The sequence below is a fragment of the Notamacropus eugenii genome, chromosome 2, assembly GCF_028372415.1.
Source record: "Notamacropus eugenii isolate mMacEug1 chromosome 2, mMacEug1.pri_v2, whole genome shotgun sequence".
NCBI classification, from domain to species: domain Eukaryota; kingdom Metazoa; phylum Chordata; class Mammalia; order Diprotodontia; family Macropodidae; genus Notamacropus; species Notamacropus eugenii.
In genome coordinates, this window is record NC_092873.1 from 428,868,041 (window position 1) to 429,012,219 (window position 144,179).

At 40.0% G+C, this 144,179-nt stretch overlaps 3 protein-coding genes across 9 annotated transcripts; 2 read left to right on the plus strand and 1 right to left on the minus strand.

The window, feature by feature from the left end:
* The first annotated feature begins 24,065 nt into the window (after positions 1-24,065).
* Positions 24,066-45,536, plus strand: IRF6 (interferon regulatory factor 6). 2 transcript variants are annotated; one of them, XM_072647940.1, is made up of 8 exons: positions 24,066-24,323; positions 29,924-30,100; positions 35,298-35,502; positions 37,747-37,872; positions 40,108-40,269; positions 42,085-42,474; positions 43,421-43,539; positions 44,573-45,536. In XM_072647940.1, the coding sequence occupies exons 2-8, from the start codon at positions 29,927-29,929 to the stop codon at positions 44,795-44,797; spliced, it is 1,401 nt and encodes a 466-aa protein (XP_072504041.1). In that variant the 5' UTR covers positions 24,066-24,323; positions 29,924-29,926; the 3' UTR covers positions 44,798-45,536. The 2 variants fall into 2 exon arrangements, with proteins under 2 accessions (XP_072504041.1, XP_072504042.1); XM_072647941.1 differs by lacking the exon at positions 44,573-45,536 and adding an exon at positions 44,091-44,315 and having other exon boundaries at positions 24,081-24,323.
* Positions 45,537-45,656: 120 nt separating this feature from the next.
* C2H1orf74 (chromosome 2 C1orf74 homolog) lies at positions 45,657-68,980 on the plus strand. 3 transcript variants are annotated; one of them, XM_072647942.1, is made up of 3 exons: positions 45,657-56,652; positions 63,043-63,338; positions 68,042-68,980. In XM_072647942.1, exon 3 carries the CDS (start codon positions 68,139-68,141, stop codon positions 68,934-68,936), a length of 798 nt encoding a protein of 265 aa, XP_072504043.1. In that variant the 5' UTR covers positions 45,657-56,652; positions 63,043-63,338; positions 68,042-68,138; the 3' UTR covers positions 68,937-68,980. The 3 variants fall into 3 exon arrangements, with proteins under 3 accessions (XP_072504043.1, XP_072504044.1, XP_072504045.1); XM_072647943.1 differs by lacking the exons at positions 45,657-56,652; positions 63,043-63,338 and adding an exon at positions 64,384-64,482; XM_072647944.1 differs by lacking the exons at positions 45,657-56,652; positions 63,043-63,338 and adding an exon at positions 64,641-65,753.
* Positions 68,981-70,512: 1,532 nt separating this feature from the next.
* TRAF3IP3 (TRAF3 interacting protein 3) lies at positions 70,513-107,069 on the minus strand. Of its 4 annotated transcripts, XM_072647936.1 has the most exons (16): positions 106,846-107,068; positions 101,627-102,001; positions 97,425-97,566; positions 97,170-97,233; positions 96,784-96,808; positions 96,259-96,288; positions 96,073-96,168; positions 85,568-85,639; positions 84,216-84,356; positions 83,991-84,128; positions 82,326-82,461; positions 80,957-81,019; positions 75,240-75,299; positions 73,224-73,360; positions 71,614-71,727; positions 70,513-70,784 (listed from the first exon to the last, which is right to left on the minus strand). In XM_072647936.1, exons 2-16 carry the CDS (start codon positions 101,948-101,950, stop codon positions 70,692-70,694), a joined length of 1,635 nt encoding a protein of 544 aa, XP_072504037.1. In that variant the 5' UTR covers positions 101,951-102,001; positions 106,846-107,068; the 3' UTR covers positions 70,513-70,691. The 4 variants fall into 4 exon arrangements, with proteins under 4 accessions (XP_072504037.1, XP_072504038.1, XP_072504040.1 ...); XM_072647937.1 differs by lacking the exon at positions 75,240-75,299 and having other exon boundaries at positions 106,846-107,069; XM_072647939.1 differs by lacking the exons at positions 96,073-96,168; positions 96,259-96,288; positions 96,784-96,808; ... (2 more) ...; positions 101,627-102,001; positions 106,846-107,068 and adding an exon at positions 90,378-90,593.
* Positions 107,070-144,179: the final 37,110 nt, after the last annotated feature.

Below are 144,179 nucleotides of genomic sequence, written 5' to 3' on the forward strand. Positions count from 1 at the left end.
GGGGACTGTAAGGACTGGCCATTGTGCCACCAGGGCTATTGGCCCATGGGGTACTTCCTTTTTTAGATACCCCAGGGGACCTCATCAGTGGGTAAAATTGGCATGAGAGTAGTTAGAGTGCTGGACTTGGAGGAAGGAGGGACCTAAGGAAAGATCCTGCCTTGATCACCTACTAGCTGTATGGTCCTAGGCAAGTCACTTAACCCCTTAGTTCCAATTCCCTCCTATGTACAATGGGGGATAATAATAGCACTCCTTCACAGAACTGTTGTGAGGAATAAATGAGATAACATAGGTAAAGCATTTTGCAAAGCTTAAAATGTTATATAAGTAGAAACTATCATCTTTATTATCACCTCTTATGAGGAAATTAGAGGGAATAGCTGGAAGAAATTGGTGTAATTAACTGGAATGAGTGCTGGGGAAGTTGGGTTTCAACTTGGAGGTAAGCAAAGAGCTATCATATGGTAGAAATGCAGAAAGATCCAATGGAGCCTCCAGGATTCAAAATGAATAAGAACTAATTCCCTCTCTCCCTTCCACCCCATGGAGAGTGGGCTCAGGCATCTCTCTGTACTTTTCCAATATCAAATTCTCAGACTGCATTCTTGGACCATAGGAAATTTGGATAAAATTCTCATAGTATTCACTACAGTCAGTCAAGACTCACCATAAACTTTCAGTTTTAGGCAAACAAATGGAAGCAATTTGGTGAATGATCTCCAGATTCTGGTCCAAATAAGGTCACTGTGGTTCTACCAGAAAACTCCCATAGACAGAAAGCCCTTTCTCAACACTGAGCAAGAGAAAATGGACTTAAGTTGTAACAGGAGAGATTTTGATCAGGTGTAAGGAAGACCTGCCTGATAGGTCCTTATCACACTTCCTTTGGATGAAATAGAGCAGATCAGTGTCTTCCGGGCAAAGCAGTTAAGAGGTTAAGATTTTCTCAGAAGTTTTTGCTTGGTGGTTTTGAGAGCTCAGATTTTATTTTATACCACTGGTCCAAAGTGTTTTTTTCTAGGAATACCTGCAATTTGACCAGACATTTGCCCAAAAAAAGTCTAATTTGACCCTTTTTCTTCTTGCTGAGGCTGGGGGACATTGACTTTTTTCACTTTTTTCTGACCTACAAGTGGTCACTGAAACCTGGTATGGTATAAATGTGGAGGCTCGTGGGAGCTCCTTCCTGAGGAGTCTTTTAAAACAGGATAGCATCTCCTATGACCTAGAAGCATTTAGGACAGGGAGGATAGACTGGATTCTTTCACACCCTAGAATTCTCTGTGTCATTCACTCAGGCCCCTAGAAAGGAAAGGATGATTCAGAAATCTTTATAGCCTTACATGGATCAACAGTTCTGACCTGTTATCTTTTGGTTAGGAGCGGGACATGTTCTTCTGGGCACACAACTCCTGCCATCATGGAGTTAAACGCCTTCTCCCTTCCCCTAACCACCCCCCACCCCTCACTCCTTAGAGATTCACCAGCTCTTGGAATCCAGCTCTGCTCTATCCAACAGGTGCACACATGCCCAGCATCTAGCTCTCCCTGTATGGCGTAACTTGCCTTCCTGTGGGTGCTTTACAGGAGCACTCTCTTCCCTTCCCCCTCCCAGGGCTTGGCTCTCTTGAAAACTGGTTTTAAAGAAAGACAAAGAAGGATCCAGTGGGACTCTCTAGGACCTCCAATCTATCATTCATTACTCAACAAGCATTGACTGAGTGCCTACTATGTGCCAAGCACTATGATGAGCGATAGAATGCAAAAGTAGCTTACATTCTGTTGGTGGGGAAGAAAATGTACACAGAAAATTAATTTAATATATACACACATAGGTATAAGTACATATATGTGTACACACACACACACACACACACACACACGATGTAAAGTTATTTTCTAAGGGAAAGCTTCAGTCTCAGGAGAGACATAAAGGCCTGATTCATTTGACACTGCTGACCACTCCCTCCTTCTTTATACTCTCTCTTCTCTGGCTTTTGATGACTGCTTTCTCCTGGCTCTCTTTTTACCTTCCTTCTCAGTCTTATTTTCTAGATCATCATCCATATGCCATCACCTATTCCTGTGGATGTCCCTAGGGATATGCTAGTGAATGTTTAATAACTGGCTCTCAGAAGAAAAAATTAAAAAGAACATACACATGCTTTTAAGTTTAATTTTTATTATTAATATTTTCTCGATGACTTTCTTATGTCTAGACAGTCAACACAACAATAAATCAAGTCCCGTTTGACAGTTTTTCCTGATTTTGAGGTGTAAATGGTCACACTGAAAATTTAACAATTGGCTTTTGGAAAGCCAGTTCAAGCTGGCTTCAGCCCAGCCCTGGGTGTACCCCAGAATTCTATCCTAGGCTCTTCTCATTCCTCAATACTTTGTCTCTTGGACATCTCCATTAGAACCTGTGAATTCAGCTATTATCTCTCTGAGGATGACTCCTGAATCTACCTCACCAGTCTTAGTTTCTTCAGAGCTTCAGTCGCATATCATCAGTTGCCTCCCGGAGACACCTTCAAATTGACAACTCAGAGGCATTAAACTCAACAAATCCTTCTCTCTCTGTCTCTGTCTCTGTCTCTGCCTCTGTCGCTGTCTCTCTCTCTGTCTCTCTTTGTTTCTCTCTTTTTCCCTCCCTCCCTCAGTAAACATATTTAAGGACAAATTGGTGTTTTACAACCTTTGAATTCAAGCAAATCTAAGGAACATCCTTAAAGTCTAGCCAGGACCTACATGAAACTTTGCTAACAAGTGAGTCTCGAGATCGGATTGAGCCTATAAGTTAGTTCACTGTATTGCAGAGTCTACTAGACCAGAAATGAAGAAAACCACTCTGGAAGATTAATCTCCCCTCTTTTAAATTTCCTTATTTCTGTTGAAGGCACCATCTTTACTTCTAGCCATTCAGGCTCAGCAAATTGGAGTCAACCTAGATACTTGCCTTGCCAAGCTATCAAGTCTTGTCAATTGACTTCCAAAGTATTTTTTGGATATGTCCCCTTCTTTCCATTTACAGAACCACCACTCTAATTCAGGCTTTCCTTATCTCTCAACCCAGACAGTTGCAATAGCATCTTAATTGGTCTCCTTGCCTCACATCTCCCCTCTCTACAATGCATCCTCCACATAGCTGCAATTTGGATATTCCTAGAGCACATATAACAGAGGCCTTTTACTTCTGATGCCATTTCCCACATGGAACAGCCTGAGGTGTTAACTTCCCTGAGATTAGTGATGACATAAATTGGAAGTACTTTGGAGAGATGGTGGAGTGTGTTTAGGCATTTTGTAACTGGTTCTGGTCTGCTAACCACATGGTGCAAGGAGCTTCTGATTAGCTGAGTAGAAAGACCTAGAGGTGCTTTCCAAAGACTCTAGCATTACCCTTGGCTGATCTCTTCTCGTGGATCTCTGCTCTTGGCTTAACTCCTTTCTTTGCCAAGAGAACTTAGCACAGTGCCTGATGCAATAATAAGTACTTAATAAATGTTTGTTGACTTGACAGAGATGGTGCTGTAAGAAAAGGCCTACACAGGGCTTTCGAGAAATAGGCAGCTAGGCAGTACAGTGGATAGAGTACTGGGCCAGGAGTCATGAAGATCAGAATTCAAATCCAGCCTCAGATACTTAACAACTGTGTGACCTTGGACAAGTCACTTAGCCTCTGATTGCCTCAGAAATAATAATAGCTAACATTTATATCGCACTTACTATGTGCCAGGCATTGTTCTAAGTGCTTTACATTTATTCTCATTTGATCTTCACAAGGTGCTATTATTATCTGCATTTTACAGATGAGGAAACTGAGGCAGACAGCAATTAAATAACTTCCCAGGATCATACATCTAGTAAGTATCTGAGGTTAGATATGAACTCAGGTCTTCATGACTCTAGACGCAGTGCTCTATCTGCTGCATCACCTCATTACCCAAAATGGGGATGATAATAGCACTAATGTAAAAAGATTGTGGTAAGATCAAATGAGATGATATTCCTAAAGGGCTTAGTGTAGTGTGTGGCACATAGTAGGTGCTTTGTATATGCTAGCTATTATTGTTATCAAACATATTATTGTTCTTTTGATTTAGTTGAAAGTAATTAATCTGGCTGCTCTTTAGGAATTTCAAAAGGTCAGGAAAGTGAACCTTCAGGAGTCAGGGGTCTCAGGAATCCAAGAATTTGGGAGTCAAAGTCTACACTGGGCTTTGTAGACAGTTTGATACTGATTCCCCTGAGGATCAGGTAATGAGGACCTTCCCTTCCAAGCATCTCTGACACATTTGGACATGAACTTGATGAGGCCAGAGGCTATGTAGAAAGTTGTGACCCAGTCTGCCAAGAGACTGAGGTGACACAGGGCTTTGGTTTTGGTTTTTTAAACTATATCTTCAAAGTAAATATCACTTTGTAATTGATATTGATTGGTTAAATAGAAGTGCAGTAGTACTTACTGCTGACCAAGAGTTGAGAGCACACAATTTGTAGGGGCTTGAGCTAATGGCAGTGGAGAAAGAAACCCTAACCCTCTGGGGCACCCCTGGAACCCTGAGAGGGAAGTATAGCTGCCTAGCTCTGGGAAAGTGAGGCCAGTGCATGTTCACTCCACATAGATCTGACCATATCACTCCTCTGCTCAAGGCCCTCCAATGGCTCCTCTTTCCCTCTCAGATTAAAAACCACAAACTTCTGTTTGATTTTTTTAGTCTTTCACAATCAGACTTCAGTCTACCTATCCAGGCTTATTGCATATCTCTGTACTTCATGAATTCTCCGTTCTGGACCATCTGGCCAACTTTTCTCCCTTCATGTCTTTGCACAGGCTGGTCTCTGAGCCCAGAATGCAGTCCTCACCTCACCTTTTAGAATCCAGAGCTTCCTTTGAAGCTCAGTCTCAGGGCTATCTCCAGCAGCACTAGGTTAGTGCTTTCACTTAATTAGTCAAGTCAAAAAGCATTTACTAGGCACTATGTGCCAGGCACTGTACTGAGCACGAGGGTTACACAGAAAGGTAAATGAGAGTCTCTGCTCTTAAGGAACTCAGCCTAATTGGGGAAGAGACAGCATGCCTTGTACTTAGTCCATATTTTGTATTCAGTTTCTGTGTATATATTTTCCCCTAATGTAATGTAAGCTCCTTGTGGGTAATGACTTTTTTGTTTCATCTTTTTATCCCCAGTGCTCTAGATAGTACCTGGCACATAGTAGGGGTTTAGTAAATGGTTGCTGATTGGATTAGTCCAATGATTGCTTCCTAATGTAAATGAAGGATGGAAGCCCTACCTCTAATAGACTTGGAAAGGATTTACCCCTTTGGCCCCTCATTACAGAAAGGACATTGATAAGCTGGATCATGTTCACCAGAGGTTACCTAGGATGGACAAAGTGTCCATTTCATGTTACAAGAATATTGTTTGGAGGATCTGGTGATAGCTAGCATGGAGAAGAGAAAACTGGATAGGGGCTGGGGAGATGGTGGGGAGGAAGTAATAGCCATCTTCAAGTTCTGGAAAGAAATTCAGTGATTCTAAGACCAGATTCCCAAGGTGAGACACAATCTATGGGGAGGCCAAAGTTCCCCAGTTTTCTACTAACCCTGTGTGTGAAATTACCTTTAATGATGGTAATTACTGTACCAGAGCAGAACACTCCTCAGTACTGCTTTTCATCTTCAAAAGGACTTCTGGGATGGAATATTAACCTTTGACATGAAAGTCTCTGGAGTTTGAGAACTGAAACCAGAGGTGCCCTACCTACTGTGTGGGCTGGAGCCCTGGGGGCTGCCTGGAAGACTGGTACCCAGGGACTTAGCCCAAACAATTCCTATTGTCTGGTCTCTATGAAAGAGGTCATAATGCCCTTGGACAGACCCTGCTAACTTTTGCTTTCCCTGAGTCTTGGAGGTCTCAGTTCCAGGGCTACTTCAATAACTTCTTGCTTGCAACCTTGGGCAATTTCCTGAGAACATCAGATTTAGACTTGGAAGGGATTTGAGTGGTCACCTTAGAGATCTAGAGATCATTCTTCTCATTTGTACAGATGAGGAAATTGAAGGTCAGAGAGGAAAAGTACTTTGCCTGAGGTCACATAGCAGACTTGGAATTAAAACCCAGGGTTTTTGACTGCAAAATCTCTGGGTCTCAGTTTTTCCACCTAGTGATAGACCTTCCAATGTTCCTTCCCTCCCACACAACACTTGAGCAGATATTGTCAAAGGTAAATGTCCATTATCCCCTTCCCTCATGAGGCCAAACTATTTGAGTTCTTTGGCCTTCAATCCCTGAGCACCAGCCTCCAAGACAACCTGAAGTCAGCTGTCCTGGAGGTCAGTATGCAGAAGATATGGATAACTGAGCACATCCATCAAAGCCTTCCTAAAAGCAAAGGCTTATCTGGGGCTATTTGGGTGAAAGTGCCCTAGGAGAAGTGAAATTTACCTGTTCTTTCATTCTCCCTTTTTTCTCTCTTCCTGGGGTCTCCCCTTCACTCATGGTTCGCTCTGCCCTATCCCCTGCCCTTCTATAACTCACTAAAGCTATAGTAAATCTCTATGCCCACAGACTCCAGTCATCTAGGCTGCCAAGGACAGAAACCCTTTAGCAATGAAACTCTGAGCCAAACTGTCACCAACCCCAAAATAGCTCCCTGACAAGGCAATAGAATCTGGGTTGCAGGATGGAAGCCCAGCTAGTCCAGACCTGAGCAAGAAAAGTGAACAGTTTCCCTGACAGGCAGAGGAGGCGAGCTGGTACTTGCCACAGCCTTGAATAGTAACTAGGAGGTGGTAAGGCCTGATCTGAGCCCAAGTGAAACTCTGGGGCCTCCCCACCTTGCTGCTAAGTGAGCGTCTCAGCTCTCTCCTGTGCTCCCACAACTCAATTACTGAGCCCAGAGTCAAAGGACTGTGGACCTTTGTCATCTCCATCCTATTCCCAGGGCACAATAACATGCAGATACATCCCAAGACTGAGCCTTACTTGGATATCACTTCTAAGCCTGAGGCTCTTCCAACCCTTCTTACTTAGTCCCTTCTCAATGCCTATTTGTCCTCCATTTTCTTAACTCTTAGCCTCTAGCCTTTCAAATTTCTACCCAGTATCCTGAGAACTGTGGACCTTTTAAAAATTTATCTTATTTTCTATTTATTGAATAAAACGGATTTCCATAACAAAGTATAATAAAAGATGACTGCACATGAAACTGCAAATCTATTGTGTACACCTTACTGTTTCTTTCAAACGTATAAGAAAGTTAACTTGTAAATTTCTTTTTCTATTCCTCCTGTGCCCAGATGGCTACCATTACACACAAGTGTGTGTGTGTGTGTGTGTGTGTGTGTGTGTGTGTGTGTGTGTAAAATCTTTCTATACATACTTCTACTTATCAGCTCTTTCTCTGAATGTAGACAGTGTCTTACCTCATAATATTAGGGACCTTTTAAAATACAGAAAATGAATTTTTAGAAATGGAGTTGGACTCAAATTCATTCCTTGCCTTCCTTGAGGTTCAATTTAGTTATCAATTCCTCTCTGGGTAATAATAATAATAGCTCACATCTATGTAGTGGCTTAAGATTTGAAAAGTGCTTTACAAATGTTATTTCACTTTGCCCTCACAACAGCCCTTGGAGATAGATGCTATTCTTATGCCCTGTTCACAGATGAAGTTACTGAAGCAGGCAGAGGCTAAGGGAGCTGCCTATGGTCACATTATTAGTGTGTGGCCTCAGGGTGGATCTGAACTCAGATCTTTCCTCACTTCAGGTCTAGTACTCTATCCACTAAGCCACCTAGCTCCATCCACCCTCAGTCCCAAATTGTTAGTGAACTCTCCCCACCCAATTCTCTTTATCCACTTTTTGTGTATGTGAATGTTCTTCCTTTCTCCAATGGCATTTTAGCACCTTTGAGGGCATGGACTCTAATGTTTTTATTTTTGTATCTATACCACCTAGCTGAGAGTATTTGGCATCTAATAGGCATTTAATTAGCGATAGAACTGGAATTGATCAAATGGAACCTGTAAAAAACTGAAAGTGTTACAGAAGAGAATATTATCGAAAAGAACAATTTTCTATTCAAACCATTATGGGAGAAGAAAGGTGCCAGAGGTTTTTCCTCTTCGCCCTTTTCATCTGGATTGCTCATTCACTGCCTGCTTCATTGACTTCATCTGTGAATGGGGGATAATAATAGCATCTATTTCCAAGGGTTGTTGTGAGGGCAAAATGAAATGACATTTGTAAAGCACTTTTCAAACCTTAAACCACTACATAGATGTGAGCTATTGTTATTATTACCCAAAGAGGAGTTGATAACTAGTTTCCAAGGAGAGAAAACTCTCTCTACCAATGCAGATCAGCACCAGTTCTGCAATGGATAACTTGCGAGGGGCGGGGAGGGGTTTGCCTGTGGACAGTGAGAAATTAGGTAACTTGTCCATGGCAATTAGTTGTTCCAGGCAAGGCTTGAATCAACAATTCATTTAATCGCTTTGTGCCTCACTTTCCACATCTCTAAAATGAGAGAGTTGGAATTGATGACTCTGAGATCACTTCCTGATCTAAATCTATGAACTTGGGATTCTTCCTGACTGAGGCCAGTTCTCCATCCACTAGGATCTGGATATACAAAATAAAGGTAATGGAAAATGAAGGGATTAAATTAGATGATCCCATATCCAAATAATAACCTGCATTATGCAGAGCTCTAAGGTTTGCTTTCCTGGAAACAACCCTCAGATAAGTTGATCATGTGAATATTATTTATTGTTATTTCCATTGTACAAATAAAGAAATAGGCTTGGAGAGGAAAAGGGACTTTCCCAAGGTCACAAATAAAATTACACATTAACACATCCAGACATTTTCATTTTATAACATTTGTGTTTACATGATAATAGTGGTCCACTGAAACTTTTTTTTTTTTTTTACCATATTTTCAATTGATCAGTTGATGGGGTGTAAAAAGAATTTGCCATTGATTTATCAGAAACCCTGGGATTACTGTTCCCCTTCCCCTCACTTTACTTAAACTAAGCTCTAGTCTCCACTGGCCATACCCTCTTCAGAACTAGTGTTTTATGTGTTTATTTAAGGCCAGGTTACTTTCCTAGAAGCCTGATTGCTTTCACCTCTGTTTATCCAGAAGCCAGGTTCACTTACTCCATCTCTCTTGAGGATGTTTTAAAAACAGCTGAGCAAGAATCTAGACATATCCTAGGGTTCCTGAGGAACTGGGAGTGACAGTCAAGCATTTCCCAGGTAGGAGAGGTTCAGATTTCCTTGGTGGACACCAGAGGGTCCAAGTGATGCTGCTGTGTGCACCCAGAAAGGCGAATTCCTAACCCTGCTAAGGCTTGGCAGAAGGGTCCATTGGAAAAAATAGGAGTCTGATGGACCTAGACTTTTATTTACTACCTATGTAACTTTAGGCAAGTCATTTAACCTTGTAGGCTTCTGTTTCCTTATCTGTGAAATGAAGGGGTTGGACTAACACAGACTATGAGGTCCTTTCCAGCTAAATACATTTCCATACTCTCAAATAACTCACAGTCTAACAGAGGAAATGATTCAAGGGATGATGTATGAATATCTATATAGATTAAATGTGGGGGAAGTCTCAGAGGAAAGGCACAACGATAAGGATTTCAAAAGGCTCCTTATAGAAAACAGGACTTCAGTAGAGACTTGAAAGGAAGGAGAGACTGAAGGAAAGGGTTTAAGGGACAGACTTTCCTTTTCCTTCCACTCTGCCAATCACAAATGATTTCCCATCTCTGTGCTCTACCAGCTGAGTTATGAGGGCTCAGCTGAGCTTAAATGAGATCATCTTTATAAAGTGCTTAGAATAATGTCCGGCACATAGTAGGTGCTTAATAAATTCATGTTCCCTTGCTCATCATTCCCCTTTCTCCTTTATAACTTCCCTATCTTGTCTGCTCCTGGACATCCCTACGCACCCAATCATCCTCCCCCGTCTAATTCTCTCAAAGACTCCTGTCACTGTAAGAGATAAACATAGACTCAAAATGTTAGGGCTGAAAAGGAACTTAATGATTATCTAGCCTGACTCATTTTACAGATGAGGAAAGTAAGGTCCAGAGAAAGCAAGTGATTTGTCCAAGGTCATATATCTAGATAGTCAAGGTAGGGCTAAAATCCTATGAATCCTGACTTTTCCTACAGTACTCTACTTCTCTGTTCCTCCCCTTCCCCCATTAGTATATTTTGGTATAATTATTCATTAAAGCATGATATAAGTATAGCTACTATTGTGAGTAATTCACAGACTCTGGGCTCACTTCTTTATTTGTGATACAACAAAGATCATCTAGTTCTAAGATTCTGATTAATGTGATTTCATAACATTCTTCTTTGCCCATCACTTACTTTTGTTTTGCAAAACAATATGTGACATCTCCACTTTACCCTTTTTTTCCTTTTCTTTCCTACAGATCCTTGTTCAGACCCTCATTTTCTCAAACTTCTAACTGGTTTTCCCATGCCCAGTGACTCCATCCTACAATCCATTCTGTTCTGTTAGATTCAATGTTCCTTATGCCTACTTTCTCTCTTTAAATACCTCCTGTAGTTTCTCACTCCCTATGAAATCAACGCAAAGCTCATTAGTCTAGATGGTGCAGTGGATAGAGTACTCAACCTGGAGCCAAGAAGACTGGAGATTAAACCTAGCCTCAGATGCTTATTAGCTATTCAAACCTGGGCAAGTCACTTTCAATCTCTGTTTGCCTCAGTTTCCTCATCTGTAAAATGGGAATAGTAATAGTACCCACCTCAAAGGGCTGCTGTGAGGATCAAATGAGATACTATTTGTAAGTGTATAAATACTTATCCCAGAGTGAGGAATTAAGGCTAATTCTGAGGTGGAGAACCTGTGTGACCAAAAGGATGGCAATATCTTGGACAAAAATAGGGAATTTTAGAAGAGGGATGGGTTTGGTGGGAAAAAATATGTTTTGAACATGTTGATTTTGCAGTGGTTATATACATCTAATTTTAAATGTTTAGTAAGCATTAATTATATTATTATTAGAATCTATTTATTATATTCTGTTATTTAAGAATCAGGGAAGTATGATCAGGGCTCTAGATAATAGCTGAATACATAGCTCTCTGAGGCATCTGAATAGACAGAGTAATTATACCAATAGAAGTTAATGAGGTCAGAACCATTCAGCACACCAACCAGGATTTGAGCCAATGGGTTTTGATTTCAAATCTGAAATCCGCTACACAAGGTAAAAGGCTCTGACTGCTTTTTACATTTTTTTTGTATAAAAATCTAAGAATGTGTCCTTTTAAAGCTACTCATTTCATGATATCTTTGTTTTCTCAAGTAGAAATGTTATTATTTCATATTGTTGTACAATGTAGACAATGCATTAAAAAAACTTGGTTGTTCTACTTAAAAAAATAAAAATAAATATTTATATATATTATAATAAACATTCCCTTCCCTTCAGCCTGATTGTTAAGTCTCCCTGATACCTTCCTCAACCATTCAAATGGGTTCCCAGCTAACTCTCCAAACATATTAGAATTGACCTAAAATGAATAATCTTTTCTTTTTTAAAGTTAGAAGAGTTTGCTTCCTCTTGCTTCTCTGCTTTCATTTTTTTGGGTACAATCCCCTATACTTGGAATGCACTGTCCCACTCTTCCCCATTTTTGCCTGTTGAAATCTGAAATTTGTTTAAAATTGGAGGCACCACCTTCTCCCAAAAGCCTTCCCAGGAGGCTTTTGGAAAAGATTTCTCTTTCCTTAAGTTCCTCCTCAGCACTTTGTACCTCTCCAAAGCCCTTATCAGTCTACTGTGAATTATGGTTGTTTGCCTACCTATTTTTATCTCCTCTAATAATGATAAAGCTTTATAATTAGCTTTCATATCCATTATTTCATTGTATCCTCACAACAGATCTACAAAATAAATAGTGTAGATATTATTTTTCTCTTTTCACTCCTGAGAAATCTAACACTCACAAAAGTGAAGGAATCTACCCAAAGTCACACAGCCAGAAGTGTCAGGAGGCAGATTTTGAACTCAGGTCTTCTGGCTGCAACTCTTTATTTATTGAAGTCAGAAACCTTAGCATCTTCCACAGCACCTGGCAAACAGTGTGCCCTTAATTAATACATGTTGCATTAATAAATGTTGGATTCTCCCTCCCCCCAAAGAAAAATTAGGTGTGGTTGGAAATAACAGCTAACCTTAAGAAAGAGAAAGTTCCCATGGTGGTGAGGGGCGTGGTTGTGGGAAGACTGGGAGGGAACTATTTATAAGGGTCTAACTGTCAAAGGGCCCCATTCAAACTGTCCTTTCCTGCCCTTTACTCCATACCTGATTAGCAGATGCCAGAGATGTTGGAGAGATGGAATTGACAAGATCTGGCAAGTTATTGATTCTTGGGAATGAGAGTTCTTACGCCCGTGACACTTCACTGCTCATCCATGCTTCTGTATTTCTTCTCCCTCAGACTTGAAAAATACTTTATTCCCACCTCTGAGTCTTTTAATCTCTGGTTTTATTCAAGAATTAGCTCAAAGGTCACCTTCTACACGGACCTTTTACTGCTAAACTCAGATGCCAGTATACTCCCTCCCCAAAACTACCTAATACTCATTCTGAATAAATCACACACACACACACACACACACACACACACACACACACACACACACACACACAGGGCAGCCAGGTAGCACGATGGATAGAACATTGGGCTTAGAACCAGGAAGACATCTTCATGAGTTCAAATCTGGCCTCAGACACTTACTGATTCTGAGCAAGTCACTTAATGCTGTTTGCCTATTTCCTCTTTTGTTAAATGAGCTAGAAAAGGAAATGGCAATTCACACTTTTATCTTTCCCAAGAAAAACCCAAATGGGATTACAAAGAGTCAGACATGATTAAGACATCTATACTTGATTTTCAGAATTATTCAAAAGGCTTTAAAACTAACTTGGGCCTCAGAATCTAATCTGCAGAGAGAAGAGAGGGTACCTTGCCACTGCTACCACCCCCCATTCTATTTTCCCAAAACACATCCAATAACTCCTTTCTTTCACTTCTGAAGTTGCTATTTTGTTAGGCACATACTGCTAATTTGCTGGAGGTTGGGGGGGATGGAGGATGTTAAAAGCAGAAGATTCCAACTACAGAATAAGTACAATTTAAAAATCAGAAGTGAACTTGGAGATCATCCATTCCAATCTTCTAATTTTACAGGTGAAGAAATAGACCCTAATGCCTTAAATGACAGTATAGAGCATACAGTAAGTGCTTAATAAATGCTTGTTCCCTTCCCTACTCCCCTTCTCTCCCCCCCATGTCTTGCTCAAAGTCCTAGAGCAGCAGCACTCTTTCCTTTAGGCTGGAAGAATAGATAAGAGAGGAAATAAGTGTTCTTTGCCTGGAACAACTTACTATGAATATCCAGCACTGCTAAATCCCAGGGCAAAGCTACATGAACTGATGCATAATATAAGTAAGCAGGACCAAGAAAACAACATACAGAATGACTACAACAGTGAAAATGAAAAGAACAACTACATACCAAAAAACCAAAAGTAAGTGAAACAAAACTCTAAAGATCAAATGGGACTCAGATGAGGAAACTGGAGAATACACTCCCAACCCAGAGGTGAAAGGCCCATTGCAACACATTGTGCAACACACTGCACTTTTTGGGGCCTTTTTAAATTATCAGTTAGTTGGTCTAACTTTTTTTTCTCTCTAAAAAATGCTCTGTCATATGGGATCAATCTCTAGAAGGGGGAACAGGAGTGATGTATGGGATACTACAGTGACAGAAGATACATAAAATATCATAAAAACTTGAAAAAATTTTTTAAAAGAAATTATTAGTAACTTTATAGTCAGTTAATAAACACATATAAGTACTTACTATGTGCCAGACACTATGCTAAGCACTAGGGATAGAAAGAGAGACAAAAGGTAGTCCTCGCCCTGGAGGAGCTCACAATCTGAGGAGCTCATGGGGGAGACAAAAGCAAATAACCATGTACAAACAATGTGCGGGGATAAATAGGAAATAATTAACAGAAGGAAAACATTAGAATTAAAAGGAGCTAGGATAGGCTTCCTGTAGAAGATGGGATTTTAGATGCGCCTGGAACAAACACAGGAAAGCCAAGATGCTGAAATGAGAAGGAAGAATATCCCATGCATGGCAGAACAGCCAGTGAAAATGAAGATGGGGTGTTCTGTTTGAGAAACAGCAAGGAAGTTATGAATGGAAGATATAAGAAAACTGAAAGGCAGGGGGGAGGGGATGAAGGTTAGGAAGGGCTTTGAACCTCAGACAGGATTCTATACTTGATACTGAAGGTGAGAGGAAGCCTATGGATGGAGGTGGGCGTTGGGGGGCTTGGGTACAATCTTGATTAAGGTAGATCACTTTGACAGCTGAGTAGAAGATGGACTAGAGCGGGAAGAGACGTGAAGCAGGCAAACAGAGCAGCATATATATGCATGTGTGTGTATAAACTGTATATTATATATATTTTATATATAACGTTAGGAAGGTAAAATCGACAGGCTTTGGCAACAGATTGGCTATGGAGGGGTGGGAGGGTAGTGAGAGAGAGTGAGAAGCTGAGAATGACACCAAGCTTGTGAGCCTGAGGTACTGGGATGATGGTGATTTCCTTCAACAGTAATAAGGAAGTTTGGAAGGGGGCTGCTTTGGGGGAAAAGGTAATGAGCTTAGTTTTGGACATGTTGAGTTTCAGATGTCTACAAGATACACAGCTGGATGGATACATTTGAGAATCATAAGCCTGGAGGTAATAATTGAAGAGATCAACCAGTGAAATAGTATAGAGGGAAAAGAGTAGGGGTCCAGGACCAAGTCCTGGGGATAGCGGTTTGAGTCCAATTGAGAGAGGTGAGAAGTAAAATTGCAGTGTATTAGTGACTAGTTTTGAAAATTGTTCTCTAATAACTAATATTTATATAGATTTTAAGGATTGCAAAAAACTTTACACGTATCTCATTTACTCCTCACAACAATACTGGAAGGAAGATGATACTATTATTATCCCTGTTTTATAGATGAGGAAACTGAAGCTAAAAGAAACCAAGTGACTTGCCCAGGGTCACACAACTAGTAAGTGTTTGGAGGGAGAATTTGAACTCAGATCTCCCTGAATCCAGGTCTAGTACATGATCTACTATGTTTAGCTGCCTCCCTAGCATATTACTGCCCACCTCAGGCCAGCAATTTAGAATTCACAAAAGGCTTTCACATCAAACCTAGTAAAAGTATTATTTTTCCAATTTTACAAATAAGGAAACCTTTCCCCAAGGTCATAGAACTAGTTTCAGGCTGACTACAGCAACTGATCCATATTGAAGAATGTGTGGAGATTATTACTGACTTTGAAGTGACTTTGGATTGGTACCTATTCTATTCCTCCTGTTATCCCAATATAGACTCAGATAAGGTGTGTGTGTGTGTGTGTGTGTGTGTGTGTGTGTGTGTGTGTGTGTGTGTGTGTGTGAAACAAAACCTGTTTAGGGGAAACTTATCCAACTTGTTTAAGGGACAGAGTAAAAATAGCTAGCATTTTAAAAATAATTTAAAGTTTGCAGCTCACTTTATAAATTCTCATTTGATTCTCACTATAGCTCTGTGATGCAGTTATTCTTATTTTTATTTTATAGATGAGAAAACTGAGTCTGACTGAGATTAAGTGACTTGCCTGGGTTCACACAGTTAATAAAGTGTTTGAGGCAGGATTGGAACCCAGGTCTTCTTTTCTCCAACTTCACTGTTGTTTCTACTACAGGATGCCACAAACTGCCAGATCTATTAATTTTCTGTGAATACATTACAATGTCATCTCTCCACACTCCAGGGGCTAAATAATTATATTTCTGTTAAGGAATTACAGCTGCATGCCTTTTCACCTTAGTATCTCTTTTCCCCCCTCCCACCCTTACTTCCAACCCCCAGCAACTACAAGTCCTGAAGACTTTATTTTTGGGTTTGGGAGATGCGTTAGATTCTCTGGAATGACACTTTGCTAGGGGCAAAGTTGGAAGACAGAACTTGGAGGGAAAGGAGCCAATGCATCATATGGTTATTGTTCACCACAGGCCCACACAGCCCTGGCACCCTGCAATGCTCAGGGTGGGGCCAGAAATACACATACTAGAAAAAAGGAGCCGGATGAATTGGGGTCAGGTATCACAGGACTCAAGATTCATTCTATCAAGTAGAAAACTTCTCCAAAAGGAGAGTTCCCTTTACCTCCTTCCCATACCTAATCTCCCCAAAGAACCAAAAAGCTCTTTCTTATATCTAATCCTAATTACTTCATCTTGTTTGCCTCAGTTTCCTCATCTGTAAAATGGGCTGAAGAAGGAAATGACAAACCACTCCAGTATTTCTGCCAAGAGATATAGAGAATCAGACACAGCTGAGAAAAATGACTGAACAACACATCCCTCTTACTTCAACATTCTGTTTTTAGGTGTGAGACAAGTCACCAGCCTAGCCCGGTCTCAGCTTCCATTTATAACAAATGTTCTTAACTCGGGGTTCACAGTACCCAAAGTATCTTGGGAGGGATTTCAGGGGATTTGTGAACTTATTTAAGGAAAAAAAAATTAGACCTTACCCTGTAACTGAAATCTTCAACTATGTAAAAACATTCTGAGAAGGCTCCCACTCTCACCAAATTGTCAAAGAAGTCCATTACAAAAAAACAAAAAGGTTAAGTGCCTCTACCTTATAAATGGAAATCTGTAAAATGGGGATAATGATAGTACCTACCTCTCAGAGTTGCTATGAGAATCAAATGAGATCATATTTGTAAAGTGCTATACAGATATTTAAATGCTACATAAACACTAGCTATTATTAGTATCATAGTTCACACTTATACAGCTACTTTAAAGTTTTCAAAGTACTTGGCATGTATTATCTCAATTGATCTTCACAGAAACCTGGTAAGGTAGCTGTTGTTATTATTTCTATTTTGTCCTTAGTTTCATGTTTATTCATTTAAGTAAAATAAAAGATTTTATCTTTGCTTATTGAAAACATTATTAAATTAAATGGGGCTATTATTTCCTATTCTCCAGTCACTCAGTTTTTGAGGTTGGGTTTGAACTTGGGCCTTACTGAGTCTAGAACTCTACTGTACCTGAGCCTAGGGTTGGGGAGCCTGTGGCCTTGAGGCCACATGTGACCCTGTAGGTCATCAAGTGGGTCCCTTTGACCAAATCCAAACTTCACAGAACAAATCCCCTTAATGAAAGGATTTGTTCTGTAAAACTTGGACTCAGTCAAAAGGCCACAACGAAGAACCTAGAAAGCCACATGTGGCCTCTAGGCCCCAGGTTCCCCACCTCTGCCCTAGCCCTTCACACAGACTCATTAAGACCTAAAATGCGAGTCTACAAAAAAATCTATTTTCCACCCCTTCTGCAACTGTAGACAATGGAGTTAGTAGTGGCAATTGGTGACGGTGGACTGCACTCTCTTGCAACACCTTTGGCATTGGAGAGACTAACATTTCTGCCCAGGGAGAGGAAGCTCATTCTCCCTTGAAAGTACTGGATAGGCTGGGAATGAACACATAGGCAAAGGGAATTCCCTATTGCCATGAATCAGGGCCCCTGTTCTGCAATATTCTCCGCACTGCCGAAACTCAGACTCACAGCTGAGTCAGCTTTGCCCCACCTGCGCAGGAGACAAAACACAGGGAAAACTCAGATCTGAGCCTGTAGAGGGAGTCAGAATCCTGAGACCCAAAGTGAGGGGAAGGAAAGACTGATCTCTGGGCCCAGTGAAGGATCAGGCTGTCTCCCCTCTTCCATATAGGGCAGCTTTTTCCCAAGTCCAAACAAAGGATTGTAGAGTTAGAGCAGAAGGGGACCTTAGAGGTTTTCGGTTCCAATAAATGAGGAAATGAGACCCAAAAAGCTGTGACTTGTCCAAGATCACAAAATAGTAAGTAAAAGAGCGAAGGTTCAAATATCTTTATAAATGAGGTGCTGTCTTGAACTGTCCTTCCATGGACATAGTCCGCTAGGGTAGTCTAGTTTATGTCTTGTCTCTCTGAGAGTCAGAAAGTTCAATCCCTCTTATTAGGGGTGGCCAGGTGGCACAGTGCATAGAGCGCTGGACCTGGAGTGAGGAAGACTCATCTTCCTGACTTCAAATCTGGCCTCAGACACTTACTAGCTGTGTGACCCTGGGCAAGTCACTTAATCCTGTTTGCCTCAGTTCTTCAGTTATAAAAGGAACTGGAGAAGGAAATGACAAACCATTTCAGTATTATTGCCACGACAACCCCAAATGGGTTCAGGAAGAGTTGGACATGACTCAACAAAATCCTCATTAGAGTCAAGATCCATTATCACAGAATGTTACTTTAGAGCTGGAATTTGGCATCTAGTCCAATTCCACCATTTTACAGAGGAGAAAACTAAAGCCTGCAGTGGTGGTAAGCTGGAATTTCAGCCCAGTGTGGTACTATGAAAGTTGGTCTGGATTTGTAGTTTGGGACCAGGGTTTGAATTCTAGCTCTGCTACTTGCTACCTTCAGGACAAATTACTTGACAGGTATGGGCCTCAGGTCGTTCACTGGTAAAATGAGAAGTTTGGACCTTAAAAGTTCATGACCCTATAATACCAAATTCAAGGTTGGCATCTAATGGAATTATAAATTGTAAATAAGAAGCCTGTTTATCTTTCCAATGTCTCACTGAAAATAGAAACTGTGGCCACTAATTTGTATGTAAGTATCCCTGAGGGGAGCATACTGATTACTTTTAAAATGTAACATTACCTATATGTTATTGTACTTTATTTTGCTCAATATTTCCCAATTACATTTTAATCTAGTGGGCAAGTTGATACATTTGCTCCAATAAATTCATTCTTTCTTGATTGTGTATGTGCATATGTAAAATGTATATGTAAAAATGTATGTATATATATAAACACACATGTGTGTGTTTGTCCTTTATTGCAGAAGACCATGCCATCAGAGAAATAACGACATGACTTGCACTTGACTTTATTTGGAGTGAGGGAGGGCTGTGCAGGTCACCAACCTCACTTCTCCTTCAGACCCATCTGAATTCAGTGACCAGATTCATCAGGATGACTGGAGATGACCCAGGATGAGGCAGTTGGGGTTGTGACTTGCCCAAGGTCACGCAGCTAGTGAGTGTCAAGTGTCTGAGGTGAGATTTGAACTCAGGTCCTCCTGACTCCTGCTCTATCCACTGCACTACCTAGCTGCCCTTTAAACACACATTTATCTCATATGTTATAAAGACCAATGGAGTTCTAGGGTTATCCATCAATGGCCCCTCACTCTCATTACATGACTGACTCATCTTTTTCTTCAGGCATACATTTTTTCCGCTGATATCTGTCAAACTGCTTCTCCTTCATGTGTATCAAATTGCAGCCAACTCAGGTCTACCAAGTAATTTTCCACTGTCCTTTGAGTCATTCTCAATTTTAATTCTTTAGAGACTATATTATTCTATAGCTTCAATTCATAAAATATCATTGAAAGAATACTGGTCTTAAAAATGGGCTAAAAATAGGTCTTTGTTTCAGGAGAAGCTTTAGTTTATGAAAAGAACTATGCAATTTCCAAAAGACAATCCCTGTGAACTCCTTGAAAGCAGAGACTTTTTTCTTTTTGGCTTTTCTTTGTATCCCTAGAATACAGTATAGAGCCTGGCTCTAAATACTCTTTTTTTAAGTCCAAAGCAACACCCTTTCTGAGAGGCTGAGAGAGAGTAAGGGAAAGGGGCTGCAGAGGAGGGGAGTGGTATGTGTCACAGTCTTCCAGGATGGTGGCAGTGATGATAAGTGATGATAAGCTCAATGACCTATGTGCTAGAACAATTCTCATTTATACAGAATGTCTAACCAGGGAGCTGGAAAGCCAGTCCACCTTTTGTCAGGGTCCCCTGTACCCCAATTCTAGTTAGTTACTAACTGTCCAAGTAATTTTTACAAATTAGTATTTACTTCAAAGTGCATGATAACAAATATATAAACATACTCCTCCAATACATGGAAGGCATAGTGTCCCTTGTACTACTTCAGTCTTTGGGGAGGGGAAGGTGATTAGATTCATAACTTAGCCCCAATTCCAAGTCCAAAATCCTCATTGGTCTCTAGTTCTGGTTCCTTGGTATCTTCCAGCCTCTACACTGCCCCACTGGGAATCCTCACTCCCAGGTCTCCATGGCTCAAAATCCCCAGTCCCATGGAGATTAGAGCTAGCACCTGATTTATTTCATGATGTCAGAGTTGTGAGTAAATTGGGATCTTCACTCTTTGGACATAACAGGAAGGAGCACGAGGGCCAGAAAGGGACAAGGACAAAGAGATGTTTCATAGAATCTTATATGATTTTGATTACACCTCTGGTATTTGGCATTGTGGACTATTAATCAATCAATAAACATTTATTAAACTGCCTACTATTGACTAAGTAAGCACCGAGGATACAAAAAGAGGCAAAAGGCAGTACCTGCCTTCAAAGAGCTTATAATTTAATTAACTCTAATACTCTAATCTTATGAACTATATAAGGAAAACCCTAAATAATGTGATGCTCTGCAAAATCAGTGGAACCATAACTGTAGCCATGGTGACCATAGATGTGTTTTAACAGAAAGGAAAAGGAAAGAAAACACATCCAGCTGTGGCCAAACTTTGACTGGCCTAGAAGAGGACACAACAAAAGTAACTTTTTGTTTCCTTGTTGTTAATTCATTTGAGTCTACCTAGTTAAAGGGTAAGGGTTTGAGGTAATATCTTATACCCTGCTTTGTACATAGATTTTGATTGTTTTTGTTGCAAACTTAAGTTTAGAATGATTTTTTTAAAGAGAAGCATGATGTAATGTCTAGAGCACTAGACTTGGACTCAGAAAGATCTGAGTTCAAATTCTACCTTAGACTATTATCTGTTTGTTAGCTGTAAATTATTAGCTGTGAATAATACAGCCTAATTCTCTCTGTAAAGTGAGGGGATTGAAGTAGCTTATTTCTAAAGTCTCTTTTTATGATCCTAGGATCCCATGTTTTAAATGAGTCTCATCTCTTTAAGGCTTGACTTTCTGCTCAACGGTAGGACATTCCTAGGCACACGTGGGCACATAAACCAAGCTGTGCCAAGTCCCCAGTATTTCATCCACGAGAAATCATGTTAAAAGGAACAGGTGCTCCCCCCCAAAGGCTCAAAGGGTAAAAATAAAAAATTATAAAATAAGAACCTACAGACTGAGAGGTATATATAGAGGATAGGACAGTTGAATTTCTGTCTTGGGGAAGTGTGTGCTGAGATGGAGAAAATGGGATACTGGATAACGGTAGGTCTTTTCTTAGCCTTTCCTAGTCCTTTCCCCTAGACCAGGGTTCTTCATTACTTTTTTCTATTATGGATCCCTTTAGCAAACTGGTGAAGCCTACAGCTCCTCCTTCTTAGAACAATGTTTTTAAAAGCATAAAATAAGATACATAGGATTGCAAAGGAAATCTACTGCATAGAGGCAGCTAAGTGATGAAATGGCTAGATTTCTGAGGAGTCTAGAAAACCTGAATTCAAGTCTGGCCTCAGATACTTAATAGGTGTGTGACCTTGGGCAAGTCTTTTAACCTCAGTCTGCCTCAATTTCCTCATCTGTAAAATGGAGATAGTAATAGCATGTATCTTCCAGGATGGTTGTAAGGATCAAATTCGATAATACTTAGAAAGGACCAGCACAGTGCCTTAGTATATAGTAGGTACTTAATAAATACTTATTTCTTTTCTTCCTATCTGGAAATAGTTATCAAAATCTTTCTTTAAAAAGTTCACAGACCTCAGGTTAAGAGCCCTTCCCTAGACTACCATCCCATGGAAGTCTCTTGATACATATCAGATTAATAAATTAATTGGATGATTAAATCCTTGCTGATATTTTAGCTAGTTAAATTGTTTTTAACCTAGACTAATTTGGAATTAGAAGTCACAGGGTCCAAATTCTTATTTTACCACTAATCTCTGGGTCTGTTTCCTCATTTGTTTTTTTATTTGGCATAGTAATACTGGTACTGCCTCCCTCACAGAGTTGAGTTTTGGGTTGTGTGTCAAATAAGCTTACATACACACACACACATTACACACACACACACACACACACACACACACACACACACACACATATATATATATATATATATATATATATATACACACACACACATTTCTAGTTGACTTTTATGAAATTTGCAAAGTGCTTTGTGCATATCATCTCATCTGACCCTCAGGATAACCTTATGAGATCAGAGTTCTTATCATCCCTATTTCACAGGTTAGAAACTAAGACTCAGAAAGACATGATCACAGTGCTAATGTGACAGAGGTAACATTTGAACCCAGGTCTCCCTTGATTCCTTGTCCAGAACGATCCTCTAATACTTAGTTCCCAAAGGTTATGCCAACAAAGCTAAGCTCTTAGCAGATCCAAAGAGACTGGAAATCTCTGAGCAAGAGCTGTTTGGTTGTATACCTGTCACCTTCAAGTCTAGAGAAGCTCTTCTCTTGGGGTGATGATGATACCAGGAGATGACTGTTTTTTTAGTCATGACAACTTAGGAAGACAGGCTGGTCTATAAGCTGGGGAGGGGATTTCCATTTGCATGGGTGGGAGGAGCACCAATTTCAATGACATCACAGATCTTTACAGTTGTGATTTATAGCGATTTCAGTGTGTGAGTAAAGTGAAGGATCACCTGACTTTCTAGAATGAGATTACATAGGTGTGCGTTTTCATTGGTTCTGAGATCCCAGTATTGGGCTAAGGCAGGAGGCTGCATTTGAAAGACCACAGAATCTGGGTTCAAATACTACATCTGCTCCTTATGACAGGTTAGTTTCTGTCTCACCTTGCAGTGCTTCAGGCCTCCACACCACTTCCACATCAGGTGTTCTGCCCACCCAGATCCTCTACCCCAATCCCTCCTCTCCCAGTCTTTATGTGATGTCTTCTTACATTAGAATACAAGCTTTTTCAGGGCAGGAGCTCTCTTGCTTGCTTGTGTTTGTATCCCCTTCATTTAGCACACTGCTTGGCATAGAGAAAGTGCTTAAATGATTTTTCTATCTAGATTTTATCTGTCTCTCCATCCGTCCATCTATCTATCTGTCTGTCTGTCTGTTTATCTAGCTATCCATCTATCATATCAACTAACTCCTGTCAGGAAGAGAAATGATAAGGGGGGACATTGGAGAAAGACCTTTTCGAGGTCTGGCCTTGACCACCCCTTATTATCTCCAGTGCCTAGCACATGCCTTGTGCATAAGTAGTCGGTGGTCAATAAATGCTTGATGAATTGAACTGACGCCTTGGGACGTTTCCCTGGCTTGACCAGGCAGTGGTCTAAAGCAGGGTCCAGAAGGAAGAATTAAGCCTCTGTCTTTTAACAGTCTTCACTTTAAACAGTGTCCCCAGGGCCAGCGTTACTAGCCACACCTTCTGTCCTAAAGCTAATGGTCATTTCTTCCGGTGTCCTCACCCCGTGGGTTCTTCCCCACAGACTGAGTTTGAAACGAAGAAGACCCCGACCCGAAAAGGACCTCGCGTGTTGCTAGGGCGAGCCGGGAAGTTTTAAGTTGCAGAGTCTGATTTGAGGTGGCCCAAAGGGGTTGGACCCTGGGGCCCTGCCCCTTACAAAGATTTAAAGCACTTGCTCATTGAGCCTGTCTTAAACACCTACGGGTAACCGTTGAACTTTAGAGAATAGATAAGCTGCAGACGAGCCTCGCTGAGACTTCGCGGACCTTTCCACGTTCCAAGCCCCCCAGCCCAATGTTCCAACGAACGGAGCCCGCGTCTGGGACTTTCCTCCGCCCCAGGCTGATCGGAGCGAGAGGGAGGGGAAAGGACCGCGGTGGAACGCGAAGTATCACATTCCTGGCGGCGTAGCCAATCCCAGTGGTCGGGGGCGGGGCCTGGGCTGCGGGGAGGGGGCGGGGAGGGACAGCTGCGGTGACGTGAGCTCAGCGCACCTGGGCTGGGCAGGTAAGGGCTGGTGTGGGGCTGGGAGCGGAACCCGGAGTCCCCGCCCGGACAGAGCCAGCCACCAGTCTCCTTGGTCGGCCCTGAGCGCCGTGGTGGCGGGTGAGCATAGCCGAATTCTGTTTGGGAGGCTGGTCACAGGAGGAACGGGGACGTCAGCTTCGGGGGCACTGGGTTGAGGAAAGAAGGAAACACCGTCCCCCCAAGAGCCGGTGAGTGCTGTGTGGTGGGGGTGGGGTGCCCCAACTCGCGGCGGGGGACTAGTTTGGAAGTAGGTGTTCCCTTCTAGCGTCAAGTGCTCACTCTTGTAGTCCAGGTAGAAGTGGGCTGGTCCAGAGCCAGAAAGGGAGCCATCCCTCCCGTCGCTGAAATGGGGTATGCACTCTCGGGCCCCTCACCCGGTACAGACTAGGGGCTTTCTCTGGCACTCACTGTGACGCTCGGCTCCGTGTTCTGGGGAGGGGGTTTCCCAAGCTGCCCCTCCAAGGTCTTGGTATGCTGGGGATATGGAGGATATGGGGGAAAGAGGTCCACTGACAGGTTATTTCCCTTTCTGTTGTTTTGACATTCCCTGGTCCCTTGCCTTGGGCCTGGGAAACACCCACAGACAGGCTCCAGTGGCCAAACCAGGTGCCACAGTGGGAGAGGCTGAGTTGGCCGGGTGTGGTGCTTTTTTTTTTTTTTGAGGGGAGTGGGGCATTGGGAGGGGGAGGTGTGGCACTCTTCTTTACGTATACCGGGAAGGAGTTGAGAAGTGGAGAGGGGACATCTGGATTCATGAAGACTCAGTCAATCAATAAACACTTATTAAGCACCTGCTATGTGCCAGACAGTATACTGTGAGAGGCAGAAGACAATCCCTGCTCTCAAGGAACTTACAATCTAATGGGGCAGACAACATGCAAACCTATATGTGTATGTACATATATACACACATAGGTGCACACACATATTCCTCTCTACAAGCAAAATAGAGGGAAGACACTGTAGTGAAGAGGGAGAAGGCTTCCTGTAGAAGGTTGGAGCTTAAAGGAAGGTCAGTAGTCAGAATTGAGGAGAGTGTTCCAAGTATGAGGAAGAGAAAAATGCACGGAGCTGAGAGATGGATATTTTGTGGGACAAGCAGGAGGCCAGCGTCACTGGATCAAAGAGTATTGTGCTTTAGAGTAAGATGTAAAAAGAATGGAAAGATATGAGGGGTAGGTTATAAAGGGCTTTGAATACCGAACAGAACATTTTGTATTTGCTCTTGGAGGCAATAGGAAGCCATTGGAGTTTATTAAATTGGGAGTATGTGTATGTGATATGATTGGAGCTTTGTTGTAGGAAAATCACTTTTAATGGCAGAATGGAAAATGAATTGGAGTCGAGAGAGACTTGAGGCAGTCAGATCCACCTACAGGCTGTTGGAATAATCAGGGTAGGAGGTGATAGAGGGCCTACCCTAGGGGGTGGCAATGTCAGAGGACGGAAAGGGGGTGTACTTAATGTTATGTGCCTCTGGTGAAGAAGGGAGTGAATTCTCTGCACCCATTCTGTCCTGTGCCTTTGTTGTAAAGAAGAGGCATATGTGGTACATGCTGGAGGACCCACCCCATCCCCTGAACATCTTCCACCCTCACCCCTGCAAAGGGTAAATTCAGCCAGAGCTGTGTGGTTTTGGAGTCCAAGACTTATTTTGAGGAAGAAAGAGTTGGAGGGAAGAATTAAACATAGTGAAGCAATGACCTTGTGAATCCATACAGGAATAGGAGGTCTCACTGCTGAAGGACCCCAGATAAACAGCACAGATAAATACATTTTATACAGAGAAAAATCTGTCTTCATCCAGGCAATTTCTTTCAATTCTCTGTGGAGACTTGGCCTTAGGAGCAGCTTCTCTAAGAACTAGTTTTGATGGAGGTGGAGGAGGTTTTGTGAAATGGGTGTGTAGAAATCCTGATAGTTGTATAGGCAGTGTAGAAGAGAAACCTGACTGGAGTAGTAAAATGGATGTCTTTGGGTACCCACATTGGGGGCATCTCTTTGCATCTTGGGACAGTGCAGAAAATGCCAGAATGTTAAGGACCTGGGTTCAGATTCCAGCTTTGTCATCTACTACCTGAGTGACCTTGATCTTGGTTAAGACATTTGACTCCCTTTGGGCCTCAGTTTCCTTCTCTGTAAAAAAAGGGGATTAGACTAGGTAATCTCTAAACTCAGAATCTACTATAGTTTCTTAAGTTGATTTTAAGTGCTTGATGTTGGAGGAGTAAGACCTACATTTCAACAGCAGGAGACACTAAGGTCCAGGCTTATCTGATCTGGGATAGGTGACTCTACCCAGGATATAGAACTGGGGGGCTGAGATACTTTGGAACTGAATTCTTAGGCTATAACCCTCTGTGAGGGCTGTCTCTGGATGAGATATGATCATCTCCTCCCTTAACTTTTCCTTCCCTTTCCTTTGCTTTCCCAGTACTGGGATCCTTGTTCTCTGCTGACTAGGTCTTATTTATTAAATGACATGGATATGAAGGTTGAGGAGGAAAATGATTCAGGAAGAGAGGGGTTTGTTTTAGCTTGTTCACCCCTGAATTTCTCCCATGTCCATTTCCTCTTGTAGTAGCTGTAGTTCTTATTTGAAGTGACCTGTGTTTGGCTGATGCAGAAAATTTATGCAGCTTCCAGGAAGAGGTAGGATGTGTGGGGTGGGTGTACTTTGAGGGGAGTTGTGAGTCTACACATAGAAGCTTTGATCTTCAAGGTAGGGAGGTATTGGTACAGGCTGTTATCCCAAGAGGAATCTTTGCCATGACTCCTGGAAAGGAGATTGTATGTTGGTTGAATGCAGGAACATGGGGCTCCTGATCAGGAGCACTGATCTTCATGCGCAGTTGGTTCCATCTCCCTTTCTCCCTTCTACCCCCTCCTACCATTCCCTCCCACCAACAACACATTGAAGCTTGTTCTCTGGGCCCCATGGTCTTTACTTAATGGATTGTAGATTACTCCCTGTTCTTGAAAGTTGATGGTCAGGAGATAGAAGCCATGTATATTTCAGCCTCAGAAACAAGATCTGCTAGTATTAGAAAAACAATTGTTGAAAAACTTTCTCTGTCTTACCCAGCCTGGCCGTTTTCCCTATCTGCATCTCTGGACGGATAACACAGCTGATTATGAAACAAAACTTTCCACACTTTGTGGAAATTTACATTTGTGGAGTGCTTAAAAGCAGTGGGTTCGAGGTCTGAAGGCTCGGGTTTGAATTGGCTCGGCTACTTACTCCTTGGGTGACCTTAACCTCTCTGGTTTTCCCCTTAATTTTCTCATCTGTAAACTGAGTAGGTTGGGCTAGATCGTTGGTCCCTTCTCCTTCTAAAACTTGTGAATCTCCTAGTCTGACAATTTCTCCTTCCTTACCTTCCTGCCCATAATCCCAAACCCCTAAACCAGAATTCATGGGGAAAGGGACACTTTGGAGTTAAATGTTCTCCCCACTCCCTTAAATTAAGGCTTTGAGTTATCCTATCACTCATTCAAAAGGTTCCAGTTACAAAGACCTCGGTAACTGGGTCAGAAGGTTCATGATGAGTACTGGCTCTGTTCTGCCTGGCACCTGTTTTTTAAAGTGACCATAATGGCTGAATTGGACTAGTTTCCTCTGAGTATTAAGGAGTTGGTAGTAGGGTCTGGGACCCTATTGGTCTTGTTCTATGCTGAGCTTTTTCTGGAGTGGGTGACTTGTGCTGAGTCAGCCAATTGGTTTCTGACTGATTCAGGGAACCTTTCTGGGTGTGGGGATGACTTCTCCTTTTCCTCCCCCATCTCCTCTTCTTCTTCCTGGGCCTGTTGTGTGCAAAGCAGCTTCCACCAGAGGTTGCGAACCTGAAATGGAACCACTAGAGGAGATGCCAGGAGGAACGGTGGAGACTCTGCTGAGCCTGGAGTCAGAAAATGGTTTAGCCAAAATATTTTTAATGCCTTTTGTTTTTACAGCGTTTTTGTTTCTGACTATATTCTTCCTTATCTCCTTTTCCCATTGAGTTGTTTATTATAACAAAAATTTAAAGAGAAAGGGACCTAATTGCCTCAAAAGAAAGAGAGGAAGAAAGAAGGAAAGGAAGAAAGAAAGAAAGAAAGGAAGGAAGGGAAAGAAGGAAAGGAGAAGAGAGAGAGAACCAGTGTAGCAAAACCAGCCAGCATGTATAATATTTCTGACAATATGTACAATATTACACATTAGGAAAATCCTTTAACTTCTGTGACTCTTCCTCATCTGTAAAATGAGGTTAAAATCTATGGTTTTATACTTAGGTTAAAATTATCTTGCACACGCACACGCACATACACCCCCATCCCTCAATAATACAAAAACAACAACAGTCCATCAAAAATTATTCTAACTGCATGGCCATCTGACTCAGACTTGTCTGTTTTCTGTTGTTGACTCTGGTTGTCCTGTTGTTATATATTGTGCCAATAAATTTTTCTGAGAATCGATTGTAGACTTTACCCTGGCTAGCTACTGCAGCCCAGCTGGTTTCAGTTCTCTCAGATGCTGTGGCTCTACTTACATAGGCCTCCTAGGTTAAGAAGGTGTGGGATGACTCAGCGTGAGTGACTTTTGCTAGTTGCCCGGGGACGGCAAATGTGGTGTTTAATGGTTGCTGTTCTTTGCCTTTCTCTCAACTGGTAGGCAAAAGAACTAGGTTTTTTATTTGCTCTCCAATTTTCCAGCATTTTTCCTCTGTTGGGGGAATGGATCCTCCACAGTGGTTCTGCATGCATCTTAACGGTCCTGTAGCTCTGATTTTTTTCTCAGGACAGATAGGGTCTTGGGAGAGATAAGCACCAGACATACAGTTGGGAAGACTTGGATTTGGAGGCTCAGTTGCATATGGTTGATTTATTTTTTGTTTTTGCATCTTCAGAGCCTAATTGTGCTTGACAGGTAGCAGGCCCTTAAAAATGCTTGTTGAATTGAATTGAACTGGCATTAGTTAGTGGACCTCCTGCAAAATCATTTAACCTTAGTTTCTTTCATCTGTAAAATGAAGATAATGACACTTGTACTCCTTATTTTTGGGGATTATTGTAAGGCTCAAATGAGATAATGTATGAAAAGTGCTTTGTAAACTTTAAAACGCTATGTAAATGTTAGCTATTATTATTCCTGGCATGATATCCATGAGCAGCTAAGATGAAGGGAGCCAGACTGTAGGTCTGGGACTGCTGAATTCCAATGGGCACATTGAATGCTAAATTTAACATGAGGACTTTGGAAACCCGTACTCTCTTTTCCTCTTCCCATCCTCACCTGCTTTGGCCCACCTATTTTCTTAAATGTTTCTTTTTCTCCTAGTTCTCTTGCTAAAATGCAGTTTGTTGCCCTCTCTACCTTTTTTCTCCCCCACCCCTTGTTTCTAAAACCTTTCTTTCCTCTGTTCTGAGGTGAGATTGTCAAGCAGCAGTCTCCCTTCCACTTGTAGGTGCTTCAGGAAGGCCTTCTGTGTTCCAACAGGGATGACATCACCTTTTATTTTTCTGTGGCAGGATTTAAATAGAAGCAGAAATGTGATATGCTTGCATGATAAGTCTGATTTGGCTAGCACATGAAGTATAAATGGCTTTGGAATAAGAATCAAAAGAACCTTTTCACCTCTTTTCTTTTCTTTCCCACCTGGCATGGTTTATTCCCATATTTGGTTTCTCTACCTTAATCTGATGAAACTGCAGCTCTATCTATCATGAGTGAATAGTAGCTGGGACTGGCTCCCAGTGACTGGCCTAATTCTCATGGTTTGTTTTTTTCCCCTCTACTTCAATCCAGATCATGGCTCTCCAACCCCGAAGAGTCCGGCTAAAGCCCTGGCTGGTGGCCCAGGTAGACAGTGGCATGTACCCTGGGCTTGTCTGGCTACACAGGGAATCTAAGCGCTTCCAGATTCCCTGGAAACATGCAACTCGCCATAGCCCTCAACATGAGGAGGAGAATACTATCTTCAAGGTAAAAACATTTAAACCCCTTTGGACTTTTCCGTGTCTTTCATTTTGCCATCAAGTCTGCCTTAAAATAAAAACTTCTTTTGGGTTTATGAAAATATTTCTGGGTGTATGTATTATGCCCAACATTAACAGGCACAAGATATGTGTCTATGGAGCCAAAGTTGGTTATTAATTCTCAGTCATCAGAAATATCCAGATTTCATCACCAAAGAAAGGTGGCCAAGATCTATCTAGACTAATGGTTCAGGCTTGACTTGTTTCCGAATGACTTAGAATAACATGGACCCACAGGAAACATTCCTATGTGTAAGGAACTCAAGTTTTCTTTTTTAACTACTTTTCCCCTGACCCTAAACCTTTGAAATTAGGATAGTTTTTTTTAGAACATTGGTGATGATTCTTTCCAGATCAATTACTAAACAAACCCACCTTTGGTTTGTCCTCCATTGAGTTTGCTTATGATTAGGCTTTTTAAGCTTCTAAAGAAATACTGCAAAGGTGGGAATACACCTTGGCTTTTCTATTCACTGTATCCTGAGGTGGAGTAGGGACATAGGTTAGCAGAAATGGATGGTGCTACCGTCCACTTAAAATCAACCTATTTAAAGTCAAAGCTACACTGGTTCTCCTACAATGGGTTCCTTAGGTTTCTGTGAAAGTTGTGTTAGGAGAAAGGTATTCCTGGCATAGGAAAGAATAAGCTGAGGGTAAAAGGCAGTGTGGTGGGTAGAGGGCTTGCCAGAAAGATCTGGATTTGTGTGATTGTGGAAGTCATTTAACCTCTGTGTCCCATTTATGAAGTTCCCTATGTAGATGTAATTAGAGGACTGTTGAATCTTTTCTCTGCCCATTTCTCCCCCTCCCCCCCAATAAGGTCTAAGAATATATATACTAAGGAAGACCAAACTGATTTTTTAACAAAATAAACTGAGTCAACCTGGCCCAGCCTAGCTAGGTCAGAATGAAAATGAGGAAAGGAAATAAAAATGAGGCTGTAGATTATTGAAGAGAACGGTGTTGACACAGTGGGGAATATCTTTGTTAATTCATCTGTTAAATAGTGATGTGCGAATGATAATGCATAGCTTTACACACAACACCTTATTTGAGTTGATTCTCAAGAGGAAGTGTGACTTTTTTATAATGTCTTCTCCTTCTCGTACTACTGACTTCATTCCAGCTACATTTTTTCTCTCTGTAGATTTGTTCCATACCTGGGTTGTTTTCTGAATATCAGTCCATGGGTAGGCACTGGGGAGGAAGGGACTGATTTTGAGGAGGCCCCCACAGTGAATGGTCCATCTTTGTCAGAACTTAGACTTTGTGGTATGCTGGGTGGTAGAAGGGAGGTCCTTTCTACCAGGTTTGTCTTCATGTACCTTTGTGCACACTATGGGGGGAAACTTGGGGAGAAGCAGGATGATTCTTGTCTCTTGGAATGGATTCTTTCTTCAGGGTACCAGGTGCCCTGAGCATTTGGAAGCTGAAATTGTGTCTCTGGTTTCAGCTCTTGGGAGTAGATTAAGTTACGTGATACCATTGAGTCCAGGAGAAGTGATTTGGATTTATTTATGGGAGATGTCCTTGGCATCCTCTGTCCAAGTTGACCCAAGTGCTTTTATCTCCATTACTGCATTAAAAGTTCCATGATTTGCTGGTGTGGATGTTCTTTCTACTAATCAAGATTACCATTCCTCCATGCTTTAGTCTTCATGTCTTAATACTTTTAGTGGACTGTCTTAGGGCATTCCTGTGGTTCCTCCATATCATCTGCTGGTGGTCAACTCTTTTTGACTTAGCTAGGCTGATGATAAGTTCACAGTCTGATACTAGGAACATATTCATAGTCTTTCTAGCTTGGTTAGGACCTGCCAGAGCTTGCCCTATACTCTGTTGCCACAGTCTTTGAGAACTTAGAGTCATCAAAAGGCATTGGAGTAGGAAATGAATGAAAGCTCACCTCTATTATCTCCTGTTTCTCACATCCCTGCGAGTTTTAGAGGGGTAAAGATACTTCTTCATTTTGTACAAAGAAATTGAGGCCATACCAAAGGCAAGTACTCTGTTTTGGGATCATAGCCTTGCAGCTGGAAGAAACTTTTGAGGTCGTCTTGTCCAATCTCTTCATTTATAGATGGGGAGATTGAGAGTCCAAGAGGTGGAGTGAGTTGGATGGTACTGGTTCTACTAGATTATATATACTTCTATGTGCCTACTGACTTGGATCCTTGGAGGCTCTGGAGCATTATAGCATTAGCAGCTGCGGGCATGCATATGAGAAGAAAAGGATCAGGGCACTGGATATGAACAAGAAGGCTGGTGCTGAGTTTCTGGGGTTAGTGTCTGTCAGCTCCCTGTAAAGGATACAAGTCATCCACTGAAATTCCCACAACCTGTGCCAAAATCTGCCTAGCTTTGGACAGTAGATTTCAGTGACCAGGGTAGGAGCTGGGGTCAGAGATAAAACAGGTAGCTATGGGGGGAGCCTGGGAAAAGTGGTACCTTCTCTGACCAACTTGCCTATTCCACAGTTCTCATTGAGTCATAGGAGTCAGGCATCTACAGAGGTTTAGGAAAATGGGGAAACAGAGAACAGGAAGTGGACTCCTCCATCTTTCTTGCGTGGCAGAAAATGGAGCAGTTGGACAACCTGGTATGGCTTATAATAATTCTGAGTGGTACCTAAATGTAGAATGAGGAGATAGTCCCAAACCTCAGCAGCAGAAAGTGTTAGATGACTTTTTAGGATCTGTTTTCTTTCCCTCCCACCTCTTTCCCCTTCAAACAAAGTCTTTAAAAAAATGCAGTAAAGCAAAAAAATATAATTCCTTCATTGCTCATGTCCAAATACAGACATACATGCTTTTATGTCTGTGTGTATATAATCTATAATATTATATGATTAATTCCAGAATACCCTGACATATAAACATTTGATGTTCTAAATATATGTTATATATGAATATATCTATATATACATACATATATATTTACATATACAGATATATGTGTGTGTGGCTATCTCACTATCTATCTGGCAGGAGCTGGGTAGCATGATTCATCATGCATACTCTAAAATTAATAATAGTAGCTAACATTTATATAGTGCCTGCTATGTGCCAGGTACTGTGCTAAATGTTTTACGTACATTATCTTACTTATTCCTCAGTCCCACATTGGGAGATAGGTGTTATAATTGTCCCTATTTTACAGATGAGGAAACTGAGGCGAACAAATCAGGTGATTTGCCCAGGATCACACAGCTAAGATATATCTGAAGGCAAATTTGAACTCAGGTCTTATTGAGAGCTCAGCACCCTGCCTGGAATTGCACTTAATCATCTTGTCAATGAGAGTTCTTAATTCATTCAGTGTAATTTTTTTTTAAAATATTGTGGTTATTATATAAATCATTTTCTTGGTGTTGCTCCCTTCGCTTGGCATCTGTTCATACAACTCATCCTAGATTTCTCCCTTCATCATTTCTTACAGCGCAATAATATTCTATTGCATTCATATATCAGAATTTGTTCAGTTATCCCTCATTGATGAAGAAGATGCTTAGATTATTTAAGAACTTCCTGGGTGTTAGACATCTGGATTAGGGTGATTGAGTATCTCCTTCCCTCTGCTCTCCCCCTCTTTAAGAATATGACAGAGAACCATTATTCTGGGCCAGAAAAGAAGCCGGTAGGACAAGATGATCCCTGGAGATCTCTTCCTGTTCATATCCAGTCTTCTCACTCTTCTCTTCCCATATTCTTATCTGCAGCTACATTTGCGATCCTCTGCCCATCACTCCAGAGCCTCCATGGATCCAAGTCAGCAGGCACACAGAAGTAAATATTAATCTAGCAGAAGCAGTACCATCCTGCTAGCATGAAAGTCATATTTTGATTGTCTTTTCCATAGTACAATGTTTTGTCAAATGATTAGTTCTTTAGAATTTGACCAAAAATGGAATATCCCTGGAGAAAACTTGAGGTTTTGTAATGGGAAGAGAAGGGACATGTTAAGGAAAAAGTAAATATAGTAGCTAGTATACCAGAAGGAATCTTGGTTCCCATCTCTCTTTCTTCTTGCATAGGCTTGGTTTATGACTGGGGATGATAGAATTCTGTTCTGGGGTTTTCTCTGTCTTTCCATTTCCTGGTTTGCTGGGGAAATGTGCTTGGAATGTTCATAATCAAATACATATTGTTAAGGGCTCACTGAATTTTCTTAAGGGAAGCTAGCTATAGACTTTGGAGCAGATAGGATTGCTATAAGATGATAATCAGGCAACAAACTTGTATTTGTGGGTAGGGTTGTGTGTGTGTGTGTGTGTGTGTGTATACATATATATATCATATACACATACATATGTCTGTGTATGTATATATGTATACCTATATGCATACATAAAATCTTCTTTGCTATGACTTTAATTTTTAAAAAAATTAACAAGGATTTGTTTTTTGTTCTTCTTATCCCTATGCCCATAGAAAAGAATGGAAAAAAAAAAAGAAGCCTTGTAAAATACCCACCTTGGTCATGTCTAAAAACTCAACCAGTATTTATTCAGCTCTTGCTATGTGCCAGGCATTGTGTTGATACTGGTGATAAAAGGTCACATGACCTCAAGGAGCTTATCTGCCAAAAACTTGAACAAGATCATTGGCTCATAGGTCTAGAACCCCTTCACCGTATGGGTGAAAGGATGGGAAATTGGAAGCCAGAGCAAGATAGATCTTTAAGATTTATGACCCTCAGCAGTAGGGGCCAGGAGTGGTTGGCTAGGCACTAGAATCACAGGGAATACGTTTGCTTCCTCAGTTCCTGAAGGTTTTTAGTCTTTGGCTGCTTGGTCATGACAGCCCTTTATTTACATTGTGGGACTGAAAAGCAAAGAGAGTGGAGCAATAAAAACGTACTACTAGTTCATCTGCCAAACCAAAGGTTAAAAGAGGGCAGCATCAGAGCTCTGGGATGTATTTTTTACTTTTAATGTGATTGTGTTTGCCCATGCCCTCTGTTCTCATAGGCCCCAGGATGGGACAAACTGTGAGGTTTCCTACTGAAGCTTTGGCTTCTATGACTACAATGGTGGGGAAGTGGGAAGGCAGTTTGGGTGAGTGTGCTAATGAGAGATATGGTCTTTCATATGGTTTTGGACAGCAGTATGATCTCACTGCTGTTATCTGTTCTGCCTCCACCAGGCCTGGGCTGTGGAAACTGGGAAATACCAGGAAGGGGTTGATGACCCCGACCCTGCCAAGTGGAAGGCCCAACTCCGATGTGCGCTAAACAAGAGCCGGGAGTTCAACCTGATGTATGATGGCACTAAGGAGGTGCCCATGAACCCAGTGAAAATATATGAAGTCTGTGATATCCCCCAGCCCCAGGGTTCAATTATTAACCCAGGTAAGGTTCTAGTTGCCTTGAGAGAGGGTGGGCAGCATGCCAAAGACTGGGAGGGACTGTTAAAGGGATAGTAGCTTTTAAAACAGTCTCATTTATAATGTCTAAAGAGTGTTCAAGTATAATATCATTTTTTTCCTCAGAGGGACTCAGGAAAAAAAGAAACAAATGGCCATGACTCTAGGTGATCAAAGTGGAAGGGGTGGGGTAGGAAGATATTGTATTGGTATAAATAGAGGGCATTGCTCTAAAAAATGAGATCTTTTAAAGAACAAAATCTAGATATGAAAAATTACACAGATTATAGCTGCCTGTAGATGCCTAAAGCTAAATTGAAGATGGGGTGGGGAAATATGTGACTTCTATTCAGTCAGTCGGGAAACATTGTTAGGTACCTACTGTGTGCCAGGTACTATGTGTGCTAAGTGCAGGGGATAGAAAAAGACAGTCCTTGCTGTCAAGAAGTTCACAGTTTAATGGGGGAGACAACATGCCAACAATTGTGTACAAACAAACTACATTCACAACAAATTGGAAGTAATCAACAGAGGAAAGACACTAGGAAAAAAGGGGCTCAGGAAAGGGCTTCTGTAGGAGGCAGAATAAATGTGGTAACTCAAAAGGATAAGTTCGGGGACCCTTTAACAGATTTTAACTGGAATATGAAGGAAGTCAGGGAAGCCAGGAGATAAAGATGAGAAGGAAAAGCTTTCCAGGCGTGAGGGATAGTCAGAGAAAATGCCCAGAGTTGGGAGACAAGGTGTCTTCCAGCAGTGAGGCTAGTGTAAGTGGATGAGAGAGAGAGAGAGAAAGGTATAAAGAAGACTAGAAAGGGAGGGCGTTGAGGGGAGGTTATTAAAGGCTTTGAATACCAAACAGAAGATTTTGTATTTGATCCTGGAGATGATAGGAAGCCACTGGAGTTTATTGATTAGGGGAGTGACATAGTCAGGACCATGCTTAAGGAAGATCATATTGGTGGGAGGATGGACTGGAATGGGGAGAGGCCTGTAGCAGGCAGACCCTGGATGGCTCCAGGTGTGAGGTGAAGGTCTGAGGAGAGAATGGGGATGTTTGTGAGAGGTGGTAGGAAGGTAAAAATGACAGGCCTTGGCAACAGATTGGACATGGGGGAATGAGAGATTGAGGAGGGATGACATCTAGGTTTTGAACTTGAGTAACCAAGAGAATGGTGGCACCTTCCACAGTAACATTCAAACCAGAATGTTAGGTTATTGTTCAGGCTACCTTTAATCCTTCATATAATGGAAAGTGTAACATTCTTCTATGTAAATACTCAAGTAAGGACCAAAGTCTCTGAGCCAAATTTAATTTCCATGGTATTCCTACTAAATACCCCATGTTGTCTTCATCATCTAATACTTAGAAAGTCCTCCTAGGAACAGAAACAGTACTAAGCATATAGAAATGCACTGTCTCCAAAGCTTATTTTTGAGGGCATGGGGTAAAGGAGAGGGAGGCCCTTAAACTAACATGCAAGCTAGGTAGTTTGGTGGATTTGGAGTAACACCTGAATTCTGATCTGACCTCAGCCACTTACTTCCTGTGTGACCCAGGGCGACCTCTTTCTGTGTCTCAGTTTCCTCAAATGTAACATGGGGATAATGACAGCACCTACCTTGCAGGGTTGTTGTGAGGATCAAATGACATAATATTTGTCAAGCACTTAGCACAGTGCTTGGCATATAGTAGATGTTCAATAAACGTTTGTTGCCCTGTAAGTGAGAAAGACGCAACTATTGAACTGTGGGAGGAGGGCTAAAGTGGGAATTATGGACTTTCTCATATGGAATATAATTGCACACCCTATTAGGGGGGAGACTCAAGGAGATTTTAGAGCTGGCAAGGGCTTCCAAGTCATCTAATACAACTCAGTCATTATAAAAATGAGTAAACTGAGGCACAGAGAGGCTAAATGATCGCTAAACTTTGCACAAGCAATGACAGAGATGGGATTTTAACTTAGGTCTTCTTGACTATAAGTTCAGCACTCTAATCATTATGCCAGGATGACTCTCAGATATCTCTTTAGTCAGAAAAAAGGGGGAACTAAGAGAAGAGCATTGGCAGACTTAACTTGACTTGAAGTTTTACCCCAAAGACCAAAGTCTATGCTGTCTTCCTCTAAGGTGGAGCAGGTTATAAAGAGAACTGAATTAAATATAGGGACAAAAACGTAATCTGAGCTGCTGACCCTTGAGATTTGTGTGTCTATCTCTTGGATAGGGTCCACAGGGTCTGCTCCATGGGATGAGAAGGATAATGAACTAGATGAGGAAGAGGAAGATGAGCTCGATCAATCACAACCCCATATCCCTATCCAGGACGCCTTCCCTTTCCTGAACATCAATGGTGAGTGATGATAGCAGTCAGAGAGTATCAAAGAGGTCATGCCCCTTTGCCATTGAAGCCACAACCATTTATACAAGGAGCATTACTGTCTTCTGGACTCTTGATGCCCCCTACCTGGCCCCTACCTCGAAGGGTTCTTATCAGGAAACTACTTTGTAAACCTTAAAATGCTCACATTTATTGTGAGGTTTAAAAAATATTATTAATACCATATTGTTATTATTGTTATGGTATTATTGATACCATATGTAACAGATATTTCTGTTAGTAAGAACTATTTTTAATATTACTACTTGAGTATGAAACATACCTAAAGTAGCACCAAGGGATTATCTTGCACCCCGTTGAGGAAGTTGGGTGCTTGTTTCCAAATGCCTTTTTCAGAGACTTGGACAAGTCCAATTAGAACTTTCTTTTGCTTCATTCTTGACTCCCCCATTTTCTTCCCTTGAAGATAAGGTCATATGCTCTATTTCTGTGCCTTAGAAATAGTAAGAAACTGCCACAGCTGATATCAATATGACTTCAGATGTTTGAATGCGATAGACTTTTCTCTTCTCTTACTATCCCTTTTTAGATCCAGCCTTCTAGACATTGTAAGTTCAGAGACTGGTGGAAACCAGATGCAATCGCGCGATGCTAGAGAGGCCGCTGAATCTCCTGTTGTACATTCCTTTGCCTTAGCAAAAACAGTCCTTGCTGGACTGAGGCTTTACTCTGCACTGAAATGCTCCTGGCCAAATAGAACTGTTTTTGTTTTTTTAAAATAGGTTCCGGTTAAGTGAGTTTTAACCATTATTTTTCTTGTGGGTATCTTGTGTCCCCCTTGGTCAGATGAGATACTTGAAACCACCTGGAAAACCTGGATTAGCAGAGGAGCCTGAAGAGGCTGCTCTGAGAAAGGCCAGTGGCCCTATAGATTAGGGTTTTTTTTATAATGTGGAGTTTTTGAACTTTAAAAAAATTTCCAAAAACTGTATTCCAATATAATTGTTTTCTGCTGTGATCCTATGGAGTTTATGATATATATTTTAAAATGTTATTCTGAGAAGAGGTCCACAGATCTCACCAGACTTTTAAAAGAATCCATGTCACAAAAAAGGTTAAAAACCCCTGCTTCTGGGATTATAAATTGAAGACAAGATGTTAATCTGCCACAGTGGAAGTTCCCCATATTTAGGAAAGAATAGAGTCAAACTTCCCTTCCTTTTTCTCTTTTCCTTTCTCCCTCTCTCTGCATGCCTGATTCTCCCTCTTCTTTTTCCTCCTGTCCATTTTTTTATACTTTTCAATCAAACAACAAGAATGATTAAATACCTGTTATGTGTCAGTCACTGTTCTAGATAATGGGGCTATAACCACAAAAAAGTTGCTGCCTCAAGGAGTTTATAGTCTACATTACCACTCCTGCTACCTTTGCAACCTAGGCAATAAGTAGGATAGACATTGGGGTGGTCTTATATCGAGGGTGTACCAGGTCAACATTTATCACATCCTACGTTCCTATCTAGGTTGTGAAACCTAGGCCTCAGGAAGTCTGGATTCCCTTCCCAGGACATAGACTGACTCACCAAGGAGCCTCTTTGGGAATTAGCTTCTTATCTATAAATTGGATACATTGATGTCACCATATGTGCACACACAGTTATCAGGGTAAACACTGACTTCTGGGATTTCAGAGCTCTAGGGAATCGCCAGAGGACTAGATAGAGTGAGGAAAGAAAAGAAATCCCTTCTCTTGAAGAGCAAATATTTTGCCATGACAAATAGGAGAAAATGCAATTTGTTGTACTGATGTTGATTAGATTCTACTAATTAATTCATTTGAGTTCCTTTTATGGGAGCAGACCAGTTCAACTGTGCAAAAATTCTATTTGGCTGTAAAATCTGAATTTGCTGTTCCCTTCCTGTCCCCAAATCTCCTGTTCTCCATCGCTTAGCAGACTCTCTTTGTTTTCCTTCAGCAAGCATGTTTAATGTCTCCCTCAGAGTTCCATGCAAACCCAAGACTCAGATAGGAGAGAAAGGAGGCACAGAGGAATTCCATTCCTGGTCGGCCTGCCTTGTTACTATTGGGACATGAGCTGGTTCAGCACTTGTTTTCATGGTTGATTGAGGCTCATAAATGGGTCTAGTGATGAGCTTGTTTTACAGTTCTTAGAGACTTGGGTCATTGTGTGTGTGTATATGTGTGTGTGTTCTCCCTGCGTGTTCATCCATCTGCCTGTGTTCCAGGTTCTCCTATGGCGCCAGCCAGTGTGGGCAACTGCAGCGTGGGCAATTGCAGCCCTGAAGCAGTGTGGCCCAAAACAGAACCTCTGGAAATGGAAGTGCCCCCAGCTCCCATGCAACATGACTTCTTTAGTTCCCCAGAACTATGGATCAGCTCTCTCCCAAGTAAGTGATCTCTTCTGCTTCTCATTGGGTGGCCATAATTTAGTCTACCTCCCCACCCTACCTGTGCTCCTTAGGTTTCCTGCCTTTGTCAAGTGCCTATGAGTGGCCTTCTTTGTAGGCACATTTGTACTTGAATTCTGGTCCTCCTGGCTGGCTGGAGCTTGGATTGGTGAGTCACCAAGGCTCTGTTTACCAGGAACAGAGAATACTGAAGAAATGTCAGGCCGTTCTTACCTGCTAATGTGGGTGCTCTCATTGGTCAGAGCCCCAGGTAACTTACCTGCCTGGTAGCTCAGGAGGCCTGGGCATGTCTGTGCTAGCTAAAGGATAGGAGGGCAGGGCCCATTCAGAGACAGGGCTATTAATGGCCAGGTACTGGATCCACCTAGAGAGGTTATGTTCGTGGATTTGGGAAGGTCTATGATCTACAAGAAAAATCTTATTTTGAATTGGGTCAAGTTCAATTTGCCAAATAATAAATTCTATCACTCCCTCTGCTTCCTCCCTTCTTCCTGCACCTTTGTCTTTGTTTTGGGGTCATGTATGGGGAGGGACAACTTATATTCTAACTATGAAGGGAATTCAGTTGAGTTCAGAGGGAATTTAATTGATGCTTCTAATAAACTTAGACTTTGGAGTGGGATGGGAATCTGATTCTAGTATAACTGTATAAGCTATATCCTGACCTTAGATAGCTGATGTGTGGCAGAGCAGAAAGCTTGTTACTCTTGGAGTCTGAAAACATAGGTTTGAGTCTGGTTTTCTATATGTGTGATCTCAGGCAAGCTGAATTTCACTGGGCTTTGGTTTGCCCTAAAATGCCTTAAATGCTATAGTGAATAAAAAACCAGTGTCTCTGTCTCTGTTAGGAATAACTGGGTCAAAGTCCTGCCTCTTTCCACAAACTGTCTGTGTGTCCTTGGGAAAATTACTTAGCCTCTCAGTGCCCTGAGGCAACTCTTTAAGACTGATGAACTGGTGCCTACCTATATTGGTAGAAGTTTATTTACTGGGAGTTCCCTACAACAATGACATCATAGGTGTAATAAAAAAAAATATAGCAGTTAGATGCTCCTGTGTATATGTGAACACATGCATGCCTGGGCAAATGTTGCAGTTTGGTGTTCCTTGTTAATTTGCTCTCTGTAGTCTCTAAATGTGCTTAAAATGAGATATGGTTGCAAGTTTATATAAACTAATTTCCTAGTCAAAGTCTGTTGATTATAAAACCCAATCTGTATGAGGCAGAGCTATCAGGACAGAGCTCCTGCAGGACAAGGTCCAAGCTTTTAGGATCTGAGCCCTGTATAGAGATGGTATGGGTTAACATGATTCATTTCTTCAGGATAGCCTTTAAAAATTATTTTGAATATTATTTTTCAATTAAGAAACATGCATTTTTCCCCTTGCTTTCCCACTGCCCTTTCCTCTAATTGAACAATAACAAAAAAAGAAAAAGAAAACCCTTGTAACAAGGATACCTAATAAAGTGAAACAAGTTCTTCCAAAAATAGTCCAAAAATAGTGTCTCATTCTTCATTGGGAACAGTATGAAGGTGGCAGGCTTCATCTATGGTCCTCTGGAATCATTCATTGATCAGATTTCTCAGGCAAGATAGCCTTTTTGGAGTGAATTTCCAAGGATAGTTTCAATTTCCTTTCTTTGTTTATGGTTCAGAGGAATGGGAAGGGGAAGCTATTGATGAAGCCTGCCTGGGATAGAATCCCTGACTCTGCTGAATTTGCATAGTTTCTCTGGCAGTGGGGCAGAGCAGCTGGTAGCATTTCCCTAACCATGCCTTCTCTATCTTCCAGTGACTGATTTGGACATTAAATTTCAATACCGTGGGAAGGAGCTGGGGCAGACAACGGTGAGCAACCCTCAGGGCTGCCGACTCTATTTTGGTGATCTGGGGCCCATGCCAGACCAGGAGGAGCTCTTTGGTCCTGTTAGCCTGGAGCAGGTGAAGTTCCCTGGACCAGACCAGATCACTAATGAAAAGCAGAAGTTGTTCACCAGCAGGTTGCTGGATGTCATGGACAGGGGACTGATCTTGGAAGTCAGTGGCCATGCCATTTATGCCATCAGATTATGCCAGTGCAAGGTATACTGGTCTGGGCCATGTGCCCCTTCACTTGTAGCCCCCAACTTGATTGAGCGGCAAAAGAAGGTCAAGCTATTCTGCCTGGAAACCTTCCTGAGTGGTGAGTCTCTCTGAGCAGCCAAAGAGGCACCAGGTATTTCTGCTCCTGAAGCTACTTCTCTGCTCAGTAATTTCAGAGTGTTGGGGTTGGGGGTAGGGGCAGGAGGGGACATGAAACTTTAGCAAGGAAGCTTGTGTCAGAGGTAGAGAATGGAAAAGAATGGAAGGATAAAAGGCAAAAATAAAAAGAGAGAAATGTAAAGATGATAGATTTGTCTTTAATGCCAGAGAGAGGCACAGGCTGATTGATAACTCCTAAGTCTCAGCCCAAATCACTAAGTCAAATGTTTATGCTTCCATAGAATGATGGGAGCAAATGGGTTGAGCGAGGGGAGGTTTGTGACCCCTAGAGTATAGAGAATGAATAAATGGATGCCTGAGAGAATGCTGAGCACCCCATGTGATTTCATTATGATCAGTCCTCCCCTCTTCCTCTAAACCTACCTCTCCCATAGGAGAAAAAGATGCTGAATTCTCCTTCCTTAATTCTGTCCAGGTCTAAAAAAAATATTGGTGTTTTGTACCCCTACATTCTAAAAGGGGGAGGGAAATCCTCTATAACGAATAAAAGTGACAGCCACTCAGATAACTCAGCTTCCAAATTGTGATTGGGATCTGACTTGTGTCTAGGCTTCCTCTGACATCCCTGAGAGTACTAGAGAGGGTGGGAGGCTAGACTGACCTCTTCGCCAACAAGCTATCCAAAAGTATGATTTATTCCATTCTTAGAAATTTGATCTAGGTGGTAAAAATCATTTGAATGGGCTGGTTTTTGATTCAGCTAAGAAAATCTGTTCTCTCTCAATACAAATAGGGAAGTGGGGGTTTGAAGAAGACATTTTAGAGAGAAGAATGGGAGGCTGGAAGCAGAGAGGATCAGTTTGGATCCAAAGTTCCCTTCTTCTTTGCCCTGAGACGCTGAATTTGTTTTATTTCACCTTCTGTAGAACTCATTGCCCGCCAGAAAGGACAAATAGAGAAACAACCGCCTTTTGAGATTTATTTGTGCTTTGGGGAAGAATGGCCTGATGGGAAACCCCGAGAGAGGAAGCTCATTGTGGTCCAGGTAAGGAAATATGAGTGGTTGATTTGGTTCACTCTCTAAACTCTGAGCCTGGGAAGACAATTTGGGTATTCCAGTAAATCTTCTGCATTGGACCTACTAGGGCCCCAAAAGGCCTAGCCATGCCAACTAGTTTAGTGCCATTATATAGTAGCAGATTTGGGAGTAACCCACCCAACTCTGCAGTCAGAGGGTCAAATTTTTGGACCATCAGAATCTAAAAGTAAGTCTGATCAGAACTGGTTTTATAGTCATCAGCACTAAAAACTTATTAAGACCTAATGATTTCTGATTTCTAATGATTTCTGAGCTTGCCCCTGGCATTATAAGAGACCTTAAAACAAAGGTTTCTGAATTGTTTTAAGGGGCAGGGAATATTGAGGGTGATCCCAGAGGTTAAGTGGCGGGATTATCCCCCAGGAGTTTACAGACCATGATATGAATCTGTTTAAAAATTGATTTTATTAATTAGGTGCTTGCCTAATTCTGGCCTTTTAGATAGGCTTCTAGAATGGAATGGAGTGGACTGTTTCTTTAAGGTCATTTGCTTCCAGGCAGGATGGCCCTGAATTAAGCTCAGACTGGTGACAGCATCTCCTCCACCCTGAAGATGACCTGCGTAAGCGAGGCCAGCCTTAGCTAGTCCTTATTATTGGAAAAAAGTTCTTTCCTTAATTCCCCCCTACTGGAATTAAAAAATATTTTTAATAAAAATTTTGTATTTTGCTATGAACTTAAATATTAATAAACAATAGACATGTCAATAAAAAAGGCTAGAACGATTGTATATGAAATAGTGAACTTCTCTTGCACAGTTTTTAAAAAGTATATGGCAAATTAAACATGGTAATAACAAAACTGTTCTGCTTGCCACAATACCCTTCCAAATTTCTATATGCAGTCTTCTCTGTATATTTGTTCCATTAAAGCTCTTTCCTTTCTTGCATTACTGTCACTAATTCTCCCTTTTCCTCCCCTTTTTGCATTCAAAAGGCCCATTTCCTCAAAAAGACATGTTTTTCTATTTCCTGAGCAGGTTATTCCAGTGGTTGCAAGGATGATCTATGAGATGTTTTCTGGTGATTTCACCCGGTCCTTTGATAGTGGCAGTGTTCGCCTGCAGATCTCAACTCCGGACATCAAAGATAATATCGTTGCCCACTTGAAGCAGCTGTACCGCCTCCTCCAGACCCAGGAAAGCTGGCCTCCCATGAACCCACCCCCCAACATGCATATGACCCCTGCCCTACCAGCCCAGTGATCTTGGTTGCTGCAGCCCTCTTCCCTTTTTCTAAATATTGTACATATGGATATTTTTTATTACTCAGATTTGTTAACTGGCTTTTACCCGCTACCCTCCTCTCCATAACAATGTTAATAGTTTCTGTACGTTTCCTACTCTGTCTAGCTTTTTTAAAAACTCATTTTTAATTTATATCAAAGATTAGATTGTATAAATTTTCTATTTTTCATTATTGAAAGACCCACTGGAATTAAGCATAGTGGCATAATAGAAGGAAAGAACCTAGAATGGGAGTCAGGAAACCTGGCTTCTAGAGTAAGCTTAAGCTATTGACTTTTTCTGTGACTTTGACCATGCCTCTGGGCCACTCTGAAAAACAAGGAGATGGATGTCAGTCATCTCTGTGGTCCCTCCAACTCAAACATTCCATGACTCAGTGGCTGAAATCCCCCTTGTAAAAATATCCCAGAACAGAATGCTCTCTCTTATCCCATACTAGTGGTTTAGAACAAAGAGTCTTGGATTGGAAGTCATTGAACCAGTGTTTAAAAACCTTGCTCTGTCCCTTAATTGTTTGTGTGTGGCGTCCAGGGAAAATTACTTGACCTCTCTGGTCTCAGTTTCCTCATCTAAAAAAAGAAGGATTTGAACTACGTGCTCTCTAAGATCCTCCAACTCTAAACCTGTTTCCCCACGTTGCTTTGTCCTTGGACCACCAAAATTGTCTGTCTTTCATTAAATTTCCCGTAAGTGCTAATTGTTCAGGATGGAGCTCTGTTTGACCTGCTCATCTAGAAAGCAAATTGCCAGGTTGGGGGGGAGCAACAGGGAGGCGCTAGCTGTGGTTGCTCAGAAACTTGGCTCAATATTTAAATAGAAGCGGGTGCCAAAGTCTGAAAGTTGCCTACATGTAAAGTCTCATAAATTGAACCTCTAAAAGGAAGCTGTTGACAATAGGTAGCTCAGGGATTTGATGGAAGAATGGGTTATGTTTACCCTGTCACTCAAGTGTGTGTGTGTGTGTGTGTGTGTGTGTGTGTGTGTGTGTGGTCATTCTTTCTGGAAGGAGGATGGAGGTTTTGTCCCTTTTTTTTAGGCCACCTTGGGAGTGGGTTGGGTTAGGTTGGGCTTCTGCTATTTGAGGATAAATTCCCATGGTAACAGAGGGGCCCTTAGAATTCTTTGTATTCTTTGTAGCAGGAGGCTTAATATTAAGTCAACAAACATTTATTAAGCACCTATTATTGTCAAAGCATTGTGTAAGGGATACTATAATTTAAAAAATAACAGTTCTTGCCTTCAAGAAGTTAGCTATCTTCTGGGAATATGCAACATTTTGCTCAGCTAAACGGGTCAAGGACACAAAGGTATAATAGATGACATTTATGTGGTATTTTAGGGTTTTCAAACTGTTTTGTATACAATATCACTTGATTCTCACCTTGTGAGGTAGGTGCTATTATTATTCCCATTTTACATATGAGGAGACCGAGGCTAAGAGGATATGTGACCTGCTGAGAGTTACACAACTAACAAGTGTCTAACACAAAATTCAGACTCAGGTCTTTCTAAGTTCACCACTATTCAATGTGATATCTAGCTGCCTTCAGTGAAGAGGACTGAAAGCTCCCTGGGAAGATCAGTCCAATGGTGATTTGGACCTGTATGCAGATGTGAGCCAGTATATATTTTATGAAAAGCATTAAATGCCAAACAGAGGGCTTTATATTTGATCCTAGAAGTAACAGGAAGTCACTGGAATTTAATGAATAGGACAGAGTGACACTGTCACCTTCGCAACTGAGTGGAAGATAGATTGGTATGAGGATAGAGTTAAGACAGGGAGATCAGGTAGAGGGTTATTGCAGTAGTCCAGGCTTGAGGTGATGAAAGCCTGAGTATGACTAGAAGAAAGGCGTTGCACGCAAGGGATGTTGTGGAGGGGAAGACTTAGCAATAGATTGAACATGAGGGGTGAGTTAAGTAGAGAGTCACGAATGACACCAAGATTGAGAGCTTGAGTGAGTTGGGTAGTTCTCTTATCAAACTTCCTAAATAAGAAAGTTTGGGAATAGGGATGGTTTTGGGGAAAAAGATAATGAGTTGTGTTTTGAACACAATGATTTTGAGACACCTTCAGGACATTCAGTTTGAGATGTCCAGAAAAGGAGCTGGTGTTGAAGCTGGAACTAGGAGAGAACAGGACTGGATATAGCGATCTGACAATCATCTGCATAGAGATGATCATTGGACCACGGGGAGCTGATAAGATCACTAAGCAAGACAATATAGAGAAAAAAAGAGGAGACCAAGAATGTTAGAGGGCTTGACACCTAAAAACCAGGAAAGGCAACTGGGAAGGATTGGCCAGACCAACCAGAAGAGAATCAGGAGAGAATAGCCAGAAGAAGAAGGTGATTGGCAGTGTTAGATTGCTGCAGGGAAATCAGAGGATCAAGACTGAAGTAAAAGCCACCAAGTGTAGCAATTAAGAGAGCACTGATAATTTTGGAGAGGGCAATTTTGATTGAATTATGAGGTCAAAAGCCAGAAAGAGAGAGGAGACACTTATTCTAGGTGACTTTCACAAGTTGTTTAGCTGAAAAAGAAAGAGAGATATAGGATGATAGCTACCAGGGATAGTTGGATGAAGTGAGGGTTTCATGGTGGAGGAGACATGAACATTTGTAGACAGCAGGGAATATAGTAGTATATGGATAGGGAGTGATTGAAGGTAAAAGGGTGAAAATGATAAAGTTTCTCCATTTGCTGGAGAAATATGGAAGGAATGAATCAGGGATATATGTAGAAGGGTCTGCTTTGGTAAGGAGAACAGCCATGTCTTCATCTGAGTCTAGAGTGAAGGAAGAGATATTGGAGAAAGATGTCTCAGTGATGTGAGATAAAGAGGTAGAGAGGAGAGTGAGCTCTCAGTTAAAGATCTTTACTTTTTTCAGTGAAGTGAGTGGGCTAAGTCCTTAGCTGAGAGGATGGGGAAGGGGTGTGGTGGGAAACTTTTGGAAAGATGAGAAAGTTTGGAATAGCCACTGTGGAAAGTGAGATTGAATCAAAGGGTGGAATTGAATGTTTACCTAACTGTAGTAAGGATCCAGATGAGGATTTTTCTAAAGCTTTTATACAGCAGTATTGAATGAGAAGATAGCAAGAATAGAAGCATTAACACATCCCCCCAACTTGGCGGGGGGGCAGTGCACTCTACCCTAAAAAGAGAGTCTGGTAGAAGGGGGAAGAGTGGGTTCAATTTTAAAGTAGATGAAACTTTTGTCCCATTAAGTTCACCTTCAGATATGGCATGGGTTAGCAGTGGATGAATTGTTATTACCCTTGGCTGTTTTTGATCCACTGCCATGCTGGGGTCAAGCAAATTTCTTGGGCCTTTTTTATTCCTTATTAGGCTCTATCTCCAAAATCTGGTATGGACTCCTGCTCCCAGACCTTTGGCCACTCATTCCCTTGACCTTTCAAAGTTCACAAAGTCAGCACTTAGTCTGATATTCCTTCATGTAAGAGGAAAAAAGAGAAAAAGAGGTAAAGAATAGAGGTCTTTATTCATTGGTTATTTGTTGGTCTGAACTGAAGAGCTCAGGGGCCCTTCTTGTCCAGAGGCTTACAAGATCTCGTTCTCACTCAAACCAGCCAGACAGGAAAAAAGGGCCCTGTTGAGATTAGAAAACATAAATTTGTAATGGGCTCAGTCAGCAAGGGTTTGTGATATCTTCTAGCACTTTTCAGCAGTATGTGAATAGGATTAAAAGAGAGAGATGGCGGGAGAAGTCTCGGGTTGAGACTTGGCAAAACTGGAAAAGTGATAGGAAAAGGGGGCAAGGGAAACAAGGGTGGAAGATGAGTTGGTTCACTAGAGGGTCCAGACAGAGAAGAGAGGATTGCATAGCCAGTGCAGGGGTAATAGCTTGGGAAGGATCTAAGGGCTGGAAGGAATGGAGGTTATGATGAGGATGAAGAACAGAGTTAGTGGTCATAAGACATAGGAAAAGATGGAATAATATTGGATTGTGATCAGATAAAAGGATATCTGAGTTCATGAAAATGGAAGTGCAGCGTTTGTGGGTCATGGGCATGACCATCTCCATGTAGTTGAGGTGAAGTAAAGGAACTGAATAGATTGAGAAATTGAGAAGTTAGGGTACTTGAAGGAGTATCAATGTGCATTGTATTGATGTATACATCAGTGTGTATGTTGAAATCTCTTATATAAGGGTAAGTCTTGGAGAGGAAAGACCTTGAGTCAAGCAACTGAACTCATTGAAGAAGGAAGGAGAAAGTCACAGGAGTCAATAGATAACAGTCATCTGTCTGTGGATAGGATGATAAATTGGGGTAGAATGAACCCCAGAGGAGAGATTATTTGGTAAAGGTAGTCAAGGGAGAGTCTGGAAGTAGCAACAAGGAGTAAGGAACACTCCTCACATCCAATGGAAGCAGGGCAGTCGTATAAGAGAAAGTGTAGCCAGCACTGGAAAGAGTAGTGAGGGAAACTGTCATCAGGAAGGAGCTACCTCTCATTGAGGGCTGGAAAAGAAGAGAAGTAAAAAAGAGGTTTGAGATGAAAGGAAGATTATTGTGGAGCAGGCACTGCAGAGAACTCAGTGGAAGGGTTAGGAAGATCTGGAGGGGCGCCTTGTGTGGGTAGGGTTTATACCTTGGCCACTGGAAGTTCAGGATCACAGGAATGGGCTGTCAGTATGCTAACTGCTGAGCAGTGAGTTTAGGCTGAGTACCAGTAGTTGTAGAGAGAAGTTTCTTGAGGGAAATACAGGATTACAGTGTTCAAGGGCCTCCCATAAGATTCATCCTCCTGGCTGATGGAGATGTTGGATTTCATAAGATTCAAGGAGCCCTGCCTCATAGCAGGTAGGGGCAAAAGGAAGTATGGGAGCCCAAGGGAGGAGGCCAGGGTGCCTTGCTTATCAGGGTGTAGGCCCTAGGGGTGGGATGAGTCAAGAAATGGAAGAGGCCTTGTTCAAAGTGGGCAGCCCAGTGTTGGAGAATATCCTGGCACAGTGACTGCCCCCCACCTATGATGAAAGATAAGGTTCAGGATTTGGCTAGGCTTCTCAGGGTCTTCCGCCCAGTGTTTGTGTCCTGTTGCTGCTAAAAGCAACTCCAGCTGTGGGCCCAATGGGAAGGAGTCAGCAGTCCTCTGGTAGCTGACAAGTGGGAGCCACTGTTACCCACTCCACAATCCCTGCACCCTTCCCTCTCTGCTGGAGCCAACATTCAGTTCCTACTGAAATTGCTTTAGGGCAGGGCTAGCAAGTGGCATCTGATTGGCATGGAGTAAGCCACCACCATAAGTGCCTACTACCTGCCTCTAATAGAAGGTCCTGGCTGTTTTTCCCCTGCTGTTAGGGTCTTCACAAAGGTGTAGAAAGTCAGGTCCATGCATGCGGACACATGGGGTAAGAAGGAGAAAAAAGGAAGGGTCAGCAGCATGTTTCCTCCAGCAAGAGTTGGAGTGAATTCACTGAATTAGTCTCCCTCCAGCAAGACCAATTCAATGAATTAGTCTCCCTGTGAGCTTTGTTTAGAATTGTATCTGTGTAATATAAAGCTTTTAAAAAGGCATAATTACAGGGGAAGCCCAAGGAAGCTGCCAAGTGATGCTGGTTTTCTCCCCATTTTCTCATTCTTTCCTGTACAGATCTGATAATCACAGGTGTCTGCAGATACCACATCTGGATACTGAGGTCTTATAGTATAGTAGTTAGTGCTTTGAACTTATTATCAGGAAGGCTTTGGTTCAGAACTTGCCTTTATGATTGTATGACAATCACTAAATTATTTAACCTCTCTAAGCTTCATTTTCCTCATCTGTAAAATGATATTATAATACCTAAGGTACTTATTATGCCTTAGGGTTATATTGGGGCTCAAATGAGAAACTATACGTAAAATACTTTGCAAGCTGTATAAAAATTAGTTATTATCTGATTTGAGGTGGCATAGCATGCATGGAACATTGTGCTTTGCAAGTGCCCCCAAACCAATCTTTAGTATGTGACTGGAATTGAAATTGTAATTTATGTAGCCTTAACTAGATGAAACTAGAATAGTTTCTTTCTCTTGTGTTTTCTAGCAATATTAGGAATTTTCTCACAAACTTGAATCAGGAACCCTGATGTTTTCAAGAGGCTCAGAGCAGTTTTCTTTTCTCCCTTGACTCTTGGATTCCCAATTTCCTGTTAAGCCAAATCACTGGTGACTGATGAGAAATTATACCCCAAATCCCAACTGCAAGTGTTAATGCCCCAGTTTTCTCCTGCCTCTTTTGCTTGGAAGCTGAAAGAATCAATGGGGTTTCATAGGATCGATCAGTTAGTCAACAAACATTTATTATAACAAACATTATAAACTATGTTCCAAGAACTGGACTGAGCACATTTCAGTAAAAACAAATAAAAATCAGTCAAACACCAGTTTCTGCCCCTAAGGAGACAACACGTAAATAAATTCAAATGGTGGAGACAGCATGTAAATAAGTTGGTACATACAAGCTACATACGATGAATGGTGACCTTAGATGGGATGGCATTAGCACCCCTGGAGAAGGCAGCATTTAAGCTGAGCTTTAAAGGAAATTAGGGATTCTAAGAATAAAAGATAAAAAGGGATAACATTGCAGGTAGAGACTGGAGATGCATCTGAGTGAGAAGAACAAAATATCTGGATTGTAGAATGGGTAGAGGAGAGAATGTGTAAAAATACTAGAAAAACAGGCGGGTGTCAAGGTTGTGAAGATCTTTAACGAAGAAGTTTATTTTTGAACCAGAGGTAATATAGACTTGTACTATATAGACTTGTAATATAGAGTGTACTGAGCAGGGGGTATGGAAGTGACACTGACTTTTTCATTACTTTAATAAAATCACTGGTGTGTACATCCTTTGTTGTTGAAGAAGCCCATACCTTCAGAGAAATGATGACATGACTTGCACTTGACTTTGTTTTGAGTGAGGGAGGGCTGTGCAGGTAGGTCACCAGCCTCACTTCTCCTCCAGAGCCATCTGGATCCAGTGACCAGATATTCCTCAGGATGACTGGAGATGACCCAGGATGAGGCAGTTGGGGTAAAGTGACTTGCCCAAGGTCACACAACTGGTGAGTGTCAAGTGTCTGAGGTGAGATTTGAACTCAGGTCCTCTTGACTCCTGCACTGGTGCTCTGTCCGCTGCACCACCTAGCTGCCTCTTAAGGCATATATGCATACATATGCACAATATATTTAATGTTGTTGTTCAGTTATTCAGTCCTGTCCAACTCTTTGTGACCATATCACTTTAATAATGTCCATGGGATTTTCTTGGCAAAAATACTGGAGTGGTTTGCCATTTGCTTCTCCTGTAGATGAAGGAAATAGAGGGTAAGTGACTTGCCCAGGGTCACACAGCTAGTAAGTGTCTGCAGCCAGGTTTAAAGTTAGGTTTTCCTGACTCTAGGCCCAGTGTCTATCCACTGAGTCACCTAGATGCCTTCACAGATATTACATATCATGCTATAATGATATTAGGTGTATGCAGAAAGGAATGGAAAGAGAATAAAGACAGGAAAACCCTAGGAAGCTGTTGCTCTGGTCCCGATGAGGGGTGATAAGGGCCTGAGTAAGAGTGATGGCTATGTGAATAGCCTAAGACCATCTATTCCAACTCCTTCATTAAATCTTTTTTTTTTTTTTAAAGTTCAGAGCATAAGACATTTAACCAAGCAGCACAGAAAATTCAGAAATGAGAAAAGATCTCCCCTTTCCCCTGTACCTACAGGGGTACACTCACAGGTTACCACACTACTTGTTGCAAGTGTATGCAGACAATAAACACAGGCAAGGGCAGCCTGAATTCTTCCTGAGTTCAAATCTGGCCTCAGACTAGCTGTGTGATCTTGGGCAAGTCACGTCACTCTGATTGCCTCAGTTTCCTCATCTGTAAAATGAGCTGGAGAAGGAAATGCCAAACCATTCCAGTATTTTTGCCAAGAAAACCCCAAATGGGATTATGGAGAATTGGACGCAACTAAAAAAAAACAGAAAACATAGATAACTGAGAAAAAGGAATAGAAGGGATACAAATGTAAGGAACAAGTGTGGCCAGAGCTCGTGTGTTGGGGGCAGTTGCAGAGTGCCGACGTCCTTTGGTGACGTTAACGTGCTGCTCACTTCTGGAGGTCAAACCACCTTTTTGGTGTGTTCTGGTTTTGCCTTCATTGTGTGCCACCGTTGGGCATCTCGGCTGCTCTCTGCTGCCCTCTGCTGTGGTACAGATGTTGGTAAATCTCTTCTTTGCAAAGGGGTGTTCAGTTAATTTAGTCCACATCACACCTGGGAATCTGTTTGATATGTCAACAAAAGCCAAAAGAAGCGTGGAGGCTAAGATTTATCTTTTTTTTTTTTTTAACTATGTCTTCGGTAGAAATTGTTTAGTTCTTGTGACTTGGAGCTCCTCTATTATAGAGCTGAGGAAACAGGTGATGAAGTCGAATGACTTAGTGTTAGCCAGGTATTATGGATTTGAAGCTAGGTCAGCAATTCTAAGGTCAATGACCTTTATGCTGTATCTTCTCTATTTCCAGTATCTTAGAAATGAAACTACCTTTTTTGTGCATTGTTGAACAGTTTACAATCAAGAGGGACACATTCAAATACTCATTGCCCTTACAATTTTAATGATTTAGAACCTTGCATCATATCCCATTCTTAAGATTTTTAGCCCCACCCCAATCCCTGTGTTTTACAGAGATAGGTTTATTTACTCAGAAAACAAATTTTAAGTACCTATGCCGTGCAGAGAACTTTTAGGTGCTTTTAGGAGAGGGGCTCAGCTACTACCTCTAGGTTATAAAAGACCAATATTATAACTTGGCACCAAAAATTCCTTACAATCTGGCTCCAGATTACTGCTCATATTTCCCTTTATACTCTCTAATGATCCAGGTAAATTGGTCTTCTTGCTATTCTCCAAACACAATGAAGACCAAGTGTGATGAGACTACTTGTTCTTAATCTCTCGGCTGGCTCATTTGTCTAATCTAAAACTCATGTCAGCAGGTCTGGGCCTTCCAGAGAGGGAACACCAGACTCAAACTTTATCAAGGGGAACTTGGTTGACCAGGGGGCAAAGAAGGGGAAGGGATGTTGGGATACACTGATACTATCCACCTTTTAGGTCCTGAGCCTCCATCAATGCACTTCCCATTTACCCCAAATCAGTCATTCACAATGAAAATCTCTTTAGCCTTTATTTAATAAGGCAAAAGCAATACTACCTGTAACATCACAGTTATTCAATATAAGACAAATATAGGAATAACCAAAACATGACCCAATAACCTGAGTCAGACTTTCCCATCAATGTGCGTCCATGGGAGAGAGTGGGCACATCTTTATGGAAATCTAGGAGGGAGGTAGATGAATCGAGCACCCCTGTACCCTGGTGCAGCTCACAACTATGAAGTACAGGCTTTCATTTTTTGGGGCTTTTCAGGAACAACAAAATTGCTCTTTTGTTAACTGCTCCCCATTTGGTCCTCAATCTCTCTATGTTGGGCAAATCTGATCCTCTTCTCCGCTAAAGCCGATGAAGCAGTGTTTGGTAAGAGCAATATCCTAACCCTTGCCCTTATCCAAGTTAGACTAGTTTTTCCTTAAACTGTATTGAAGCCGCTCGAGATTTGATTGGCTCCTGGGGCTGACAACTAGGTGGCACAAAGGGTAAGAGTGAGGAAGAACTTAGTTCAGATCTCTTCTCTGACCTTTCTTAGCTGTGTGACCCTGAGCAAACCACTTAACCTTTCTCAGCCTCAGCTTCCTCAAGTGTAAAATAGAGATGATAGTAGGGTTGTTGTGAGTGTCAGATTAGATAACATATATTACCTCAGAATAACAGCACTTGGCAAACCATAACTCCCTATATAAATGCTAGCTATCGTTGTTCTTTGCCCAAGTACAAAACAGTCACCAGGAGCTTGAGGAATCCTCTCAGGTGCTTGGTTGGTGGAAAACGATGGACAACTCAGGCAAGAGAGAGCTTCCTTTGATCAGCTGAGTGTCTGTCCTTAACGCCTATCCTAAATAACCTTCTTCTGCTATGGCTAAAGAGATCTCTTTTTATTAATTGTTGAACCACCTAGGAGGCTCTCATTTTTGTTCCAGATATCCAAAATAAACTCCCAGGGACTGGCCTGGGTAAGATACAGCCCAGAACTTGCTGAGTTGTGCTGGAATGAAACAGAATGATCTCACTGAAGGAGAGACTGGGTTGTAAAAAGGAAGATGAATCCAGATTGGTCTTGATGCTTCTGGTAGTACATTTGTTATTGCTTCTAGAGACAGTGATTGCTTATGTGAAGTACCCCCTACTCCTGGAAAATTAGGGCATAAACTCCCTGTGGACAAGCAAGGTTGCTGTACCAGTAAGGGGAGGATGATGTGAATATGTTTTGTGTGATTGTGGTAAACTCCTTTACATGCACCAGAGATGTTCTCCCTGGCCTGCCAGCTTGATAACTTTGACCTTTACCAAATTTTACTAGGGGTTCTCCTCAGAACCCAGTTTACTTTCATAGGTTAGTAGGGATTTAATTTTTTTTTAACAGATTGAATTTTTATTACTATAAGATGTAACTCATTTGAAAAAAATAACTTGAACTAGATTTAGATATAGATATATAGATATAGATAGATATAGAAAAGATATAGATATATATACAATATACAATAGATATAGAAATAAAAAAGGTCCATTGCTTCAGGTAAAGTACAACACTCCTTATGGTATTTTCTTTCTCTACTTAATACATGCTGGTTAACGTGCAGTCATTACAGAACATTATTAACAAAATTTAGGATCTACAGAGTCTGAGCAGTTCTTAAAATTTTAATTTTTCATTTGGAGCTTATCTCCACCCCATTTTTCATTATATAACATCTACTTATTCCTTGAGGCATTTTTGTTAGGAAATTATGTTCCAATTAAAGAAGATTTAATTTGCTACATATGGAATTCACTCTCAAGGAAATAAAACATAAGAGAAGAGCCTTTAATGGGTACCAGATACCACACCTGTGCAAAAGTTATGCCAACATTTTCCATAACAAACTTCCCAGGATTACTAAATTTGACAGGCACTAACAGCCGCTATTAATCCACCCTAAGACAAAAAATTTCCAGTCTCAAAAACCTTCAGTTCTTAAAAACCAGTAATTACCTTTAGTGAGGGAATCAATGAATGAATTGTAAAAAGCCAAGGAATATGACTTGACAGCTTTCTCTTATATGAATTTGTCCCCAAGAGAACACAATTTGTGGTGTGGTATTTAAAGTTTCCATGTAATAAATTGCATGGGATTTAATTTTTGTTTTAGAATTAATAATAGAAAAGGACAAGTTCAGAAGAATAAGATGTGCCCCTACTTTGTATTACTAATGGTTATCATTTAATTACCTTTAGGAGAGTTTGTAGAAAGAAGGCCCTTCCCAGCTTGAAGGGTGAATGGGGAAATAACTGGTTTTGAATGACTTTGGAAACGACAGTCCAAAGAACAAGCAGTCCTCAGTCCTGTCATGGCCTACAGACTTGTAATTGTCTTTAAGCAGTGGCATCATGTACCTGACAGTGAAAGAATGGAAACAAAGGCAGATCCTTGGAATTTTAGAATGATCTAAATACTGTGCCGAAGGAACTGGTCGATTTTTTTTTTTAAAGTTGGCATCTGAGAGATCAACTGGAATTCTGCCACATGGACTTTGTTGCTGCTTTTTGGTTCAAGCCATTGGGGGAGGGACTTAAGAAGACAATGTTGAATTCTCAACAGGAGTCCAGAGATGTTTCTGAAATTAGAGGTATGGACAAATGTGTTAAATGCACATCCCCTCTCACCCCCACCAGATAATTTGTGGAAGATGGGCAGAGATGCTGCATGATCAGATTAAAAAGTTTCCATTTTCAGCCCTGACTACGAACTATGAACTAAAATCTCTCTCCCTTTCTCTCTCTCTGTGTCTCTCTGTCTCTCTATCTCTGTCTCTCTCTGTCTCTGTCTCTCTGTCTCTGTCTCTCTGTCTCTGTCTCTGTCTGTCTCTCTCTCTCTCTGTCTCTCTTTCTCTCTCTCTCTCTCTCTGTCTGTCTGTCTCTCTTTCTGTCTCTCTGTCTCTCTCTCTCTGTCTCTCTTTCTCTCTCTCTCTGTCTCTCTTTCTGTCTCTCTGTCTCTCTCTCTGTTTCTGTCTCTGTCTCTGTCTGTCTCTCTCTTTCTCTCTCTCTGTCTCTGTCTTTCTGTCTCTGTCTCTCTCTGTGTCTGTCTGTCTCTCTCTGTCTCTCTGTCTCTCTCTCCCCCCCTGTCTGGTGCTCAGGTTACAGGTACACTCACCACAATGGCAGAAATGGGTATTGTTTGTACAACGTAAATAGGGTACAGATATTGTTCTATGGATCTCTGCCTGGGTTGGTTTTGTTTTGCTTTCTTCCTTTTCTGAGCAGAAATGGCAATTCTGAGCTGAACATTGACTTGGTGGCAATCTGTTGGGTTTGAGGTGACAGATGCTCCTGGGTCCTTCAGTGAGGGTTAACTTGAAGCAGGAAGAATTCTCTGACTTGAAGAAGATGGCTACTGAGAAGAAGGGGAAACCTAAGCATCAGGAGGATGGGTCAGAATCCTTTTGAGTAACTTGACTTATCACACACAACAGTTTCTGAATTCAGTGTCTATGGTAGGTCAGGGGCAGTGACACTAAAGTCTGCGCACCTGGCCTCAGCACTTCAGGGCAGGATTAGGCTTTAGCAATCCCTTAGCATCCACACTGCTCTTGACAAACATAGGAGGGGAAGTGCAGGCTCACCATGTAAGGGGAGTGGAGTAAGGTCTGCCATGGGAGGAGCAGAGTTAGGGCTTAGCACAAGCCTAGAGCAACACAAACCCAGCCTGGGAGAAAGGGCTCAGGCCTGCCAAGTAATAGTAGTAGTTCTGCCCTAGCACAGGGCAGTAGTAACTAACCTTAAAAGAAGTGATAGTGGGCAGGGGATCCCAGAGGCAGTGGACAGTAGAGTTATTTATTAATGTAATATAAAAGAAAATTGTATTTTTGACTCAATTTTATTACAAAGCAGCAGAAGGGACAGAAGCAGACAGAAAAGCAGCTTGCAGAAAAGTAGGCACTGGCATGCGTAGTAACAGAAAGTACTTTTACTGTAGCATGTTGCTTCCCCCCTAGAATTTGATTTAGAACTGATTGACTTCCTCCCTGTTGCTACCAGTACAACACCCAGTGGCCATTATATTACTTATCCCCAGGAAGGGACTGGAAGGATGCTTTTGCACTTAGTAAGCAATTAATATATGTTTTTTTCATTCATTCATTCATTCAGTTCAGGTCAGGGTGCTTTTAGAGCTGAATCAACTCAAAATGTCCTCAACATCTATCATTGCTGAGCATCATTTTCCAGCTATGGCTAAGTAGGTCTCATTATTTGAATTCATACTATTCGAAGATATAATAATATATAAAATGCAGTAAGTAATTGACTCCAGTCTAATGGAAATATGTAATAAAAAAATTTAAAATATGTTTTTAATCTCTTTACTAATAGCAAAGGATAAGAAAAAACATTTGGTTCAAGTTTATTACAAAGTAATAAGAATGGTTATAGAAAGCAAAATTTAAAAATTTTAAAAATAAAAAAATACTGACTATATTTAAATATGAGCCTACACTGATTATAGAAACATAATTATTGTGGTTTAAAATATTTTAGTTGTATAGATTTAATTGTCTTCTTTTAAAATCTTCATACACATTCTGGGAGGAATAAAGAGTTTTATTCACGTCTGCAAATCTGCATGCTCACGTTCTCATACAATGAAACAAGTATAGTTAGTTGCATGACCTGGGCACTATCTACAATCAGGAATGTTTTAAATAGGATATTGTTGACCTTGCAATATTTTTCAACAACTAGGTTAAATAACTTGGAAACTAGTCTTCAAAAAATAGCTCTAGTCAACCATACTTTCTTATTTGACCTCCAAATAACTAGAAATGATTGATGATTATAGCTTCTCAGAGCCCTAGGATTTCAAGACTGATAAACAATAACTGGTTTTAAATGAAAATCTCCTTCTCCATTCCCTCTCAATAAATGTTAGACAGTAGACACTTTAAACCCAACTTCCAGTTTTTTTCTCTAAGATGTAAATTCCAGAAAGCATCCTTTTCTAGAATAAACCTGTTTCACCCATATTAAACTTTTGTTAATCAGTGTATCCACATTTTAAAAATTATTTTCTTCAAAATATCAGAATATTAACTGCCACATCCTATCTGCATTGGCTGCCTCTCTGGTAATTTTAACATTATTCGATTGATCTCAATTTCTAAATTGATGAACTAACACTTGCAATTAACAGTTTCTTCACTATCTATTTCATTTCTATTTCCTTTCATTGCTTTAAATAAATGTGAAGCACTTTTCTGAAAGGCTTCTCTGCCAAAAGCAATGCATTTTGAATTGCCTTCAATTTATATAGTCAAAAGATTACTCATGTCTATTTCTGTAACATGTCCCTTCCTTGTAGTTGTTTGCAACCACAAAAAGCTGATGCAACTTTGTGCTTTCCTTTTATTTCACCTGTATTTTATAATATCTGTACCTTAGATTCAGATATTCTGACATCTCATTCTATTTTACAGTTAATAATAATAATAAAGACAGCAGCTAGCATTTACTTAACACCTACCATGTGCCAGGCACTATGCCAAATGCTTTATAAAATACCTCATTTGATCCTCACTACAACTCCTTGAGATAGATGCTAATATTACAACTGTGGAGATGGAGGCAAGCAGAAGTTAAGGAATTTGCCCAGGGACACATAGTTACTTAGTATCTGAGGTCAGATTTGAATTCAAGACCTACTCAGTGCTCTATCTGCTTTACCACTTAACCACTCACAGAGTTACTATAACCATATTTACACCATTCCATTACACCAAATTTTTATTCTAATATAATAACAAGCTGCACATCCTCTTTTTGCAATTGTGTTTCTGTCCAAAATATTCTTGCCTTTGTCCATTTTGTTTTTGTTCAGTCATTCAGTCACCTTCGATTCTTTGGGACCCCGTGGACCACGGAATGCCAGGCCCTTCAATCCTCCTGAAGTGTGTCTAAGCTCATGTTTGTTCATTCTATGACACCATCTATCCATCTTATAGCCTCTGCTCTCCCCTTTTCCTTTTTCTTCAATTGTTCCAACATCAGGGTCTTTTCCAATGAGTCCTGTCTTATGTGCTCAAAGTATTTAAGTTTCAACTTCACTATTTGATCTTCCAGTAACTAGCCTGAATTAATTTTTTTAAGTATTGATTGCTTTCATTTGCTTGTTGTCCAAGGAGCTCTCAAGGAGCTTCTCTAGCACCATAGTTCGAAAGCCTTGATTCTGTGGTGCTTAGCTTTCCTTATAGAACAACTCTCACATTCATATATTACTACTGGAAAAACTGTAGCTTTGACTACATGGATGTTTGTCAACAAGTTGATGTCTCTGCTTTGTAGTATGCTCTCAAGCTCTTAAAAACATAACACAACTGTTGGTAATACTGTATGCAGCAGCACATCACATCCACGCTTGACAATAAGCAAATTCAAACAACATAGCGTGTTAAAATCTTGATTGGCTTGCATGCTTCACATTAATTGAATTTTGGCTACATTAACCTGATATCTTCTTATAAATTCACACCAACTCAAATTTCACATTATTGGAACTCAAATTAATTGAGACCTAGCAGCAAATCTCTTTTTCTAAACTGCTGAGTGATCTATTCTATTTTGTTCCAGCATTAAACCAAAACTACAGAGGTACTAGCCTGTGTCAGGCCCAGCAAGAAAACAGTGACAAGTTCTTTTAACTTTTAACAGGGGACTAAGAACTTGTTATGCTACTGTAGTGATAAGCAGTTCCTGTAATTCAGAGAACTGTCAAATTCCTCAGATTGTCTCAGGGACAATGCAGAAGAGTTCAGTCAGATCCATCAAAGGGATCCTATTTTGTCCAATCAGGGCTTAGCTAGTCAGTCTCCTCTAACTATAAAACTCCTTGGATTTGCAAATAGCAGGGGTTTCTACTTTGTCCAATCAGCTTCAAGCCTCTTCACAGCAAAAGAGATGGGAAGACTATTTTCTTCTCCCTTTATTTCTTCCACTCCCACCATAAAGTCAGTAGAGAGCAGTCAGGTACCCTTGAGGGATTTCCCTCTCTCAAGCAGATGCCAAACAGGCGCAGAAATCAGTTTTCTTAATGAGCTTCCTGGAAACTTTTCTGGCCAGATAACAAAGCAATGCTTCCCTACCAATTAGCAGACCAGCTAAGGCCCTCCTGTCTTCTTCCTCGGCTTCCAGCTTAATAGGTGACTTCTCCCTAATTTCCATTCCTCAAATCAGGGAATCCTGGTATTTCACTCATTTTTACCTTATGATGTTAAACTCAGAAAACCTATCTTTCTGTTGGGCATGAACCCAACATTTAATTTTTAATCTTCCCCCAGTTTCTAAACAGTCATATGAGAACATGCAAATGAGTTGATGCACCACAGTGTCCCATGGCCACCTCTGCCTTCAAACAAGTCCTCCCAGAGGGCCAGTTTTCTGTTCATTTCTTCTAACTGTTCTCCTTCACATTTTATCTGAGAAATTATTTCTTCAAAAGTTGATTTCGTCCTTTCTTCCATCCATTTCAGCAACCAAACCGTTCACATAGGAAAGTGTTAAACTTATTCGTAGCTCATTTCCTGACTCAGTGTCTTTGCATAGATTCCTTATGTTTGGAAAGCACTTCCTTTCTCACTTCTGTCTCTTAGAATCCTCAGCTTCTTTCGAGAACCAGCTTACCAACCACACCTTCGGTGAGGCCGTAGTTCTTGATGTTCTCTCCTTCCTCTAACTGATTTGTGTTTATTTATTTAGCTAGTCACTACGTGTTCTTTGCCCCAGGAGAACATAAGCTCTCAGGTACAGCCTGAAGTCTTCTCTCCTTCCTCCCCCCCATTTGTATTGCCAGTCCCTATCACAGTGTCTTGCTCATAGTAGGTGCCTAATTAATGCTTGTTAAATTGAATAGATCATAGATTCTAGTGGACGTTTAAAAGAAATCCTTGTTGTTTTCCCTTTCAGAACCACTTCTTAATATGCTGAGCCAGCAGAAATAGTTGCATCTCAGGATCCCTGGGGTTCTCATGACCCTGGGACAGTCAGGGGTTGGTAGCCCACAACTCCATTAACACTAAGGTGAAGCAATTCTTTTAGTCTCCTTCCGACAACAGAATACAAGCTGCTTAATAATAGGAGGATTTTTCAGCGCCTGTGTATTCTCAGCCATCTTGAATATATGTAAGAGTAGGGGGTTGATAGAGTTAAGCAATCAAATTACCCCATCCCACTTAACCCAAATGACAAAAATGGCATGCCCCAGTACCTTAAACAAGTGGGAATGTAGCTTTATTGAATCAAAGCAATCAAAGGCATTCAACTAAGTGTACAACAAGGCCTTGTCCATTTAGATGTCTCCAGCCATTGGATAAACCAGAAGTGATGTTGCATGGGGAGAGTGTTCAATTTGGCTAAGGAAACTTCATCACACTCTAGGGAGCTTTTATAAACTATCAAGGCCGTTCAGCCAGAGGGAAATTTGACATAGAGCAAAAAGTAGAGATATGAAAGTGCCACTTCTGGGAAGAAACCTGTTTTGGGGGGTGAGAAGGAAAACACCTCAGGCTTCCATCTTACCTTCCTTCCTCTCTCCCAGGCCTGCACAACATTTGGATTTCAAGTGGCCTGAGAAAAATGTAGAGGATGTAGAATAAAGTAAAGATGTGACAAGTGCTTTGTCTGCGCCCTGCTTAACCTGCCTTCTACTACTCACTACTGTGCTTGTCATGTAACTTTGCAGCAAGATTGCCACAGTGCACGCGCTCTGGTTTGTCACATGACCCAGAGCAACCAACTATCTGACCGTCTCTAGTCTGAGAGGGCTGATTTATTTAATGCTAAATAAAAACTTAAGTAATAAATGTAATTAATTGATATTAATTGAAATGTCCCTTTTTTATAAATATGATTTATTTGCAAAATAGTTTAATCATTATTTTTACCTTTACTTGGAAAGTGAGCCACTAAAAACCTATCTGCGGCCTAAAGAAATTTATAGCCTGTTTTAATTTTGACCCCTACCTACTGCCCAGTTGTGTAGGTCTACTCTATCCGTTCCCCAGCTGTAGCCAGAGGAGGACCTTGTGAACTTCAGAGATCTGAAGGAATTCCCATCATCATCCTGGTAGCGTCCTTGTCAGAGTCATAATCAGTTTCTGCACTGAAGGCCAATGACAGACTGGACAAAGATTGGCAACTCCATAAGAAACTCAGAAAAGGAAACACACCATACCCAAGGGGACCTCCTTGAGCACCTCATGAAATGGAGTAAAGAACCAGGCAGCAGCCAGGAGCTGTGCACTACCTTTTTGTCACATGTTTTTTAATGGTGAGCTCACTTTTCTTTAGACTCTGTATGTACTTGTGAGAGAGTGTGTCTTTTGGTAGGGCCTGTTTTGTACCAACTGCTATTACAATGCCACCTTAGTAAATACCTTTTTCTAAACAGTAATTAAGTCTGGTTGACTGCTCATCAGCTCATAATCATGGAAAGAAACTCATCAATAAGAACTCATGAATAGTAACTCTAAAAAAAAAAAACCAACCCTCAGATCTACCTCTACAACCCTGGGTGGGGCGGGAGAGATGGTAGTCATGTTCTGGGGACCTGACTCCTCAGAGCAAGTGAGAGTTGGGATAGGTATGCCAGAGTCTGGGATACACATGAACACACACACACACACACACACACACACACACACATGTATCTCCTGGTTTGATACTGTTTCTTCTTGAGTACGGGGAATTTCTACTGTTACGAACTGGTAATTTGTAATTTATAATTTGAGTGGGGTCTTAATTATTTTTGTGCCACGGACCCCTTCTCTGAATAATATTTTCAAATGCATAAAATACGCATAATTACAAATGGAACGAATTTGCTATCAACCTATTAAAAACCCCAAATCAGTTCACTGGAGAGGCAAGAAGAAGAGAAATTGGAACTCAAACTTTGTTTATTAAAATAAATAATAAAAATTTAAAAGAAAAAGCCATTAATAGTGCCTAATAAAACTTGACTGATTTTCCTCAAGTAATTATTGCCAGCCTAATGCAAACTGCGTCTCCCCTAATCTCTCACAAAATGGGGGAAAAACAGGCTCCTGGAATAAAATAAAAATAATGAAATTGGCTCGCCTTTCTGAATATTTGCAAAGAGCTTTATATGTATTATTAAATTATTATACATTTTGTACCACGCCAGTCACATCCTTTCAAAAGGAGGGGAAAGCCCCGTATACTGTAGGATTTTAATAAAAACGAGCTTCATTTCATAGATGTTTGGCTTTAAGAATTTTCATTTGGAGAAAAAAAAAAGAGGGCAGGATGAGGTAATCGTTGTTGCACCTCCCGGGCCTGGGGAGCGACAGAGCGGTGCGTCATTGCGGGGGCGGGGCCTGGCCAGGAAGGAAGGGGCGGGACCAAGAGTATCTCGTACTTCCGGTGAGCCGAGCTTGACGCTCCGGTAGCAGGTGTGTGAGCCGGGAAAGTGGGGGAAGGGGCGGGAGGGAGAAGCGGAGAGGCCGTTGGGGCCCGCGCGTGGGCCTGTGTGCACATGCGCGCTGCGGGGCTCGACCCCGGGGCGGGGGGAGGGCAGGAGCGGGAGCGGCCAGCCTGCCACGCTTGTGGTTCTCCTCAGGTTACACTGTAGCAGGTCGTAGTTTTCAGTAACTTTGTAGTGACGCCAGACTCTTTATGACCCCATGTGGGGCTTTCTTGGCAGAGGTCCTGGAGAGGTTTGCCGTTTCCTTCTCCAGCTCATTTTACAGATGAGGAAACTGAGGCAGAGGGGGTGAAGGGACTCGCCCAGGGTCACACGGCTAGTAGGTGTCTCAGGTCACATTTGAACTCAGGTCTTTCTCCAGGCCCCGCACCATACTCACTGGGCCACCATTCGTAGTTTATAATGGATGCATTTAATCAGGTTATCTCCCCACGCCCGGCCGAGATCTGAGCTTTGATCCGGGAGAGGGGAATGTGGCTGTAGTGAAGTGAGAGCTGGAGAAGGCCTGGGACTGAGTAGTCCTGTCCCTGACACGTGGGTCACCGGCAGTGACGCCCCCCACCCCCCAACACCACGCATTACAGAGGAGGGGCCAATCCGCATTAACTTAGAAAATGGACTAACTGCTACCTCCTCTTGGCAAGAAAAACCTAAGGCTGCTATGCATGCACATGTACAGGTATGCATATGCACACATGTATGCACACACATGCATGCATACACATGCACCTGTATATACACATACACACATGTATACACATACATACACATATATACACATACACATGTACACAATACATATATACACATACATGTGTACACACATACATATACATGTATACACATACACATGTACACACATAAGCTTCTATATATACATACACATACATAGACATATTTTTTAAGGGTCATAGTAAAAGTAAAGGGTAAATTTTGAGTTTGGTCCATTTTGGCGATTGAGCCCGGGCAGCAGGAGGGAACCTTGGTAGGGCAGAATCAGTTCAGAAAGGATCCTGCCCTTTATATTCTCCTAGTGTAGAAACAACAGGACCTCTGAGGCCAGTGAGATCAGGTAACTTCCTTAAGGCCACACAGGTTATAATTGTCAAAGAGTTCATGGACAGAAGCAGCCACTTAAATAGGGGAATGGCATAAGATTGTGATGGAATACTGTTGTTTGGAAGAAATGACAACCTTTCAGAAAAATCTGGGAAGACATATGAAGTCGTGCAAAGTGAGGTGAGCAGACCCAGGAGAACATTGTATACATTGTATACAGAAGAAATAGATGTGAAAATTGGGCAAAATTGAATCCTTCTAGACCTCTGACACACTGTTCACTCAGACTTCCTGTGTAGTCTCTCCTATCTGGGTTTTTAGTACACAGCTCTTTCCTTGTTCCCCTTTTATTAATCTGATCCATTTCAGTTTCGTTTGCTGGGTCTTCATCTGTGACCTGCCAGCTATGAGCAGGTGTATCCCAGAGCTCCATCTTGGTCCTCCTCTTTATACAGTTTTCTCAGAGATCTCATCAGCAATCCTGGATCCCGTTATGGTCCAAATGCAGAAAACAATGAAATCTACATATCCAGTCCCATTTTCTCTCCTCCATTTCCCAATCACTATCTAGCTAAGGCACATCTCTACCAGGATGTTACATAGATCTTTCAAACTCAACCTGTTCAAGTTAGAATACACTATCATTTTCCTTAAAGCCACCACTCTTTTAAGATCTTGGTTTCCATCAAGGGCAATCCCTTACCCCTTTTGAGCCAGTTAGTTAGTTGCCTAATCTTGTCATTACTATTTCCATAAATTTTTAGTATCTGTTTCTCTTTACTCATATGGTCACCACCTTGACAAGACAACTGCAATCTCCCTGTCTTTAGTTTTTCCCTTCTTAAATACATCCTCCATATAGCTACCAAAATAATCTTTCTAAAACACAGGTCTTGTTACTCCCCTGCTCAAGTAGTGTCTGTGGCTCCCTGTTTATTCTGAATATGATAAAAACTTTGTTGTTTATCCTTTAAAACTGCTCACACTCTGATTCTGCCCCCACAGGCTTTTTATTTTTTTACATTTATTTTTAAATTTTTAGTTCTAAATTTTCTCCCTTCTTCCAGCCTCTCTGTCACCCATTGAAAAGGCAAGCAACAAAATACTCATTTTACATGTGAAGTCATGCAGAACATAAAAAACTCCAAAACAAGAAAGATAAAGTGAAAAAAATGTGCTTCAATCTGCATTCAGTTATCAGTTTTCTGGAGGTGGATAGCAGTTTTCATCACGAGTCCTTTGGAATTATCAATCATCATTGTGTTGATCACAGTAGCTAAGCATTTCACAGTTGGTTGGTTATTGTTATGCTATTACTGTTAACCATGTATAGTGTTTTCCTGTTCACTTCACTTTGCATGAGTTCATATGTGTTTCTAGGTTTTTCAGAAACTATCCTCATTGTCATTTCCTATAGCATAATTCCATCACAATCATACGCCAACTTGTTCAGCCATTCCCCCACTGATAGACATCCCCTCAATTTCCAATTCTTTGCCATCACAAAGGAGCTGCTATAAATATTTTGTGCATATAGGTCCTTTTCCTTTTTCTTGGATCTCTGAGATACAGACCTATTGTCTAGCCTATCTCTCTCGACTGATTTCGCATTCTTCCCTCCCTCCATACTCATCTGCCTTCCAGCCTATTTGCTGTTCCTCTTGAATTAATATTACTTTTTCATTTTTTATGCCTCTGCACACTAATTGTCCCCTATGCCTGGAACACTTTCCTTCTTCATCTCTATCTCTTGGAATCCTTATCTCGCTTTAAGGCCTAGTTCAAGGGCCATCTCCTGTAAGAGGTCCTTCCTGATCCTCTCCATTTTTAGTATGCTGTCTCCTTTTCAACATTACTCTGCATTCTTTTTGTATATATTTTATATCTGCTTACCTGTATACATGTTGCACAGAATAGGCAACTGATAATAAATGCTTGTTGAATTGAAGAAAAAGGACTTAGAATGTAAAAATGGAGTCAGGGTTACATTTGAATTTGTAATAATAAGGGCTAGATTTATATAGTATTTACTGTGTGTTAGGCACTGTGCTAAGGGGCTTTACAATTATTATTTTATTTGGTCCTCCAAACAGTCCTGCAGAGTAGGTGCTATTATCATCACCCCCATTTTACAAATGAGGAAACTGAGGCAAACAGAAGTTAAATGACTTGCCCAGAGTCACACAGCTAGTAAGTGTCTGAGGTTAGATTTGAACTTAGGTCTTCCAGATTCCAGGCCTAGCACTTTCTCCACTGTGCCACCTGACGTCCTAAGTCTTCATTTCTGAATAACTTGAAACATTTGAGAGGCTTCAAACTTTGGAATGTGCTGAGCTTTCAGAGTATGAGCTGGATAATCACCTTTGAAAGGTGATGTTAAGCCAGTGGGAAGACTGTGTTGGAAGAGTGCCAAAGTATGTCATTAGTTTTCCATAATTATCTTTTTTCATTTTTTCATTTGCTTTCAGATCCTTCCTCCAGTGCCTAAAGTCTGACAAGCTGATTTGTTAGAGCTTGGCCAAGGGAAATTATGTCAGGTCATTCTGGGTCTTGTGCGAAGCCCTGATGTCAGCACTGAATCCTCAAGCATTGGTGGCAGTGGCTCAGAAGACCCTGGGTGTGGGGAAAAGAAGGGGTCCACCTCGAGTGGTTTGTCTGCACCTAGCTGGAGAGGTCAGAGCTGTGGCCAGGGGGCTGAAGCCAGCGGTACTGTATGATTGCAATGCTGCAAAGGCTGACCAAGTTCAGAGATATGTGGGAGAGCTGCAGAGGCTGGGCCTCTTGCCCCAGGCACTGCACATTCTGGAGTTGGGGGAAAACATCTTGATTGTCAGCCCTGGGCACGTGTGTCAGCATATAGAGCAGGTGCTGCACAGCCCTACAACCTTTGTGGATATTTCAAGCCTCAGATCTCACCCTGCCCTCTGCCCGCTTGATGAGCTTGGAGACTTGAAGGACCACTTGGCTGAAATCATGACCCACCTACAGAGCATGGAGGGGAATCCCCTCTTGCCCATCTCCCGAAGTGAGTTCTCCTCTGCTGGCTGGAATCTTTGCACAGTATTTGGGATTCTCCTGGGCTATCCTGTCCCCTATTTTTTCCACCCAGCCCAAGGGGACAGCAATTGTTTGGCCCTGATCCCACTGCGTGTGTTTACTGCTCGAACTTCATGCTGTTGGCTCACAGGCCTCCCCCAGATTCAGCTCTATTCTTTCAGTGTCCCAGAGAGCTTGTACCCAGCCCTGAAAGGCATACTAGACATGTGGGAGGAGGACCTCAGGGCTCAATATGGGACTCAGGGTGATTTTGCTGACCTTACCATTACCACTGAAATTGTCACATTGCCTTCAGTGGTACTGTGATTCTATCTTCTAACTGCTAGGCACTCAATAAATGGTGATGTTTAGCTGTGTGATCATAGGCAAGTCCCTTACCATCTCTAAACTGAGTCCTTATCTGTAAATTGTAAGTAATGATACCTGCACTGCCTGTCTCACAAAGTGGTTGTGAGGAAACCTGTGGTGTTATAATGTGGTGTAGATACTCCAGAGGGGCAGGCTATGATGACAGGCACTGAGTCCTCTCTTTGGTGTCTTGTGTCCTGTCAAATGGAAGGAGAGCTGGAATGATGAGATGGTGGGGAGTGGGTTTTCTCTTCTGGGGAGAACAGTTTTTGACTCAAGATATTTTGCTCTTTTTTATAGTAACCTTGCAAAAAACAAACTAAAAATGTCACCCATTGTTTACTTTTTGGTGTGACCTTTGTGGCAAACCTGAGTAAATCTTAAGTTTTCTTCCACGGGACAGCTGCAATGTCTGTCACCCCTCTACCACCACTCCTGGCCCATTCCTCCAGGATCCTCTTCTTTAGGCTAAATATCTGCAGTTCTTTTGACTAATTCTTATTTGGTATTTATGTATTCATTTGTTTGTTTATTTATTTGTTTGTTTTTTTATTTATTTATTCTTTTCTATTTAAAGGGGCCATCCCCTGACTCCTTCTTCAAGAGGTCTATTCACTGAATGGGCATTACTTCACTTTAAGTGAGTACCTGAAAAGGCCTTAGCCTAAAAGGCTAAGTTCTCCTATTGCATCCTGGGCTGTCTCTAGTCATCCTGATGAATATCTGGTCACCGGATCCAGATGGTTCAGGAGAAAGTGAGACTGGTGACCTTGCACAGCTCTCTCCAATTTAAAACAAAGTCAAGTGCAAGTCATGTCATCATTTTGAACACAACCTGTGAGCAGACTGAGGTGCCTGAATGGGGACCCAGCTAACTGGGTAACTTAGCTCATCCTCCCTCTTAACCTCTCCCTTTCCCCTTCCTTCTCCTCTCCAAAAGATGGTAAATTTTGATGGCCAGAAGCTGCCCAGTTAACTTGGGGTTTACTGGCTAGATTTCTCTCTCTCTCTCTCTCTCTCTCTCTGCCTGCCTCTTTGTCTGTCTGTCTGTCTTGTCTTTCCTAAAACCTTATACCCAGTGCATTCTGAAGCCCATAGATTGAACAATGGGTCCCTCCCCAACCTCTGCCCAATGACTGCTTTTTGGACCATCCTGGCTTACAGTGAATGTCAACACTAAGTGTTTGAAACAGTAACCCTGAGGATCCAGATGGCTCAGACGGAGAAAGTGAGACTGGTGACCTTGCACAGCCCTCCCTCTTTCAAAACAAAGTCAAGTGCAAGTCAGGTCATTATTTCTCTGATGTCATGGTCCTCTTTGAAAACAAAGGATGGATACAACATTTGGTATGAACACAAGGGCCTTCTCCATCCTAGTATCACTTTGAACACTTCCCAGCTCATCAATGTCCTTCTTAAAATGTGGTTCCCAGAAATGAACATAATACTACAGATGTGGTCTGACCACATCTAGTGAAGTTACTGGTCAAATGTCATCTGTCAGCAACACACAGTGGACACCCAAAGACTGAGGTTCTGTACAGTCTGGTGGAGTTTATTGACACATCCCACAATTGACCTCCAAAACACAACAGGTCAGTATCTCCCCCCAGCAGCATGAAAAGGAACAAAACAAAAAACCCTCTTTGAATCTCTGCTGCTTCGCTGCCTCTCCTCTCAAGGCATTTCTTTTTTCCAGCTGCTGCAGGACATTCAGATTACCACGTGGTCTGTGTTGGCCAGAAAGGCTGCTAGTGCTGTAGCGATCACTACTATTAGCATAGGGATCCAACAGCCACATTGTCTCTGAAATGAGGAAAAGAAATAAGTTGGCTGAAACCTGAATCTTCCTCTCCTTTGGCAGAAGGAAAACCTCAGCCCCATCCCATTGCTCAATACGTTGCAGTGCTCCTTGCATTTAAAAAGAAAGCCTTGTAGATGGCCACCAGCCTGCAGACCTGGGTAGGGCAGGACAGGGCCAGGCTTAGTTGATAGAATGCTTATGTGATTGATCTCATTACAGGTATGCAGCATTTTATAAAAAATAGATCAGCAGCGTTTACGTTGTCCTCGTTCACATTTCCCACGTTTCCTGTGTTCTCTTACTTCTAGCCATTTCCCTCTCCTTTTGGTCTCTGCTTCCCACATTGTTTGTCCCAAAATATGCCTGTTGTGGATAGGGACCGAACCTGTGATCTTACTGGCAGAGGCAGCTCATGGGTAAAGAAACTCCTTTGACTAATGAAGGTTAGCACTCTCAATACATTTCATAATCTTAGAGTTGCCTAGAACACTGAGGCATTAAGTTACTTGCCAACAGTCACACAGCCACTGTGGCTCAGGTATTGACTTCAAGGCCAGTAGATATGTCTGTAATTTTTTTCCTTCTAGTTTTAGAGTCTCAAGAAATCTAAGTGAAGAAGAAATAGAAAGGACAAGCCACTGAGGTTTTAAACTTTGTTATCTAATTCTTTTATGCTCTTGGTACCTGGGCCAGCCTTACTCTTTATGTAGCATGTGGTAAACGCAGAGGGACAGACTACTTAGACAGTGTGGGCTGGTAAGTTTTATCTGCAGTGAGTTACAGCAGGCATCTTGTCTGGAGGGTCAGTGGCAGAGGGGGCTTCAGTCTTACTCTGTGGGGTGGCTGTTGACCCCGGTTCAGCTCCTCTCGGCATTGCTGTAGCTTCCTTTGGCAGGAGAGGTACTCATCACTCAGGCTGTCCAGCTCCGAATGTAACTCTTCACACTGAAGATAATAATATGACCATAGTCATTGTTACTTCTAATTGTCCTCACAATGTGGCAGCTACTTCAGGACTTTAAAGAAGGAGCTGGCCATGACCCAGGTCTGAGAACTGACACAGAGCTTTAAGACCTGTACATCAGGTGTTACTTTTAAGATTTATCATTTTCCCTGCTAGTGAGATGTGTATGTGTGTATGTGTGTACACATATACATATATGAGAAACATATCATGGTGTCACAGCATAGAAAAAGAACACTGGACTTGGAGTCCAAAGGTAGATGTTTATGTTTCTACTTTGCCACTTAGTAGCTGTGACCTTTTGATTCGAGCATTTATTAGATGTCCACTGTGTATTATGTTTAGGAGATAGAAATAGGACTAGGATTTGCAATTTCATTATTATGGGGATCTCCCATGGGGAACTTCTATAATGCAGATTGGCAGTTGCCTAGAGCACCACAGCATTAAGTGACTTATTTAGGGTCACCCATCGAGTCTGCATCAGAGGCATAGGACTTGACTCTAGGTCCTCTAGGCTCTAAGGCCAGGCTGCCTAGTGTTGGGATGCAAAGACAAAACAAAAGCCAGTTACTGTGCTCAAGAAATTTATATTCGATTGGGGGAAGTTGCTTAATCCCATTCAGCCTCAGTTTCTGCATCTGTAAAATGATGATAATAATACCTCTTCTGTCTACCTCACAAGGTTGCTCTGAGAATCTATAAGAAAATAAAAATCAATAAGTAATTTCTGTAGGGATTTATCATTTATAAAATGCTTTCCTCCCTGGGAGGTAGAACAGGGAGTATTTTCTGACACCATCTCACAGCTGAGAAAAGTGCTCCTCAGAAAAGTAACTTAAACCATGATCATCACTGTTAACAAGGGTCAGAGTCAGGACCAACTAGTTTCCTTCCATGACACCATACCTGCTTCTCTATGAATCTAGAAGCTTCTTGGAAAACTCAATTGCTGTGCAAATGTGAGGAATTGTGTGACTTAAAGCAGAAATTTTGGAATATAATTGGAGAAATTTTTAACAAAATAAAAATACAATAAAACAAAGATAAAGTTACATTTTGAAACTAAGTTAAGATGAGGCTTGCAGGGGTTATTATGTATGATTTAGTGGCCTCTATGTCTGTTTGAAATTAAAGAACCACCCATACAGTACAGGGATTTTTATAGGGCTGAGACATATACTTCTGGTCAAGTGTGAACAGTTAACCTATTTCTGAATTGTGCTGTGCAAATCCAACAGTTACTGTTGAAAAAAGCCTGGGCTGTGTGTCTTGTGTCCTGACAAAGGATTGACTCAGTAAAATGGAAAGGAAAATGTTAAGATGTTCATAATTCAAGGAAAAAATGTCTTAAATGACTAACTTTGGGAAGATGCATGTGCTTAGGTATAACACCTGAGTTTGGGAATCGTCCTTTGGCTCATATTGTTACAGAAGCAGCTGAATCTCCTCCCACACAGTTGAACCCCCTTCTCACCTCCTTCTCTTTGGCTTGGAGCTGCAAAGTCTTCTCTTGCAGCTGGTTCCTGAGATTCTTTTCTCTTTCCTCCCCTGAACCCTTGGACTTCTCTTCCAGATGGGTGGGGGTTGAATTCCATGTAGAACAAGTCTGACCTAGAAAATCAGCCAGGCTATCTGTGAGCATGCAGTCCATGCCTTGGAGAAGGAGGGTTGAGGTCAAGAAAAGCCACAAACTTTGGGTTGCTCTTAACAGGATTCATCTAATAGGTACCTCCATATTTAAAAGTATCTTGTGAAAGAAGCTCCACATCCTTTATAGTCCTGTGTGGTATCTAACCTGAGTCTTAGTTACTGTAGCTTGACCTCATTCCTTCTTGTTCTAACTTTAGCAGTGATGGCAAATAGCCAGTCACCTCTAAGAAGCTGTAAGTAGCTGGCAAGACATTTGTACTTTCTGGGCTTGTTTTCTCATTTATAACATGAATGAGGTGGCCTAGGTAATTTATAAAGAATCTCCTCGTTCTGAGTCTCATGGTTCCCAAAATGAATTTTCACCTATGTGAAGACAGTTATTCTAATATACCTCTGTCTTCTCTTCTTTAGACTAATTAAAAAAAATATTGCAGTATAACATAGTAGAAAGAACATTGAACCAGGTGTCTGGAGTTTTGATTTTTGACATGAGCTTTGCCACCAATATTGCATGATCAGAAGCAAGGTACTCTTTTCCTCAGTTTCCTAATTTGTAAAGTGGGCATCATAATCCTTGCTGTTCCTGAAGATGATTAAGTGTTTGTGTCCCAGCTCTGTACTTCCTAGCTGTGTGCCTTTAGCACTTCACCTATCATGTCACTGAGATATGAAAGCAATTGGAAAAAAGTTAGAAAGTATCATAAGGATTTAGAGAAAGGTCCTGGAACTGTGATTTTCTTGGTATGGGGAACTCCCTCTACCAATGTAGATGGGCACTTTCTCTGCAACATAGAGTCTCAGAGTTACTTAGAGCAGCACTTCTTAAACTGTGGGTTGTGACCCCATATGGGTCTCAAAAAATTTGACAATAGTAAAATGTTTCAGAACATGCAATGACCAAAAGTTAATTCAAAATCAAATAACCTAATGAATCCAAGGTGTTTCTGGCAGCCCTTGCCTGTGGTGCATCATGCAACTACACTGCAGTTTTGGTTTTGAATACAAAGCTTGGGCACTTTGCACTTCAAATGCCCTCAGGCCATGCAATAGGAGAAAGGGGTGGGGGTTGTGAATGGAAAAAGTTTAAGATCTTTTGACTTGCCCAGGATCACGCTAGCTAGGATATATAAGAAGCAGAACTTGAACTCAGGTCTTTATGACTGAGAATGGCTTGCTCTCTATTATGCCACACTATCTTTTGAATATTTGACTATGAGACCTAGTAATTGATTTCCACTCCTTTCCTTTCCTTTCCTTTCCTCCTCTTTGCCAAGGAGCACATACTTCATTTTCTAATTAAGTGGCAGTAGGCAACAGAGTACATGGATTGGTCCATGAAGATTCTGTTGCTGATCTCCAGGAATATTTTAGATATCCCTGGGAAGTAAATATTAGCAAATCCTTTAGGATAAGGGGAAAGTTGCTGTGGAGTGCTTCCTGGTGTTACTTGGTGGTATGTGGGTATAGAGGCAGAGTTGTAGAAATGATTTGGGGAATCACAATCACAACCTCAGTCAAGGGAATAAGAATTGACATAAGAATCCTGAGTTCAAAATAAATTTATTTTGCATGTTCACCATCACAGATACAGGTTTTCATAGAGAACAGAAATGTCATTTCACAGTGTCTGGACATCTTACTGTCTTAGCAACAGAAGGCTTCCTGAAGAGTAAACTAGCTCACTGCTGCTCAAGAATACATTGAAAATTGTGTTGGTCTAGAGTGTTAGAATCCCAGGGCTGGGTAGGGACCTTAAGTAGTCTTCTGGTCCAGCCCAGTGCCTCCAGGGAAACAAGATAAGTACAAAAGTCTTAGACTGAGGTGTAAGGAATTGGCTGACCTTTCTTTGGCATAAGTTCCCCTTGGGTGTGAAGCTGGGTGGATTGGCTCCGGAGAAGACCTGTGAAAAAACAGGATGCTCTGATCTTTTCTAGGCTGAGCATGCTGGCCCCCTTGAGTTTTATTTAGCCCTCTTCCTTTGGCTTCCTTCTATTTATGAATGAGATCTCTAGATGATGCCAGAGGTTGTCTGGTCCAGCCTCCTCTCTTTATGGATGAGAAAGTGGGGGGTCCAGACTTGTCATAACAGAAAACTACCAGTCCCTGTTCCTGAAATAATTAATAGCATGGCTCTTCTCACGTGATGCATTTGACCAAGCTCCTTTTAAGCATCCTGACCAGCGGCTTTTCTGTCTTTTCTATCTCTTCTCATCACATCCTTAGCTGAACATATATATTTACTTGCATAGCTTCTTCTACATGAGTAGCTCTGCTACCTCTGTTCCCAAGAAAGCCTCTACACATGTCCCATTTTTTCTCTTGTGTCAGCCCTATCACTATTTGATTCATTGGGAATGGGAACAAAGATTGTAATATGTTTAGACATGTTGGTGCCCAGGAGCACCCTGCTACTGAAAACTTGAGAAAAGTACTCTTTAAGGAACATCTTTAATTGGTAATAGAAATTTGTCTTACGCAACAGTGAAGAAGGAAGGGAAGGGGATAAGAGAAAAGGGAAGTGATAAAAGGGAAAGCAGTGATCAGAAGCAAAACAGACTTTAGAGGAGGGACAGGATAAAAAGAGAGAGAAGGATGAACAAGAAAATAGGATGGAGGAAAATGCATAATTCATAATCATGACTGTGAATTAATTCACCTATGAAATAGAAGCAGATAGTAGAATGGATTAGAAACTAAAATCTAACAATATGTTGTTTACAAGAAAGAAAATTAAAACAGATACACAGAGCTAAAATAAGGGGCTGGAATAGAATCTATCATGCTTCAACTGAAGTAAAAAAGCAGGGGTGGCAATCATGATCTCAGACAAAGCAAAAGCAAAAATAGACTGAATTAAAGCAGGGAAACTACATCTTGCTAAAATGAACCATAGAAAATGAAATAATATCAATACTACACCAATATGTACCAAATACTACCACATTCAAACTATGAAAGGAAAAGGTAAATGAATTACAAGAGGAAAGCGATAGTAAAACTATACTAGTGGGGGGGGGTCAAGATAATTCTAACCATAAATAAGACAGAAGTCAAGGAAATAAATAAAATCTTAGAAAACTTAGATATGATAGGCTTCTGAAGAAAACAATGGAAACAGGAAGAAGTATATTTTCTTCTCAGCTATACATGGCACCTTCACAAAAACTGACCATGTATTAAGGCACAAAAACCTCAGTACCAAATACAGAAAAGCAGAAATATTAAATGCAACCTTTTTAGATCATAATTCAGTAAAAAAAGACATATTTAGCAAAGCTCCACAGATTAAAAATTAATTGGAAACTAAACAATTTAATTCTAAAAAATGAATGGGTCAAAGAACTAATCATACAAACAATCCGTAATTTGTTTGTTAAGACAATGAGACAACTTTCCAAAATTTGTGGGATGCAGCCAAAGCAGTACTTAGGGGATAATTTATATCTCTAAATAGGTACATCAATAAAAGAGAGAGAGAGCAGATCAGTGAATTGGGAATGCAACTAAAAACATAGAAAAAGAAATTAAAAATCCCCAATTAAAAACCAAAATGGAAATCCTGAAAACCAAAGAAGAGGTTAATAAAATTGAAAGAAAAAAACTATTGAACTAATAAAACTAGGAGCTAGTTTTATGAGGAAAAAAGTGCCCAATAAAATAGATAAACCATCAGTTAAGATTAAAAAAAAAAAAGAAAACCAAATTACTAGTATCAAAAAATGAAAAGGTTGAATGTATCACTAATGAAGATGAAATTCAAGCAATTGTTAGAAGGTATTTTGCCCAATTATATGCCAGAAAAACTGACTATATAAGTGAAATGGATCAATATTTATGAAAATATAAACTGTCCAGATAAACAGAAAAGCAAATAGAATAATTAAATAATCTTTCTTTAGAAAAAACCATCAATGAGCTCCCTAAGAACCTCAGGACCAGAAGAGTTCTACAATTAAATTCTACCAAATACTTAAGGAACAGTTAATCCCAATACCATACAGATGATTAGAAAAGTAGGTAAAGAAGGAGTCCTACCAAATTCTTTTTGTGACATAAATATAATTTTGATACCTAAATCAGGAAGAGCAAAAACAGAATTTTTCAATGTCACTAATAACTATTGAAGCAAAAAATTTAGATAAAATACTGGGATGATATCATGTACCATATAGCAATATATCACAAAAAGCATATACTATCACCAGCTTGGACTTATATCAGGAATACAGGGCTGGTTCCATATTAGGAAAACTATCAGCATAATTGACTATATCAATAATAAAAATAACAAAAATCACAAGATTATATTAATAGATGCAAAAAAAACCTTTTACAAAATATAATACCCATTCCTATCAAAAACACTAGAAAGGATATGAAACAATGGAGCCTTTCTTAAAACGATAAGAATCTATCTAAAACCAAGAGGAAGCGTTGTTTATAAGGGGGATAAACTTGAAGCCTTCCCAGTAAGATCAGGAGTGAAGCAAGGATGTCCATTATAACTACTATTACTCAATATTGTACTAGAAATTCTAATAAAGCAATAAGACAAGAAAAAGAAACTGAAAGAATAAAAATAGGCAATGGGGAAACAAAACAGTTTTTGCAGACTATATGATGGTATACTTAAGAGAATCAACTGAAAAACTAGTTTAAACAATTAACAACTTCAGCAAAGTTGCAGGATAACAAATAAACCCATATAAATAATCTGCATTTCTATATACCACCAACAAAGTCCCACAGGAAGAGACAGAAAAAGAAATTCCATTTAAAATAACTGCAGAAAATATAAAATACTTGTGAATCTACCTGCCAAGGCAAATCCTAGAATTACAAGAACACAATTATAAAACACTTTTCACACAAATAAAGAGATCTAAACAAGTGTAGAAGTATTAATTGTTCATGGGTAGGCCAAGCCAATATAATAAAAATGACAATCTTACCTAAGTTAATTTACTTATTCAGTGCCATACCAGTCAAACTACCAAAGAATTGTTTTAAAGAGCCAGAAAAAATAACACAACAAAATTCACCTGGAAGGACAAAAGGTCAAGAATATCAAAGAAATCAATGAAAAAAATGTGAAGGAAGACAGCCTAGCAGTTCCAAATTTCAAACTATATTACCAAATGATAATCATTAAAACAGCCAAATACTGGTTAAGAAATAGAAAGGTGGATCAGTGAAATAGATTAGGTACATGATACATAGTAGTAAATGACCATAACAATCTAGAATTTGATAAACCCAAAGACTCCAGCTTTTGGGGTAAAAACTTAGCATTTGGCAAAATTTGCTGGGAAAACTGGAAAGCAGTTTGGCAGAAACTAGGTATAGACCAGCATCTCATACTATATACCAAGATATGGTCAAAATGGATAAATGATCTAGACATAAAGGCTGATATCATAAGTAAATTAGGGAGCATGGAAAAATATACCTGTCAGATCTATGAATAAGGGAAGAGTTCATGATCAAACCAGAGATAGAGAGGATAATAGGAAATAAAATAATTTTGATTACATGAAATATAAAAGCTTTTACACAAACAAAACTAATGTAGCAAAAATTAGACAGAAAACAGGAAACTGGGGAAAATTTTTTTACAGCAAGTTTCTCTGATTAAGGCCCTATTTCTCAAGTATACGAGAAGCCATTATATAGTTGATAAACGATCAAAGGATATGAACAGACACTTTTCAGAAGAAAAAATCAAAATGATCAGTAGTCATATGAGAAAATGCTCTAAAACGTTACTGATTAGAAAAATGCAAATTAAAACAACTCTGAGATACCACTTCATACCTGTCAGATTGGATAACATGACAGAAAAGGAAAATAACAAATTCTGGAGGGGATGTGGAAAAATTGGGATACTAATGCACTCTTAGTGGAGTTGTAAATTAGTCCAACCTAGAATTATGCCCAAAGGACTATAAAACTGTGCATACCCTTTGACTCATACTTCTAGATCTTTATCCCAAAGAGATCAAAGAAAAAAGAAAAAGGACTTATTTGTACAAAAAATATTTATAGCAACACTTTTTGTGCTGGCAAAGAATTGGAAATTGAGAGGATGCCCCTCAATTGGGGAATGGTTGAACAAGTTGTGGTATGTGATTGTGATGGAATACTATTATGCCATAAGAAATGACAAAGAAGATAGTTTCAGATATGCAGATTAAAGCATACTTTTAAAAAAACTATATTTTTATTATTTTATTTTGCTTGTGTTTTCTTTTGCAAATGACTAACATGGAAATGTGTTTTGGACTTCACATGTATAATTGCTGTCAAATTGCTTACCTTCTCAAGGAGCGGGGAAGGGGCAGAAGGGAGTGAGAGAATTTGGAACTCAAAATTTAAAAGAAAGATTAATTTTTTAAAAAAAATTTAATGAAATAAATTAAAATATTTTTTTTTAAAAGGAAAAGTACTCTTTGGATTTGAAATTATCAGGAGAAACAAAAAACTGGACTCATTCTTTTTTCCTCTGAGGTTTCAGGAGAATGCAAATGAGGCAACCAGGTAGATAGAGTGCCAGGCCTGGAGATAGGAGATTCATCTTCCTGAGTTCAAATCTGGCATTAGACACTTCCTGGCTGTGTGACCCTGGGCAAGTCACTTAACCCTGTTTGCCTCAGTTTCCTCATCTGTAAGATGAGCTGGAGAAGGAAATGACAAACTACTACAGTATCCTTGCCAAGAAAATCTAAGATGGGGTCATGAAGAATCAGACACAACTGACAAATGGCTGAACAAATAAAGTGAGGGTTTGGAAGAGAAGGATAGGGACACAGATTGGACCTGGGATCTCACTGGTATGAAGTATTGAACTTTGGGATGAAGAAACTTACCAACACATGGTAGGTGTCAGAGATAGAACTTGAATCCATGTCTTCCTAGGGGGAAGGCCACCTCTCTACCAATGGTTTGGGAAGGATACTTGAGAAAAGTTCAAATGCATCACTGGTGAAGAGCTATGCCATTAATCATGGGTACCATAAGGGCAGAACCCAGTAACTTTCTGTTGTGACAGAAGGCCTAAGTCTGGACCTCAACTTTCTCTCTGAAAAGCAAAGAGGCTGGACTACATTATGGACCTCCATAAGATGAAATCTCTCTTATCCCAACATTCCACTTAGGACCCTGAGGCTGATCTAGTCTATAAGCCTTTGCCTCTTTTGGGCTACGCCTTATCAATAGCAAATCTTCCAGCTCAGCTCTCATCTCCTTACATCTCTGGTTTCTGGTTCCTGTTCACTGACACCAATGGCTCCCCACGCGCAAAATCCATTTTCTAGCTACTTCTCCCCAACTTTACCCACCCATGCCATCTTTTCCCTGTGTTTCTCTCCTTTTGTCATTGCTACAAACTCTTTCCTAACCTTCCAAGGTGGGAAGTTTCTGACTACTTTCTAGATGTGTCCAGCTTATATGGGTCCCTATCACGGAAAACCAGTTGGAGCCTAGTTTTAGATGGCCAATTTAGGGGGAATTACTTTGTATGGGAATGCGAAGAACTGTAGGCTTGGAAGGAGGACTTACTCTGCAAGTGCTCTACTGTAGACTTCAGGGCAAGGTTTTCCTCTTCTGATTTTTGTAGTTGACCTGAAAATAGAAAAGTACAAACAAAAAAAAAGAGAGAGAGAAATCTTCAGTGCTAATACGTTCAGTCCATGAGGTTGGATTTGTTGGAGTGTAACCTTCCTGTGGGCAGGGACCAAGGCCTTTTTTTTTCCTATCTCCCCCAGAAGTTGAGCACTCTGCACATGTATTAAGTGCTTAGTAGATATCCAATGAATTGAATTGGGAATTTACAGTAGCATCTTTCTTGTTTGGGAAGAGTTGCACTGGTTAAATCCAATAGATGCAGACTTTATCATTCCCCTGGGACAACATGAGGAAAAAAGAATCCAAATACCTCAGATTTAGTAAATAATAGCTAATATTTATATAGAATTCTAAGGTTTTCAAAGTGCTAATGTTTTCTCATTTGATTTAGCAGCTTCACATTAGACTAGCTGAATTAATTACTGTAGTTATCCATGCTTTGACCCTCATAACTTGTATAGCTGGTGTGGGTTGGCAAGAACTTTAAAGGCCATTCTATTCAGCTTCTCCCTCAGTACACGAATCCCTTCTAGATTGAGGACCCTTATATCTCCTATACTCTTTCCTTTTTTAGCTGAGAATACAGGCAGTTATGATAAGTTATATAAGCAACTACACAACAGGACCTCCAAAGACATGGCTGGGAATGGGGGTGGAGGATAGTGAGGGGAGAGAACTGTGGGGGAGGGAAGGCAGAAGAGATACGAGACCTCAAGATTCTTTAACAGTGGAGTTGCTTTTCAAACTGAGATATAGCCCCACTAGTTTTCTCTAATAAAGTTCTGGAACAATAATAATTTGGATTTATATAGCAACAGTGATATAGTGGGCAGAGTGCCATACTGGGGAGTTTTGATCTGAGTTCAGATTCTGCCTCTGATGGTAATACTTGTGCTCACATTCAAGTGATTTGACCTCTCTGAGTTTTAGTTTCTTCTTCTGTGAAATATGAGTAATGATAACTGTAGTATCTACTTCTCAGGGTTGTTGTGAAATTCAAATGAGAAAATGCATTTTTACAAACTTTAAAACCTTATATAAATCTCAGTTATTGTTCTCCTCAAAATGACCTTGTGAGGTAGATAGTGTAGGTATTATTATGCCAACTGCACAGGTGGAAAAACTGAGCTTCAGATAAGTGATTTGTTCAGCATTAACGTGTCAGAGGCAGGATGCCAATATGGCTTGTGTGATTTCAAGTCAAATGTTATAGTACGTTGCCCTCCTATCACAAAAAACACAAAACAAGTAAGTGGTAAGTGGTTAGTTGGACATGACTCTCAGCTCTGGAATGGAATGGTACCTTGCAGGTCGCTGATGTTAGAACAGCCCAGTTCTCTGTCCCCCTGCAGGCGGTCAATCTGCATCTGGAGGTCTTGGTGTTCACGCTCCAGAAGATGCAGGGCCTGGTTTAGCTGAAAATCTCGACTGTCTGCTCCCTGCAAGGAGGAGGGACCCCCTCCCAGAGATGAAGGTCAGTGATGGGAGGAGATTAAAAGCTCTGCCTTAACCTGTTCTCATGTCAGATAATCAAAGACTCTTAGAGATGGAAGAGGTTTTAGCAAAACTAGCAATTCTTGTACCTTGGGCAAAGACAAAAATATTTTGAGAGTAGTGTGGAGAGACTACATGGAAAGATGTCAGATCTCAGCTCATAAGGACTTTTGGAAGAGAGATCCCTGGATGCTGAAGAGGAGACAGACTTCAAGACACTATAAGACCACTGGTCCATGACTATGGGGAAGGAGAAGGGCAGGGTATAGCCTTTAGGCTAAGTATACTTACTAACTTAGTACTAAGCTAGGTGAGGTCTGCCTCCTGAAGGATTATCAGTACTGCCCTCTAAATTTTGGCACCTTGGGGTGAATCTCCACTTGCGGCCACTTGCCCAAGTTTCAGAGTACTAGAACTACAGGAAAGAGTAAACCATTTTCCTATATTACTAGGAAAATAATCCATGTCACACCAAAAAGAATTAGCTGTTATTCATTCCTTGTTTTCCTTACTTTGCAACCAACACTATTCTGCCTTTAAAAAAATTAGCCCAGTTTTAAAGCTGTATAGAACATTAACAACCTTTGTTGAGTATTAACTGTGTATACGGTTCTGTCTGTACTGTCCATTTTGTGTGAGACAGAGTGGGAGAAATAAAAAAGAAATAATAAATCCTCTGCCTTTGAGGAGTTGTCAGTCCTCGAAGACAAAGGTTATATAGTCAGAGGGACAGGGCATGCACCTAAAAGAAATGCAAATTTATAAGGAAACCTATCAGTAATTGAAACTTAATATTTGTGAAAAAGTTGTATAAACACAAAATGCCATATGAATACACTCGTAGAATCTGTGATTTTGTTGTGGTGGCGGTCACTCGCTTCACTAGAGCTATATCCAGGGACAGGGTGGCTGAGATTTTGCTCTAGGATGCTGAAATCTAGAGGGTACAACACTAACACTTAACAAAACACAGGTCCAACTGAGATCAGCATCTGGTTAAAATAGGAAGCTACCAGATGGCAAGTGTTTCTTCTCTCTGATTGCTGCACAGCCCCAAACACTGATAACCTCATTTCTCAGCAACACTAAAGAATTGTTCACATACATCCTTATGAAAATGATAACAGCAGAAACTTATATCATATAATGCTTTATAATGTACAAGGCACTTTCCTACCAGCAGTCCTATGAGACAGGTAAGGTAACTATTATTAGTCCCATTTTTACAGATGAAGAAAGGGCTAGTAGGTGGTAGGGATGGGATTCAAATCCAGGTCTTCTGGACTGAAGTCCAATGCTCTCTCCTTACTGCCATGATGCCTTATTTCTGAACTTCCTTGGCCAAGTAAGGGGCCAAGTGCAGGGCATAGGAACCAGGTATGGGACTGGGAGTGAAATTCCCTTAGTTCAGACCTGGGGTCTCTAGCCTAGGCCCTAGGTCGCAGACCTTTCCCCTGCCATCTCTGGCCTATACCTGCAATTTGGATTGTAGAACATAGAGCTGACTCTCCAGTTCTCTGTGCTTGGCCTCTAGGTTTCTCCAGTCTTCCTTTAAAGTCTCATACTGCTTCCTCCACTGCTCACACTTGAGCTCAGCCATGGCCAGGGATCTCTGGGGGAGTACAAAGATGGAGGGGATGATTCCTCAGGATGTTGACCACCTCCAATCCTGCCCCTCCAGCCAAGCCCTGCCCTATACCTGAGTGCTCTCCAGCTGCTGTTCTGCAGCTGTTTTCTCTTCCAGCAGTTTCTGCAGGGTCTCCTTTGCCCTTTGCTCATAGCTCTGCTTCTGGTCCTCCATTTCCAGAAGGACCTTTTTTGCACCCTCTTTGGAGAATTTCTGCAAGGGAGAGGGCAAAGCCACAACTGGTCAGTTATACATACTTTTCCTTCCCAGGGAAAGAGCTGGAGTGAGGAGGGGGTAGACTACTTTAGATGCGCAGGAGAAAGGTGAATGTGGGAGAGTAAGGCCTTCTTACCTTACATCCCACTATAGGCACAGAAAAGAAGGGATCTGAATCAAATAGGTCTTACAAATCTATGTCACGTGGTAGTCATTTAACAAATGCTTGTTGACTGACTTTCCTATTGAGAGTGACTGTTATACCACATGAATAAAGAAGATGGATTTCTTTCAGTCAGTTATTGATTATTTGCACGAATTAGATGCTATGTAGGTACACATAATTCAAAATGCAAGACAATCCTTAAATCCTTTTGTTTTGACTGAGCACTTACTGGGTGTGTCTAACAATTCACAGCATATCAGATCAAATGATGACACTTCACTGTGAAAAAACACTCCAGAAGAGCTGGTAAGTTTCTAGCTTCTTCATTCTTACCCATTTCCCCTTTCGTACCCCTCACTTATGCCTACTGCATGTGAAGAACCTATCAGACTGCTGCAGTACCACCCTGAATGAAGTGGACCACCCCTCTCTAGCTTGCTTGTTATATGATTAAGTACTTCGCTATCAAGAAAGAAAACTTCAATTCTCCTTCCCTTTTACACCAGCCAAGGAGTTACTGAGGCTGAAATGACAGTGTTAGAGAAGAGTTGAAAGCAAGATTGGCCATAGATACACTAAGTTGCGAGTGATTAGGAGTTACCAGTATTCTACTTCCTTCCAGGGGCTAGAGCTGGTCTCAGAGTCACAGAGAGCTAGACAGCACTTTGTCAGACTTCATTAAAAGACCTAAACAATGTAACCCTAGTTTGTCAAAGCTCTGGACACAAAAATTGTCCTGTTAATATCTATGTTTACCAAGTACCTCTCTTTGTGTTTCTAGTTAGGTTTAAGGTTTCCCTTGAGGCCATAATATGCTAAGTATTGAGATTCTTTGGAAGGAAAGGAGGGAAAGAGTAGATAGTGCAGCTAGGGGAGAAGCCAGGGACTCTGCTGAAAGCCACAGAAGAAAGATGCCATCACAGAGCTAGGTGAGCTGGAATGAGTGTATACCAGTCACGTTGGCCCTTCTGGAACATGGTATTTAGCTCCCAGGCAGGCTTCTCCCTTTACTGGCACTCAAAGGGTCCTTCAGGGCCATTACCTGGGTACAGGTGTGCAGCTGGTTTTCCAGGGATCTCAGTTTGCACTTCAGCTTGTCCTCATTCAGCTGTCCCTGGGGAGAGTTTGGGATGAATGAATGTGAGTTTGGGCTCACCTGAAGCCAGCAAAGAGCTTTTTACCACTTAGCCAGGGGCTAGGTAGAACAGGGGACAGACAAGGGTTGTTAGGACAAAGATGGAGGCTCTACCACTCCTCTGGTCAAAGCAATTACAGGAATTAAATCGATCGTATTAGAGGGTTGGAGGAAATATTTAGTGAGAAATGACTGGTGTCAAAACATATTAGAAGTAGATTTAAAAAAGAAATATTAGGAACTGGAATGATCCAAAGGGCCTTTCCTAATGGCACAGATAGCGTAGAATCCTAGTCTAGAGAAAGGGACCTCAGATGCTAGCTAGTCTGACTCACTCATTTTACAGATGAAAAAACAAGCCCTTGGAAGTCCAGTGTCTCGCTCAAGGCCACACAGGGAGAAAGCAGTCATAGGTTAGATTTGAACCCATGTCCTCTGATTCTAGAAGCAAAGTTCTTTCTCCTGTATCACCCTGCCAGATTAATGCCACCTCAAGGGAGGCAAAATTGTGAATTACGAATCTAGAGGTTTGTCTACTCCCTTTTTGGTGTTCCTCTTCCCACTTCTGTCCTGTGGCTCATTTCCACAGGGCAGCCTGTATTTCATTTTAGCTTTTGGGGCCTTAATCTTTAGCTAAGGTATTTTCTACTAACCTCTGTTAAAGCTTAAGATATTACTCCTCCCAGAACAATTTCAATTTCACTGGGCAGCTCTTGAGGGGGCAGCTAGGTGGCACAGTGGATAGAGTATCTAGCCTAGAGTCTGAGTTCATATGTGACAGACACTTAAGCTGTGTGACCCTGGACAAGTCACTTAACCCTGTTTGCCTTAGTTTCCTCAACTGTAAAAAAAGTTAGAGAAAGAAATGGCAAACCACTCCAGAACCTTTGCCAAGAAAACCCCAAATGGGGTCATGAAGAGTCAGACATGATGGAAAAGATGACTGAACAACAACTGCAGTTGTCTCTTGAATATTGAAAAGCCTTTATGACCCCTAGAAATGAATTTTTCATCATTGGCAGACATGGGCTTGGGACATCCCCCAAATTACATTAGAGCCATAGTGTCAAACTCAAATAGAAGTGGAGCCCAGCAGGCCACACTTTGACTTAGAAAACATCAAATTAACATTATCTATGTTTTATTATATTTTTATTTTGTCAAACATTTCCCAATTACATTTTAATCTAGTTCTGGCCACACTTGGGAGGTTTGCAGGTTTCAGGGAGTTTGGCATCTCTGCATTAGAGGTCTCCTATTCCATCTATTTGTAGAGTGGCCCCATCTGGTAATTCATTGGAAATTCAATGAGAAAAAATTACTTGCCAGGATGGGAGTGGAGAGGGATGAAGGGAATGTATATCCATTTCATGATAACTATTTTTGTCTAGCATTCCTTAATGATGCTGAATACAACATTTAGGACTCCCACAACTAAATTATGAATCTAGAGCCATTTGGGACCCTTAAGAATAATTTAATCCAGCCCCCATATTTTACAGGTGAGGAGACTGAGGTCCATCGAGGCAGAGTGACTTATCTATGGCCACACAGATGGTAGTAGGGGTGGAATTCTAATCTGTCCTCTGACTTTAGAGCAAGCACTAGTGTACCACATTGCCCCCACCCTCCTCCTGCCATGATCCCTTTTTGGGTTCTAATAAAGTTGAAACATTTTTGCTAACTTGGTCTTTGGTCCTCTTTATTTCCCCACACCTTATGACTTATTAGTTTCATCCTTACTGAGGATTTTTCTGCTTTTTTGGCATGATGTCATCTCTGGAAGGCTCTGAGATTGGAGAGGTTAATGCAGATTAAAAGGCATAGTGCACAGAGTTTCAGTCTTGTAGATAGAAGACCTGAGTTCAGGTTCTGCCCTAGACACAACCTGACTGTGTGATTCTGGACAAGTCACAACCTTTCAGTGCCCTCAGGCGACTCTCTAAAACTAAAATTGTTCATTGAAAAGCAGGTAATCTTCTGCATTGACAATGAAATTATGTTAGGTCAGTTCTACTACCAGGAAAAAACCCAAACCCAAACCAAACCCCAACAAAACCTTATTTTCTAGAGAAAGTTACTAACTTACTGCTTAAGGCTTCTTGCTCCAGCCTCTCCGAGGCCATTTTCAGCTGCACTTCTCTACCTTGCCTCCTGCAGTTGGCTTCTACAAATAATCTAGGTTTATTTATCATCCATAACCCACCTGGCTTTCCTGGTTTAATCCCCGGCTGGGCTAGGAAAGGGTAGAATGGGGATCTCTGTTCTGCCTTGGACACTCCTCTCCACACAAATTCCTCATCTCCATCCAATACTAGAACACCCAAGTATCACTGAGATATTTCCTCTTCAGTTGAGATGCTCTTCCCCTTTCTGGTCTACTTCAGGGGTAAATAAAGCAGCATCATTCATCTTCCATTTTGATCTTAGCTAGTGGCCCCTAGTCTAACAAACAGGAACCCCACCCACTGTCCTTCCTGTCTTACATTTCTAACTTTCAACAACAACAAAAAATGATTTGTTGAAACAAAGCAAAACAAAAACTTCACTTTGATTTTTTTCTTCTAAATGCTTTATCCAGGCTTCTAGAGCCAATGGAGAGATAGAAGAATGAGCAAGGAATTTTTGTTGTTCCAGATATTTTCAGCTTCTCCAAGAGCAACCCACTAATAGAGTCTGGGGTCCTTAACCCCAGCGTCCTGAGAATTCATTTGTTCTTTGTGGGACCAAGTGCATTCATGAAATCAGGTTATTAGTCCCAGAAGAGAAGACAAAGACCATCTAGTCCAAGCCCCTCATTTTATAGAAGAAGAAACCTTTGGGAATGAAGTAACTTTTCCAAGGCCATACAGTGTGTTAGTGACAGAGCCAGGCTTTATTATGTGCATTCCTGGGCTTTTTCTGCTATTCTCTGGCTGCACTGCATACTGATCATGTACGATACAATTAAACTGGACCAAAGTATAAAGTTTACCAGGAGAACAAAGTGAGGACAAAGGAGAACAGGGGTGAGCCCTCTCTCTTGTCTCTTTCCTCCTTGCTATTTACCAATTCAAACAGTGCCCTTGTTCTGGTGCTCTCTTCCTACCTATTCCTTTTTTTAAAATTTTAAGTAAAATTTTTATTGATATATTTTGTTTTTACATTGCCTAAATTTTCCCCATATCATTTCCCTTCCCCTGAGAATTATGCTTAATCAAAAAACACAAGGGATATAAATAATCATAATAGATAAAATAAACAATTTCAGTTACAGAAATATAAAAACCTTTCACAAGGTTTCAATGCATCTAGAAGAGAAATTGTTATGAAAAATTCCTTGCATCAAACATCTCTGATAAAAGTCTGATATTCAAGATATATAGGGAATTAATGGACACATGTAAGACCAAAAGTTATTCTTAAACAGGTAAGTGGTCAAAGAATATAAATTGTTTTTTTTTGAAATAACAGGAATGAAACCTATCAATAACATATGAAAAAGTGTTCCAAACTCCCAGCCCACAAGTTGCTGCCTTCAGAACTCTCAAGTGCTGCCTGAACCATATTGAAGTGTAAATGGGAAGTGTTTAGCAAAGTATATAAAATGCAACACAACACAGATGATGTAACTTGAAGTTTTCTAAGGCTATAAGCTGCCCGCAGGAATCCATTGCTATTTGAATTTGTTACCACTGCTCTAGACCATCAACAAAAGAAAAGCAAATTAAAACAATTCTGATGTTTCATCTCACACCAGCAAATTAGTAAAGATGGCAAAAACATGAAATAGTCAATATCAAAGGAGCTATGGGAAGACAGGCACACTAATTAATTGTTTGTGGAAAGTTATTTGGAGTTATGAGAGAAAAATCACTGGAATATTCTTGTCTTTTGATCCATCAAAATTCAAAGGAAAAGTCCACTATACCAAATTATTCCTCCTCACACTTTATGTGGCCGAAAAAAAAAATGGAAACAAAAAGCAGCTCCCTGTTGATTGGGCAACAGGGAAATAAATATAGTATAAGAATGCAATGATGTATGTTCTTGCACAGTAATAAGCAATGAATACTGACAAATTTATAGAAATAGGAAAGACTTGCATGAACTGATGCAGTTAAGAAGGTGGAATTAGGAGAATCATATACCCTGTGACTACAATAATCTAAATGACAAAGTTAAGAAGCAGTGGAACTCAGATTAAACGCAAGGATTAAATTAAACTAATTAAATTAAATGCAACTTTACTTTGTTTGCAGAGAACAGATAATAAAACTTATTTCATACGTTAGTATGGGGGTGGGGTGGAGGAATCAGGGAAGTTGGGGCTACAGGTGTGACATGTTGCCTATGATGTCAAGCGGGGTCATTGTTGCTTTTGTTTTAAGGAAAGGTTTGGTGGAGGGGTGGAAGAAGAAAAGTTATTTGCATTTTAAGATCTGATCTCTCTTTTATAGGATCATCGAATTTAGTGGTACCAGGCACCACCTTAGAGAACTAGTCTAATCCCTTCATCTAACAGATGAGTAAACTGAGGCCCATGGAGGTCAAAGTGTTCCAAGGTCACATAAGTAGTAAACAGCTGGGGAATCATTCAAACCCAGGTCCTGCCACTCCAGATTCATTGCTCATTTTGCAGTGATGCTAGGGCTGAAAGAGACCTCAGAATTCAGCTTGAATTCAGAAATTCAAAAAGAATTCCCTTTCTTTAATAGCTGAGGGAACAAAGGCTTACCAGCTCCAATTTCGTTTCCTCACTCCCAGGTCTGTGCTGTCCTTAGCAGTCCACAATTCAAAGCAAATCAGGACATTGAATGGTTCCAGAAGTCATCCCTTCAAATCATAGTTTAGCAAGATTCCAGATCCAAAAGTCTCTGGGAAAGGGACTGATGGGGCTCTGTGTACTACATACCTATCAGTCACTTGTGGCAGTAAGATGAAAAATAAAGGCAAATGAAAAAGAAAAAAGCCATCCCCTTCCCTTCCCCCCCCCCCCCCCCAACAAAACCAAAACTATGGCCTTTAAATAGATTTCCTGAAAACAGTGCTTTCAGGGGTCTCAGAAAGTATATGAGCTTTACAGACTTGTCAAGAAGGGATAATTAATGAAATGTATATGAATCTGTGGAACTAAAATACAAATGAAGTTTATTATCTAAGTATCATCAAAAGCAGAAACTGCAGAGTGCCCTGGACTATACTGTATTGGCTGCCTGGTTTAGCTCACTCAGAATAAAATACTATTTTAAAAAAGAGTTTGTTACCAAACTGCAGTAAAACCTGATCTCATTGTTCTGGACACCAGACCACGTGGCTGCAATTTTAAAGAAGAAAATGGCAGATAAAACTTAATTGTTGTTGCAGGTTTCTATGTGAATGCCACTGAAGAACCTTGAAAAACCAACTGTAGAATGCATTCATGATCTGCTCCATATGATAAATAACTAATTTTCTAGCTTGACTCAGAAAGGATGTCTATTATTTTGGACACTTTATAGGAGGGATTAGAATGTTAAAAAAAAATACTGTTTATGTTAGCATTCTCTCCATCTGTTCTGACCTTGGGGTGGGGGGCAGGCCTTTCCTGCAAATGACAAATGGTCAAAGGGTGTGAATTGTGTTTGTCCTTCGTTGCCAAAGAAGACTGTGCCATCAGAGAAATGATGACATGACTTGCACTTGACTTTGTTTTTGAGTAAGTGAGGGCTGTGCCTCACCAGCCTTACTTCTCCTCCAGAGCCATCTGAATCCAGTGACCAGACAGGATGACTGGAGGTGACCCAGGATGCACTGGGAGACCTTGTGAGACCTTCACTCTGAAACTGGGATGCCAAAGGGCCCCTTTCTAAGGGCTCCTCTTCACCCTCCTAGCTTTAGAGTGATTATCAGTAGTAACTGTTGTTGTTTCCCACCCAGCCTGATTTCATTCTTTTTCTTGGTCACATTAAAGGGGCCATACCCTGGCTACTGCTTTAACAGGTCTATTCAATGAAGGTTGTGAATAGCTGGTTTTTGAAGGAAGAAATCCAACCTATCAATAACTACATGAAAAAATTACTATTAGAGAATGGCAAATCAAAACAATTCTGAGTTTCCACCTTAAATTCATTAGATTGGCAAAAATGACAAAAGGAAAACGACAGACTGTTTGTTGGATGACCATTAAAATGCACAGTTGGTGGAGTTGTGAATTTGGAAGTATCCTCAAAAAGTTAACTAAACTGTGCATGCCCTTTGATTCAGTGATACCACTATTAGGCCTATATTCCAAAGAGATCAAAGAAAGAAGGAAAGAACCCATATGTACAACAACATTTATAGCAGTTTTAGTTTTAGTAGTGGTAGAGAACTGGAAACTAAGGGGTACCCATGAACTGAGGAAAGGCTGAACAAATTATGACATTTGAATATTGTGCTGTAAGAAACACTGAAAGGGATGACTTCAGAGACACCTGGAAAGACTTACATGAATTGATTCAAAGCAAAGTGAGCAGAACTGGGAGAACACTTTATACACATGACAAGATCAAACAGCTTTGAAAAAATTAAGAACTCATATCAATGTAATGATCAACTACAATCCTAGAGTACCAATGATGAAGAAAATTACTTCCCTCCTGTCAAAGAGGTGATGAACTCAAAACACAAAATGAGACAGATTTTTGGACATGGCTAATGTGAAAATTTGTTTTGCTTGCCTATCCATATTGGTTGCAAGATTTTCCTTCCCCTGCCTCTCCAAACCACTCAAGATGGGAGGAGGTGGGAGGTGGGAGGGAGAGAAAATAACTGCTTGTCAATTGAAGAAAATAATATTTTTTTAATCAAAGGCCATCAATACATTTTTAAGACCAGATCAAGGCCCATGATACGTTCATCTTGTGAAGACCTCACTAGATTTTCAGTTGGATATAATAGTTGATTAACACAATCAGTTCCTTATAGAAAAACAGTTACTTCTTGACAACTTTATAACTGTCTGTGCAGAACAGAAAATTCTACTTGTATTCAGATAGCAAGATTGTCTGCTACTTCACTGCAACTTTTGTTAATGATCATATCAGACATCATCCAAAATACCTGAATGCATAAAACTTCATTTATGAGAAATCTCACACTGATAAAACTGAACATGGAAACAAACATTTTTGAAAAGATAGGATTATTCATTAAAAATTATTGCCTGGGGAAAGTCCCTTCCAGTTTTGGTCAGAAGGTCCATCACCTTCTGAATGAATGAAGAGCTACTTTATACGAGGTGAATTTCTTGCTGGGTTAAATTCTGCTGAGTTTCAAAACTTCAGTGATTTCACAAAACCTTCAGATTCCCACTGAGTTCTCTTTCCACAAATCCTTCACCACCCACCAGTGTTCAGCTCCATGGATGTCAGCTATTTGGAAGGAATGGATGCCCTAAGGCAGAAGGACAAAGACCAGTCATACACACCTGATAGTGTTGCTGTTGCAGGGTATGGGCTTCACAGCACTCGATTCTTGAAACCGTTTCAGTTTTTTCCCCCACTTTGTCTTTGTTCAGTTCACCAGAAACACCACCACCTCACCTCACGGAAGTGTCAGACCGCAGCTCATTTCCCCACTCCAGTGAGCCTGTGCCAGGGCAGCCAATCCCCCCTTCTCTACTGGCTGCACATCTCTGCTTATCGGCATTTGGAGATCTCAGCAGATGAAGCAGCTCAGCTCTCTCTCTCTGATCCTTTTTTTGTCAGCGTCCTATGCTCTCTCCTTTCCACTCTCCCAAGTAGGTTCACCCCAGGAGTACCTCAGGGCTTTCCAGATGAGCCCAGCTTGCAAGGTCCCCTTTAAGTAACACTAGTTAGAAACTTGCTTCCTCAGATAGCTAGATTATGGGGAGGTATTTTGAATGAGGAAGTATATTGTATGGGAAGAGGTAGGGGGGCTTACCTCTCCCTACAAAAGATGATAAAACAAACTGCTTAGAGTTTGAGGATGAGCCAGACTCTTAAAGTTATTTTTTTCCCAGGCCGTGGAGACCTCTTGATGGGTTACTCATCTTCAGTGAAGCTGAGACCTCTGGGGTAAAAGTCAGGTGAGAGTGAGAGCAAGGGCTCTCAGGAGCCCAGTGGAAAAGTCTGAGAGTGATCTTCTTCAAAACAGGAAGCTGGGGGAGGGGTGTTATGGGGACTCAGTCTGAAGAACCATTGCTCCCCATTCCTGGGTCTGGAATGACTTTTCTTCCTTTCCTTGCCGGATAATATTAGTAGCTTGTCCAGGGTCACAAAACTTGTGAATGGCTGAGGCTGGATATGAGTTCAGGTCTTCCTGACTCCAGGCCCAGGCCTCTATCCACTTTGCCACCTTGTGGCCTCTAGCCTGTCTCTTACTCATCCTTTAAAACTCGGCTCATCCCTTCCTATCAAAGGCCTTCCCGAATCCTTCCACTCGATAATTGTGATATTTTTTTCTCTTGGACATTATATAGCCCTTTGTGCATCATCATCTTCTGAATAAATGTTTAATGTTTTTACACTGTTCAGGATATATTCAGCACTATTCACATATTATTTTTTAGGTACATGTTATATCTCCTTCCTTCCCTGTAATTAATCTTAACAAGGGTCAGAGCTGCGTCTCATTCAATCTTTATATCTCCCCCATTGCCTAGCGTATTGCCACATAGATCCTGCTTACCTGTGGAATTGCATTTGTAGATCTCAGCTTAATCCAGGAAGTTAGGGATCTGAGCTAGCATTTATATAATGCTTTCAGATGTGCATATTGCTTTACATATGCTATTTCATTTAGTAAAGAACCTCAGGGGTCACTAGGTCTGTCTGTATCAGCCTTAGGTCCTCACTTTGCAAGAAAAAAAAATTGTTTCACTTCCACCCAATTAAATGAAGATGACCTTGCAACACAGCTTATGGCCAAGAGGACACAGAATGAGGGAGTATGAGCCATTCGAGGCTGTGGAGCTAAGCAGAAAGTCTGTGACCTTCCCAGGGCTAGGCTTGGTATAGTTGTATCCCTTTATAACTGCTTTGATGTTCAGGCATCTCACTAGTGTGCAGAGAGTCGACTCTTTTGAGGGGGCATGGTTTTGTGGAAAGAGCCCTGATTCTGGAGTCAGAGGACTTAAGTCAGAGTACTTGCTTCCAACACTAGCTGTGTTACTTTGGCTGAGTCACTTAATCTCTCTGGGCCTCAGTTTCCTCATTTGTAAAGCAAGAAAGTTAAACTGGGTTCCTCTGTGGTCCCTTCTGATCCTACATTCTGCTTAATGAAAGGGAGCAGGAGTGCTGATAACTCAAATTTTTTTCATCTAAAATGTTTTTCTTGGTGCCACTGATCAACCTTAATCATACCAGAAAATCTGGGCTCCAGTTATTTAGTTCTGTTATTTGTAACCTTGGATAGGTCATTCATCTTTGGAGATTTCAGTTTCCTTATTTGTAAAATAAATGGGTTGGAATTGAACCTTAAGTTCACTAAAATGCTAGCGTTTTATTGTTTTGTATAGACTAAGGAAATGAGTTTGCACTGACTGAATAATTACTAACTGGGTGACAGGAAGAGGTAACCACGGAGTGTACTCTGGTATAGTAGAAAGAATACTAGATGAGGAGTGAGAAGTCGGGTTTAATCTTGACTTTGTCACTAACTCCTTGTGTGGCCTCCTTGGGTAGGGCACATATTTTCTGGCCTCTGTAAAACCAGTGTTGGACTCATTGTCCTTTTTGTCTGACAGTCTATGCTCTCGTAAATGCCTCAGTAGGAGGGTGAGAGATGGAACTACTCTGTGGTTAATTTTGGCTTTGGATGAGCTGGGAATCAGACTCATTATTCCATATGAGGATAATTGAAATTTGATTGCATTACATGTTTAGAAAACTTCATTCATTTGTTTTGCTGAAAGAAAAAAGGGGAGATTTTTGTTTCTGATTCTCTTTCTATGCCAACATTACCTTGAGTTGGGACTCAAGAGGAGGGTTCTGTGGGCACTAACATCGGGGCTTGCTTACAACATGAGAAGCTGTTCAGCATCTCTGAGCCTCAGCTTCCCCTACCCTTCCACTTGCCCTTTTCAAAAGTGGTCTGAAACCTCTTAGATTGAAATGCACAGTCCTGCATGGTCTGTCTCCAGATAGTTCACATTAACTCCTGCTGCACACCTCTTGGAAGCCTTGGCTTCTTTCATGGTTCAGATCAGGAGTCCCCTCTGGTCACGAAGCTTCTCGTTCTCTTAGTTGTCATTGTCTTCTCTTCAGGTTATATTTACTTATCCGTGTACATATTGTGTGACTCAGTAGAATGTAATCCCCTTGTGGCCCTTTTCCTGGTTTCCTGGTTTGTCTTTGTTTGCACTTCTCACAGCACTTTGCATGTAATAGCTCCTAATACATGCTTGTTGATTCGACGGGGCCACATGCATGGAAAGGGATTGTTCTTACCTTCCAAGACCTGTCAGAAGCTTGAAGCAGTGTAGACAGGAGCTCTTGGAGAACCACCATCTTGTGCTTTAAAACCAACTCTCTCTGCAGGGCTTCCTGGAAGTGAAATAAAGCAAGGATAAGTTAAACTGGGAGGGACAATAGCGCTCACTGGCAGGGTGGTGTGGGTGCTGGCTGATTACTTACTTTGAGGTAGTCAGAAAGCTGGATAATTTCCTAAGGAGAAAGAGAAAGATAGTAAAAAGAACTTAATGCCCATGACCTCAAGTAGGTCACAGGGTTGAAGTGTGTGTTTGTGTGTGGGTGAGCGTGTGTGTCCTTGTGTCTAGCACATGGTAGACACTTAACAGACACTTGTTGATTATGTGTGACCTTAGGTAAGTGATGCAGTGGAAAGGGCAGTCTATTTGAAATAAACTCTTGATAAATGTCTTTTTATTCATTCATTCATTTGAATTCTGGTTTTGTTATTTTCTACCTGTATGATCCTGAGAAAATCACTTAATCTATGTCAGTTTTTCATCTGCAAAATGAAGGGGCTGAATCAAATAATCCTGTAGGTCCTTTCTAACTCTAAAATCTTATGGACTTTTGATATCCTTCCTGGATTTCACCAGGGTAGTGTTTTGGGCCCATGTTTTTGTCTAACTGCCTCATCAATTCTTCTGCTCTGTAAGGAGTATGTCCTATTCCAGCCTTGGTTTCTCTTACCTTATCCAGGACTGCAATCCCGCAACTGAGAAAAGAAAAAGTTAAAGAAGATGGCTATTAGAATTGTACAGCTTGACCAAAGAAACACAAAATTCATCAGTGAATTAGCCCCTTCCATTTTATTCTTTTCCATAATCCATGATTTCCTCCTTTCCTTTAATATTAGAAGGAAAGATATGCATATATATACATATATGTATATGCGCATATATACACACATATACATACACACATATACACACGTATATACATATAAATATACATACACACATATAGTCTCTACCCTCTTCCATCCTTTGCGAGTACACATGTTATAGAAAGAGTCTGACCAGGGGAAGAGGAATATGAGGGGTTTGAAACCAGGAAATAATCATGGAAATACTCACTTGGTTTGCTGGCTGGCATCATTTTTAATTGTTAGCTGTACTCCTAATGATTTCGTCTGTGTACCTGAGGAATAGATAGGAGTAGGGAGAAGACTTGTTGGGGTGAAGCTCTGACACAGAAACTGTCAGAGGAATAGAAGAGAATGGTCCTAGAGAAAGAGCAGCTGGGATAGGATAGTTTCCATTTCCAGTAAGTTGGGGGTCATTGCTGGATGTCTCTCTGCATGGCCCTGGGGAAAAGGATCTCCTTCATACCTTGATGGAGTGTGAGTGACTTTTTGACTAGCATCTCCACTGGTAAAAGTTCGCAAATAGAAGGATGATCAGGGGGATCCTTATGGTTTCCTGGGGAAGGATGGTGTTGGATTGAAAAGACCTTGGTGTTGGTCCCAAATTCCTGCAAAGAAATCAGGAGATGATAAAGACCAATTCCCAAACCTCAGGAGACTTTCCAACCTGCTACAAAAAAACTGAATTAGGAATTTTAGACGCAGGGACTCTCTATATAACCCAAGACAACTTTGTTTTTACTTAGTCTCCTGCCTTGGTTTTCAAGGCACTAGAGTTATTCTAAAAATTAACCTTTCTTGACATAGGAAGTGAACATCTCAGTCATCCCCTTGATTGTAGGCAGTGCTCTTGTTCCCTAGTTCAAACAGATAATAGTCAGGGTTTTTCAGTGGTTTGTGCTCTCCCAGACCAGGCTTTCATTGCTCCATTTACAATATTTGGAGTCTTTGTAGTTTATTGTATATGATTTACACAGCCATTATGATGTAGTGGACTGAATACTGGACCAAGAGTCAGGAAATCTGGTCTCAGCTCTCTTACAAACTAGCTGTGTGACCTTAGTGAGGCATTTAACCTCATCACCAGAAGCTCAATGAGCCAGGTGTGGAGGCATGTCTATGTAATCCCATTTAGGAGCTGATGGATACCTTGAGTTTGGAAATTCTGACTTACAGTGGGTTATGATGATCCAGTATCTACACTAAGTCCAGTATTAATACCCAGGATGGGAGATTCACCAGATTGTTAAAGAAGGGCTGAACCTGTCCAGGTCACATATGGAACAGGTCAAATATTCTGTGTCAATCAGTAGTAAGATTGGATCTATGAGCAGCCCCTGAATTTCCAGGCTAGGCAAGAGAGGGAAAGCCAGTTTTTAAAAAAGAAAAGAAAAAAAGAAGCTAGATGAACATTTGTCTTGGACATTGTAGATGGGATTCATAATTTGATCTAGATGACCTGTGAGATGTCTTCCAACTCTAAGAGTCTGTCTTTCTTTATGGCTCAAGTTTCTCATCAATAAAATGAATGAGTGTTTTGGACACTGAAGGCATGCTTATCAAATGAGATTCTTATTTAGGAGGGTTAGCTAATAGTCTGGATGACGGAATTAGGATTGAGTCAAATCAAAAAACATTTAAGTCAACAAGCATTGTCAAAACACAAAGACAAGCAAGAACGGTGAAATGATACTTAAGTTAAAAAAATCAATGCCATTAATAGAAGATAAAGAGTGACATGGTTAGAGTGAAGTTCCAGGATTTTAGCAGACCATGTCTTCAGTAAGAATCAACATGGTGCTAGGACAAACAGAAAAGAAACTAATGAAGTCTTGTTCAGTAAAGAATGGAAGCGTAGCATTCAAACTTAGATCTTATTATATTATACCTGGACAGGCCAAATCTGAAGAATGTGTCCAGTTTTGTGTTGTCAGGGGAGGGTAACCAAAATGACAAGAAGCTTCCAAACCATGTCACATGAGCATCAGTCAAAGGAATTGGAGATATTTAATCTAATGAGGACTAAATGGGAGGTGGGGGAAGGGGAGAGGCCCTACGATTGTTCTTCTTGAATACTGGAGGTGCTATCTTTCAGACAGACTCAAGGGGATAGAACCAAGTTCTCTTGGACCAATGAAAGAAATTAAAAGAATGCAGATTTTGGTTCAATATAAAGAAAACAGTTCCTCAGAGCTGCGAATCATTGGAAGTTGTTGAAGTATAGATTGAAAGACCTTTTATCAGGAATTCTCTAGAGAAAATTTGTATTTCAGGTAGGGGTTGTAATAGATGATTTCTGATATTGCTCCCAATTCTCACATTCTATAATCTTGAGCATTGCACTAGAAAGGGAGAAAAAGTCCAAGGAATCTTATCAGATTCAGGGACTCTAAGGAAAGTAAAGTGATGAGTGACTGGAAATCTGGGAGAATACTCTGGGAACCAATTCCATTTGTTTAGGAAGGTAAATTTGAAAACCTCTTCTCTTTTTCTTCCTGTTCTCTTTCTCCTCTCTTTCTCTATCTTGGCACGCTAGATGTACAATGGTCACTCATGGGCCCAATCCCACCGCTGATCAACACAACAGCTATGATCTGCTCCCTTTTATACCTGGGACAATTTGCCCTTCCCCTCAGGGATTCTGATGGATCCCTTCTTCTGGAGACTTACCATATTGGCAACTATGGACACCTGAATGGTTTTAGATTTACTGCAGCTCAGAACTTTTGAGTTCAAATGATCCAGCAGCCTTAGCCGCCTTGGGATCAGCATGCCTGGCCAACCCTTTTTATTTCAAAACTTCTTGAAGATCTTCCCTAAAACATATCAAATACATATCTTTCCTTGGAAAAAATAATAGAGAATATATTATATGATAATATAATGAAATATTTTTTTCTAGTTGATTGAGGATCTATGGTCTTCTAGAGCTATCATTCTGAACATAAGGTTCTTTCTGTCTGCTTGATTAATTAATGATAAATCAGTCAAGAGGTACTGATAGATAGAGTACTTGTGCCTGAGAAAATAGAACCATAGTGGGTATGTCTGAGAAAATAGAAAGCACTTTTTGCCTGCTCTACCTTCTTAGAGTTTACAATCTACTTGGGAAGGCAAGATTAACAAAAGTAAAACAGTGAGAGAATAATACAAAGACTAATGGTTCCAGGGGTGGAGAATGTGCAGCCTGGAGGCCACATGTGGCCCTCTAGATTCTCAAGTGTTGCCCTCTAGGTCCTCAAGTGTGGCCCTTTGACTGATCCAAATTTCACAGAACAAATTCCCTTCATAAAAAGATGTTTTGTAAAACTTGGACTCTGTCAAAAGGCCACACCCAAGAACGTAGAAGGCCACATGTGTCCTCCAGGCCTCTTGTTCTCCACCCCTGACTGTGCTACCAATTTTAAATGCTATGGAGCAGAGAAAAATTAGAGTCAGAGCTTGAAATAGGTCTTTAATGATGAATAGGATTTGAATATGTAGAAAGAAGAGGGGCTGAGGGAAAGGTACAACAGTGTGGAGGTAGGAATGAATATTCTATGTTTAGAGGATATCAAGAAGACCAGCCTGACTATTGATGAGGGTTTGTATGGGGAAATGATGTAGGTATAAGAAGTATGGTTTATTAGACTGACTATGGACTGACTGTGGGATATATACTTTAGCAGTAGTTTTATTGAACCTGAACATCAATGTGGTACAGTGGAAGGAAGACCGACTAGAGTCAGAGGACCTATGTTCATATGTCACTTCTGATGCTTATTCCTGTGACTGTGGGGAAGTCACTTAATGTTCCTGAGCTGGTTTTCTCATTCTGTGAAATGAATGAGTTGGACTAGTTGGCCTCTGAGGTCTCTTCTGACTCCAAATCTGTTATTAGCTCTGCCATATGGTCATGTCCCTTCCTCCAGGTCCAGCTCAAAGGCTGCTTCCTCCTATTGACTTCCCTAAGTCTTGCTGCTAGAGGTGATGCCTTCTTCCATGGAATGCTCATTTCCCCCTTGACTTCTCTTATCTAGTGATAAGTGATATTTAGTGACCTAGAGCTCTCATCCCTCTAATAGGCTGATAGTTCCTGAAAGGGCAGACACAATGTCATTTTTCATCTTTGCATTTTTTGTGCCTAGCATAGTGCACTATATGTAACACATGTGTTGGAATGAATAGGAGAGAGGAAGGAAAAAAATCTTATGTTCAGAATGATAGTCTTAAGGAGCCACAATCCTCAATCAATGAAACAACAACAAAACCTTTCCATCTACGTTATCAACATAATCTTCCATTTTATATCATCCTTACCAAGGAAGAATATGTATTTGATAGATTTTAGGAAGATTTTCAAGAAGTTTTGAAATAAAAAGGCTTGGCCAGGCCTGCTGGTACACAATGATAAACCCTGCTACCAGTGAAATGGAGGCTTCTGAGCTCAAGAATTCTGAACTGCAATAGTCTGCATTGAGTCCAGTACCAAAACAGGGAGCCCTCAGAAGCAGAAAGTTGGTTGAGAACTCTGATTAGATTTGTCATGTTAAATTGCAGCTTTGCCATATAGCAGAAGGAAAGGGAATTGATTTTAAATTGCTTTTAAGTGAGCTTATTCTCTGTTGTTCCTCCCTCAGACCCAAACTAGAGCAAATACTATGGAGAACATCCCTCCATAGTGGTTACCTGTTGTCCAGATGTTGACTCCATGCCATTGCAGAGGTTGGATACCTGGAGGTCAGTTTCTTTTTGTAAGACCTGCTGGGTCTCAGTTAATGAGCCTTTCTCTTCTTCTACCTCCAAGTTCCTTCTCTTAAGAAATTGCTGTTGACGAGGGCTCTGGGTCTGCTCATTGCGGGGCCTTCTGGTCCTCCTCATCTGGCGGCATGTGGTCATATTGGGGCGTCGGCGACGGCTCTCTCGGGTCTCTTGTCGACGCTGACACTTGACCTCATAGGTCTCAGCTCCCCGGGCTGGTCTAGCTAATGGCTTGGACTCTGGGTAGATCATGATGCTTTAGTGACTTGCTTGGATCTTGGTTCCTAGAATAGCTTTCTTATCCTAGAGCAAGCCAAAAGGCATGAAAAGGGACAAGGATTTTGTATGAGTGGAGCAGAAAAACAACCAACCCAAACCTCCCAAACCCTTTTCCTGTAAGAAAGAGAGACAAACATGGGCAGAGTGGAATGCTGTTCTGGAATCTGACCTCCTGAGTCCATCAACAGTCCCTTTCTCCTAGGAACGTTCCTACTTCTCTTTTATCTTAAATCTACTTGTAAAATGGGAAGCGTTATCTTCCCTTTTCCCTCCTTCTTAGTCAGGAATGCCATGAGCATGGATTAAGTAAAAACTGTAAATTTTTTGAGATATGAATCCTCAGTTGAGGCTAGACTTCATTCTTTAAAAATAAATTTTTATTTATGTCTTTAGTTTTATATCTCCTAAGTCTCCCAACATGTCTCCCCCCACCTCTCCTGAAAGCCATTTCTTTTTTTTTTCTTTTCTTTTTTTTTTTTTGAAGTCAGCTGGGCATATGTTTTTTATTTTTTATTTTTTTAATTTTTTAATTTTTTAATTTTTTTAGAATTTTTTATTTTTATTTTTTATTTATTTTTTATTTTTTTTATTTTTTAATGTTTAACAATCACTGCCATACAATTGAGATTTTATCCCCCCCCACCTGCCCCCCACTACCCCCCTCCCTCCCCACGACTGCATACAATTCTGTATAGATTCTACATATACTTTCCTATTGAGTATATTTTCACTATAGTCAAGCCATTTCTTATAACAAGTAAAAGCGAGGAAAAAAAAATTCTGCTTCCCTGAAAAAGTGTACCATTATATGCAGTATTCTAGAATCAGAGCCCCCGACCTCTGCCATGAAGAAGGGAAAATAACAAGCCTTTATTAAGCATCTACTATGTGCCACTCACTGTGCTAAGCATTTTACATTTCATCCTCACAACAACCCAGGGAATTAGGTGTTGTTTACATTTTACAGTGAAGATGTTGAGGCAGAGGTGAAGAGACTTGCCCAGGGTCACACAGCTAGTAAGTGTCTCAGGTCTTCCTGACTCCACAACCAGTATTTTGTCCATTTTGCACTTAACTGTGGTGGCTAATCTTCATTTTTTAGAGCCTTCATAAGATTTACATGAAGTTTTCCCTGTTTGTTCACTGAACTTTATAGTTCTGTCCTTAGAAGGGACATCTCATAGAATAAACTGTTACTAGAAACTGTCAAGGACTATTTTTAAGGCAAGTCCCAGCCAAAGTTCCAGACTAAAAATTCCACTGCTGTCCCTCCATGGCTGAACTCTCAATCAGTGTTCCTCTTCCATCTCAAAGCCCAGTCTCAGCTCATGAAGCAGGACCTGACTTTTAGCCTCATTTCAAGTAATCATTAAGCATTTGTTGGATTGCTGCTATTTGTAAAGAAGGGTATAATTCAAGCTTCTGATTTCAATTCCTGACTCAATAACTCTAGAAAGGGGACTCCTTTTTTAAGGCAATCTGCCTGCTAAGACTGTGCCTCTCTATTTCCCAAAACTGTGTTAGAACTGCCTGCCAGCCCTTCCTGGATCATACTCCCTTAGCTTCAGCAAGCCTCATCAGATCACAGGACTATAGATATAGAGCTACCTCCCCCACAGACCCTTGGCAAGGGCAGAAGTCATACTGCTGTGTCTCTGAATGGTCTCACTTCTTTTTTTTTTAATATTTCCACATTAGTCATGTTGCAAAAGAAGAATCAGAACAAAAGGAAAAAACCACGAGAACGAAAAAACAAACAAAAAATTGAAATAGTATGTTTTGATCTGCATTCAGACTCCAAAGTTCTTTCTCTGGATGTGAATAGCATTTTCCATCATGAGCCTTTTTGAATTGTCTTAGATCCTTGCATTGCTGAGAAGAGCTAAGTTTATCCTAGTTGATCACTGTACAACATGGCTGTTACTGGGTACAGTGTTCTCCTGGTTCTGCTCATTTCACTCAGCATCAGTTTATATAAGTCTTTCCAGGTTTTTCTGAAGTCTGCCTGCTCTTATTTCTTACAACACAATAATATTCCATTACTTTCATATACTACTACTTATTCATCCATCCCCCAATTGATGGGCATCCCCCAATTTCTAGTTTTTTGCCACATGGTCTCACTTCTGACGATAGTGTCTAGCACTCAGACCTAAGGCTCTTGTGTTTTTTCCTCTTCTCTCCTCCTGTTCCCCTTCCCCCAACCCCAACTCTTGCCCCACCTACCTTCCCTCTATATTCTGCTTTGTGGTTATTAAACAGGCCTTTCATTTCCCTTTCTAGCAGCTGCTGAAACAGAGATAGATAGACCCCAATGAATTTAAGCCTGCTGTAGATTAGGGGAAATTGTGCATCCTGTCCTTTCCCCTCACTAGCTACCTTAGGATGTGATATTGAGTAGACTGAATGGGGAGTGGATATTTGTCCAAAGTTTGAGGTGGCCTATAATCTTTGGACAGGGTGAAGACTGAGGAATGTTCCTCTTTAACCTGGGCATAGTTGCTGTCCAAGCTGGACTAGTCAGACAGGCACAAACATGACTGGGACAGGAGGAGGGTGATTGGGAGGTGGGGAACAGGCTGCCTGAAGTCCACTTTGTCTGAGGTGGTGTTCTAGGCCACCACCCTATCCTGCCTCTGACTTTTACTGATTCTTACTGATGCCACGTGATTCTCAGGCTCAGAATTATAGAGGTAGTGGTGGGACAGAGGGAGATAACACAATTCTCTAGCTCAGCTGACTACCTTGATCCAATTAATTGCTTAGCTCCTCACTTCTCAGTGGGCAGGTACAGTGAGTGACCAAACAAGAGGTCGCAGAAAGGACTCCGCAGGAAGGAAAAATTCTTAGATTCCCAGGATCTCGGAACTTTTTCTAGCTTTGCCCTGTCACCATATCATCACTCATGTATACTTATACATGTGACAATCATCGTAGCTAACATTTATATAGGCCAACTCTGTGCCAGGCATATATACATGGTGTTTCCCTTGATAGAATGTAAACTCTGACTCCTCGAGGACAGAGACTTTTTATTGCCTTTGCTTTTATTCCTAGTACCTGTCACAATGCTTGGCATATTAGATGAGTTTGTGGATCGATAGATTGACTGACATGTCTAGCCTCTTAAATGGCTTCTTCTGGACAGTAGTGAATGGAGCTACCCTTGGCCCTGGAGATACTTATGGCTGTGGAGTGACAGCAGCAGAATGACCCAAGTCTTGGTATTTCCCAGGAACAGGAAGCCTGCCAATCTAGGCATTGGAGATATAGGCAAAGGAAGAGAAAGGAAATGTAGAGCCTATGGTGCTCTGACTGGTTCACAGAAGGGCCAGACTGAGAAGATACTCATTCTTGCTTAAGTGTCTGGTTTGTGGCATCAGGAAAAATACCTGGTGCTCAATGAGTAGTGTGAATTGTAGTGAGCGCAGGAAGGGAAGCTGTGGTATTGCTGGTTCCTCTCTTCCAGTCTTCCTCCCTAAGAAGTGTGTCAAGGGGAGGTGCTCCTAAAGGACAGAGAGTTTGTGTCTTTAGATTGAGTAGCATCTGCCTCTCCCCTGGGTCAGCACTCCCCTTGACTTTGCTCTCCCCTGGGTTGGCATCCCTATTCTGGAGGGACTTTATGCTAACAAGTCAGTTTGCTGAATCATCAGGACTTCCTGCATGAGTGAGGTCCCTGTCTGTCTGTGTCTTAGAAGTTAGAGATAGGAGGGGAAACCTCTGAAAGGCACCATGGAATAAAGGATAGAATGCCCCATTTGGAGTCAGGAAGTTGTTGTTGAGTCCTTGTCTGTTATCGTTGTTATCATTGAGTCTTGTTTGTTGTGTCCCACTCTTCTTGACCCTGTTTGTTTATTTTTTTGGCAATGATACTAGAATGGTTTGCATTTCCCTCTCCAGCTCATTTTAAGATGAGGAAACTGAGGAAAACTGGATTAAGTGACTTACCCAGGGTCTTACAGCTAGTAAGAGTGTGAGGCCAGATTTGAACTCAGGAAGATGAGTCTTCCAAGCCCCACACTCTATCTACTGTGCCACCTAGCTGTCCAGAATCAGGGACACCTGGCTTCAAATCTTGTCTTAACTGCTTACAAGCTGTATGGTCCTGAACAAATCAATTAATCTCTCTAGGTTTTAGTCCCTTACCTATAAAAATAAGGGGAATTGAACTAGATGGTTTCTAGGATCACTTTTAGTCCTGAATATGAGTTTCCATAGTCCCTCCAACATTAGAGCCACTGCTTACTATAACATGAAATTCAAGCTAGAAAGAAGCCTTGAGAGAACTCCACTTACCTACCTTCAAATAGTCTGATCAATCCCTAAGCCTTTCTGGGGGGAAAATAGTATTTCATTCATTCACGCATTCATTCATTCATTCATTCATTCATTCATTCATTCATTCATTCATTCATTCATCATAACTGAGTAGTAGAAAGAGTGCTGAATTTGTTATCAGAGGATTTAAGTTTTTGTCTCTTCACGTATTACCCATTGGGCTAGTTACTTAATCTCTCTGAGGCTTAGCTGCCTTATCTATAAAATGAAGGAGTTGGACGAGATGACCTCTAAGATCCTTTTCAGCTTTAAATCTGTGATCTTATGAGATCCTGTGAATACATATTTGTTTCCTTTCTTACATATCATATAGAGGAGAAATGGAAACTACTCTTTATCCTCATTGACTGGAGCTTTTAGAATTTAATTCTCTTTTTTCCTGCTCTTCAGCTCACCCCACAGTATTCATTTTAGCATTTCTTTCTTCTGCCCCAGGCAGATTGAAAATTAAAACCTCCTCTGACCCACCCCAAAGTCAGAGGCCAAAATGCGGATATGGGCAAAAATACACAGACTTCTTCCCCAGTTACCTTTTCGTCTCAGATGCTTTCAGGCCAACAGCAGAAGGGAGTATTCTTAGGAGCAGCAGTGTTGGGGCCTTAACATTCCCGTTCTCTTGGGGACCAAGTTTGACTCTGGACTCGGATGGGGCAAGAGAAATGGTTGAAGTTTGGGGTTTTCAATCTGCCGATCCAATCCTTGCTGACATTTCCCTCCTCCACCGACCTTTCTTTTTTCAGTAGTCCTGTTGAAACAGGAAACAGATGAAGTCACAGTACTTACAAACCCCAGTTCCTCTCTTACTTATTGCTGCGGCAAGGGGGAACCCTCAGCCCTTGAAATCTTGAGGACTAGGTTTAGGAGTCTCTCAGTTTTGGTTGTTGGGTTTGAGATTGTCATTTCATTGGCTGGTCTTCTCTTCTGGATGCTAGGTCTGCTAAATTGGGGGTAGCTGGGTAGGGAGTTTTCATTCTGGGAATACAAGAGAATGATACTTTAGGTCTGGATTAAACCTTGTATTTCTGAAAAAGACAGATGATTTAAATCTGTTAAATCTGTTTTTATTGGATATCTTTTGTTTTTGCATTGTCATTTCCAAATATAACCTTTTTGTCTCCTCTACCCAGGGACCATCCCTTATAACAAAGAATAAAAAAGGAAGCTAAAAAAGTAGTTGAACAAAACTGCACATAGCCAAGTCTGATCCTTTGTGAAATGATCCATTATCCACACACAGTACCCCTTCAAAGAAGTGGGAGATGCCCCTTTTCTCATTTCTTTGTAAAGCTCACACTTGGTCAATATCATTATGCAATGTTCAGGACTTTTTCTTTCTTTGTAGTAGTTATTGAGTAAATTGCCTTCCTAGTTCTCATTATTTTATTTTGAATTAATTCTTGTCTTCCCATGCTTCTCTGAATTCTTAATATCCATTGTTTCTAAAGAGGTAGTAATATGGTCAAGATTACTTTGGCTGGGAGTTGTTCCCAGTACAGTTCTCTGTTGAGCCATGTATTCAGCTATGTTAGGAAGAAGTGGTCTAGGAGATGAATCACTTGTGTGGAGGAAAAATCTTCCATTGGATTGTGAACTCCTTCAGAGTGGGGACTGCTTTTTGCTATTCTTTGTATCTCCAACACTTAGCACGGTGCCTGTTACATAGTAGGCACCTTTTAAATTCATATTGACTGACTCATACCATTGTTGTAAGGATCAAATGAGATAATATATGTAAAACATATCAGTAAAAGCTATTATTATTATTACATTTAGGACTGCTCATACAGACACACATACTATTTGACCATCATTGTTCAAGACTTGAAACATGAATTTGTTAGTGCAAGAAACATATCAATGTACACTAAGCAAGGTACATATTTATCTGACCTGACCGTCTCATCATTGACTCATCAGCAAAAGCTCCTGATTGATTAAGGTGCTTGATCAGTTAAGCTCTTGATTTTTAAACACTATTGGCCTGTAAAAGTATGACTATAAAATAAAGAGGCTGCTTTTCTTGAAAGATTGATAAATAATGCTGAAGGCAGTTTCCAATGGGGAATTCTAAGAATGCTTGGAGGAAGCACAGTACAATGGAAATAGGACTGAATTTGATGCAGCTTCAAATCCAGTCTCTACCATCTATGTGACCTTGGGGAAGTTATTGACCTCTCTGGGCCTCAGTTCCTCCATCTGTAGAATAAAGGGGGTAGACTAAATGGCGTCTGACATCCCTTTTAATCCTATATCTCTGGCTATATGATCGAAATGGAAGAAGTACACTGCCTTCTTAAAGGGGACAACACTCATTGGAATGTAAATGCTCAGGTTTGTTAAGATAATATTCTGCTTTAGCCAGAGAATCCTAGAATCTCAGAGATGAAAAGAGAACTACAGGATCATCTAGTGCAACCCCTACCCAAACTACAGACCCAAACTTTCTATAACATCTTCAGTCAAATCAAATGTAATAATATTTTCAAGGCACTTTGCACAGTTCCTGATATATATATATATATATATATATATATATATATATATATATATATATATATATATATATATATATATATATATATTTGTATATATATATGTATATAGACAGACAGACAGACAGACAGACAGACAGATAGATAGATAGATAGATAGATAGATAGATAGATAGATAGATAGAGTCTGACTTCGGGGTTTTCTTGGTAGGGATACTAGAATGGTTTTCCATTTCCTTCTCCAGTTCATATTTCAGATGAGGAAATGGAGGCCAACAGGGCTAAGTGATTTGCTCAGAGTCACACAGCTAGTAAGAGGCCAGATTTGAATTCGGGAAGATGAATCTTCTTGACTCCAGGCCCGGCACTCTATCCACTGTGTGACCTAGTTGTCCTTCTGGCATACAGTGGTTGCTTAATAGATGTTTGTTCCCTTCCCAACAAGTAGTCAGTCAGTTAGCCTTTACTGTGAAACACATGGGAGAGCTTACTATCATTCTACTTTTGGATAGTACTAGTTATTAAGAAGTTTTTCCTAATGTTTAGCTGAAATCTGCCTTTCTGCAGCTGGTTCTAGACCTGTCTTCTGGTGACAAGTTGAATAAGTTTTATCCCTTTTTTCAGATTTTTGAAGAATATGATCATGTTTCTCAAGCACATCTCTTCCCTAGGTTAACTATCTCCAGTTCTCTTAATTGACCAAGTAGCAATGTTCTGAGGCCCCTTACTCTCATCTTGATTGTCCCAACTTGTCAATGATCCCCCTAAAATGTGACACTGAGAATGAGAGGGAATACTACACATGGGCTTAATAATCCATCCTGAGCTCAAGACTCAGCTCAACTCCCACCTAAAATATAAAGCCTTTCCTGGGCCCTCCCAGCTGCTAGTGTACTGTCTACTCAAACTACCTTGTATTCAATCTCTACATACTTTTAAATGCATATATGTGCATATGGTATCTCCTCCATTTTGATGTAAGCTCCCTCTTGTTTCACTCCAATGCTTGGGTTTAGACTCTTTTCTCTCACACCTCTATGTCCAACCTATTACCAAGGTCTGTCAATTTCTCATTTCCAACACTTTTCCAAGGCACTCCTTTGTATCCTCTGATACTGACACCACCCTCATGTAGGCTCTTACCACCTCTCTTTGGAACCAGTAGGAGCCTATTTTGTCCATTACTAACCTTTCCATCTGTCCTCTGATCACCATTCAACACACAGCTCATCTGGAATAATCTGAGACTATCTACTTGTTTCTCTGCTGCTGCTTCTTTTGACTCTTGGTCTTTGAAACTGACCTTCCACAAAGGACTTTCACCATGTAGCTCAGAGGTATTGAAAAACTACACTAGGCTTTTCCCATTTCCTCCAAGTCACAGAATTACCTCTCTAGTCTTCACAAATATCACTACCCTGTGATCTCAGGATCCTGTGATTTCAAGACCATATATGATATCAGATATAAATCTCTAGAGGTTGTCCATTAACTGCCTCTTATTCAAGTCAGTTCCCTGCTACTGTCATAATGTTGTGAGAGGACATGTTCTGCTCAGGAGAAGCTTCTTAACTTGGGGCAGAAAGTTCTGTAAATATGTACTGACAACTGTACAAGTCATTTACTATCTCTTCTTGTCTCTCCCACACATGCCAAAGTGTTTTAATGCCATAGATATAGAAGCAGAAAGGACCTTAGAGGTCATGTAGTTCAATGCCCTAATTTTACAAATGAGAAAACTGAGGCCCAAGGAGGTTGAATGATTTGCCTAAGACCACATAGGTAATAAGCATCAGAAGTAGACTTTTATCCCACCTTGGATTTCTTAACCAGTGCTCCTTTCTCCACACCATACTGCCTACAATGCCATGTATCTCATGGCATCAACAATCCCTCCTTTTGCAAGAGAGTCTTGACCTTCAATTCTATTTTTTTCATCTTTTGTGCTGAGGACTAGTGACTAGATTCTGAGTTCTCTCTCCAACTGGCATCACAGCAGGAGTGTTGGAATGCCTGTTGAGTTCAGACAATTTATATAACATAGATAACATGATATGGGGTTTCCAGAAATTAGAGAGCATCTCTAAGTGCACTCTCAATATCCTTGTCCCCCAATGTATTAGTCAAATCAAATCCTATGTGTTCCCTCTGGAGAGGCAAGTACATCATTTCACACTGACATTTCAATCCCTGGACTGACAGGGCTAGCGTTGGTTTAAATAATAATTACAGTGTAGAGAGGAGTGCAAGAAATACTGGTGCTAAGAGCACACAATGTGAAAAATTGGTAAAGTTATATATCTCTAGCAAAAGTTTAGAGCATAAGCACACAATTACAGGCACCCTAAATTATAGCGGTTTGGTTCAGAATGAGAGAGCCAGGAAGAAAACTAGACAGGAAGTGCCCGAAGCACTCTAAGCTGACCTTCGAAATTTTTATATTTTAAAAAATATCCTGAAGTCCTCTGGGCCTACCCAACATCATGATTGAATCAAATATAGGCAGCCATGCACACCGCTCAAAATCAGAGAGCACTCAGGAATCACCAATATTCTGTGACTATCAAAAGAATGATTCCCTCTTACCCTTTAGCTTCATTTCTCTGTCTCTCTGTCTCTCTGTCTCTGTCTCTGTCTCTCTCTCCTCAAAATCTGTCATTCTTTCTCTGTCTGTGCTTATTAAATTTCCTTTCCTTTGTGATATTTGAGTAATGAAATATGTAGATTGGTAATGAAGCAGTTAACCCCACATAGCATATCTAAAATACATAAGGAGAAAGTAAACCAGTTCTTAAGAAGAAGATTCAGGAAATAGGCACACCTCTTTTGGAAAGAGAGGAGCAGGTGAAGAAGGATGGGATCATGAGGAGTCTTCAGCCTTCGTCTAGGCAGTTCAAACAGTTTTAACAAATCCACTGTCTGTTATGTGCTTCTGGGGCATTCTCTGCCCATCTATAACCTCTGGCTAAAAGTTTCGTTTCTGGTGTTTTATCTTCACAGCTCCTGGGGCATGCCTCTTGACACCTAGAGCAGCTGAGCAGTCAAGAAGCCACTCCCTCCACCTGCCTCTGCTACTGCCATGGGCACTCCCTAACCACATTCTCCTTTTGCTCAGCTTCTGCAGCAACCTTCCTCTCTTATTATGAGAGTCAAATTCTGGATGCATCAGTCAAAAGTTAGGGGTAACTCACTAAAGGCTGAGTAGAGAAATGCTGGGAATTTCCATTCTGACCAACAGGCACACAATTCAGGTAGGTGCATCACTCCTTGGCAACATCAAAGGCTGTACCAACTAAGTTCTTGACCTTGTGCCATCTCTGCTACCTTTCAGGTGAGGTCCTTTGCAAATACATCACTATATTATTTTATGGTCCAGATCTACCAGTTCCCTTTGCCAATGTAGATCAGCTACTCTTCTGCAACCTATAGGTAGTTACATGGGGACTGATAAGTAACTAGCGCAGGGTCATAAAAAGTATTTGTAATAGGTCATCATGAACTAGAGGCTAGATTTGCATCCACTATGCCATAATGTTTCTCAATTACAATGTCAAAAAATGAATTAAAATATTATAGTGCTTGCCTTCTCAATGGCTGGGGGAGGAGCAGGAGGGAAGGAAGAGAATTTGGAATTCAAAATTTTAAAAAAGTGTTAAAATTAAATAAGTGAATCATATATGTATATATACAATCTCTGTGTGCACCCCCCATTCCTCTCAGAAAGTAGTGTAAAATGGAGTGGTTCTGGACATGGAAATGTGTGATAGTTTTTCCATTTATGTCTTTTTAGACAAAGCCGACTGGCACCAATAGGAGATTGCCTTGTCCTCGACAGAGAAAGATGGTAATATTGTTCAAAATGCTTAATAGTTAATGATAAGATATTGGAGCTCAGGAGGACATTGGGGCTGGATAGATAGATGTGGGGATGATCTAACTAGAAATGATAATTAAATCCATGGGAGATGATAAGGTTACCAAGTAAGGAAAGTAGAGAGAAGGTAATCCATGACAAAGTCCTCCAAAGACCCGTAGTTCCCCTTTTCCTTTACCAGTGGTGGTGGGAGGGTCCCATCTAGGCCCCACTATCTTAAAGAAGGGACATTGCTGCTCATACTATTAGAAAGATCAAGAAATCACCAACTACTTCTTCCAGTAAGACCTCAAAGCTTTACCATTTGCTCTGTTGCTATATCCTCCAGGCCTTTGGACGCTGCTCTCTGATCTACAGATGTATCTTTGAGGTACTGTGGTACAGTGGAATCTGTGCTAGATTTGGAACCAAAAAACCTAGGCATGGATCCTGAAGCTGCAATTTACTAGTTGTGTTACCTTTTCATATCAACTCGATGGGCCTCAGTTTCCTCATCTGTAAAATGAAAAGGTTGGATTATAGAGTCTCTCATTTCCCTTCCAGCTCAAAATCTATGATTTTATGATCCTAAAGACCCTTGAGTATTGGGGGTGTAAGCTCAGTTTTCACGTGGACAGTCTCGGGCAGGTAAAAGTGAGGACCTCTAAACCTGAGTTCTCACGAGGCCCCCCAGGGAACAGCTGGGGATTGAGGCGTGAAACACGGGCTATCTCGTGCATTTCTACCTCTTATCAGTGGGAAACTTGCTGGGGAGAGCATCCCACCCTTGAGATTGGTCTGTGGTCAGAGCACACCCATCGTCCATTAGCTAGGGGCTGAGAGCACTCAGGATATTCACGTACAAACTATGCGGGGGGAGAGCTTAAGTAGGGACAGGAAAGCCTGAAGGCCCTCTTCTGGATGCGGGGCCCTTAGAGGGAAGAGGGTCCCTCCCCTCTTTTGCTCCCCTCCTCTTGTTGTATGATCCTTGCCCCTTGGGAGGAGGAGGGTTCCTTTCCCCTGGGGAAGAATTTCGCCCTGCGTATGGATACGTAATTAAGACCCTGAATAAAGCCTAACCCTTGTTTGACTCTGGAAAGTCTCTTCTCTCAATACTTATCCAGTTCGCCACCGAAGACCAGTGAAAAGGTAAGAAGACTCGGGTAGCTCATCAGCCTCTAGGCCGAACACTTGAGGATTGACATCTGTCCTCCTGATGTAACCTTAGGACTTGCAGTTCTTTCCATCCAACCTGAACACAGATTCTCTTATAAATATTGAGGCAACTAGATGGTGCAGTGGATAGAGCTCTGTGACTGGGGTCAGGAAGACCTGAATTCAAATCCAACCTCAGACACTTACTAGCTATGTGACCCTAGACAAGCCATTTAATCTGTTTGCCTCAGTTTCCTCAATTATAAAATGGGAATAATAATTAGGTCTACCTCCTAGGATTGTTATGAGGATTAAGTGAAATAATATTTATAAAGATCTTAGGACAATCCCTGACCCATAGTAGGTTCTATATAAACATCTTTTCTCTGTCTTTTCTTTCTCTTCCCCTCTCCGTTGCAAAGCTATTGTCTTCCCCAAATAAAAGGACCAGCTCCTTGAATAGAGACTGTCTTGCTCTTCAGTTTTGTCACCAGCACTTAGCACAGTGCTTGGCACACAGTATGTCTTTAATAAATGCTCATTCAGTCATTCATCCACATCCTGTCCCCCATGCCTGGAATACATTCTCTTCTCTGCTTCTTACAATCTTTAGTATTATTCAAGTCTCAAATTAAATTCTTTTTCCTACCCTAGACTCTTTGTGATCTCCCCAGCTGCTAATATCTCCCTCCTCCAAATTATCTTGTATTTATTTTGCATGAATGAATGCAAAAAGTATTTGTTAAGCATTTCCTGTGTGCCAGGCCCTATGCTAAGCGCTGGTGACTCAAAAGTAAAAGAGATAGTCCCAGTTCTTGCATATATTCATTCTAACAGGGGAAGGCAAAACACATAGAAGAGCATTGGCCTGGAGGCTGTGTTTTGGTTGGGGAAGTCACAAGGATGGTAAATGATGCCTGCAATGACAGTTGGTGGGTTTGTCCTCCCCAGGAACGGCACTGTTGTTTTGATGACTTTCTTCAGAGCTAGAAATAGAAAGTGGGGAGGAGGGTCCTTGCACTTGGTGGCCTGGGATGAAGTTAACTTCAGAAAAAGCCCAACAATAGAGCCTAAACCTGGGCTAGATAGCAAATGCTCACCATTCACAGTGCTAGGGCCCACAGATGGGAACTGAAGTGCTAGGGTGGGAGTATTGGGCTGAAATGAGCAAACATGAGATGATTTTATGTATGCTTATTTATGTATACGTTGTCATATGCCCAGTAGAACATGAGCTCCTTGAGAGCACGTATGGGTCCGTTTTTTCTTTATATTTCTAGCACCCAGCATAGTGACTAACACATAAAAGGTACTTAATAAGTGTTTGTTGATTGAGTTATTAATTACATATAACCTGTACATGTGATCCATGAAACATTTTCTACATGTATTATGACTTTATGTGCTATATAGTCTTTTTTGCTAAGCAGTTCCAAAGTGGATATGTCTACATATAAATCACATATTAATCTATGTCAATATGTAGTTTGAGAATGATATCTGAATTCTATGTATTCAGAAAATTGCCTTTGACTATGTTATATGCCAATTTACGAATATTTATGAAGTGCATCTATAAACTTTTCTTCAATCAATCCATTAACTAACACACTTTAGTACCTGGTTTTATTTGTAGGGTCTACTGCCTTTCTTACTGGGGAATGGGGTGGAGAGTATAAAGAAAACAGAACATTTAATACTGGTAGGAATACAGGGCAAAGATTTCTAGCTCATCCCTATCCTGCAAGTCTTGATAAATGAAACTCCAAAGTAATTTGTGTGGCTCAGTGTTAGTGGCTAATGGCATGATGATAAGTGAGCTGAGTTTTCTCAGTTCATTCTAACACACTAGATCTTGGAGAGATTTTGTTGAGACAGAAGCAAAGGAGTCAGAAGATAGATTTGACAAAGAATAGTGGCAGGTTGACTGGATATGGTTGTGAGACTGACTTACAAAAGGGTCGTGATAGCCTTAAGGCTAAAGATAGCTAGATGAGGAAGTACAGAGAGTGCTGGGCCTGGAATTATGAAGATTGGAATTCACATACTGCCTCAGATACTAGCTGTTTGACCCTGGTCAAGAGACTTAACCTCTCAGTTTTTTCAACTGCAAAATGGGGATACAAATAGCACCTACTTCCCAGGATTGTTGTGAGGATCAAATGACATAATATTTGTAAAGCACTTAACACAGTGCCCGATGCATAGTAGGTGCTACATAAATACTTATTCCCTTCCTCTTCTCTATGGGGTAGGGACACAAACAGAATTGTGACTCTTCTCCAACAGAAAAGGGGGAAATGCATAGTAGCTGCAATTCAACAGATAATCAGAAGATGGCAGCAGGTTATTGGAAAAATCAGCATATGACAACTCAAAAGCTCATCAGGGAACCAGCCGATGTTAGCAAAGCAGAGAAAATAGCTCAACAAAGTGACATAAATATCTTGGAGCTCAGTAGAAAAACAAACAGATAAACAACAATTTACTGCTTGGTAGAAAAAGTAGCTCAGCAGATTACATCCAGACTAGCAGATGACATTATCAGCTATGAACATATGAAGGAAGTGGCAACTTTAGAGGCAAAGGGGATTTCGGATGGGATGAAATGATATGTTCCCTTAACATGTGAGCTCTCTTCATTTGCTGGTGTGGGAATCTGCGGTTGAGCGTGCCCCAATGACTATGGGGGGAATTTTCTTTAGTATTCATTTTGTAATGCTGTTTAAGTGCTTTTTGTTTTGAATTATTTTTTTTTTTCTGATAAAAGAGAAAGATCACTGATGTCTTGTACTATGGACCTTCAGGGGTGTACATTTGAAGGGGCCCCAGGGTACATAAAAGAAACACAGTTTTTAGAAAATTTTTGTTTTTTGACAAAATCTTTGTTTATTTCCTTCCCCTTCCACTCTGATGATTTACTTCTAAGCTTTTAGCTTGAACTATGATGAAATCTGAAGAAAAAAAGAACTAGTGACCTCAGAAATTCTGTTTTGTGAGAGATTATTAGAAGATGTATGTAGGTGTTTGTGTGTGTGGTTTTTTTTTGCGGGGGGGGGGTTTTTGGTCTTGATGTGTGATTTCATCAGTGTGGAAAACTCTCAAATGAGGTACTCCCTTCACTAGCTGTTGTAAAATTTTTAGTCTTGGAGAGGTGCCAGGGGTACTGAAAATTTAAATGATTTGCCAAGAGTCACATAGCCAGTATTCCTTAGGATTTTACCGGAGGGCTTCCTGCTTCTGATGCTATCTCTCTGTCTGCTATGCCACACCATATGATGTTTAACTATGGACAGCGTCCTTAGTCTCATGTCTCTAAGGTACTGAGAAAGGTCTAGGATTTATCTTTCTATATTGTTGGAGATTTTGCTTCTAAGAAGAGCATTGAAATTGTCTTATATCATGCCTAAGCTCCTATCCAAGCTCCCACTGTTGATTTCTCTTAATTTTATCTATGTTGTAATATGCTAATACAAAATATTCCTATATTATCTGACTTGGATTCCATAGTGAGAGCTGCATAATGGATAGGTAAGTCTATTTTTTTCTGATGCAAAACTCCCCCTTTGATGATTTTCAATATGCATTCCTCCTTTGGAGATGGATTTATATAATTCACAATCTCAGAAAGAGATTTTACAGTTGAATCTGAAGAGGGAGAGACACAAAATGACTGGGTTACCAAAAGCAGGGGTGTATCCTGCATGATACAAGGTCTGTAACAGAAACTTTAATGTTTCTGGTGTTTCTCTATTGTCTGTTTTTACCACTCAGCGCTGGTCTCACCTGTGTTTATTAAGTCAAGGATGTAGAGAGTGATGGATATGTTGATATTCATCATTTGTAATTCTTTTTGCAGTGAGAAATAGAATCCATCTATAGCGATCTTGCTTGCTGAGTAGTCAGCAACAAGGGGTACTATTACTGTCCTTGGACAACAAGCAGAAGTCGATGATCTAACCAAGGTGATATATGACCAAGAGTTCCTTCCATAATATCACTGACTTGCCTTCCTCCTCTCTGCTTGAAGATCTCTAGGGAGAAGGAGCCTGTTATATTCATTCCCCCAGTCCATTCTACTTCTGAACAGCTCTGGTCAGTCTGCAGTTTTCCTTCTAATAAAGCCAACCTCTACATATTATCTATCCATTACTTTTAGTTTTGCAAGGCAAAGCAGAACAAGTTTAATCCCTTCAAATATAGAAAGAGGTTTTAGAGTGGGTTGAAGATTCAGCCAGACCTGGAAGCAGAGTCAAAACAAATCAGCTGGAATAGTTCAGGGCTGGGGAATCTGTGACCTTGAGGCCACACATAGCCCCCTGGGTCCTCAAGTGCAGGCTTTTTGACTGAAGCCAAACAGAACACATTTGGGGTAAGTTATCTCACTTAGAAGGAGGTGTGAAAGAGCTATTATAATGGAAAGGAAGATGGAACAGTGTCTGACAAAGCTTAAACCTTACTTTCATAAGAATTGGCTCAAAGAAGGAATAACGCACACTCACTTGAATACAGAAATCTATCTTACCCTATAAGCAAGTTAAAAGGTATGGGGATAACAGAAGAGGGGGGAGGACTGACAAAATGTAGGGAGGATTGGGTGAGGCAGTGACCAGAAGTAAAACACTTGTGAAGAGGAATAGCATTGGGGTAAGAGAGAGATAAATGAGAGAAAAATAGCATGGAGGGATATACACAGTTATCATAACTATAAACACGAATGGGATGAACTCACCTATAAAACAGAAGTAGATAGCAGAATGAATTAAAAACCAGAATCTTATAATATGTTGTTGACAAGAAACATATTTGAAGCACAGAAAAAACACACAGGGTAAAGGTAAGGGGCTATAGCGAAATCTATTATGCTTCATCTGAAGCAAAAAAAGCAGGGGTAGCAATCATGATCTCAGACAAAGCAGAAGGAAAAATAGATTGAATTAAATGAGATAAGGAAGGAAACTATATCTTTCTGAAAGGTCCCACAGACAATGAAGTCATTACATTACAAAATATATATACATCCAATAAATTTTTGAAGTTGAATGAGTTACAGGAAGAAATAGACAATAAAACTATACTTACTTGTGGAGAATCTCAGCTTTCTTCAACTCAGAACTAGTAAATCTAAGTGAGAAATAAAAAAGAAGTTAGGGAGTTGAGCAAATTTCTGGAAAAGTTGGATATAATAGATCTCTGGAGAAAATTGAATGGGAATAGAAATGAATATACTTTTTTTCTCAACAGTACATGGCACATAGAGACAAACTGACCATGTTTTTGGACATAAAAACTTCACAACCAAATGCAGAAAAACAAATAGTAAACACATCCATTTCAGATCATAATGCAATAAAAATTATGTTCAGTAATGGGCAGTGGAACAATATATTAAAATTGATTGGAAACTAAATAATCTAATCTGAAAAAATAAGTGGGTCAAAGAACAAATTATGAAAACAGTTGATAATTGCATTAAAGAAAGTGACAACAATGAGACAATATGCCATAATTTATGAGAAGCAGCCAACGAGTCACGTAAGGGAAAAATTATATCTCTAATTGCTTGCATCAATCAAATAGAGAGAGACCATATCAATGGATTGGGCATACAACTAAAAAAAACTAGGAAAAGAACAAATTAAAAATCCCCAATTAAACACCAAATTGGAAATCCTGAAAATCAAAAGAAAGATTAATAAAATTGAAAGTAAGAAAGTGATTGAACCAATAAATAAAACTAGAAGCTGGTTTTATGAAGAAACCAATGAAATAGCTTAAACATTGTTTACTTTGATTTCAGAAAGGAAAGAAGAAAACCAAATTGCTAGGTTAAAAAATGAAAGGGGTGCCAAGGGTGAGAGACCAGCAGAGCCAAATGAATAGCGGCCGTTGAGCACCAGATATCAGCACAACAGCTCCTGAGACTTTCAGCCTGCAGATTAAACATCAGTAAGTCACCTACTTGAACTTCCGGGAGCCAGGGTGGTGGAGTGATCAGTAAATGCTCTCTCCTCTCCCCTTGATGACCTTGAAAGAATCATAAAATATTTTCCCGGAAAAATCCTGAATCAGCGGGAACAGCAGAGGGGGCAAATAGTCTCATAACACCTGAAGCTAGTAAAATAGCTAAGTGGGATTCCTCCTACTGTGGTGGAGGCAAACCGGAAGGACAGAGGTCCAAAGGTGGAGGAAACTCGCAGTAGGACCCAGGCAAGCCTCAGAGCCAGGAGAGGAGCCCCAGGAGGGGTGGGAACTTACACTAGCATCTAGGCATGCCTCAGCACTCCAGAAGAAATGCGAAGACAATAGGGTAACTGGGATCACCATCCCCTGAGCTTGCCTTTGCCTCAGTTCAGCTGAGGAGATCTCCCATGACCAAACCACCCCTCCCTCACACTTAACAAGCTAACCCCAGGGTTGAATCAGGGAAACACAAAACAAAAACCTGCTCTTAGCTTTTTCACACAAGTGAGCTCAGCACCAATTTCTGCAGCTTCTAACTGAAAGAACCAGAAGCCACAGCACACAATTTCCATCATGAACAAGAAAAAGCACAGTAAGTGCGAAAAAACCATAGCATCTTTCTATGGGGATAAGGACCAAAACACAAATACCAAAGAGGTCATTACTGAGACCGTACTTCCATCTGAAACTTCAGAAGGGACTATGAACTGCTTGCATGCACAAACAGCTCTCCTGGAACAGCTGAAGAAGGAAATAGAAGAAAATCTGCCCAATGATTTTAAAAGTATAAAAAAAAGAATTCACTGCTGAGAACATCTCTTTGAAAAGGAAAACTGAACAAATGGAAAAGGAAGTACAAAAATTAACTGGAGAAAATAACTCCTCAAAAGGAAAAATTGGACAGATGGAAAAGGAGATGCAAAAGTTAACTGAAGAACACAATTTGATAAAGATTAGAATTGGACAAGTAGAAACTAATGACTCAATGAGACAGCAAGAATCAGTCAAACAAAATCTAAAGAATGAAAAGATAGAAGAAAATGGAAAATATCTAATTGGAAAAACAACTGACCTGGAAAATAGATCCAGAAGAGAAAATTTAAGAATTATTGGCCTGCCAGAAAGCCATGATGAAAAAAGAGTCTGGACAATATCTTCCAGGAAATCATCAAGGAAAACTGCCTAGAAGTGCTAGATGCAGAGGGCAAAATAGTCATCAAAAGAATCCACTGTTCCCCTCCCGAAAGGGATCCCAAACTCAAAACCCCAAGAAATATCGTTGCCAAATTCCAGAACTATCAAGTGAAGGAGAAAATACTACAGATAGCAAGAAAGAAAAAAATCAAATATCAAGGAGCTACAGTCAGGGTCACGCAAGACCTTGCAGCTTCTACATTAAAAGATTGAAGGAATTGGAATCCAATATTCCATAAGGCAAAGGAGTTGGGATGACAACCAAGGATCAACTACCCAGCAAAGTTCAGCATAACATTTCAGGCAAGGAGATGGTCATTCAACGAAGTAAGGGATTTCCAGACCTTCCTGACAAAAATGCCAGAACTTAATAGACAATTCGATCTTCAAATGCAGGTCTCAAAAGAGGCATAAAAAGGTAAACAGGAGAGGGTGGTGGTGGGGAGAAACTTCTTACTCAATTTGGGCAAACTGTTTACCTCCCTATAAGAGGAGATGATACCTGTTAATCTTGAGTATTGTGCATCTATTATGAAATATAAAAGGGATATACATAGAGGGAATGGGTACAAAGTAAATGATGTCATGTCAAAAATATGATTTAAGTATGTGAAGGGATTGCAACAGGAGGTATGAAAAGGAGGAAGTAGAAAATGGTAAATTATATCACAGGAAGAAGTACAAAATTATAATAGAGGGAAAGAGGGGAGGGTGATGAGCATTGTATGAGAGGTATTCTCAGCTGATTTGGTTCAAGGAGGGAACAATAAACTTAAGTAGATAATCCTAACTAGCTCTATAGGCAGTAGGAGGGGAAGGGGGAAGAAAAGGGAGGGAAGCCAAAAGGTAGGGAAGAAGCAGTAAGGGTAAAGGGGAGTAAAAAGGAGGGGGGTTAAAAGAAGGAAGGGAAGGCTGCAGGAGATGGTGGTAAAAAGTGAAAACTATTGAGGAGGGGAAGGGAGATGGGAGAGCTAAAAGCACAAATGGTGGGAAAGAGGATGGAGGGAAATACACAGATTGTAATCATAACTGTGCATGTGAATGGAATGAACTCTCCCATAAAACGGAGACAGATAGCAGAATGGATTAAAGCCATAATCCAACAATATGTTGTTTACAAGAAACACATTTGAAAGAGGGGATACGCACAGGTTAAAGGTCAAAGGTTGGAGCAGAATATATTGTGCTTCAACTGATGCAAGAAAAGCAGAAGTAGCAATCCTAATCTCAGACAAAGAAAAAGCAGAAATAGATCAAATCAAAAGAGATAAGGATGGAAACTATATCCTGCTAAAAGGCACCATAGACAATGAAGCAATGTCATTACTAAACATGTATGCCCCAAGTCATATAGCATCCAGATTCTTAGAGGAGAGGTTGGGGGAGTTGAAGGAAGAAATTGACAGCAAAACTATACTAATGGGGGATCTCAACCTTCCCCTCTCTGAACTAGTTCTAACCTCAAAATAAACAAGAAAGAGGTTAAAGGGATAAATAAAACTCTGAATAAGGTAGATATGATAGATCTCTGGAGAAAATTGAATGGGAATAGAAAGGAATGTACCTTTCTCTCAGTGGTACATGGCACATATACAAAAATTGACCATGTACTAAGACATAAAAAACGTCACAATCCAGTGCAGAAAGGCAGAGATAATCAATGCATCCTTCTCAGATCATAATGCAATAAAAATTATATGTAATAAAAGGCCATGGAAAGATAAACAAAAAATCAATTAGAAACTAAATAATCTAATCCTAAAGAAGGAGTGGGTTAAAGAAGAAATCACAGAAACAATCAGCAACTTCATTCAAGAGAATGACAATAATGAGACAACCTACCAAATCTTATGGGATACTGCAAAAGCAGTTCTTAGGGGAAGTTTTATATCTTTGAATCCCTACATAAATAAAATAGAGAAAGAAGAGATCAATGACTTGGGCATGCAACTGAAAAAGCTAGAAAAAGAACAAATTGAAAATCCCCAAGTAAATACCAAATTAGAAATACTGAAAACCAAAGGAGAGATTAATAAAATTGAAATTAAGAAAACTATTGAATTAATAAATAAAACCAATAGTGGTTTTATGAAAAAACTAATAAAATTGATAAACCTTTAGTCAATTTGATTAAAAGAAAGAAAGAAGAAAATCAAATTACTAAAATTAAAAATGAAAAGGGTGAACTCACCTCCAATGAGGAGGAAATTAAAACAATAATTAGAAATTACTTTGCCCAACTTTATGCCCACAGATTCGATAATCTAAATGAGATGGATGAGTATTTTAAAAATGAAAGGGGTGAATTCACCACCAAGGAAGAGGAAACTAAAACAATTATTAGGAGCTATTTTGCCCAATTATATACAATCAATATGACAATTTAAATGAAATGGATGAATATCTACAAAAATACAAACTACCCAGATTAATGGAAGAAGAAATAGAATACTTAAACAACTTAATCTTAGAAAAAGAAATTGAACAAGTCATTGATCAACTTCCTAAGAAAAAATCCCAAATGGGTTCATGAGCAAATTCTGCCAAATGTTTAAAGAACAATTAATTTCAATGCCCTATAAACTATTTAGAAAAATAGGCTAAAAAAGGGGTCCTACCAAATACCTTTTCTGACACCAGTGTGGTACTGATACCTAAACCAGGAAGAGCCAAAACTGAGAAAGAAAATTATAGACCAATTTCCCTAATGAATATTGATGCAAAATCTTTTTTTAAAAAATAAAATACTAGTAAAGAGATTACTGCAATGTATCACAAAGAGCATACTCTATGACCAGGTGAGATTTATACCAGGAATTCAGGGCTGGTTCAATATTAGGAAAACTATCAGCATAATTGACCATATCAATAACAAAACCAATAACATTCATAAGGTAATATCAACAGATGCAAAAAAAACCTTTTTACAAAATACAATACTCATTCTTATTAAAAACATGAAACAATGGAGCCTTTCTTTTTTAAAATAGTTTTATTTATTTTTAGATTTCGACATTCATTTCCACAAAATTTTGAGTTCCAATTTTTCTCCCCATCTCTCCCCTCCCCCCACCCCATAACACCTTGCATTCTGATTACCCCTTCCCTCAATGTGCCCTCCCTTCTATCATACCTCACCCTTCCCTTATCCCCATCTTCTTTCTTTTCTTGTAGGACAAGACAAATTTCTATACCCCATTAGCTGTATTTCTTATTTCCCAGTTATATGCAATAACAATTTTCAACATTTGTTTCTAATACTTCGAATTCCAACTTCTCTCCCTCCCTCCCTCCCCACCCATCAAGCAATTCAATATAGGCTATGTATGTGTTGTTTTGCAAAAGACTTCCATAATAGACATGTTGTGTAAGACTAACTATATTGCCCTCCATCCTTCCCTGGCCCCCCCCATTTTTTCTATTCTTTCATTTGACCTGGTCCCTTCCCAAAAGTGTTTACTTCTAGTTACTCCCTTCTCCCGTTTGCCCTCCCTTCTATCATCCCCCTCACCCCACTTGTCCCTTTCAGAGTCTTTCTTAAAATGATAATTGGTATCTATCTAAAACCAAGAGGAAGCATTGTTTGTAAGGGGGATAAACTTGAAGCCTTCCCAGTAAGATCAGGAATGAAGCAAGGATGTCCATTATAGCAATAAGAGAAGAAAAACAGACTAAAGGAATTAGAATAGAAAATGAGGAAAACAAAATGATCACTCTTTGCAGATGTTATACTCAGAGAATCTTAGAGAACCAGCTAAAAAACTAGTGGAAATAATTAACAACTGCCAAAGTTGCAGGATGAAAATAAACCCACATAAATCATAAGCGTTTCTATATATTACCAATAAAATCCAGAAGCAAGAGATAAAAAGAGAAATTCCATTTAAAATAACTATAAACAATATAAAATACTTGGGAATTTACCTGCCAAGACAAATCCAGTTCAGGAGCTATATGAACACAATTACAAAACATTTTTTGCACAAATAAAGTTAGAACTAAACAAATGGAAAAATATTAATTGCTCATGGGTAGGCTGAGCCAATATAATGAAAATGACAAGTCTACTTAAATTAATTTAATTATTCAGTGCCATACCGATCGAACTACCAAAAAATTTTTATATAGCTAGAAAAAATAATAACAGAACTCATCTGGAAGAACATAAGCTCAAGGATATCAGGGGAATCAGTGAAAACAATGTGAAGGAAGGTGATCTAGCCATACCAGGTCTCAAACTATATCATAAAGCTGTAATTCTCAAAACAATCTGGTACTGGCTAAGAAAAGAAAAAGTGGTAGATAAGTGGAATAAATTAGGTGCACATTCATTATAGAAAATGATCATTATAATCTAGTACATGATAAATGCAAAGATCTAAACTTTTGGAACAAAAACTCATTATTTGACTAAAATTGTGAGAAAACTGGAAGACAATGTGGCAGAAACTAGGTATAGACCAACATCTCACACTATATACCAAGATAAGATCAAAATGGATACATTTACACATAAAAGGTGATACCATAAGCAAATTAGGAGGGCATGGAATAACTTCTTTGTCAGATCTATGGATAAGCGAAGAATTTAGGATCAGAGAAAATATAGAGAACATTACAAAATGTAAAATAGATAATTTTGATTATGCAAAATTAAAAAGTTTTTGCACAAACAAAACCAATGCAATCAAAATTAAAAGGAAAACAGAATACTAGAAAAAAACTTTTGCAACAGTTATCTCTGATAAAGGTCTCATTTCTCAAATATATAGAGAACTGAGTCACATTTATAAAAATGGAAGTCATTCTCCAATTGATAAACGGTCAAAGGACATGAATAGCCAGTTTTTAGACAAAGAAATCAAAGCTATTGAAAGTCATATGAAAAATGCTCTAAATCACTATTGATTAGAGAAATACAAATTAAAATAACTCTGAGGTAACACCTTGTACCTATCAGATTGACCAGTGTGACAAAAAATGAAAATGATAAATGTTGGAAAGGATGTGTGAAAGCTAGGACACTAATGAACATTGGTGGAGTTGTGAATTGATCCAGGCGTTCTGGAGAGCAATTTGGAATTATGCCCAAAGGGCTATAAAATTGTGCATACCCTTGCATCCAGCAATACCACTACTAGGTCTGTACACCAAAGACGTAAAAAGGTGGGGGGTAAGGACCTATTTGTACAAAAATTTTTATAGCAGTTCTTTTTGTGATGTGTAAAAATTAGAAATCGAAGGGATGCCCATTAATTGGGGAATGGCTAAACAAGCTATTAGTATATGATTGTGATGGAATGTTATTGTTCTATAAGAAATGGCATGCAGGATGATTTTAGAAAAATCTGGGAAGACTTACATGAACTGATGCAAAGTGAAGTGTGTAGAACCAGGAGAACATCGTGCACAATAACAGTAATATTGTTTGATGAGGAACTCTGAGTGACTTAACTATTCTCACCAATATAATGATCCACAACAATCCTAAAGGACTAATGATGAAGCATACCATCTACCTCCAGAGAAAGAATTGGTATTGTCTGAATACAGACTGAAGTATACTATTTTTCACTTTCTTTCATTCTTTTTTCTTAATTTGAGTTTTGTTATACAAAATAACTAATGGGTATGTTTTACATGATTATACATGTATAACCTGTATCGGATTGCTTACCATCTCAGGAAGAGGAAAGGGGAGGGAGGGATAGAATTTGGAACTCAAAGTTATAAAAAGCCAAATGTTCAATAGTTATTTTAACATGTAATTGGGAAAAATAAAATAACATGTAAAAAATATGATTTAGAGCTTTTTTTCATGTCAGAGACTTACTCTCAATGTTGCACAGGTAATAGGAGGCAGAGCTGGGATTTCAACCTAGATCCTCTGATTGTAAATTCTTTTTCCTTTATACTGTAGCAGTAGGTTTACAGAGGCTTTTCCCCAGGCTAGAGATTTGAAGGGCAAGTGAGAACAAGTATAGTCCTTTGAGGAAGAAGGCCGAAGTCAGTGAACAGAACCAGTGAAAGAATCATGACAGTGAAAGGGGAACATCATTTAGCTTGCTGATTTTCTTGGGCTTGCCTAAAGCTGTAGGACCTAAGCTGTAGCATGGCTGAAGATTGGAAAGAGATGCCAGTCTCCTGTTCAAGAAGTCTGTTTCTTCTCCCACCGAGGCTGTTTCTCTTGATTCTGGGTAAAATGGAAGCTAGTTCTATTGTGCTCAGTGCCTTACACATAGCAGGCATTTAATAAACTTATGTTGAAAGAATGCATGGATGGATGTTGTTGGAAGATGTAATACTCAAAGAACTGATCTGAAGGTCAGTTGGCCCATTCAGTTTGCCCTTTGGATTGGGAATGGTACGTTCTGGGAGATATTTGACTTCCACAAGAGTGATCATGGAAGACCCTCAAATGGGTGACAAAATAATGAGTTGGATTCAAAATGACGTGGTTAAGGTAGCCCCTGGATCTATAAGACTTCACAAATGAACAGTGAAGTGGTCTTCTCAGCTATGGGACCATGGTCCCAAGAAGAAAGTGTTCCATTTTTGTTGTATCCACCACCATGGTGTAGTTCTCATTCCTGGGAGCAGGAAAGGGAAAAGATACAGGGAGATTTCTATTTGGTTCAGCCAGGTGGCACAGTGGATAGAGTATTAGGCTTGAAGTCAAGAAAGACGTGAGTTCAAAACTGGCCTCAGATACTAACTACCTGTGTGACCCTGTGAACATCATTAATCTCTGTCTGCCTCAGTTTCTTCAACTGTGGATAACAATAGGACCTACCTTCCAGGGTTGTTGGGAGCATAAAATGATATATTTGCAAATCATTTAGGATGGTGCCTGACATATGATATCAGCATAGATGCTCAACAAATGCTTTTCCCCTTCCTTTGGTGTATGAGGGGGAGTTTGTAGAAGTCTTGGGTGTTTACTAATACAATTCTTGATCTGGGATTAGGTCTCACTTGTGCCTAGGAGGGTTGGGAGTGGTATCTAAACTGGCATAGGCTGATTATTAGCAGGTACTGGTCTTAGCCACAGACAAAGAAGCAGCATGGCATAATGGATAGAATATTGGACTTAGAATCAAGAAGATCTGGAATCACATCCCACCTAAGATTTTCTAGCTGTAAGTGACCCTGGGCAAATTGTTTGACTTCTCTGTTCCTCAGTTTCTCATCTGTAAAACAAGGGTGCTGGACTAAAGTCCCTGCTAGCTCTAAAGCTATAATCTTGTGTATTCTATGAAAGCATGTTCCAGAGAAAAAAATGAGGTAGATAGTCAACAAATTGTACAAACCATGCCATGGATTACTTGGTTTGCTCAGATCATTATTGGCAACATTCCTTGAAAGAGCAGTTGCTGTTAATTTTTTTAAGGTGGTAGGATGTCAGTGAAGAGGAAAAACTCCACTAGAGCTTTTTTATTTTTATTTTATTATTTAAGTTTTATTCTTTTAATTGCTAAACATTTATTTTTTCCCTTTCTTTTGGTCCTGCTTGCTCTGCAGTAGTCCATACAGATCTGTTTTGCAGTCTGTTCAACACTTATCAACTACCTGAATGAAGCCATAAATGATATACTTACCACGTTTGTGGATTCCATGAAACTGGGAAACCAAGTTTTCCAAATACAAGATAGCAGAGGCATTGCTGTACAATATTATTTCTGTCTTCTAAATAAGTCTTTTGAAAAGATGAATTTTCCAATGAATTTCACATTGGACTATTTAGACAGATCTCATTCTTCTCCTTGTTGGGATATGTAGAGAAAGCAAATCCATTCTTGCTCAACAGATAATAATATTTATAGCATATGTAACTCCTATAGCATATAAGATTTAAAGCATGAAGTCTAAAGACCTCTACACCAGCACAAAGAAAAGCTTAATGAATATAGACATGGAGTAGTTCAGATTTGATGATACTTTTAATCTATCAATAGGGGTTGGGATGGGACACTGGTTACATCTCCCATTAAGTGTGTAAGTTCCTCTACTTTCTCTAGAATTCTAGAAGTTTCCTGATCAATATTTTTACTGGAGAGCCAGTCATAATTTTTTATCTCCCTGTTATGTTATACTAATGTAGTTGATTGTTTCCTGTAGCTATTGTTTGAATAGTAGTTTGGCAAAAATTACCACACTTAGAAGTGAGGACCTGGATTTCAAGGGTCATATTTTTCTGTGGAACATTATTACCAATAATTTTACATGGAACTAGGACAAAGAAGACCTGGATTTAAATGTCCAATTTTGTCTTAAATATGACCTCTAGGAGGTACCTTTACAGCGGTAAATATAACTAATCAGGAAGACAAAAGAAAAAAAAAGGAACATGGCAAGCATATTATATTAATGTCCATTTAGGAAGTTATCTTGTTCCATTGTCTTGAGTTTAGCCATCTAGTTCATGAAATTGCTTCTGGGAAACATTTTCCTTGTAAAGCTGAGTTAAAAGGGATCTGTTTTAGACCACTGTTCACAAATCATCCAGATTTGTCTGCTTACACTGAGATGGACCTTTCTACATTGTTTATCGGGCAGGTTTGCAGAGGGGTGTGTGTGTGTGCGTGTGTGTGTGTTTGTGTGTGTGTGTGTGTAAAGTAGGTCCACTTGCCAGGTTCCAAGTCATGAATTGCCCCTTGTAATCATTCCCTGCTAGTGAAAGGACTTAGTATATTTTAACAAGACCTGACAAAACCTAATCACATTAACCTTTGAGTACTTATTTCATGTGGTAAAACTCTTTTGGTGTTAGTAACTGTAAACATCAGTGCTATAGAAGGAACACCAGACCACGGTACCAGTAACTCATCTAAAAGAGAGTTTCATTTTCATATATCATTTATTCTTTCTATCTTGCCTAAGACTTATAGATGATATGGACAATGAGTTTATGGGTTAGAATCTTTTCATTTCACCTTAAAATTGTTTTCCCAATTACATGGTAAAACAATTTTTAACATTCATTTAAAAAAATTTCAGTTTCAAATTCTCTCCCTCCTTTCCTCTCCTATTCCCTCCCTAAGACAGCAAGTAATTTGATATAGGTTATATATGTGCAGTCATGCAAAACATATTTCCATATTAATCATGTTGTGAAAAAGAACACAGAGCTCCCCTACCCTCCTAAAAAAAATAAAAAGACAGGAAAAAATGTTTCAATCTACATTCCTACTCCACCAGTTCTTTCTCTGGAGGTGGATAGCATTTTTCATCATAAGTCCTTTGGAACTGTCTTACATCAGTGTATTGTTGATACACATTCACAGTTGATCACTGTACAATATTGCCGTTACCATATAGCATGTTCTTCTGGGATTAGAGGGAGAATCTTATAAAAGGTGCTTGATGACCTGACCTGAAAAATGAGTCCTTCCATTTTTTAATATTATCAGGAAAAGCAAAGAGGAAAAACAATTTGAAAGTTTCTTTAGATCTATTTTTGAGATTATTGAGAATTTATAGATAATTACCAAAACCTATATATTTAAACATTTATATAGATAGGTATCTGTAAATATCCAAATGGGACGAAATGAGTTTGTCTTTGGCTTTACCATTTTAAGTTATGTTCTCTATTACCTCCAGGATTAAATTTAAAATATATCATTTAGGACCATCAGCTTTACTGGACCTTTTGTCGTTTTCACTGTTAACAGCACAGGCTGTTAATAACAAGGATACAAATATAATTGCAACTACCACAAGTCTTTAAATATATTCCTTACCAATTAGAAGACATTTGGAAGTCAATCACCTGTAACCAGGTGGAAATAGCCCGATCTGGTTGCTTTCTTAAGGCAAGGTTTACTACTCAATTAAACATTGGAGGTTTTAATTTTTCTATCACTTTGCCCTATGAGGATATATTTTATCTTCACATAATGGGGCGGGGGAGAAAGGCTTATTTGGATAGAAATAATGTGAGACTGTAAGGTCATAATCTTATACATGAATATACATTTATCAAACCAAAGATCAAAGGGATGATAAATCCAAGAAGTTATTTGTCCTAGTTGCCTAGGTTAGGAAGTTGAGACCAGTGAGGGCCACTAACTTAGGAGAGTAGAAAATATTAGTAGCAGGGTCCTTTATTCCTTCACCTTCATTAGGCTTAGTGACACCAGGTGATTGTACTGTTAAGATTCATTCTAAAGCATTTGTAGTTCTCTGCCATAGAGAAATTTGCTATGAAAGGAGGAGGAAGGACATGGTTGTAACAAAATCAAGGCTATTCCCTCAGACCTAAGCTCAAAGGCAGACTGATGGATCATAAATACCACAGGACAAAACTCCATTCACTCTATTTAACTTCAGGTAAAAGTTATAAACACCTTTTGGAATAGTCAGTCATGCAACACAATTCCACATTATTCAAAAGTTCTCACAGCCAGGCTCATCTCCGGGAGGGAATCTTTTTTTTTTTCAGAAAGAAAGCATCCCAATGGAGAGACTAAGTTAAGAGAATCTTGTTATTTCTTTTATAAGGCTGTTTTATCAACCTTCCCAGTCATCTATGTCTGAGATGGTGCTCTCTATTAGAATTTTCCCTGAAATGATAGGATACGGGCTTAATAATAATTCAGACAATCATAACCTAGATTCAATACTTAGAGCAAATTAAATTAGTCCCAAGAGGTTCTACCTCTTTTAGCAAGTTCTACATAATCAATTACAATTAGTAAAAAAGTGCTATTCTTAGTATTTATTAAGCACATATAAAGCCTTTCCAAGAGTTTTCAGTTTTTCTCTCCTAGTGTAACAGTTCCTAATTAAAAATCAATCATAAGAAATTAAGAAAATAATCACATTCTGGGACTTTACACATGAAGTCAATGTATAAACATTCAATCAAAACCTAGAAAGGCACTGAGTACAGTTAGCTTGGATATCTTATTGTACCATATATGAAGGCCCAGGGCAAAAAGAAAAAAATCTTTTAAATTAGGGTCTGAAGATCCAAAGTTTTTTCAAAGGTGTAATCCTGACATACATCTATCAAGGTACAATTTATCCAGTTAGTTTTAATAGCTTTCATAATCAGTAACCATTCAATTCATCTATAAATCATCTTTATACTTTAAACAAATTTGAAAACCACCCCTCTTTGACTGAGTGTCTTTTTAATAGTTTATGTGTAGCAGGTAGGAGAGGGGTGTATGTGGCAGAGCAGATCTTACTTCATCTTTGAACCAATTTACTCTTAAAATTTACAAGGCTCATTATTCACATCTATTATTTCAGTTTCTGCTTTCACAGAACTAATGAACAACAACAACAACAAACAGTTTATGAAGCTGTCAAGAAATCCAGACAACCTGGCAAGTTCTCACAGAACTTCACTGTTAATGACTTTGCAAGATCTTTTATACTTTTTCCAAACATCAGGTAGTTATAATAATATAAATCAAAACATGCCTATTTGAATACCTAAGACAGTCTTCAACTAGAACCTTACAGAAAAAAGTCTCTAAGAAGTGATAGCTGAAATTCATAATTTCATAGCATTTAGATCAAAGGTAGAAAGAGGAGAAGGTACTTTCTAAGTTTGACGGTGAAAGGGAAGAGAGGCATAAGATGATAACTGGGTCAAGTGAAGGTTATTGAATAATGAAAAGACCTGAGAGATAAGCTTCTTGAGAAGAGGCATTGTTTCAGATTTGTATTTGTATCCTTAGAACCTAGCACAGTCACACTGTAGTCTGTTATAGGATTTATAGATAGGTGGTGGACATTTAATAATTGCTTGTAGTTTGTGAAAAAAGAGTTGGTAGATAAGGCCCAATTAAAGGTAAGATAAAAGTTGACTCATGGGGATGGCTCCTGGAGGAAATGAGAGAAGATGAGATCAAACATAGAGGGGAATGGAGAAAAGGAGGAGAGGAGAACTGGAGATGTAGAGGTCATTTTGAAATGTCGTACGGAGGAGGGAAAAAGAAGGGATCTCACAATGGATGATTTCAAGCAAAATTATTCATACACTAAGGTATGGAGGTAGCACTGGGGACTGAAGAGAGATGAAACCGATTTGGAATAGCTGTTGTGGGAGCATGATAGAGTCAATTGGAAATGACTAAAGAACTGCTGTGTAGCATCAAGGGTGAAGTTGAGATTTGATTAAGGATTTAGGATTTCTTCTGTGATTTCAAGGAACTCCTAAGGGAGATAACTCCTTTTACCAATGCAGATCAGTAGCTTCTTTGAAATTTAAAGAAGTATTCCTAGAGTTACCTGGGGCACTGAAAGATTAAGCTATTTGCCCAGAATCATACAGTCACTATAATTAGATAACATGAATTTTTTGGTGGAACCAGCCTGCAAGCTTCCGTTTTCTCCAGCCACATTCTGGGCTGGTGGTGGTAGTTGAACTTCTGTATTTCCTGTTTCTTCTCATAAGTGATTCCATGTGTTTTTCTTTACTGCCCTCACCTCTCTAGCCTCTGCAATCCACTATACTTTTTTTCCCCTCAATTTTCTTTTGCTCCCAGCAGGTAGCCCCAGGTCCTATTTTCTAAACTTTGGGGAAAAAAACTTCAAAAGAGCTTTCATAGTTTGCAGTCCTTCTTGAAGTGGAGGGAACCATAAGTCTTTCCCCTATGATGATTGGGATAGGCATCTATCACCATTGGGAACACTCCCTACTTGTCCAGGAGTCAACACAATAATCAAATTGCTCCTTGCTTGGGACTCCTTACTTACTTTAAAGTTAGAATGAGGTTATTCAAATTACCCAAAGCTGTTAAAATTCTTTCTTGGAGGTAGGGAATGGATGATGAATCAGGAAAGGAAGCTGAGAAGGACCAATCAGAGAAGTCAGAGAAGAACTTGAAAAAGAGCCTTACTCAAGACTCACTTTTAAAAACAAACAATCTTCAGACATCCATATTCTCAGGTTGATATCATTTGACTAGACAAGATCAATGGAAGGGAAGGAAAAAGCTAGTATCTGATACATGTAATATTCTGTGTGATAAATGATAATAAGATTTAAGATTTGTAAAAATATGTTATCTGATTTGGTGCTCACAAACATCCCAGTGAGGCAGGCGTTATAATTATCCTTCTTGGGCAGATATAGAAAGTAAGGCTGATACAGGTTAAATGACTCGTCCAGAGTCACACAGCTAGTAGGTGAAAATGCAGGTCTTCATTATTCCAAGTTCAATGCTACCTAGATACCTTCCTAGGCTATAAACTCCATGAGGACAGAGATGGGTTCTTCTCTAAACCTTGTATTTCATCCATTGCTTAGCACAGTGCTGTGCACAGAACAGGAATTTAGTAAAGGTTGGACTCAATTGAATGACCAAATCCCTACTATTTGATAATGATCACTATTTTTCCTTTTAAGTGTTTGCAAACTATTCATTTAAAAATTAATTTGGCATTTCCACTAAGAATCAATCAAGCTCATCAGCGTATAGTTTTGAAGAATCAATCTTTCTCCCACTAAAAAAAAATCAAGACAAGTATAATTTAATAATTGCTGTTGATACCAAAATTACCTAAAATGGAGGTGCCCATATGGAAAATTGCAGGGATTTGCTTCTGAGAGACATCTTGTGCTCCCCTGTCAGATGAGAGGGAATAGCCTCTTTCCATTGAATGCATAGCTGGTGTGGACCCTTCCCCAAACCATCTTGAACCCTCAAGACCTAAGAAAGGCCTAAAACCTGGATTGGCTAATCAGGAGAGACATTTTTGGCCCACTCTGAGCTTAACCTACCATAACCCTTTGTGTATTCTGGCATAACAGACCTGCTCTGCTTTGCTCTCTGAGTGAACTCACCATGTTCTTTCCTGTGTCAGCAACTACAAGGCCAGATGAAGCTGACCAGGAGCTTTCTTCTGTTTATGACTGCCAAGGACAAGGCACCTTGGCCTAAACACTATCTTGAATAATGGGACTTTTCTTATCTTGGTATTCTATAGACACGTTATGTTATATTATGTCATGTTAATATAGAAGAAATGCAGACATCCTGGATCTATAATTTCAATTGATATCTTGACATTCTCCTATCTTATTTTATATATAATCTATCCACTTAAGAAATTCCTTTCTCATATTATAGTTAACACATATGGAGACTAATTTCGGCTGATACAAGCATCCTGACCCAGGAAGGGAGGGAGGGGTGAGAGGGAATTTCTCTGAAGATATAAAATTCCCTTTGTCTGTCCATCCTTGGGTTTATTGTCTATAATGAACTCCCATGAATAGCTCTATATGCATGTTCCCCAGGTTTTGGGAGAAATAAACATACATGCAGCCTAATTTTATTTATCTTTCTATGAATGAAATCAGTAATAGTTGACATTGGAATATGCTTGAAACTCCCAGACAGAAAGAGGAATCTCTCTCTCTCTCTCTCTCTCTCTCTCTCTCTCTCTCTCTCTCTCTCTCTCTCTTTCTCTCTCTCTCTTTTCCTGTTGCATCTAGCAGGGGTAAACGTCATGTTAACTCTCTCCTCCCCATATGGGTACCATGAACTAGGTTGGGTAGGGGCCTGGAACTAAAAAACCAAGCCTGTTCCTCTCCCTTTTAGGCCCTGTGGCCCTGAGAGCTGGGCTTGAGATTTGGTCTGTTTTGCCTCTCCTTTTCAGTTCTAGGTGCTGGACCATCACCCCCCACAGTCATTCGAAGTTTCATAAATTAGATGTTTAGAGATATGCTAGATGGTATGTGGTAGCATGTCTTGATGGTGACCTCATCTACTCTCAGAATATTGTCCAGCACGCCAGATTATTCCAAGCCATTTTCTAGTGTTTATGCTAGTGCCAATATTTTCATGAGATGTCAATACAAAGAGAATTTGAACCCAGCTCTCAAACCTGGACTTGATCCCTGGTTGGATATTGCTGCCAGCCTAGCAGGGAAGTCCTGAGAAATCAGGGGGGTTAGCCAGGGAGGTTTGGACTTAGAACTTGGTGGGACCATGCTATACTAGAACTGAATTAAACTGTGAACCTAATCTCTTTCCACTCTCCAGAAACTAAGGTCATGTTATCTGGGATTATGCCCTCCTTGACCCAACTCCTCAAATCCAAAATGGGGTAAGTATTTAATTTAGTATGTTTTGAAGTAAATATTCCTTTCTAAAAATGAATCTGACTGTTCAGTGGTTAAATAGAACTAGAGTATTGGGGAACCTCCCAAACTGGAAGAACCCCATTGGTGGTGGAGGCTTGCACCAATGGCAGAGATACTAGATACTCCCAGTTGCCTTAAGAATCCTGGAGAATACTGGAGGAGAAGTTAAATGAGAAAGGCCTAACCTTGAGGCAGTGGCAGCCCTATGTAACTTCTGCCCTTTACCAATTCCGAGAATTCCACACATTTTCCAAGATCATTGTTTTCGTGGTTCTTCTGGACCTGATGAACTGACAGATTCCCAACAGAGAGGTGATGAATTAAATGTGCAATATGAAGCAAATATTTCTAGATTTCGCCCAAGTGAGAATTTTTGTTTAACTATGAATATTTGTTGGAAGGGTTTTGTTTTCTCTCACTTTTTTTCAACTGGAGGGGGGATGTGGGAAGGAGAGAAAAATAAAGTTTTAATTTAATAAAATAAAAGGAATTTTTAAAAAAGTTAATCTCTTCAGTGAGCAAGAGAGCCAGCTAAGGAGGAAGATTACAGCTTTTGAGAGAAAAACAATGCCACTAAATTGCACTGTGTAGGCAGCCTCCTACAGCAATTAAAAATAAAAAAGAATAAGATTAGGTCCTGAGTAGAGGAATAAAACCACTGCCAACAGAATGATTCTACCACACCATTCTTGAAAGTTCACTGGGAAGTTTGGGTTATAAAGAGCTGAATATACTTTTTAAAGAAAGTATCACAGATAGAGAAATATTTATTAATATCCATTACATATTAGGATATATTATAATAGTCATATCTAAATAATTAGAACATTTGAATAACTAAGGAAGAAAGGAGAGTTGGGGTCAGAGTTTGGTAATGCTGGGAATCTCTGCTTTCTATGTTTTTTTTCTTCCACGGTGTATAGGGGAAGGAGATCTCTCCCCATTAGCAGAGCAACTCTACTCAGTAGAAGAAACCCAGAGGATTGAGTTTGAAAAGGATTACATACCCAGGAGGTTTAGTGCAGTGACCTGCCCGAAAGATATGCTGGAAGATTACAGAAGGGGCATGCTAGCCTTTCTAGACATGGAGAAAAAGGGAATATAAAATAAAATCTTCCAGATCAATCTGTCCTGTACAAATGACTGGGTTATGTTTGCTTTGTGTATCATCCCCACAGTCTTTCAAAGTTTCATAAATTAGGTGTTTAGAGATCTTCTGGATGGGGGATAGGGAATGGAGTGAGGGGGCATGTCTTGATGGTGACCTCATCTACTTTCAGAACATTGTCCCGCATGCCCAGTTATTCCAAGGCATTTTCTAATTTTTGTGCCAGTGCCTGCCTTTTCATGAGATACCAACAGGAGGAGAATTTGAGCCCAGATCTCTGCAGAAGCAAAGTCCAGCCCTCTTTCTACTGCTTCATATATAATCTGATAACTAACAGCCCTTTCCTCTCCTTAACATCTTCCCTTTTGATCTCTGGTGTGACCTTCTGTGTACCTTCCCTTCAGTCTGCATCCCCTGTTAGGCAATCCTTTTCTCTCTAGACCTGAGCACCTATGTCCATACACATTCTTCACTTCTATTTACTCCTATATAGGAAGATAAATTCCTATTCTTTCAGCCTTACTGTCCCAAAGACTTCAGACTACTCTTTCCATTTTCTACCCAACGGGTTCATGGACGTTTAGTGGTGGAAATGTCCTTGGATAATTACATTCGTTATTTACTTTTCTGGGGTTTCTAGGTCCACACTAGTAAGGGTTTTAAAAAGCTCTTTCCAGCAGAGGGAGCCTTAATTTCAAGAAAGGGCAAACAAACTGCAGATCAGATTACTAACAACCAAACCCTGGCCCCAACTCTCCTTCCTTCCTTAATTACTCACATTTCCTAATTGTTTAGATATGTAATATTACAGTAAAATCTATATATAACTGGGTATTATTGATAAGTGTTTCTCTGTTTATGATACTTTCTTTTAAAAAGTATGTTTAGCCCTCTGTAACCCATGCTTCCTGGTGAACTTTAAAGAATGCTGTGGTAGAATTGTTCTGTTGGCAGTGGTTTTAAAAAAAAAAAAAAATTTATTTATTTTTAGTTTTCAACATTCACTTTTATAAGAGTTTGAGTTCTAAATTTTCCCCCGTCCCCTCCCTAAGACAGTGAGCAATCTCATATATGTACACATGTGTATATATACATACATATATACATATAATATACATGTATAATCATATTAAACATATTTCCACATTAGTCATGTTGTGAAAGAAAAATCAGAACAAAAGGGAAAAACCATGAGAAAGAAACAACAAAAAAGAAAAAAAGAGCAAATCGTATGATTTGATGAGCCTTCAGACTCCACAGTTCTTTCTCTGGATGTGGATACCATTTTCTATCATGAGTCTTTGGGAAGAGTCTTAGGTTGTTGTATTGCTGAGAAGAGCTAAGTCTATCAAAGTTGGTCACTGCACAATGTTACTGTTACTGTGTGCAATGTTTTCCTGGTTCTGCTCACTTCACTCAGTATCAGTTCATGTATGGCTTTGCAGATTTTTCTGAGGTCTGCCTCCTCATCATTTCTTATGGAACAATAGTACTCCATTACATTCATAACTTTTTTAGCCATTCCCCATTTGATAGGCATCTACTCAATTTCCATGAATGACCTGAATGTGTATTTAAAAATAAGAAAACCAATGAAATAAACCAAGCCTAAAATAAACATAAAACAGAAGGTATTCAAAATCAGAAGAAAGATAGATAAATTGGAAACAAAAAACCTTCCAGAAATGATAAATAAAACTAACCTTTAGCCTATCTGATTATAGGACAGAAAAATCAAATGAACAAAATAGTAAATGAGCAAGCCAAATCAAAACAAAACCAGGAGAAATAAAAAGAGTTATAAGAACTTATTATGCATAGTCTTAATAAAAAAGTATAACTCGTGTGTGTGTGTGTGTGTGTGTGTGTGTTTGTGGCAATGAGGTGGCACAGTGGATAGTGGGTCAGGCCTGGAGTCAGGAAGACCTGCGTTCAAATCTGTCATCAGACATTTGCTAGCTGTGTGACCCTGGGTAAGTCACTTAACCCTGTTTGCCTCAATTTTCTCATCTATAAAATGAGTTGGAGAAGGAACTAGCAAACCACTCCAGTATCTTTGCCAAGAAAACCCTAAACAGAGTTACAAAGAGTCAGATACAACTAAAATAACTGAACAATTATATACCTCTCTATTCATCTATCCATCTTTCTATCAAAACTGAGAATAGAAAAGAGAAGAATACTTTCAAAAATATAAAAAATTTAAACTGTCAGAAGACTAAATTAAGATCTTAACCAAATTCAGAAAAAGAAATAGAACATGTTGCAAAAGAATTATCAAATAAAAACACTCCTGGTCCTAGTGGATTCATAGGAGAATTCTACCAGACTTTTAAAGAACAATTGCTATTCATATCATGCAAACTATTCTCAAAAGTTGAGAAAGAAAACACTTTATCAAATTCCTTTTATGAGACAAGTATACTTCTAATACCTAAACTGGGTAAAGGTAAAACACAGGAGAATTGTTGAGCAATATGATTAATGAATATTGATGAAATATTTTAAATAAGACCCTTTCAAATAGACCATGGTGATGGATCCAAGAATTCATTCATTATGACAGGATAGCTCAACATCAAGGAAGCATTCAGCATAATTAATCATACTAAAGACAAAAACATCCAAAACTGCATGATTATTTCAATATATTCAGAAGAAGCCTTTGACAAAGTACAACCCTCATTTATGCTTAACTCCACCCCCCCCAGCAAATATAGGCATAGAGGGAACTTTTTATATCATAAAACATCTAAAATGAAACACAAGCATCATATGCAATAATAATATACTAGAATGCATTCTGATAAGTACAGGGGTAAAGTAAAGATGACTCCTTTTGCCATCATTATTTGACAATTCTGGAAATGCTAGTAATAGCAACAGGACAAGAGAGAGGAATTAAAGGGATAAAAATAGGTAGAGGATAAAACTGTCCCTATTTTCTGGGGATACGATGAAATCCTAGAGATTCAGACAAGATGATAATTGAGACAGCAAATTCAGCAAAGTCGTAGGCTACAAAATAAATCTTAAAAAATCAACTGTGTTTCTATATAATAATAAAAACTAAGAGGCAACAATAGAAAGTGAAATATCTTTCCAGATAACTGCAAAATGAATTAAGTGTCTGAGGATTAATATATCAAAGCAACAAAGGGCTTGCATAGATTCCATTGCGAAGCACTCCTTAAAAAAATAAAGAAAAACTTAAATAGCTGGAATAATGTTCTGTACTCATAGCTTGGCCTTGCCAACATACTAAAAATAACAGTACTATAAAAGTCATCTCAAAGTTTTAATGATATGCTAATCAAATTATCAAAGGAATATTTTATAGAACTTAATAAGATTAATAACAATATTCATTTGGGAAAAAATCTGCAGTATGAAGGTAAATGATAAAAAGAGGTAAAAGGGGAATAACAATTGTAGACCTTAAATTATATTGTAAGTCAGCAATCATTAAAACCATTTGCTTTTTGTTAAAAAAAATAGAGAAGTAGATCAATGGAACAGGCTGAGCAAGGGCAAATCAGAAACAATGGAACTCAATGACCCACTGTTTGATATATCAGAAAACACAAATAACCCAAAAAAAGACTCTCTATTTGATAAAAACTGCTAGGAAAATTGGAAATCAGTTTGGTGGCAGTTAGTTTAGGTCAACACTCTATACCATATTCCACAATACATCCTAAATGAATATATGACCTTAATATCAGATATCCTAATTAAAAAAAACAAACAAACAAGGCAAGAAGCAGATCCAATGAAGAGAAGAATGCCTTGAAAAGTAGAATTGGCCAAATGGAAAGAGATATACAAAAAATTCACTGAAAAGAATTCCTTAAAAAGTAGAATTGAACAAATGGAAAAGGAGGTACAAAAGCTCACTGAAGAAAATAATTCCTTAAAGATTAGAATTGGACAAATGGAAACTAATGACTCTATGAGACATCAAGAATCAATCAAACAAAATCAAAAGAATGGAAAAATAGAAGACAATATGAAATATCTCACAGGAAAAATAACTCACCTGGAAAACAGATCTAGGAGAGACAAGTTAAAAATTATTGGACTACCTGAAAGCCATGAATAACAACAAAAAAGTGACTACATATCATCTTTCAAGAAATTATCAAGGAAAACTTCCCTGATATTCTATAACCAGAGGGTAAAATAGAAATGTAAAGAATCCACTGATCACAACCTGAAAGAGATCCAAAAATGAAAACTCCCAGGAATATAATAACCACATTCCAGAGTTCCCAGATCAAGGAGAAAATACTGTAAGCAGCCAGAAAGAAACAATTCAAATATCATCCAGTTACAGTTAGCATAACATAAGATTTGGCAGTTTCTACATTAAAGGATAGGAGGACTTGCAAAATGATATTCTGGAGAGCAAAAGAGCTAGGATTATAATCAAGAATTACCTACTTACCAAAACTGAGCAAAATCCTTTAGAAAAAAAATGGATATTCAGTGAAATAGAGGACTTTCAAGCATTTCTGATAAAAAGACCAGAGCTGAATAGAAAATTTGAATTTCAAATACAAGACTCAAGAGAAACATAAAAAGATAACCAGGAAAGAGAAATCACAGGGATCCAATAAGGTTAAACTCTTTACATTCTTATTTGGAAAAATGAGACTTGTAACTTCTAAAACCTTTCTCATTATTAGGAGAGTTAGAAGGAGTATACAAAGACAGAAAGCACAGGTGTTAATTGAATATGATGGGATGGTTATGTAAAAAGTAAAATTAAATTAGGGGCTGAGAAAGAAGGGACTGAGAGAAGGGGACAGGGAGAGGTAGAATGGGGTACATTATCTGACTCAAAAGAGAGGAAGATGAGGGAAGAGGAGAGCTGAGCATGTGAAACTTACTCTCATTGGAATTAGATCAAAGAGAGAATAACACACTCTCAGTTGGGTGTAGAAATATATACAGGAAAGTAGGAGAGGAAGGAGATAAGAGAAGGGGAATGGGACAGATAAAAGGCAGGGCAGATTGGAGAAGGAAAAAATCAGAAGCAAAACACATTTGAGATTGGACAGGGTGAAAAGAGAGAGAGTAGGATAAACGGGAAAAATAAAATGGAGGAAATACATAGTTGGTAATCATTACTGTGGAAACAAATTACAGCAAGTTTCTTTGACAAAGACATCATTCCTCAAATATTTAGAGAACTAAGTCAAATTTATAGAAATAAAAGCCATCTCAATTGATAAATGGTCAAAGGATATGAACAGGAAGTTTTCAGACAAAGTAATCGAAGCTATTTTGTATAATCATATAAAAATGCTCTAAATCACTATTGATTAGAGAAATGCAAATTAAAAAAACTCTGAACTACCACCACACATCTATCAGCTTGGCTAATATGACAGAAAAAGAAAATGACAAATGTTGGAGGGGATATGGGAAAATTATAACACTAATTAATTCATGGTTGGTGTAGTTGTATATTGATTCAGTCATTCTAGAGAGTCATTTTGAACTATATTCAAAGGGGTATAAAACCATGCATACCCTTTAAGCAAGTAATACCACCATGAAGTCTTTATCCTAAAGAAGATAATGAAAAGGAAAAAGACTTATATGTACAAAATTTTTTATAGCAGCTCTTTCAGTGGTGACAAAGAATTGGAAATTAAGGGGATGCCTATCAATTGGGGAATGACTGAACAAGTTGTTGTATATGATTGATATGGAATACTATTGTACTATAAGAAATGATGAGCAGGATGCTCTCAGAAAAACCTGGAAAAACTTACATGAACTGATACAAAGTGAAATGAGCAGATCTAGGAAAACATACATAGCAACAGGAACATCTTGTGATGATCAACCATGAATGACTTAGCTCTTCACAGCAACGCAATAATCCAAGATAATTACAAAAGACTCATAATGGAAAAATGCTATCCACATCCAGATAAAGAACTGGTGGAATCTGAATGCAGATTGAAGCATTTTTTTCAGTTACTTTATTTTTAAATTTTTTATGGTTTTTCCCTTTTGGTCTGTTTCTTCTTTCACAACTGTGACTACTATGGAAATACGTTTTACATGATTGCACATATATAACCTATATCAAACTGCTTAAGATTTAGGAAGAGGGGAGGGGAGGGAGGAAGGGAAAGAAGGAGAAAAATTTGGAATGAATGCTAAAAATTGTCTTTACACATAATTGGGGAAAAATAAAATATTTTTAAAAAGAATAAGAAGGGAAGCAATCAGATGAGAAAAATTTTGTATCAAATTTATCTGATAACAGTTTGGTATCCGACACATATAAGCAATTAGTAGCTGTATACAAGACCAAAAGCTATCCCATAATAGATAAGCAATCAAGGCACATGAACCAAGTTCTCAAAAGAAGAATTCCAAACTGTTAACAAACACGTGAAAGTATGCTTTACATCACTAGTTGTAAGAGAAATGCAAATCAAAGCAGCTCTGAAGTTTTGCCTTATATCCTACAATTTGGCAAAGATAATACAATGTGGGAAAAGCCAGTGTTGGAAGGATTGTGGAAAGATAAGCACTCTGATACATCATTGGTAGAGCTATGAAATGGTACAACCATTTTGGAAAGCAATTAAGAAATATACAAAAAAGTGATTAAAATGTTCATACTTTTTGATTCAAAAGTTGTATTACTAGGCTTATGCTCTAAGAAAATCATTGAGAAGCCAGTCGCTATATATACCAAAATACTTATTTTGCAGCATTTTTGTGTGTGTGTGTGTGATAGCAAAGAATTGAAAACAAGGTCAATGTCTTTTGATTGGGGAATGACTAAATAAATGTGAATTTGTTCCATTGTTACATGAATGTAATGGAATATTACTGTGGTATAAGAAACGATTTACGTGACAAAGACAGAGAAACATGGAAATATTGACATGATTTGAGGCAGAATGAGGTCAACAGAGCCAAGAAAACAATATTTACAATATAAATCAATCAAAAGTGAA

What these genes read in the sequence shown, in the direction of transcription:
- IRF6 (XM_072647940.1), top strand. Translation starts at nt 29,927, where the DNA reads ATGGCTCTCCAACCCCGAAGAGTCCGGCTAAAGCCCTGGCTGGTGGCC. An exon ending in GGGTTCAATTATTAACCCAG is followed by an intron (nt 35,503 to 37,746) that starts GTAAGGTTCTAG and finishes TCTCTTGGATAG; the next exon opens with GGTCCACAGGGTCTGCTCCA. An exon ending in CCCTTTCCTGAACATCAATG is followed by an intron (nt 37,873 to 40,107) that starts GTGAGTGATGAT and finishes CCTGTGTTCCAG; the next exon opens with GTTCTCCTATGGCGCCAGCC.
- C2H1orf74 (XM_072647942.1), top strand. Translation starts at nt 68,139, where the DNA reads ATGTCAGCACTGAATCCTCAAGCATTGGTGGCAGTGGCTCAGAAGACC.
- TRAF3IP3 (XM_072647936.1), bottom strand. Translation starts at nt 101,950, where the DNA reads ATGATCTACCCAGAGTCCAAGCCATTAGCTAGACCAGCCCGGGGAGCT. An exon ending in CTTCTGACAGGTCTTGGAAG is followed by an intron (nt 85,640 to 96,072) that starts GTAAGAACAATC and finishes AACTCTCCCCAG; the next exon opens with GGACAGCTGAATGAGGACAA. An exon ending in GGAACTTATGCCAAAGAAAG is followed by an intron (nt 73,361 to 75,239) that starts GTCAGCCAATTC and finishes CTGATTTTCTAG; the next exon opens with GTCAGACTTGTTCTACATGG.